The 126219-nt window shown below is 43.8% G+C and overlaps 2 protein-coding genes across 5 annotated transcripts; one reads left to right on the top strand and one right to left on the bottom strand.

Moving 5' to 3' along the window:
- Positions 1 to 22282: 22282 nt before the first annotated feature.
- On the top strand, positions 22283 to 36175 carry GTF2A1 (general transcription factor IIA subunit 1). The gene is made up of 4 exons (XM_048484627.1): positions 22283 to 22557; positions 24724 to 24825; positions 26944 to 27165; positions 31654 to 36175. Exons 1-4 carry the CDS (start codon positions 22528 to 22530, stop codon positions 31759 to 31761), a joined length of 462 nt encoding a protein of 153 aa, XP_048340584.1. The 5' UTR covers positions 22283 to 22527; the 3' UTR covers positions 31762 to 36175.
- Positions 36176 to 44531: 8356 nt separating this feature from the next.
- Positions 44532 to 125617, bottom strand: TSHR (thyroid stimulating hormone receptor). 4 transcript variants are annotated; one of them, XM_048487066.1, is made up of 12 exons: positions 125490 to 125605; positions 125345 to 125401; positions 122614 to 122908; positions 88893 to 88964; positions 86559 to 86633; positions 85045 to 85119; positions 83816 to 83890; positions 78343 to 78420; positions 73864 to 73932; positions 67520 to 67597; positions 50190 to 50378; positions 44532 to 48539 (listed from the first exon to the last, which is right to left on the bottom strand). In XM_048487066.1, the coding sequence occupies exons 3-12, from the start codon at positions 122826 to 122828 to the stop codon at positions 47117 to 47119; spliced, it is 2349 nt and encodes a 782-aa protein (XP_048343023.1). In that variant the 5' UTR covers positions 122829 to 122908; positions 125345 to 125401; positions 125490 to 125605; the 3' UTR covers positions 44532 to 47116. The 4 variants fall into 4 exon arrangements, with proteins under 4 accessions (XP_048343023.1, XP_048343020.1, XP_048343021.1 ...); XM_048487063.1 differs by lacking the exon at positions 125345 to 125401 and having other exon boundaries at positions 125490 to 125617; XM_048487064.1 differs by lacking the exons at positions 125345 to 125401; positions 125490 to 125605 and adding an exon at positions 125181 to 125297.
- Between the last annotated feature and the right edge of the window lie 602 nt (positions 125618 to 126219).

The following is a 126219-nucleotide window of genomic DNA, read 5'->3' as shown; positions in this document are numbered from 1 at the left end:
TCCCATCCTGCAAGCTATGTCTCAAGGGTTTATAGAGCATGTGCCTGCCTGTTAAGAGACCTGTGCCACAGTGGAATGTGATTTTGATTCTCACAGGGTTAATGAGAGGCCACTTTGAACCTATGACCTCCAGTGGCTTATTGCTCCTGTCCTATAAGACTGCCCTCCTCATTGCCATCATCTCTGCTAGGAGTATGGAAGATCTGTGGGCTCTCAGGTATGATCCACTTCCAATGGATTCCATCAAGAAAATGTTCTGCTGTGCCCTGGCCTAGAGCATTCCTAAGCTGGTTTCAGTATTCCACATGGGTCAGGACATGGTGTGGCCAGTGTTCTTGCCCAGAGGAGCAGTCCCTACATGCATTACACAGACATAGAGCATTGCTTTTCAACCTGCATATCACTGCAGATATAATGAAGGCCGATAAACTTTTCATTCTGGTAGGGGACCACACAGGGAGGTTCCAGTGGGCAAAGCAGTTCTGCAGGTGTTAAATAGACAGCCTCATATAAGAGGCTAATCTAAACTTAAGAAACACAGATACTACCTTAGCTTCTCCATCCTTTGTTGCCAATATTTGCTCATTGGCAATTTAAGCAGTTTATTATTTCCTTCTCTGGGAAAATGTACTTTCCTGAGATTTGGGTCTCCTGGACATAAGGTAATCTTGCCACAGCAGCCCCATCTATGAATACTTAAATCTGGCAATTGGGGGCCTGGGCAGACAGGACAGATAATCCTTTTTAAAACAAACCTTAGAAAAGCTCCAGGTATGCAAAAAAAATCTCAACGCTTAAAAGGGGATGGGGTTTAAAACAATATTAGTAACTGAACCTTTAGAAACAAATGCCTTCAGTGACCATCACTAAGCAACTAAGCACTGAGCCCTTCAGGGGTAGGGTGGTCTATTGAATCGAATAAATAACAACAACAACAACAACAACTTTCAAGGCTTGGTTTCTCTCAGTAAAAAGCAGGGGAAAGGCCAGGGACCTTTCCAGGCTGCTTTGGCCTTTGAAGGAGGAATTGTGAGGGCCAGACCTGGCAGCAAACACCTAACAACTTACTACCATGCAACTTGCATGACTGACACAGACCTGCCTGCTTGCTACTGATCAAAAGCAGCTACCCCATGAAAGCCAATGTGTTATATTGGTCACTTATAACTACGATCAGAAAGACCCAGGTTCCACTGTGTGTTTTAATCTTTCAGCGAGCATTCACCAGGGCTAGGCCTGGCAGCAACCACTGGGCGACTTGCTACCATGCAGCTTCCATGAATCACACAGGCCCTGCTGCTTGCTACTGTTTAACAGCCATTCCAGGTCAGAAAATGAAAGATCCAGTTTCAAATCACTATTAGCCCACAGAGCTCACTGGATGACTTTGCGCTAGTCACACACTGTCAGCCTAGCTCACCTCACAGGGCTCTTGTGAGGATAAACTGGATGAGAAGAGAATGGGGTAAGCTGCTTGAGGTCCTCATTGGGGAGAATGGTGGGTATATGAAGCAAGTAAATTTAAAAATAGCAGAAGTGATGTAGGAGAAAGTTAAGGATATGGGTGCTGTCCGGGTAGTGAAATATTTTGGGGAAGGAAATGCAGGAGAATGCAAGGTGTTTTGCGCACGGGCCCAGCCCAGCCAGCACCATACAACCTAGATCAGAGTGATAGTCAGGCTGCCACTGTGCAACTTGGCCACATTTTTCCCCAGGGATAGGCAACCTGGTTGATTCCCCACTGGCAGGCTTGACCTAGATTCAACCTAGGTTTGACCTAGATTCAACCTAGGTTTGACTTAGGTATTCCCCACAGCCGCTGAGTTCGACACGGTTCCGTCCCAGCTTCACCCCCTCAAACTCTCAAATTCCGACTCCATCAGGGAGGTACAACTTTTTCAGCGAACCTAGGTCAAACTCAAGTCGAAGCCGGTAAAGTGGGGAATCATCGAGGAACTGTTCCCTCCGGTCAGCCAATCATAGTTCAGTGTTTTGGGCATGCTCAGAACGAAAGACTCGCGGCGGGGAAAAAGCACCTCCTTTTAAAAAAATCCTTCTTGTATATGAAGCTATGGCCATACATATAAGCAGTACACGTTTACACACTGCTTTTAGCTACATAGAGCACTGATTTGTGGCTATGTTGCCGTTATGTAAAAAAAAAACCGGACACACGTTCACGTTCCTATGGTAACACAACAGCCAATCGGAAACAAAGAGCAGAAGAGGCGCTGAGGTGATCCCGCCCTCTGAGCTCAGCTCTGGTGGGACGAACTCGGCTGCTGTGGGGAGTAACAATGGAGTCGACCTAGGTCAGTTCCTTTTCAGGGAATCGGGTTGAATCTAGTTGACTCTGCAGTGGGGAATCAAGGCCAGACAGAGGGGAGGAGAGAAGGCAGATGCCAGACAGGCAGATAAAGTTAGGTAGGAAAGAGAAATGTAGACAAAGGAAGGAAAGATAGGGATAGAGAAAGAGAAAATAGTATAGGAGAGGAATTTCTTGGTTTCTCTCAGTAAAAAGCAGGGGAAAGGCCAGGGACCTTTCCAGGCTGTTCTTGTGAATCTATGTTCTTGTGAATCTTCTGCTTGTTCTGAGCCTGTACAGATTTAAAAAAACAAACAGATGTATATATAGGGGATATTTTCCTACAGACTTGTGTGATAGGCCTATCAGCTGTAGATAGATCTCTACATGTTCAGAATCACAGTTTTGTTTTCTGGGGTAATTTATTTGGAACTGTTATATACACAGATCCCTTTCTGGAACAATAGCCTTAGAACAGGGATCTGCAACCAGTGGCTGTCCAGATGTTCATGAACTACAATTCCCATCAGCCCTTGTCAGCATGGCCAATTGGGGCTGATGGGAATTGTAGTACATGAACATCTGGACAGCCGCAGGTTGCAGACCCCTGCCTTAGAAGGACAAGACTAAGAGAGGATAGCAATTAAGAAAGTCTTCATTTTCTTAACAAGATATAATGCTGAAAAAATTGAAATGCAATGGACAAAAGCCTAAAACACCGTTTCAGTACAGCAGTACAACCATAGCAATACTCACTACGCTTGGTAGTAGCCTAATCAGAGTCCAATGCGGAGTCTTGGGGGGGGGGGGGGAATAAAGAGAGAAAACAGAACAATACACTTTCCTGTTCTTCTTTCCTTTTGGTAAGTTCAAACCTCAGGTGAGTGCAGACAGATGAACATTTAGGGCGGAAGTGGAGTCCAAATATAGCTATGCTGACAAGGGATAGTGTAATACTGGTTGTGGTGGGTTTTCCGGGCTGTGTGGCCGTGGTCTGGTGGATCTTGTTCCAAATGTTTCGCCTGCATCTTTGTCTGGCATCTTCAGAGGTGTATCACAGAAAGAAGTCTGTTACACGCTGTCTAGCGAGAAGGGAAAGTTTAGTGGGGTATATATTCACCATGTCCCAGGGTGGGGAACCAATCAGTGTTTGGGTGGAACTTGCTATGCAAAGGTGTGGTTGAGTGCATTATATTGCAGGTGGGGTTATCAGTCCATTTACATTTGTAGTCACATTTGCATTCCCTGCAACAGCAGTAGTATTGGTAAATGCAAATCCTGTGTCTGGGTGGAGTTCATAGTGTAATAGTTGACGTGGGGGGACTGAGTTAACTGAAGTAGAAGATCCATCAAAGCCAAGCAGCAGCTTGATGACATCCCCGGCATGGGATGGGACTGATCTACCAGGGTATGCTATATTGGAACAGAGATCAGGGTCCTCAGGTCTAGCAAACTTGAATTGGTTACTCCTGATCATAAATGTGAAAAAGCACAGGAGGCTTTAATCAATGCACTTTCAGCAGCATATTAGCACCTGGAATACTCCCATGTGACAGCATCCAAGGCAATCTCTGCTAGTTTGGGAGATTCTGCTTTGATATCAAACTGGAAATTTTATCCAAGCCTCCAGCAGTTATGTTGAAAGACCTTTCAGGGTTGAACAAATTTAGCAGTAACTGCAGGAATGAGGATGACTTCATTGGTAGTACCACCACTCCTCAGGTTTGCAGAAAATTACAAAAGGAGAGGGGAGGGAAAATGTAAGATTTTGGGGGAAAGACTGAGACTTTGCAATGCTACATTGTGAAATGCCAATCAGAATTTGGGAGGAAGGAACGGGGAGGGAAGGAGGAGCAAGAACTGCCACAGCCATATGAGCAAAGGGAGGTGAAGGGAACAGCGCAGAGCAGGCAACAGGAACCACTGCCACCGCAACGTGAGGAGGCAGGATGGGAGTCTCACAGATCACCCATTTGCTATATCTAATTCTGAACCAGACAATAGAATTTGGATCAACTGCATCACACACACACTCATACACAGTGCAGCCAAGGTCAGACAGGAAGGGCTTTTCTACAAGCCTGAAGCCCCAGGTTGGCAAAAAAAACTAAAAAGTTGGGTGACAAAACCATCAAATTTACAGATGTAATGGCTATTTCTTAAGGATGGGGTAAAATACACTAACAAAACAGGGTGGAACTTTGTTCTCTGCCACTGTACCATGTTTAATGTTCTCCTTGACAAAAATAATATTCCACATTCAGAAAATTATCCCTTTATCCCTGTTGTACCAGTATTTAATTTGCAAGGAATATTTTAAAAAGGAGAGCATTCAAAAATTACATTACTCTTTCATTTCAGAACCCCCCCCCCCCCCCCCCCCCAAATTTTTTTTTATGCTTCAAGTGTATGCCATACCACACTGGAATATTCTAGGATGTTTCCAAACTGAAGAGATGTCTATTGAAGACTCTTGACTTGTTTGGTATTCCCTATGGGATAAGCTCTTCTGCCATCTTGTGGCTGGAAAGTAATGCTGTAGCCCAAAAGGTGAAAGACACTACACATGAAGCAGGAAAAAAATGTAATGAATTTACCCTCTGTTTCCTCGTATGCAGATTGCAAAATAGGAACAATTTTCCCCCCTTTTTTTGCAAGGAGGGGATGCAAGGAGAGGACTTTGTGGCACCGGACTATTTGTAAGACTGTAATAAATGCAAAGACACAAATGTCTCTGCTTAATTAGCTGCACTAATTATTACAATTATGGGGACCTGTGCCCCATTAGGTAATAATCACACAACGCTGCACCTGGAAGCTAAAGATGAAAACACCCTACTGATTCCAAAAATAAATGTCAAAACTTCTTTTTACTCAGGGTATGTGTTACAAAATATCAGGCTTACACAATAAGCAATAACTCTTCCAGATTAATTGTTATTTCAATCAGGCTTTATCAAACCTATTCCTGTAAACAATAAATACAAATAAAAAATCAGGTGTGCATAAATTCATCCGTCTGATGCCCTCAAACAACTATAATTCATAGTTATTCTTCCTGGAGTATAGGCCACTATATTCAAACCCCTTGGAGCACAGCATATGTGTGTCATCTTTTTAATAAGAATATTACAAATTATACAAAATACAATCCAGTAAAGCAAAATTTAATATAAACACTTTCTTAAAATAACTCCCTACAGTCAACACACCCAGACTGCGGTTTCTACTGCTTTCTCTTATCACAGCTCCATCTTCAAAGAAAAGCAAACATAACTTTCCCACTTGTAATTTAAATAAGCCCAGCAGCTAATTGCTTCAACCTGTGTATAACAAAGTCAATTTTTCCATTAAATCCAACAGGTGTAGTATTTAAAGGAAAGCAACCTTAGTTCTTCCACAAGTGATTTAAGAATCCCTGTAGATTATTGCTCCCATTCTAGTGTTACAAAAATGCTGAAAAGTCCAGTGATTGATTTAACCCAACAGGTGCAGTTGTTCTCCAACACACATTTCATCTCCAGTTGCTGCAAGTCTCTTGATATCAGCCTGTGAATTCCTTTGATCCAATACTGTCAGGATTGTAAATCTCAGTGAGTCAGGAGGGTGATTTTCCTTTAAAAATTGCTGCACAAGTGGTGCTTCCACAACCTTTTTTTCTAATGCATGATAAGTGTTTTAAAATTCAAACTCTATCCTTCTTGGTGTATTTATCAGGATTAGAAGGTATGCTGCATTGAAGTTGTATACGAGATGCTTTTCACCTGCATGGTGTTAACTTGGCTGTGCCTGAAAAAGCTGTAAGACTGGTGCTTTTGAGAGGCTTTTCTACTAAAGGTAGTTGTAAGGTTTTGCTTCTTTCTGAAACCTATTCTGTGTAACACCTGTCATGACCCCGTCTGCAGTGTTCTGAGATGACGTAAATTTTGCTGCCACCTTGTCTTCCTTAGCATTTCCTACTTAATTTGCTGCCACTGAAGGGTCTCATCTGAGACTGGACGGCTTAGATATATTTGGTAGAATGACAGACTGGTCCATGTGTGGGGGTAGCTCGGAGATCAAAAGGAATCCTTTATTCTAAATTAAACAGCTGCTCTCACCAAGACATAGTGTTTATTTAGAAGTATAACAGCATTACCGTTTCTTTATGGTTCATAAGCATAATGGTTTCAGATAAGTATGGTTCTTCTTTCTTTAAAGTTCCTTAAGCAGACTCAGCCACAAAGGCTTATTTCCCTCACTTGCCACTTAGGCTAATAACTTGCATTAAAAATATAGATTTTTCTCACATCTCACAACACCTCACTCAGGCTCTTCACACACTCAAATCTTCACTCATAAACCCTCTGAACAAATCAGTCAGCCCCACTCTCCATCCAATGATAATTCCATCCAATGATAACTCACTTAAATAATCCATTGAGCCCTTCCCTTCCTTACTCTGTGCATTTTAAACTACAGCAACACATATTTTAAAAGAACCCACATTAAAATACAAAAATAAAACGCACACAAAAATGTTTACATAGCAAAGCACCACATTAGTGGCTAATTTTTACATCTGATTTTTACATTTGTAAACTTTGGTGAGGTCTAGACACCGTTAAAGTCAGTGTGGTGTAGTAGTTAGAACAGAAATGCAGGCACCTGAAATCACATCTCCACTCTGCTATGAAATTCGCCTGGTGACCTTGAACTGGTCACACACTCTCAATGTAATCTACCTCCCAGGATGTTTGTCAGAATAAAATGTTTTCCTGAATTCCTTAAAAGAATTACATGATTAAAATATGAAAGATTTTTACACCGCTTGTTGAGGGCTCTTCTGAACTTGCAATGCTGACTTTGGTGGAGACTAACTTATTGTAAGAATTCTTAAAATCACAGTTAACTGTGCGATTTAGTTTGAAACTAGTTTTTAATTGCACAATTGACGTTACACTCTTTTTTGCATAAATTACAATCATGTTTATAACCACTTCAGCAGCTTGACCATGTTACTAGCCCTAAGAAACTGCCAAGATGTTGTTGCATTTAACTGTATAGTAATGTGGTAGATTTATCGTGATGCCTCACCTTAATTTGGATCCTCATGTCTTATGTCAACAGCTGTCATGGCATTCACAGGCACCACACTGGAGACCCCTGTTTTAGGTCTCCAGCGTGTCTTTACATAATTTCATTCTGGAATAAAAATAGCACTGAAAAAACAGAATATTTTCTGATGAATAAAACTGTAAGGTTGGATTTCCGACAGAATAACCTGTATGATCCCACACATATATTCATTATTTAAAACTTTCAAAGAGTGAGGAACTTACATTTGGGGAAAAGTCTAAGGGGAAAAGGCCACTATGATAGTAATGATTCTGACCTAAAGCTAACACTCACATAACTACACATATCTTTCTGGCAACTATAAGGCACATAAATTGTTTAGTATTATAAAACAAGTTGGAAGCCTGTGAGGAATCATAGAGAAATAAATTATTAGGAAGTTTCTCATGGTTCATTAACATGCACTGCTAAGTGAAACCTCTATCTGTGGGTTCTGTGGGGCAGAACTTGGAATGAGTTTGCAACAACAAATTTTTAAAAATGGTTTACTTTCTTAACATAGAACATATAACATCAACATTTAACATCACACTTCAAGGTCCTGTTCAGATTGCATTTTCAAGTCCTTATATTTACAGTCTACTGATACTGCCAAGTCCAGTTCTTCTTTGCAAGTGGGTTGGCTCCTGAAGACTCCAAGAGCTTGATGAACAGGATTCAACACGATGAAGGTTTCCAGGAGAACTCTCACCCATTACAAACATAAAAAACCCTGAAACAATAAACTCCACATTTACAACATAGCAAAAATAAACAACTACCTTCCCAGTAGTTCCCGACAACATTGCAGTTACCTTAACTAGGTGTTAAGGGCTTATACAAATCAAGGTCCAAGTCTGGTAGCCTTGTCTCCTCCAAACCACATGAGCTCTGCAGCCTCCTCCTGCTTTGGGTCTCCACCCCTTTCTGGGTCAACCCATTCTGAGCATGGGGGTTACACTAAGCACAGATGATTACTTCCAGATCTTAGTTAAGGGCTAGTTGTGCAGCTGTACTGGATCAGACCTAGTGATTTTTCTAACCCAGCAAGGGAAAATAAAAGGTCCACACTGGACACCGGAGATTTTTAAAGTAAGACCCAGGGGAATCTGTTAATTCTGCAGTGGTTTTTCAAAGGAGAGGATAAGTTTAATAGCCTTTAGCTATTGATGGATCTACCATCCATTAATTGGTCTAATTGCCTTTTACAGCTTACTAAAATAAGGGTCATCATTATGCCCTGAGACAGTGAAGTCCGCAGGTTAGAGTGAAGAAGTACTTCCTTTTGTCTGATCTGAACCTCATTAGTTTAACGCCTCAACACGTTGCCCTGGTTATTGAGGACCGGGTTTATTGAGGATAAACCCTAGCATCTGTTATGTGGTTTCCAAGTATAACTTAAAGTGGAACAGAATTGCTGTGTTTATATGTGTCTGCTGAACTAAAAAAAAATCTTACTTTTCTCTACCTTCAGATACTGGTCATGTGAAAAGCCCTTTGCAGAATTGCTTTGGCAACAAGAATGGCCTGATTTGACTTGTGTAATATGTTTATCATGTGCCAGTTGCGCTGTAACATCTTAAGTCCTTTTGAAACTTAGTTAATTAAAACGTTCATTACCATGGATGCAGTACTGATAATGGGTTCCATTCCTACTGGCATATCAGATTCAGGTATGAACCAGTTCATTTCTCTTCTAGATATCCATTGGTCCATCTTGCCAGCCCCCCAATCTCCACCTGCACATTATAACAGTGCACCCCTTCCTTTCCTCCTCTGCCCCTGGCAACTTGAGAAAGGACTGAAACAGGTTGAGGGATGAGGTAGATTGTTAGGCATGGGGTCCTAGGACTCCTGTAGGTTGCAATCTGTCTGCTTTTTAGGAATAGTTTGTTTTATAACACTGGAAATGTTTTAATGTTAAGTTACATAGTAAGCCATCCTGAGCCTGGATGGGCAGGGTGAGGTATAAATGTAATAAAATTAATGTTTGTGATTTATTGGCTATTTTACATATGCTGGCTTTCATTACAGAGGATCTGAAGACATTTATTGGACATCATCACATTCATCTGAATTTGTATTGGGAGGGATTCCCAAAGGATGGTATTTTCTCTTGTAGGGGTGAGCCCGTGAACCCGGCAGAACCGTAGAAGGAGCGCTAGGCATGCCGGTGCCGGCTACGGCCTTCCGGGCGCACACGCTCCCCCAACCCCCGCTCCCCCATGAGTCACGGGTCGTGAACTGCCTGACTCGCGGTCACCAGGTGTCCCACACAAAGGGACACAAAGGCTCCTGCCCTCAGGTGAAGATTAGGCCCAGACATGGATGCTTCCTCCCGCACGTAGCAGCCCGATGAGATCATGCATCACATGATGATCTCCCGCTCTCCCGCTCTCCCGACCTCCCGTTCTCCCGCCTGCCCGACTCCTTTTACACGCCCCCATTGAAACCCTAATAAAAGGTGTGAGGGGCGAGCGCCTGGCAGAGTTTGCCAGGATCCACGGGATCCCGGCGACTTCCTACTGCTACGCTGGCTCTCTCCACCAGATGAAATTCCTCCGGCGTGTCGCTTCCTCTTCCCTGGGACCCTGCGTGGAGTGCGACTACAAGCTGGTGTCGAAACCCGGAATCCTCTAACCTCCGGCCAAGTGACTTACCGCTGCTGCCTGGGAAAGGGCTTCGGTAATCGATGCGTCCGCTGGATCGGCGCATCCAGGGACTCCACCCCCTGGAGGTATCGAATTTTCATCCGCTGGATCGGCACATCCAGGGATCCGCGATTCTCCGGACACTCTCTCGTCTGGTCGAACCAACCCGGTAAGCATGGGCGCTTGCTAAAGCACGGCTTTTGACAAGCCGCGTTAGCGAACTGAAAAGCGCTAGCTGAAACGCGGCAGGGTCTCCGGTAAAGAGAGAGGGGAACTGCGCCGGAATTGGTTGAGGAAATTGATAGGCAATGTCCATGGGTACCCAGAAAGGGGGACATTCAATCTTAAGTGAACTGGGGAAAAGAACATTGGGCGCACTCCTGCACAGAAGAGAGCCTCGTAGCCGCCGATAATGCAGCTGCTACAGGCGATGGAGACAGTGTTATGTCGCCATCCCAGCCTGCAGGTCCATGGTGTGCTTTGCCATGGATCTCCCCTCCTTTTGATCTTTCACCTTCAATTTCAAGCCCGGAATTTTCTCTATCCACTAAACAGGGGCATACTGTCCTACTCCCGTTTAAACTTGCTTCCTCCTCTCATTTTCAAACTCTCCCGCTCGTGCTCACCGTGGCCAAGGCCGCCTCCTTCTCTTGCTCCGCCTTCTGCTCAGCTTCTCCCTCCCGTTTCACAAGCCACCGCACCTCCCGTCCAATGCCACGTAATGGCGCGACTTTCAAAACTCTAGCAGAAGCGTATTACCCACGATCTGCAGAGGAAGGGAAAACCCTGGCGGAGAGCGATGCCCGACCTCCTCGCCGAATCTGCCCAGCCCACTACACTGACCACGTGGGGGAGGACGGCGCCGTCCAGCGGGTCGTGAGTATAAGCCCCATGGAGGCTATAACGTTCTCACTACAGGGCTCCCGCGGGCAATGCGGGGCGTGGGGACCACCAGCCCTATGTGAGGAGGGGCATGTTGGAAGCCGTCATGCGGAATCGCGTAATGGTTCCAGGACTGGGAAAACCACTTTTCACATGCTCTTGAGACCCTGCGCGAATTTGTTGTTTGGGAAAGCGAATACCGCCAACAATGCATAAGCAGAGGAGCAGCCTCTGGAGGAGCTCTATACCGCCATGGCGCCAGCTCTATGGCTCGCGAGGCTTCGCCCTTCCCAACGCAGCAGATGCGTCCTGCGGAGTCTGCCCTTAAGGTTGCCTCTGACTGCGCCTATAAGGCGTTTGTAAAGAGTGCCCGCTGCCGGACCCAGCCGACCCAGAGCTTTCCAGCGTTGACCCAGAAGCCTCCAGGATACCGGCTGAATTCCTGAACAGGCTCCAGGAGGCCCTGCAGAGGCAAGTCGACAATGGCGCAGCCCAACCTGCGAAGAAACTCCTCATGCGCCTGCGCCAAAGAGAGCGCCTCCGCTGAGTGCATAGGCGATCAGGCTTAGGGAAGAACCCGAGCTGGCCGACATGCTTAAGGCTTGCCAGGATGCTCCGGATCTTCCGCCCATCAGGCTCCAACCTCGCTAGCCGCAGCACTCTCCACCCACCGGGGACAGCCCCAAGACAAGTGCTTCCAACTTCGCGGCAAGCGGGGACACTTCCGGAGGGATTGTAGGTCACCCAGTGGGGGCTTACAACCCCGACGGAGGAGGTTTCTCCCCTGGGAGGCGAAGGCCCCCAGGGAAGCCCAGTTAAATGCCCCCGATGCCGGGAGGGCTTCCCACTGGAGAAGCGAGTGCCCGTCCGAAAACTGTTACCCGGGCCCCTCCCAGCCCAGGACCAAGGAGAATACTAAGGACCAGCCCGAGAATCAAGGCCGGAATTAAACCACCTCCTCCCAAGCCCGGTATCTCCCTCTCCTGCACCCAGCCTCTCTTTCCCTCAAAGTTTCCCAATGAGGATCCTCGTTGTTCCGACCCAGTGCAGCGATCCCATCCCCCCAGAGGCACGTCCGGTTAATCCTGCCCAAAGCCTCCGCCCACTGAGCAGGGACTGTTTGTAGCCGTTCGAGAGTCATTTGACTCTACACATCAAGGAGCCGTTCACATTCAGGTGTGGACAAACATCCCACGCAGGAGCTGCCCAGTGGAACCAGCTGCGCACAGCTGATCCTCCTGCCCCACATGCCGCCTGCCGCCCGATCCAATAAAGGCCCACGAGCCCAGATCGCCATCGGGGCACAAGCCCGGCTTTTCCACCGTAGCAGCGGTGGAAACGCCCATCGGCAGCTCCGCCCATACCTGGAGCTCACTTTAGAAGGGTGTCCATTCAAGGGACTTGTGGACACCGGCTTGCCCGACTCAACTGTCATCAAGAGCAAGCCGAGTGGCCTGATCAGTGGCCAACCGCCCGAGGAGGCTTGCCACGTGCATTTGGGGGGGGTGGGGGGGAAGCGAGACTTCCTTGAGCGGAGCAGACACCGCCCTTTCGCGGTCCGCAGTCAGGAGCTTGGCGACAGCTCACAGTCCGCCCCATCGTCTTGGACATCCATGTTAATTTGTGGGGCAGGGATCTCATGAGTCAGGTAAAGACGACTCTAATTTGGGATGGATAAATCCACTCCCGCCATGGCTGCTACCCAGAAGAAGAACAGATAGCAGCGGGCCACGTTGAGATCCCTACCCCCCGGCTCTAACTGTGTTTCCTACCTCCACCCCAGAGCCCTCGCTCTGAAACGCCCTTTTTCTTTCTCTCACTTCGTTCTATTTTTTCGACCAGCAAAGGCGGGAGGGCCAATTGGCTGACTGGCCCTCCCTGGATTAAAATCTGGGCCCGTCCTGGTACCGCAGCACTGCCAGGACAGGCCCCAAGTTAAGGGGAGGCCGCCGCCATCTGCACCTACTCACAACCCGTTTGGGTTGTGGTCGCCTGGTGCTTGGCGTCTTATCAGCAATACAGCAACGCTCTATCAATATCATGTTAAAGGCCGAAGCTTGGCGGAAGCTTTCGCCCAGCAGGGGAGTGGTTTTGGCGGCCTTCCCCAAGATACTCAAATTCGGTCCCAAATTCTGAACGCCATGCCTGCCTCGACCTCTGCGATCACGGTAAGTATACCTGCCCCAGGGTGGAACCTCCCCCAGCCCTTTGTCCCAAAGACCAACTCCCAAATGTGTGATTGTCTTGCTCTTCTGACGCATCCTGATGACGTCCTTGAAGCCAACTCCCCATAGGAGTTGTCTGCCCTTCGTACCCCCTGTCCCATGCCCAAACAAACTAAAGAAAGGGGAGTGGTAGGCGGGGCCTCCATGGCCTGCCCCCCCTGCAGAATTGAAATCCAACAAATCGAACCTGCTCCCACGCCCACTCCCACACGGGCCAAAACCAAGCAGGGGCCGGCCCCTCATAACCTGGGGAAAGGGGTATGCTTCCAATCCCTCTCCCTACAGTCTCCAGTGGATTCCAGCTTGCCGCCATGTCCAGCCAACCCATGGAGATGGCACCCAGAAGGAAACCAACCCGATCCCGAGGAGATGGGCGGATCTCCCTGGAAGATCCGGCCCCGCTGCCAGCCAGACGGAGTGCCGCCAGTGCCAAGAACGGCTCCGAGGGACCCAGATGACTTGGGGAGGCGTCGAACGGCTGACCGGCCAAGTGACTCAAAGAGCTGCTGCGACAGCAAGGCTGCCCAGCGAGGCGCCCGAGGGTCTCTGCGCTCACCATCTTTCGCGATCATCACTGCAAACTCCACGAGAAGTCACCATCATCTGCCTGCTCTGCTGCCTCTTGCCGGTGGCAGCTCGGTCACCCCCAACCCTTTTGGGAATGATCAACCAAAGTCCAACATCTGGGGGCTGGTTCGCTGCTGCCTGCCAGCGATCTCATCCTTCTGCCTGGGCCAATATCACCGGGGTACAGGAAGCTTGCTAAGCTCCTGCCCTACTCCCCTGTCCTGCACAAGGCCCCTGGAGATTTCACTGGAAAAAAGGAAGTCTGGCCTGAGGCCCCTTTCATGAAGCGCCACGATCCATCCGGTACTCCATGGCGCCCGATTGGGGACCCGTTGTTCCAAACCCTCCCTGCTGGCAGCTCTTTCTCCTCATCACCCCAAACCGTGCGCCAACCACGAGTCCAACACTTGCGCCCGCATTGCTGATGTGGCGGGACGAGGAGAACTGGCCCGAGCCCAGTCGCGGCTCAATAACTGGAACTGCATGCATGTCGAGGACATTCCCCCCATATATGGAAACATCCTCCTCTCTAAAGGCTGGTTCTGGACTTTGCGGGGAGAAGAACCTTCAACTACATCCCCGCTTGCCTTTCTGCGGAACTCTTTGTTGCCTCCAGCCGTCTTACCATCGTCCTGCCTCAGGGCTCCACCCCGGGAGCCCAAGCGCCCGTTGCCGCTCCACTCTTTCCCTCGACCCCTTCCTGCGGGCGGCCAGCGGTCAGCTTCTTTCAAAGCGAGTATGTTTCCCTCAGCTGACCTCCCTGGTGGGAGTCCCGGACTACGCCACCTACAACATCCTAAGACTTATTGGCGAGCTGGCCTGCGCCCTTCATGCGAAGTCCATTAATTCCACCTCCACCGCTCTGGATGCTCTGGCCTCCGAGCAACAAGAGCCGATCAGCGACTTTGGAATGTCGATGCGCTATTGATTATTTGTTATTACTGCATCACCAAGGTTGTGAGAATGTACATAATATGTGTTGTTTTAATCTCTCTGATAATTCCCATTTTGGATTCATATGAAAGTGCGTGAGTTACAAAATGTTGTATCTAATCTGAAATATGATGTGTTGCCTCACTGGTGGTCAGCCCGCTTTGGAGCTGGCTGCCGGAGGATAGTTAAAGCGCTATTTGTACAATTCTTCATTGGTTTGATTGTATGCCTTGTTGTTGGAGTCTTGCCCTTGTTCAGTGTGTATCACTGCCTTTGCCTGTAATATTTGCTGTAAGAAACCCTTGACTTTCCCCTCACATGCATGCAACCAGGTCCTCATGCTGCACAAACAAACTCAGCCAGCTTGAGCAAGTCCCTGGGGAGAGAAAGAATCCCCTAAGTTGCCCCAACTAATTAGGCTTCCTTCCTAAAATATAAGAAATGGGGAGATGTAGGGGGTGAGCCCTTGAACCCGGCAAGGGCTAGGGCTTCGATAGAAGGAGGCGCTAAGGCATGCGGTGCCGGCTTCACGGCCTTCCGGGTGCACCGCACGCTCCCCAACCCAGCTCCCCATGAGTCATGGGTGCGTTGATGGAACTTTACCCTGACTTCGCGGTCACCAGGTGTCCCACACAAAGGGACACAAAGGCTCCTGCCCTCAGGTGAAGATTAGGCCCAGACATGGATGCTTCCTCCCGCACGTAGCAGCCCGATGAGATCATGCATCACATGATGATCTCCCGCTCTCCCGACCTCCCGCCTGCCCGACTCCTTTTACACGCCCCCATTGAAACCCTAATAAAAGGTGTGAGGGGCGAGCGCACGGCAGAGTTGCCAGGATCACGGGATCCCGCACTTCCTGCTCGCTGGCTCTCTCCACCAGATGAAATCTCCGCGTGTCGTCTCTTCCCTGGGACCTCGTGGGTACGACTACATCTCTCATTAAGAACTTAAGAACATAAGAACTAGCCTGCTGGATCAGACCAGAGTCCATCTAGTCCAGCACTCTGCTATTCGCAGTGGCCCACCAGGTGCCTTTGGGAGCTCACGTGCAGGATGTGAAAGCAATGGCCTTCTGCTGCTGCTGCTCCTGAGCACCTGGTCTGCTAAGGCATTTGCAATCTGAGGCATTTGTAATCTGACATCAAGGAGGATCAAGATTGGTAGCCATAGATCGACTTCTCCTCCATAAATTTGTCCAAGCCCTTTTTAAAGCTATCCAAGTTAGTGGCCATCACCACCTCCTGTGGCAGCATATCCCAAACACCAATCACACTAAACTGAAAAAACAGGAAAAATAATAGCATAAAATGGGAAAGGAAGAAGACAATTCCGAAGCAACCTCATGAAAATAAGCATAAAGATTTTAGCTAGTCCCTAAACCTCCACAAATTGTGCAGCTTACAACATTTTCCTCTTTTTCATTTTATCTTCCTAAGAGCCCTGAGACATAGGTTACACTGTGAGGGAGAGACAGGCCCAAGGCTACCTAGCAAGATTCCATGATGGAGTGGGGATTCAAATTTGGGTCCCAAGATCATTGTGAAATTGCTAGCCCAGTTTTATATTCTGCTTAATTACACCTACCACAAAAAGACAACCAGAGCTTCCACTGCAAATAGCACTGGGGGTTGGGTTTTTACATAACTTTGTCCAGGTTGTTCCTATTCCTTTAACTATTGCAACTCCCAACATTGCCTTGAATCGGGGACTAATTTTGAGACCTATAGCTTCATTTTCTGTTACAGACTACCTTAACTAGCACTGCACTTTTTTGAAGAGCTCCAGAAGCACGTTTGAAATGCCACCACAGGTATTTGCAATGGCACCCAGCTGCCACAGGGCTCAGCTTCTGGGTTGGGGTGCTGTGACAGCTGGCTGCCGGGGTAGGTCCCTTGGCACTGGCATCTGTGCCACTCTATGAGGCGGTGGTTGCACGAATGCTGGCACAACCTTTCTGCCACTTCCAATGCAGCTTCAGCCCTCCTCCTTTAAATTGCACAGTACATGAAGTTGTAGCTCTCCAACAATATAACAACTGAAATAGGTTTTAACGAGCCACCCAGTGCTTTGTATTTTTGCGTTGTCCTTGGCATTCACCAAAGTAATGTCCTTTCATCCCCAGATCTTTACAAAGTGTTTTACGATGTCTGAAAGGATACAAAGGAAAGACGATATTCCAGAGATAAGCATCTGCATAAACTGGTACATTAGATCACATAGTCATTTTGGGTATACATGAACACTGCAGCAAATAGGAAGTTCAGGTGTACCTTTAGACAGTGGTGGGATTCAAATGATTTAACAACCAGTTCGGGTGGACTACCTTTAGAATTTGCACATGATACACCAGAAACCATACTTTACAGGCATTTAAGCTATCTGACCAGCTAAAAAAATAAGCTCACACTGGCAACTTTCTACAAAGCCATGATTTGCAGCTTATTGTATCACTGATTAAGTTGTTGGCAAGAGATAAAGCACGAGATCTATTTTGTATCCATGCTTAAAGAGAGTATGAGTTTGTCAACAAACCCAAACCAAAATCATGTAGAGGAACATGACTAGATAGTATCGCAGCCAGGAATAATAGAATATGATGTAATATGGCCTAGATGTAGCTGTGACAAAATCTTGCCATCTTACTTCAGTTTCTCAACATAAGCCCTAATTAGAGTATCATCCATCTGTGTTCATAGGAGATGATATTGAAACTGCCCCACCTTGTTTAACTTCCTAAATACAAATAACTAGAGAAAAACAGAAGAACTATCACATTATTTTGTCTGCAAATGAGCAAATTTAAAAATTATAAAGTGCCCTGGGGATGAGGGATGCCTTCACGATTGATCAGGGGGGAAATTAACACCTTTAAAAGTGTTTAAAAGATTGTAGTGTTTAAAAGATTGTAGCCAGCATAGCAGTAATCATATTCAGACTTTTAAGGTACAAAATGGATTCTAAGGCCCTTTCCGCACGGGTGAGAAAGAGCACCCCAGGGAAGCTAAAAACGGCGTCCCTGGGGAGGGGTTCGCACGGCTGCTGCATTGCTGCAACGTCAGCCTCCGCTTAACACCAGGTGGCCGCGAAGGCAGCTGCTTCCAAACCTTCGGCTCCCTGGGCGGGGTTTTCTGGCAATATTGGCGTCTTCCAACTTTTACCATGTGAAGCGGCAGCTGGCCTGGAAAGAGTGTCATTTCCTCCCACACCCGTCCCCGGGCATACTAACCTCGTTTCCTGGCTTCCGGCTCGTCGCAGAGGCCAGGGGACACGCCCCCCTGGCCTGCGACTCCAGAGCCGTCACTCCAGGCTGCGGGGGTGTGTCCCATGGCCTCTGCGACGAGCTGGAAGCCAGAAGACAAGGTAGGCGTTCAGCGACGGAGCAGCCTGTGCAAAGGCTGGTCCGCCGCCTGCCGCCCTCCCAGGACCGTCCATGCAAACAGTCCCGGGTGGGTGTGTGTCAGCATTGTTTATGCCGCCGCACCCCCACATCGTTGCAGTGCGGAAAGGGCCATTGTGTTATATGTGGGAAACTCAGCATGGCATGGACAATTTGAAAAGTTTAATGATGCATTTTGAATGCCACATTTTACTATTCTCTGCTCATGGGCATATGTACCAAAAATGGCACCCAGGGCAAGCACTGAAACTGCCCTTCCCCCAATCCAACAGGTCTTCCTCATCTTGTTAGACCAGCTCTCCTGCAGCCAGGTATACCCACTTTTTTCTCCAGAGAGCCAGACTACCTGTCATTAAGAAGAACTGGTACGCTTGGCATCTATGATGGCCAGGTCTACCCATTGCTTTCAACTATGAGTGAACCAATTCTCTGGAAAGCTGGTCAAGAAATGATAGACATGTCAGTCAAGGAGGGTAGACCTGTTACTGTCAAGAAATGATAGACCTGGCAGTCAAGGAGGCCTGGTCTACTCATTGCTTTCAACCACAGGTAGACCAGATTTCTGGACGGCTAGTGTGATGCTTGCTCTTTTATTTCTTCATAAATAAATATAATAGATGCAAAATAGTGTTTAATTATTCCTTTCTATCTCTATATTTTGCTGGCACTAGGAATTTAATTCCAAACCCCTTTATAATTTCTCCTGAAGTAGTGTGTCTGAGATTTAAAGCAGTTTTGAAGGGCTATGTCAGTGATAAAGCGTGAACCTTTTGAGGACCGATTTTACCCAGGCGCTGACACGACCCAAAACCCACTTATTTATTGCAAAGTGCCAACACGGCAATTTAACCTGAATAACCCCCTCGAGCAGGGGCCAGCATGCTGTAGTCTCCAGCAAGTCCCACATGTGCCGCTCTGCACCTCTCTAGCATCTCTGCCCCCTCTGCCTTCCCCCCGGGCAGCAACCACCTAAAGTACAGGCACCAGGCCCACCAGCCGAGTCCCCTGCTTGCTGAGGTGCACGCACATCAAGTCCAGTGGCCCAGGCCAGCCTGGATGTGTGTTTGTGGGAGGCGATTTCCTCCCCGCCCCCACATGACGAACTCTGTGCACACGTGCCTACAGAGAGGGCTCTGAGTGCCACCTCTGCCACCCGTGCCATAGGTTCACCACCACTGGGCTATGTGGTCCTGAAGAAATTACTAGTGTGAGATTGCAGATTACTAAAATTTTATTTATATATATGTCCTTCAGTTTAAAGGTTTCAAGCAATAATTTACAACAAATAAGAGAGGCAACAATCTTACGTTGAGGTGGTTTTTACATCAATCCACTCTCTGCTCTTCATTTCTGAAACAATATTAGGATTTGACTCCATTTTTATTCTCAATGTTTCTTCATATTTCTTTGGCAATTCTACACTTCATATAATACTATAACACAGTGTCAATCAATCAGATCGCTCTCTCGTCCCCCTTCATTTTACAACTTACCTGTCATTCTAAAGAAACACACACGTAACATTTAAAATTGTGACAGCTGGTCTACCTGTGGTTGAAAAATATGAGTAGACCTGACCGCAGCGGAGATTAGGTCTACTTGTTCTAGTATGATGTGAATCTGAAATACATTTGATCCTAATGTAAACTTGTGTGATCTGGGCAGTTAGGCCCACAGTTAGGCCCACCAACCACTGAAATCAGAGGTCTTAAGACAACTGAAGGACAGCAGCCTTACAGTGCCATTCAAGGCAGAGTTATCATACCCTTCTAAAACTACTGACTTCAATAGACTTAGATGTATATAAGTCTTCTTACTGTAATCCTAAATTTAATTACAAGGAAACAAGTCCCACTGAATTAAAAATTTGCTTAAGTAAATGGGATCAGGCTTAAAAATAATGCTCTACATTATACTTGGAAAGTGCTTTTAAAGAGTGCTCCAATACACATTAAAGTGAATAAGATTTCTATTTAAATTTTTCAATAATATTTTAATCCATTTTTCAACGGGCTGAAATGCCATGGCTAAATTGCCTGAATTCTCATAGAATCTGACAGCAAGATGGCACATGCAACTATGTGAACTTTAAACTAACAAAAGGTACATTGCTTGAGGCAACAAACATATAATAATTGGAAGCCTTTTAAAAGACATCCAGCTTGATGAAGAGTTCTGGAGGAAGTGAAAGTTTGCAAGTTGTTAGTATGATTTTGAATGGTTGTAATAAGAGGATTTATAATAAGAGATTTATACCCCCCCCCCTTTCTCTCCTGTAAGGAGGCTCAAAGACTGACAATTGCCTTCCCCCCCACCCCCTGCAACAAATACCCTGTAAGGTGGGTGGGGCTGAGAGAGCTTGGAAGAGCTGTAGACTAACCCAAGGTCACCCAGCTGGCATGTGTTGGGAGTGCACAGGCTAATCTAGTTCCCCAGATAAATCTCCACAGCTCAAGTGGCAGAGCGGGGAATCAAACTCTGTTCTCCAGATTAGAGTGCACTTGCTCTTAACCACTATGCCACTGCTGCTCTTAAAAAGTATTGACATGGTTTGTTTTTAGATTTTAGTGTGGACCATCATGATGACCTGGAACCTGCACTGAGACGACAGAGGGGTTCTTCAATTGGAGGAAAATGGCTCACAATATTACCCAGTTTGACTTCTGTAGATACTTTACCTAGAATACAGTCTAAAATTAATCTCTGGATTTGTTCAGTTTTTCTTCCTGTTCCTGGGCTTTGAAAGGACATGCCTTTGGACCGAGAGGGTCCTGATGGACTACTGGTTTTTATCTTCAACTGGAGCTGGCTGTTTCCCCTTCTTTTCCTAAAATCAGAAGTGCAACCTGCTACTCCACTTCAACCCAGCATCTGTTGAAATGTTTGGATTAAAAATCTACAGAGGTAATTCGCCAGAGGTGTTAGGAGCACGTAGCTCTTCACACACAAACACCCTGCCTTTAACCTCCCAGAGAAGAGTACTTGACTGTGAGTCTGCACACTATTCTGTGTTATTTTGTCAGTCCTAATAAAAAGGGGTGGCATGGGTTTTGTTTAATGTTTAGGTTCAATGGACTGCATGCAAAATCCGAATTGTGTGTTTTTTAATTGTTTGGATGACAAATGCCACTCCAATTAAAGCAGATGGCACTGCAAAGTCAACCTTTAAAAATGTGGGAGTCCTTCTCTAGAGTTGAAGTAGTAGCCCGATCAGTGCTTTTGTTGTAATTAATGACAACAGTTGCTTGCTAAAGGGTGGTGGAAGACTACACGAAATGTTACTGGCCCTTCGTTTTTTTAGTAGAAAATTTTATTTTACAAACACAGTCAAGAGAGAGAAAAACCCCTAATCTCCCATCCCCCGCTATAGTAACACTAGTAAAACACGCACACACACATTTCGAAGACATATTTATATGGTGACTTCCAGCTATCTCATTTTGGATCGGAACACAAATCTAACTTTGTGTTTATGAGCAATATCTGCATTTCTTTCACGTTCAGTTCTTCTTATAAAACTGTTTTAGTCCAGTCCGCTGTTTTCATTTAAATCTCAACACTTATTTCTCTATTTGTATATGCTTTCAGTGGGTAGTCCACAAAAGATTTCCAGTCCTTAAGGAAAAATGTCCTTGCCTCTTATAAACACCGTCAGCCATGCCATCTCCGCATATCCCTGACTGCAACTTCCGGTTTCAATTCGGACCTAGAAAACGACACCCTCGTGTTCAGCTCCTTAGTTCCTTGCCCCACATATACCGGCGTTCACACGGGACTCGGAAGTGAAATCTGTGCCTCTCTCTTCCCCCTCACGCCCATTTTGGGCGAGTGATAGCATGATAAGAGACGAACGATGTACAGTGGGCCGCAGCTGTTCTCGCGCCCGCGAATCTGCCGCTGCCACGAGTCGTTGGCGTCGACAGTGGAATATAAACCGTTGGAAACGATCACGAGGCCAACGACTATTTCGCGTGACTCTTGAGCGTCCCCCCAACGCCCCCCCCCCCCCGCATTTCCCGCGTTCGCCTCCTCTCGCTTCCGCCTCAGTAGGCGTCACGGCGCGCTCCTCACGTGACCTCACGCGAGCGGGGGCGGAGGAAAGGGGGGGTGGCCTCCGAAGTCTCGCTCCCTCTCGCGGCCTTTCGCTCTCCCTCCCTCTCTCGGCCTCCCCCTTTCGCAGACGGCTCGCGCAGCTGCTCGGCACTCGCTATATAAAGAGGCGACGCGGGCAGAGCGGGCGGCTGGCGGCTGCAGCCCGAGGGCCGCCGTGGGAGGCCAGGCCGTGGGGGAGGGCGGCTGACGCGCTTTCCCCTCAGCCGCTAGGCACCGAGGGGGGCGGGAAGCCCGTGAGGCGAGGCCGGGGACGGAGGGAAAGGGGCTAGGAAGGGAGCGCGGCCGTTGTTTGGGGGGGTGTCGCCGCCGCCCGCTCCGAGGGGAGACTGTCCTGCCCGGGGGGTGGCGCGGGACATGGCGAACTCGACTAATACAAACCCCGTGGTAAGGACCAGGGCTGGGCGGGGGCTCGTGAAGGGAGGCCGCTCGGGGCGGGTGGAGGGCGGCGGCGGCGAAGGAGAGAGGCACGAAATCCTTCTGGGCGGACCCCGACTCTGGGGTGGGGGGTCTGAGCCCCGCTCGGCTTCGGCCGACGGGGAAGAGCCGGGGTCCGCGGGGCCGATCAGGAGCCGCTCTTCGCCCGCAGGTCTCTCTCCCCGGCTGGGGGACGGTGGTGGGCCGGCTGCTCTCTGGCTTTTCCCTCTGAAAGAATGCTTGTGTGCCTTTTGATTTTTCTCCTTTCTCACTTTAAGATGTTGGGTGGTCGACACCATCTGCGGGAGCTTCTTTTAGTGCAATTTTTAATATATATATGATCTGACGGTGACGGAAGGTTGAAAAGCACTTTTATTGCCTCAGGCTGGCAGAAGATTCCCCCCTCCTCTTTCTCTCTTCGCTCCCCCACCCTTCCACTCTCCAAATATATATATATTACATTGAGAGACCAGCTTTGCTCCGAAGGTTTTTTATTTTCTTTGCTCAAGAAGGCTTTAAAAAAAAAGCAACGAGCCACCCCTCTTCTCTTTTCCCGCCTCCTTTCTCTGCTTCCCGTATCGGCTACTACAACCGAGGCTGAGTCTCGGGTTCACAGAGGTTTGCAACAAGCAGTCACACGAGAGAGAGAAAAAAAATCGCCCCCTCCCCCGGTCCTTTTCTCATCACGATTTTATAATGTCTTTAAAAAAAAACCCAGGCAAAAACCACCCCCGAAATCGTTGCAGACAAACCCGGAGCTGCCCATTTTCGCCGCTTCTGTTTTGTGCTCTCGGATCCATCATGGCTTCTTCCCCTTTTGCTTTCCTGCCTCCCTGCTCCTTGTGTTCCTCCTCCCCGTGGCGGCCCTGTTTATATAGAGCCATTGCCGCTCTCTAATATAGACTCTGCCAGGATGGGAAGGTGCTTTCCAGCCCCACGTCACCGCCTCTCCATTTAAACACCACATCGGCCTTTAAATAGGGAGAGAGCAGCCGGGGAGGTGCCTGTGCTGGTCGGGCTCAGACTGAACGGTGCTCTCTTTGTCGCTCACCAGCCTGTTCTTGCTCGCGCGCTCTTGCATGTTTAAATCTGTTGCTCATTTCTAAAAACAAAGTTGCTGCAGCTGACAAATGGCCAAGCGGATGGTGTGCTGCTAAGTTTTGGCTTCTCCTTGGGATCTCCCAACACCTTGTGCAAAAGGAGAGGACCGATTTCCTTCCTCATTTTTTGGAAAAAAAGCATACCTTATGTCTTCATGTTGTTTCCTGTGCACGTTTACTTGGAAGTAAGCCCCGCCGGAGTTGATGGGGCTTATTTTGTGTAAACGTCTACAGAATTGTCAGCTTGCGTACAAAACAAAGATTGACCATTATAATTTTATGTGATAAATTTGATTATGACTCCTTATCTTAAATGCCTTTTGTGCTGAGTGATGATGGGGTGGAATAGCCTGTTGATTTTGTTGTTCACCCCAGTGGCCGTTTGATGCTGAAATGTTTGGCTTTATGCTTCTTTTGTTCTTTGATTTGTAGTTTAGTTAAAGTGAAGTAGCTGTCTCTATGGCCTACTTTAACTTGATAGTACTAAATTATCTTGACAACTTGACATTAAGCACAGTTACTTGGAAATAACTCCTAATAAATTAAATGAGATTTGCATTCAAGTAAATATGGATAAAACTGTAATCTGAATCTTGTTTGAGGTCTAAAGAGTTTGTGAGCTGAAGTTTTATTCCAGCTGACAATTGGTGTTTGGCTTGATTAAATTGTGGGTTAAGATGACTTTTGAGTGAGAAATGAAATGCATAATCCTCCTAACAGAGATTGTACTTTTACTACGAATATATGCTTGAAATAGAATAGAGCAGTTTCTAAAATATATGAATGGTTGTTTTTGCAGTAAAAGCACTATTCTCTATGAATAGTGTTGTAATACTAACAGATGAGATACTATAATTGAACTCTTGTTTGATAGACTCATATTAAATTATGCAAAGGTGATCTGAAACTATTATCTCTGATACTAGGTCATCAATTCATTATGTTGCAGATAAACACAATATTTCCTCACAATGTTTTGGAATGTTGCTAGCATTGATTTTTGTTTAATAAGCAGATCTTGTACTTTTTTAAAAAGCCTAAACTATATAGGTCTGTGATAGAAGATGTTATCAATGATGTCCGAGAAGTCTTTCTGGATGAGGGTGTTGATGAGCAAGTCCTTGTGGAACTGAAAACGGTAAGTTATGTTCATTGCAGGTTACTTAGTGGGCAGGTCACAAAGCCTCTGCATGTAATCTGTGGGCCTGCCCTCCCTAATGGCCACCCCTGCCTTTTCAGTTGCACTCTTCTGTATTTTGAAAACCAAAATTGAACTCTGGAAACATCTTCCATTTTGTACAGTAGCTGGTATTTTTTCATCACTGCATGCATGTGCTGGTCAAGTGCCTAAACAAAGGTTACTATAGTGAGTTTCTTTAAAATCTTAATGTGTGATTAGAGGGAGTAATAGAAAAGGAGAGGTGGTGAAAACGAATGTGACCTCCATATGCAAAGGTTGTATACTTTTGAATGCCGTTTGCTTGGGGTTCATAGTGGAATGAGCTGTGTCCTTTTTGTTTCTTAAAGAAGAGGAGTCTGGATTTTTACCCTGCTTTTCTCAATCATAAGGAGTCTTAAAGCTGCTTACAAGCTCCTTCTCTTCCTCTCCCCACAACAGATACCTTGTGAGATACATGGGGCTGAGAGTGATTAGCCCAAGGTCACACAGAAGGCTTCATGTGTAGGAACAGGGAAACAAATCTAGTTCACAAGAGTTCACATTAATGTAGAGGAGTGGGAAATCAAACCCGGTTCTCCAGATTCGAGTCCACTACTTTTAGGCACTATACCACACTGACTACTGGTGTCTCAAAAACATCTGGTTAGCCAATTTAGAAAGTGGAACATTGAGTTAGTGTGTGCTAAGGTCATAGTTTGCCTAGTGTACAAAAAAACCCTGGATCTCTCTTGCATGGGTCTCTCTAGCAATTAAATTTGGACTTGTCACCATACTAAAAAAACATGGATTTAGATCATCAATAAGAACTTTATATAGGGGAAGAGCTTTACTTTTCTTTTTAATATCTGTACATGAATTAGCCAAAGGGCTTCATGTACTTCTCCAGAAATTCTTACAAGATCATGATATTGCCGTATTGCAAGTTGGAAGTAGTGCTTGTTTGCAGAGAAAATGACGCTTTTAACAAATGAGCCTTCAGGAGCTTTCTGCCTCACATTAGTGAAAGGAGCTATTGCTGGGCAGTTGGTGGCATTAGGGCAGACAGGGTCTAGTCCAAGCCTCACCAACAACTTCTGGAGACCTTTACTTCAGGAGGTGAACTGGTTTAAGTATTCTTTTCTTTTTTTACCTACTAGCTCTGATACAACCCAGGATCAGTAATGTGTGTGTCAGCCTTTTGGCTTTCAAAAGCTGCCTTTCTGTTTTTTCGCCCCTCCATTCTCTAGATTTTTACTGTCATTTTTTTCTGGGTGTTCTATTTTTGGGGGCTTTCTTTGATTTCTGGATCTGTACCATGATTGATCATTAATACAGATCAACTTATTACTATTTTCTTTTCTGTGTTTTTTCTCCCTATTTTCTGTTATGTTGTTAGGTTTGGTAAAAATAATAAATTAAGGAAGTAGTACTTGCTTGTTGCTACCTATTGAATTCAAAGCTTTAATGAAATTTGAACTAAGCAGATAGTCAGTTCATATTTCCTCCTCTAAAATGATGCATCTAGTATTGTAGATGAAATACAATTGCTGTAATATAACCACATCACTGTTTAATAAAGATGAAAAAAACAACCTAGTGTTTGATTTTTAAACAAAATGAAGATTTTGCTTCAGAATTACGTCCTCAACATTTTCTTCTCCACTTACAATGCGATTATATTGGAAAAGATAATGCTCTGTTTCAAATGAAATTTTAGTAAAGTAATATATTCATAAATATTCCAGATATTGCCAGCATTTCCCAAAAGCAGTAAATATGCTCTGAGAAAGCAGAGCATTGCATGTTCGTTTCATTTGTTCTAGTGTTGTGTACATGCAGTATAATTTTAAGTAAAAGCTGCTTTCTCATGCTGCTCTCCCTTTCCAGTGGAAACTGCCTCTACCTATCTGCTTTAAGAATGTTATTCTTGGCTGACAATATAGTTGGGTAGAAGATTGTAGAAGTGAAATAAAGAAGAGAACAAAATGCAGGATCTCTCATTTCCTTCACTGGAAATTGAATAGATCAATAATGGTGTATACTTGTAAGCTGCTGGGTTAATCATTTGTTAGAAGCGTTTCTTTTTTTTTATCACAGCTTTGGGAGAACAAACTGCTTCAGTCTAAAGCTGTAGATGGATTTCATTCAGAAGAACAGCAACTTTTGTTGCAAGTGCAGCAACAACAGCAGCAGCAACAACAACAGCATCATCCTCATCACCATCACCCGCAACCACAGCCACAACAGACAGTGCAGCAGCAGTCCCAGACACAGCAAGTTCTTATTCCTGCAACACAGCAAGGTACAAACACATATTTTGTAACTCTTCTCATAGTATCATAGAGTTGGAAGACACCAGAAGTGCCATCCAGTCCAATACCCTGCCCCTCAGGAATACACAATTAAAGCATTCCTGACCATCCAGCCTCTGTTTAAAAACAACCAAGGAAGGAGGCTGCATATTCCACTGTTGAACAACCCTTACCATCAAGAAATCCTTCCTAATATTTAGGTGAAACCTCTTTTTCCATAGTTTGAATACATTACTCTGTACCCTAGTCTCTGTAGCAGTAGAAAACAAACTTGCTCCCTCTTTAACATGACATCCCTTCAGATATTTAAACATGGCTATCATGTCACCCCTTAACCTTCTCTTCTCCAGACTAAAGATACCTGACTAAAGATATCCAGCTCCCTAAGTCTTTCCTTGCAGGGCATGGATTCCATACCTTTTACCATTTTGGTTGCCCTCTTCTAGACACATTCCATCTTGTTAATATCCTTCCTGAATTGTTCCCAGAACTGGCCATTCAGAATAAAGTGATACTATTATTTCCCATGATATGGACACTATACACCTCTTGATGTATCCCAGAATTGCATTGGCTTTCTTGGCTGCCACAAAACACAGTTGACTATGTTCAGCTCATGGTCTGTTAAGACTCCCAGATCCCTTTCACGTGTACTGTTGTCAAGCCCTGTATCACCCATCTTAAATTTGTGCATTTCATTTTTTCTGCCTAAGTGTAATACCTTAAATTTCTCCCTTTTTGTTAACTTTTGCCCAACTGTCTAATCGGTCAAGATCATTTTGAATTCTGACCCTGTCCTCAGCGGTATTTGCTACCCCTCCTAATTTGGAGTCATCTGCAAATTTGATTAGCATGCCCTCTATTCCATCATCCAATTGATAAAATTATTGAATGGCAGTGGGCCAAGGATAAAACCCTGTGGCATCCGCGTTGGTGAGTACCCTTTGGGTTCAATCAGCCAACCAATTACAAAGTCCACCTAACAGTAGCTTTGTCTAGTCCACATTTTACTAGTTTTTTTTGCAGGAATATCATGAGGGACCTTGTCAAAGGCCTTACTGAAATCAAGATCTGCTACATCCCGTTCATCTACAAAATCTCGTCACTCTATTTTTAAAAAGCGATAAGATCAGTCTGGCATGACTTATTATTGAGAAACTCATGTTGACTTTTAGTGATCACGGTATTCTCTTCTGAGTGCTTATAGACTGTCTATTTAATTACCTGCTCTAGAATCATTCCTGGTATTGATGTCAGTCTGACTGGGGGGTAATTGTTTGGGACTTCTTTTTTCCTTTTTTAAGATGGGGACATTTGCTCTCCTCCAGTCTACTGGGACTTCTGCTGTGTTCCAGGAATTCTCAAAGATGATTGCCAGTGGTTCTGAGATTCCTTCTGCAGTTCTTTTAATACGCTGGGATGTAGTTCATCAGGCTCTGGAGATTTGAATTCATTTAGAGCAGCCAGATATTCCTTTACTTCCTTTCATTTATTCTGTGCTGGATTTCCCCTACCTCATCATCATCTGTTCCATTTTCTCCAGGCTGAGTACTGTTTTCCTTTTGGGACAAGACTAAGTGAAAACAGGCTAGCTTCAGTTTTTCACATTTAAACAGACCCTGCCCCATTTTGAAGTGTCAGAGAGTCACAAGTAGCATCCAAAAGCATAGTATGATTATTCAGAGCACTAGAAAAAGACTTTGGGAGGTAGCAAACATTTTAGCCACTCAGCTGCCCTTAAAACTATATTGATTTTTTTTTGTAATCATATATGAAGATGTTACTGAAGCTGAAGAATATGCAAGTAAATGAGGACTAATGGTCTGGCAATGAACTGGCTATTTTGTTGCAACTGTTCTACACATTTACGTAATTGTTCTACATGCAAACAAATGAACGCGTCGCACACAGGCGATGGCAATCACGCTAATGCACCAATATATTGAATAATAATGTAAAACACAATGGTAATGTCACCAATGACAATTCTCATATATTCATAACCAATAAATTCAATACCATAATAATACAACGTGATTTTCAAAAACATTTGAATATGGTGTGGCTTCTCAAGTTCCAGTAGACCTGAGAAGCTGTGGTGGGGAAAACTGAAATTTTTTGGGTTCAGGTTTTTAACACCTGAAATAATCTGGTAAAAATTACTGAATTTAACTAAAATTTACCCAATTTACTGTAAAAAATTACCAAAAATTTCTAAGTTTTTAAAACTCGAATCCAAAATTTATTGATAAAAATTACTGGTGCTTACCTTTACTCAAACTTCTTTTCCCTTTTTACCTCTTGTATTTCCTGCTTGTGCACCATTCCTTTCTCCATTTCCAGAGGTGAAATGAAGCTACAATGGCCATTTTGGATTAGCTGAGTTGCCTAGGCAATCTAAAATGGCTGCTGAGATTTTTGCATTTTAAAACTGTTAAATTTTTCTCCTACATGGCCCTAATCTGTGAATTTAATTATCAGCATCTACAGCCATCTTCAGAATTAGATATTTTAGCTTTGGTGTTGACTTGATCTGTACAACAAATCAGTAGAATTCATAATTCAATTTTTAAAAGGTGGATTATTATGTGTTGTGGTGTGTACACAGACAGTTTTTAGAAACAGCCTCCTGAAATCTTTGTTTACAACATAGAAGCATTGGCAGTTGCATTCATTCATTGCTGTTAATTCTGAGCAACCAGGAATATTTAGAAATTGAAAACTTTCCATGAGAATATGACGCACTAGAAAGTTTTATGTCTGTTCTTATATGAGGTTGCTTCATACAGAGCCATCCTTGGACCATTATCCTAGTAGTTCACTATTGCTTGACTCAGTAGCTTGCTGGTCTTCCAGAGATAAATGTTCTACCTAACACCTACTGCTTGAGAGCCTTTAAATCAGATGGAACTCTTCTGTATGGGAAGATACAAGCTGAACCTACATGTAGTCCAACCAGTACACTTGGAGCATTTTTCTATTATCAAAGTACTGCAGTTGGAGTGTTGGGAGATGGGTCATTTCTAAGGAACAGAAGTATTTCTAAAAGAGAGATGCCTTGGGCCCCTTTCAGTACCTGAGTAATAACTGTGCATTTATTGTGCTGTCAAAAAAATGTCTGGAAAAGCTTACGTGGACTTGAACCAGTGTCCTAACAGGAGGATTTGAGCCAGTGTCCTCAGCAGCCACACTCAGGTGTCTTAGGTTATGTGTCCTCAGTATTTGCTTTTCATTACAAATCATTTAGGCCGAGCCAACCCAAGCACACAATCTCTGCATGCCAGACTCTAGTCTTTGAGCTTTCTCCTTAGATTGGTCAACCTCTTGTTGGAAGAAATTTCTTGGAAAGTTTTCCCTTGATTTCTGCCTGGAACATACTCTTTAATTAATTCTGGCCTCACTGCTCCTGGATTGTTGCCTGGGACTTTACCGTGACCTGCTTTGGACTATGCTTCTGCTTTTGGCCTATGGATTGTAAGCCATCCCCTGCTTGGAGTCTGACGCTTGCTGAGAGTTGATTGATTGATTGTATCCATTTGATCTCATCTGGGTTTCTAACTGAGGAGTGGTCAAAAAGCCTCAGCTATGGGACGCTGAGAATTGCTGAAACAGATTACTTTGTTACTGGCTCTATATCTGAAGTTGTTGGTTGTTAATGTACAGAGCAGCAGTCAGCTTTCTTTATCTAGGATGAACACACACTAGTTCTGCTTCGCTGTGGGGTTCTACTGCCAGAATAGTTGCTTTTGTAACTTCCATCACATGTGAACTGCTTTTCCTAATGTAGATTTGGCACTACACTACTACACTGTTGACACAGAAGTTGGCTATGGTCCTGAGCTTGTCAAATGAAGAAGAGTTTCCTCTTCATCAGCTGGAATTCCTTCCAGACTATATTTGGCAGGATATTCAGTGATCCTTACAAGTATTGCTGTGCTAATCCTGTGATGTCCTGGGATCAGTGTTAATTCCATAACCCAAAACTGCCTCAGCAAGGACAGGAAATGGAACAGTGCCCTGAGAGGAGAACTGTTGAATTTTATTTTGTTATTTATTAAAACTTGTATACTCTTTCTTACCTTGCGGTTCAGAGTAACTGAAGGATGTTGAGGATTATCTAGGCCAGGGGTAGGGAACCTGCGGCTCTCCAGATGTTCAGGAACTACAATTCCCATCAGCCCCTACCAGCATGGCCAATTGGCCATGCTGACAGAGGCTGATGGGAATTGTAGTTCCTGAACATCTGGAGAGCTGCAGGTTCCCTACCCCTGGCCTAGACAGAATGCTTAAAAGCTGTAAGTTAAAAGGCAAGTCTGTTAACTGCTGTTGGATCTAGGAGTGAAGGTGCTGCAGCAGCCCTGCATCCTTCACACGCAACAGCTTGAATCTTCCATTATATTACAGTGTGTGGAAAGGCTAGGCAGACCGGACCAAATATGATTTTCAAAGCTAGAACTGGGATGTTTCTCTTAAACTTTGTCTTTCACTCCTACAGATTCACAGAAGTAAGAACAAGTGGAAGTTTCACCTCAAAGACGGCATCATGAATCTTAATGGAAGAGATTATGTATTTTCCAAAGCCATTGGAGATGCAGAATGGTGAAGGTTTCTCATACAAACTCAGAGCAAAATGAAAAAGCAGAAAAGGTTAAGACTCAGACATACAATTTCAGCAGGAATGTATTTCTGCACACCAGAGAAGAACAGTAGAACCGAGACTACTAGAACAAAGAAATAGCATGGCAATTTAGACACTGCTTCAAATGGGAAAACTGAGGCATTGGTGCAGCTAGCTATGCCTGAATGCCGGTTTTGTATGAATACCTTAATTAACCACTTCTACCTATAGATAAAGGTAACTAGCATGTGAGGCTTAATCTCCCTTTCCACTGACTTGAAGGAACTCTTCTTTTACGATAATATGGAAAAAGCTTAGCGTGTCTTTGTGTAAACTGTGCTGAACCATTCCATCTGGGAGTGGAGTTGGTGAGAATCTTGGTTAAACTGTGTGCAGGCTTCTAACCAAATGGTAAGAACAGAAACATTGAGTTCTAATTACCTTGTATGAGTAAACTATTTTTAAATCTCTTGTGCTGGGCCATGCATAACTTTACAGTTTTAGGCCTTTTATATAAAACTTTGATCCCAGTACCAAAAAAATGTCATTTGTATTTAAAGGCAATTTAATAATTCTCAGTGTGTTGATAATTCAGAAGGATGTTGTGCTTTTAAGGACCTGCAGATGGCAACTGAGAGTCAGATAACTGTCTCCTTGCTCTGGCAAAAGGGTTCTCTCGAGAAAAGCTGCACAAAGTGGGTCTGTGTACTGAAGATTAGTTGAGAGTCTTTTTAAAAAAGAATTCCTCCTGTTAATTTGACATATTCCCATTGCCAAGTGAAGGTGTGCTGCTGGGGACAAGCTCCAGGTGACTCTGCACTTTGGAAGAGGGCGTGCAGTATTGAAAGAGCTTCCAGTTTCCTTTGACTAGTTTTTTTGCGTGGGGAGGGAATTATAATTACTTGGTGAATACAATCACACTAGCTCTAACAATTCTATAAGTAATTACTGCAATAAATAGCAAGACATTGTTGGAAGGCTCTGTGACAATGGGAATGGGTCTTTGGAAATCAGATTTTCAAAAATACAGGATTTCTATTGGGATGGGGCTGAAATTCAGCCATGATTGAGGAAGACGTGCTCTTCCGGGTGATTTACCATTACCAGGTAGATCAATAGTGTGCACAGAAGTTGTCTGAAAAGCAGTGAAGAGAGGCCAGGAAGAGCGAGCTAACAAATGGGGAGTGACCATGAATCCTCCTATCTAATTTCGAATATTTCTGTTCTTGTGGCAAATGTAACTTTTAACTATTTTTACTAAAGAAAATTGTCAGTATGTTTAGTCAGCACTAGTTCTATTCGTTGTCTCCCAAACTCTCTTCTTTGCATTTCAATTTTGATTTTGAGTGCATTGGTTATTTCTGCTTGCAGGAAATCCATTGTACAGTGCAATGAGCAATTAGGTTTTTTTATGCCCAGGGTATTGCTAAAGCTGGCCAAATCTGTATATTCTGCTGTATAATGACATATGTAAAACATCTGAATTTTTATACCATGTAAACATCATTGGGTTTTTGTTTTCTGGTTATCTTCACCACCTGCTGAAACTGCAGTTCTCTTTAGCTGCAGTTTTTGCTCAGGACTTGAAGATGTATTTGTGCATAAATAGCTTGTTCCCACTGGGTAAAAGCAAGGTAGATTTTTGAAGAAATCATACCACTATGAAACATGCGAACATTATGTGATTATATTGAAACTAATTTTCCCTTGCACCCTTCTGTGTTTCATGGCCTGTTCACAGTATACTGTAGCCTTTAAGTTTGACAGCACAGGCTTAAAACCAGTCCCTTAACACCACACTGTGAAACCCAACTACATTGCAGTTTACTGTTTGTTACTGGAACCCAGATACTGTACAAATGTGTTAACATTGTGTACATCGTGGGCACTAAATAGCTGCTTGTCTCTAGCCTTTTTATTTTATTTTAAAGGATACTACAGCTTTAAAAGTGAGTTACAGATAGGTCTATATGGAGCAGGCATAGTGTCTTGCAAATTACCTATGGGTTGATGAGGGTGTTTTAACAGGAGGACCTGTGAAAGAAAGAGAAAGCCAGTCAAACCTACCAAACCTGTGCTCTTACTTGCTTCATCAAGTGTTCCTTTTTAAATCAAAAGGCATGTTTAAATTTCATTTTATTGTAGCAGCTTGCTGTAAGAATGTAGTTTGCTTACACTTATTATTGTACTTGAATTTTAATCATGGTTTTAACATTGTAATTGAACAGACAATTTTGTTAGGCTTCCATTAAATCATCATTCCTTTTGTGAGGGCAGGGGATTCCCATGACTAGTCCTTAAGCTTTACTTAGATCATTTTGTTTTGCTTAGGTCCACAATTTGTTTAAATTGAAATACTGATCAGTTATCTCTACTTCTGAAGCAATTAATGGTTTGCAAGAAGGGCTTATGTTTAGATTTGCACAGATAACAGGAGCACCTTTTAACTTTTAAGATGTATGTGTGGGGGAAAATGGAATGGCTTTAATCAAGCTAATGGAGATTTACAGAGTAATTGCACAAAGGTGATTGCCTTTGCAATCGTCAAATATTCCTGTTTATGTAGACATGACATTCTAGGCCCATTGGTTTCCTTTGGCAGTGGACTTCCTACAGAATTTCAGCTGTAACTAAACATTTTGAGGATGTCATTGGCTTTCTGTATGTGCAATCATTTGAAGCATCTATAGTAAAAGTTCTCTTTTAAGGAAGGTTTTTAGCGATACTGTCACAAAGAACTTTATATTGGACTATTTAAATTTAATGTGTCAAATGTTTCCCCCAACTGTTCAGTGGCAAAGAAAATTTCTGTCTCCCTTGCAACTATTCACAACCTGTTTTTGTCATCAGTTGTTTCCCTGAAAATGAATCATGATTTCACAAAAAACAAATATTGTGGCTACCTGATTTCTCAAGGGGATGAAACTTGTGATTGAAGCACAGTTGCTGGAAAAAACAAAGAACATGCAACATGTGATATAGCCAGACTTGTAGAAATGTTGTCTTTAATTTTAAATAGTGTTAGCACCTCTGTGTTCATTTCATGCCTATCTACATCAAACAGCAATAATGTCCCCATCAAATTACTGTTGGGTCAAACTCTGAAGTTCCAATGTGGGGGGGGGGGGTAGTCTTTTTTATTTGTTCATGCTGAAACTCCTGCTTGAAAATTCTCTTTTGGTTTGGTTTTGCAAAATTCAGAAAGAAAAATAGCAATTCAGGACATAGTGTTGAAGTACGGCTGCCCTGCCTTAAACCAGAACTGCATGAGATGCTGGATGTTCTGTGAATAGAGCTCCCAGCTTTTTTTTTCCCTATTAAACAAATAATCAATCAGGCATTGGAAATAGTTCTCATCAGCACCATGAAGCTTCCCTTTGAACTCCCCAGGACCATTTTAGATAGGGAAAATAGCATGATGGAGGAGGGCATGAACCCATTTCCCCTCCACAGCTCCAATTAGAATTGGACCCACACATACCTATTTTACCCGGCTTAAGGGGGGCTGAACACTGGCAGCTCAGTTCATGAAAAATCCACCAACTTGCTTAGATCTGCCTTTAAATGCGGTTGTAAAATCAAAAGGCTCTAGGTAAAGTTTGACTTGAGATTTCCACTGTTTTCCAAAACTAGACATTTGAACCTTTTGGCTCTCCATTCTAAAGTAGGTCAGTTATGTTCAGAAAGCAAGGTTGGATTCTGCACAGTCTCCATCAATGGAAGGAATTTCCAGAAGTGGAGTGGGATTTCTGCACATAAATTTTTCTGCTGCAACCCATAATGCTCCTTGAAATGCTGTTCCTGAGAGAGGGGACATCAAGGAACAGTGGAATCATATCTACTGCAACTGGTAAAATTTGTTATCAGCAAGAACATTCTGTTAGATCCAACCCGAAACTTTTGCTGTGACAAAGGTTATTGGCCTTGTTTTCCAAATGTTCCTTAATTTGTATGCTACAAGAAAAGTGTTTTTTTTTTTAAGGAAAAAGAGTTGCAGGCTAGCCGCATATGAGACCATGACATCTTCACTTGCTCCTGTGTGCCTCGGGTACAAATACAATTTAGAGGGGTGGGAAATATGCTTAGTTGCTGTTCTGAGCTATGATTGTCAACTGCTGTTGTACATATACTGTTATGTGTAAGGGGGTAAATATATTTATTATGTTTGTAAAATTCAGTCTGTACAATTGAAGATCAAGGATTCTTTTCCTGGGATGTACAGGATGTGTTTCAAAGGCCATGCTTGGAATACAATTAGAATACTTAGTATTTTGATGTACTAAGACCTATTTTAAGTTTAATATTTTGCCTTTGCAAAAACTTTAATTAAAGATGTTATTTAAAATAAGCTTGCCACTTTTGTTTACTATTTTATGTATTAAAATACTTTTTATGTGTAGTACAGTTGTGTTTATTATGACAGTTCTGCAGATGACAAAATTCTGAACATTTACAATCGAATCCTGCAAAAAAAGTGACACTTCAGGTACAAAATTTGTAGAAACCTTCAGAAAATAATTTCAAATCACTATCAAGCCTAATTTTCTTTATGCATTTAATTACCTGAAATGGTGTTTGGCCCATGAAAATAAGAAGCAATAAGAATTGAAGCAATACAATTGAAAGGTTAAAAGGTGCACATACTTGAGTATGATCAAATATGGTAGTACTCCACACCTTTCTTTAGTATACACAATTTTAATTTTAAAAATTTGAACATACTCTTGCTTGATTCCTATGAAGGCCAGCAACATCCTTGGTTCAATGAAATCACCCTTAGCTAAAAGTTGGCATAACTCCAGGAGCAAAAAGGTGCTTCATGGACATTCTTTTCTCATGAAGTGTTTGCTCCTTTGAAATCTTATTTGGTGTTCTGGTGTCCAGGGAGATGGATTAAACTGTACAAGAAGCAGTGTAAGAGAACCAAATTATGACTGTAAGGCAAGACTAGTGTGATATAGCTTATAATGGCTCTCATGCAACACCTTTAACGAAAGGAGGCTAACAATTCATTTATTACATTTATATACTATTGTTGCTGTGCAGTTTACAGTTAATGAAAATTTTTAGAATCTCCAGTTGGAACAGCTAGTGAAGCATGTAAGCATTATAAAAATAGCCACATGGTCTTGATTTATGCTTGGGACTAGACAAGCAATGGTCTAGGAACCTACAGTTATTATCCTCCAGATGTTTACAGATACATTGACTTCAGGAGTGACTGCTATCTCTTGGCCAAGATGTGCCAACTCCAAACAGTGATGACTACCTCATAACCTCTAGCAAGGTAACACTTTTTCAGTCCCTCACCTACACGTATACATGGGCTAGAGAGTAATAAGGGTGCCAAACCAGATTTTTAAAAGAACAATTTATTTTAAATTTTGAAATAAGTTAAATAATAGAAAATTACCTCAAAGAGTGAGGTCGGAGATTTCTGATCTAACCTAGCTTTCTAACTCCAGAAAAGGAAAGGACTGGGGAGTTTTTAACCCATCCTGCAATTGCTCAATTTAGTTTATATTGAACTATCAAGCATCTATCCAGGGTAGAAAATTAGCATGCAGGCATTATTCCGAATTGTTAAACCGAAAAAAAGTCAGATAAATATGTTTTCATAAATAAAAAATAATTATGAAGAGTATTTGATTTGTCCTTACTCCATAGATAATACATCTGTAGTCTTTTCTCACTAATATCCCTGCTTTCTTAACAAAAATAAATATATGCTCTTTGGAAGGCTGAAATGCCTTCCTTGCTTACTTGCAAGCATCCCCAAATGCTTTGGAAGTGTGATGGTATTACTTTCAGAGGGGATTGCTCACTTGGCATGGTACTGCTTACCTTGGAGGTTTCTCTAGACCCCTCACATTTCTAAAATGGCCATCCTCTACCACCAACTTAATTTTCTGTGATATGCCCATTTATCCCTCACTGTGCCCTCTTCCCTCCCAAGCTGGATGTCTGCTGCTTTCTTCAAGAGGTCAGTGCTGCTCTTTCTCTGCATAAGAGCATAGTCCAGTTACCCGTAGGAAAGGGATGGCCACAAAGTAATGTGAATCGAATAGAAGGTACCAAACTGAAGCACTAACATGTGGAGTTAGTGCCAAGTATTTAATGGAACTATATTGTTGAAGGCTTTCACAGCTGGAATCAACTGACACTGGTGGGTTTCCTGGGCTATGCGGCCGTGGTCTGGTAGTTTTAGTTTCGCCCACAACTGTGGCTGGCATCTTCAGAGGCATATCATGGTAAGATATGTTTCTGTCTAACTGCCCAGAACACTCAGCCCTGTGCCATGGAAAGAAACACATCTTAGCGTGACATGCCTCTGAAGATGCCAGCCTTAGATGCGGGTGAAATGACCACAGCCACACAGCCCAAAAAACCCACAACAGCCATTCTGGATGTCACCTAGTGATTTTGATACAAAGGAGGAAGCAGAGTAAGGGCACGCCATTGCCAAGTTAAGGAGGCTGCAACAACTCTTAAAACATGTTGTCTTTTGCTGATGGGCTAAAAGAGAAAATAAGTTCAAGTATGGTAGTTATAATTTCGGTGACATAGAGTTTCTAGATAACATTTCATATTTGTTTACTGTCGCTCCCCCTAGATGGCAGCAGAAGTACAAAAAAACCCAAAGCACAAAAATTCTCAGAAAAATTTAGAAAGAAAATGTGGGGAAAATTACAGACATTTAATCTGAGTTTGCAGAAGGCTGTCAAGTCTCAGTGAGTGCCAAAGGCTTGCAGAAATATCACAACATGCCCAAAATGTCTTAATAAAGCAGCATTTCACATATTGCACAATATTCAGGGATTGACAGAATACTTAGGGAGAAAAGGTCTCTGAAGAAAGAACAGGAATGGGTTATTTAAATAACATTTGCTTTTTCAGTGGTAGTGATCGTGGGAAGGCAAAATTGCTACCTTGTGAAGCATTTCTAAGGGCTCAAGAAACACCAGTATGTGTGACTGTGAGTTGGACTGAAGTATCCCTTGTGCCAGACAGGCCCTAAGTTACATGCTAGATCCAGCAAAACCCTGGTGGCACTCTGTAACACCTCAGTTCCCCATACAGGGAAATGAAACGAAATGAAAGAACTAATATCCCTGCATTTGCTCTCTTTAAGCCTAACTTCTCCAGTACACGGAATCTATTGCTGCATTTAGTGGTTGTGGTGGGTTTTCCGGGCTGTGTGGCCATGGTCTGGTAGATCTTGTTCCTGACGTTTCACCTCTTCAGAGGTGTTTCGCCAGCCACAGACGCAGGCGAAATGTTAGGAGCAAGATCTACCAGACCACGGCCACACAGCCCGGAAAACCCACCACAACCAGTTGAATCCGGCCGTGAAAGCCTTAGAAATCAATAAGTTTAAAAATACTTTGTGTCAAATCATATTCTTTTGTTTTCCTGCTTTGTTTTCTGCTATGGGGAAAAGATGGCAGATCCAAGTCATAGTTTTTGTATGGCTATGCCTCCCAGTTTGGAAGCACATCTCCTTTCTTTCAGGTGCAAGGGGCCGGATTGAATAGACTGGGAGAAGGGAACCAGCACCCCTTCAGCAGCAGGACAGTCTCTCTCACTTCACCCCCCTGCTGAAACCAGAGTCGTTAATTCTGAGTTGATTGGGCAATTTTTATTTTCTTTTAAGAAGGCCCATTGGTAGCTTCTTTCAATTTAAAATGTGTACATGCAGCTAGAATTACTCAGACAATATTGAGATATTGGCCTGGAGACAGCAGTTGGCGACTTCTATTTTGAAAAGAATTCACCCTGATTCTCTGAAAGCTTGGTTTTGAAAAGAGGTCTTGCAGCGTCACACCACTTACCTGCTTGCTGTTGCAAAAGGATGAGAATGGTGCTTCAAGGCCAGTGATGCAGTTGTCATTGCTCTGGGACAGGTTCTGCACATTATAAAGGAGTTGCCATAATACAGAGGTTCTAACTACCAGCACCTCTTCACTTGAGAGGAAGTGCTCTCTGACTCACAAAAGCTCATACTGAAATTAACATTGTTGTGTCTTTCAGGTGCTGTGGAATTGTTTTATTTTACTACAGAAGGCTAACATAGGTCGATTCCCCACTTAAAAAATGAAAGTAGATAAAAACTGGTTTGGTAAGATTCGGACCTTTTAAGCACGGTTTCATGGTCCCCACTGCAGCTTCCCAGAAACACAGCAGCCACGCAGGAGTCCCCACTGTCGGTGGATCAAACGCACAATCCGCTCAGGGGCTATCCTGATTGGCTGCTGCCTTGTGCTGGGGCGAGAATTTTTTAAATTTTCAGATCCATGTCTCTGCGAGCATGCGCAGGACAACCCTACGTGGGAATGAAGAAAAGTTTCCATGCTGCTTTGTCCCCTCATGTCCATGTGGATACGACATTCAGCGTTTCATTGTATTGCCTTTTACTCCGTGAAACATTCAAAACCAGCCCCGCATTGCCTCGTATCCACATTGATCTCGGGCACAGGAAATGAAAAAGAGCATGCGCAGAGCAACTCTACGGGGAAACGGGAAACTAAGGGCAAGCCCCATTTCCATGCTGCTTTGTCCCCTCATATACATGTGGATACAACGTTTAGCGCTACTTTGTATTGCCTTTTACTCAGTTAAACATTCAAACTGGCCCCACGTCATTTCGTATAGACGTGGATCTTAGCTCCGAGAATTTTTTTTAAAGGGCTGCGTGTGCTTTGCGCACAGCCCGCTGCATCCTGATTGGATGGGAGACTCCACGTCACTTGCAAGAGCGGGTAGTTCGAATCTGGATTCACACACACACACACACACCAACTTCCCCACTGCTCCAGATTGCACACACATTTTTTTTGAAAAGGTCTACTTTCTTCCAGGTTCTGAAATAACACGTGCTGGGGGGGGGGGGGGGGGGGAGCGACAGAAACGGGATGAATGTGTGTTCGGCGCTGGTGCAGTGGGGAGTTCTGCTGGAAATCTGGATACTTGGAGTGACAAGCATGCATCTAATTGTGAGTGGGGAATTGACCATAGTTACCCCTCTGTAAATATGCACTCTTCTCTGTGAATAAATCCTACTGAACGTAGAGAGCTAACTTTGAAGTCAGCAGACAAAGTTGGGGCATGCAGCACGTGTCTCTTGGAAAATCCATTAACAATCATAGAAATTGCTTAGCAATCTCTCATTACCAGAAAGTGAATGAGATTGTTCAGTATAGATTAAGTGAATTACTTTTCTCTTGGTATTGGAAAGGGTGTTTATACAATATGCTGTGTTCCATTTGATGATACACTACACGGTGTAAGGAGTTAGACTGTTGGCCAGTGATTCGGAAAACCCTGATCAAATTCCCTACTGCTATGAACCCTGATCAAATTCCCTACTACCAAATTATGTAGGGTAGTAAGAACCACAAAGGATTGCGAAGAGCTCCAAGTGGACCTTGATAAATTAGGTGAGTGGGCTAAGAAATGGCAAATGCAGTTCAATGTAGCTAAATGTAAAGTGATGCACATAGGGGCAAAAAATCCAAACTTCACATACACGCTACAGGGGTCAGTGCTATCAGTCACAGACCAGGAAAGGGATTTGGGCGTCTTAGTTGATAGTTCCATGGGAATGTCAACTCAATGCATGGCAGCTGTGAAGAAGGCAAACTCTATGCTGGGGATCATTAGGAAAGGAGTTGATAATAAAACTGCAAGGAATGTCATGCCCTTATATAAAGCAGTGGTGCGACCGCACTTGGAGTACTGTGTTCAGTTCTGGTCACCACATCTCAAAAAAAGGATATCGAAGCAGAGGCGTTCCTTCCATTGGGCAAAGTGGGCAGTTGCCCTGGGCGCAGCCCTGTGGGGGGCGCAGGTTTGTTTGTGGGATTTTTTGTATTTTCAGTGTTTTTTCCATTTTGGCCTGCATGAGGGCGCAGTTTTTAGTCTAGCAGCACCAACATTTCAGGGATGTTTGGGGAGACTCCTCCTGATGCTATCACCCAGGTTTGGTGAGTGTTTTGAAGTTTAGAGAGTCCAAAGTTATGGACTCCCAAAGGGGGTGCCCCATTCCCCATTGCTTCCAATGGGAGCTAATAAGAGATGAGGCTACACCTTTGAGGGTCGATAACTTTGGACCCCCTGAACCAAACTTCACCAAACCTGGGGAGGTATCATCAGGAATAATTTTCTTTATTGATACCACCCAGGTTTCTTATGAAGTTTGGTTCAGGGGGGTCCAAAGCTATGGGACTCCTCCAAAGGGGTGCCCTGCATCATCCATTGTTTCCAAATGGGAGCTAACAGAAGATGGGGGCTACACCTTTGAGGGTCCATAACTTTGGGACCCCCCCAGAACCAAAACTTCATCAAACCTGGGTGGTATCATTAGGGGAGTCTCCCTAAAGGAATTTACCACAGAGAAAGTTTGGTGCTGCTAGCTTAACAATTGCACCCCCAAGCCAGCAGAGCACCTTCCAAATTTCCCCCAGATTTTCCTTTTAAATCCCCCCCGCCTTTGGACACATGGGATTTAAAGGGAGAATCTGAGGTCCCCTAGCTCTTAAACATTTGAAAGTGAGTGCTTGTACTTCAGGGTGGGGAGAATCAACCCCAAAATAGCATCACTTCCAATGTTAGTTTAAACTGGGAACCCCAGAATTCTCCCTTTACAGGTGGGATTTAAAAGGAGAATCTGGGCTCTAGTTCTAAAACACCATTGAAAAATGTTAAGCTGTTTGGGGGTGGATTCCAGCATCACTTGTTTTAAACCTCAGGGAGCCCAGATTCTCCCTTTTTTTGAAACACTGAAAGTAATGCTGTTTCCCCAATTGGGGTACTAGATACAACACCATAAAATGTTTTTTTCATAGCAGTAATAAAACATTTTGAAAGCATTTTGAAAAATGTTTTCCAAAGAAATTATTTCTGCTGTGTGGCATGGCTTATTGCTGTGCTCAGATTTGTGAGTTGGGGCATGTTCTATAATGTGATGGTGACTTTGAAACAACCTGGTGTAAAAATCATTGCTTGGTCACAGTGGGGGAGGGTGGCTGCCCATGGGGGGTGCCAAACTCCAGTTTGCCTAGATACGCAACTGGGCATAGCTACAAGGGGGAGGTGCGCGTTGCATTGGGCACGTGCCTGGGGGGGCATCAAACTCAGGTTTTGCCCAGGGCTCCAGTTTGCCTAGTTACGCCACTGTATCGAAGAGATAGAAAAAGTGCAGAGAAGGGCAACAAGGATGATTGAGGGACTGGAGCACCTTCCTTATGAGGAGAGGCTGCAACGTTTGGGACTCTTTAGTTTCTAGAGGAGACGTCTGAGGGGGGATATGATTGAAGTCTATAAAATTATGCATGGGGTAGAAAATGTTGACAGAGAGAAATTTTTCTCTCTTTCTCACAATACTAGAACCAGGGGGCATTCATTGAAAATGCTGGGGGGAAGAATTAGGACTAATAAAAGGAAACACTTCTTCACGCTAGAACGTGTGATTGGTGTTTGGAATATGCTGCCACAGGAGGTGGTGATGGCCCACTCACCTGGATAGCTTTAAAAAGGGCTTGGACAAGATTTATGGAGGATAAGTCAATTTATGGCTACCAATCTTGATCCTCCTTGATCTCAGATTGCAAATGCCTTAGCAGACCAGGTGCTCAGGAGCAGCAGCAGCAGAAGGCCAGTTGCTTTCACATCCTGCATGTGAGCTCCCCAAAAAAGGCACCTGGTTGGGCCATCATGGTAGTAGCAGAATGCTAAAGACCAGATGATGGACTCTGGTGCCTGATCCAGCAGGCTGGTTCTTATGTTCTTAATGAAACACGTTGGGTCAATCCTCACTCTTCCAGAGCCCTACTCCATCTAGGAGTGCACCCGCTGCTGAGTTCCCTGCCTCCCATCAGGCTCCTCCCTTCTGCAGGTTGTGCTTCCCGCCTCCCAGGGAGGCTTGGAGATCCCGGCTGCGGTGGGCTGCTTGGGCTTGGGCTGCCATGGCAGTGTAAGGGCCAGCTCCTGCCCCTCCCCTGGCATCTCAGTGGGGAGCTGGCTTGTAGCCATGGCAAACAGCTCAGCCAGCAAGCTGCACCCCAGCACAGGGGTAGCTGCTGAATGCCAGCCGGGTCGCCGCACTGCAGGAGAGGTCAGGTGCAGGGACCCGGCCAGCACCCGGAGGTCCCCCACTTGAAACAGCATGCGCCTGGGGATATGGGATACCCTATGTCCCCATTAGCAGTATGCCACTGGGGTCATGGAGCCCAGTTTACTCCCCACAGCGTGGGAGGTCATAAAGGATGGGTAGGCAGGACTAATAAATTTGAACCAAAAGCTAGTTTGCCACTATGACTTCGATAATATGCGGAGCAAACCTCCACCCACCCTCAATAAAAATTAAAAAAAGCTAGCATCCACATAGGAGCTCACTAAGTTTTGTTCCCCACCTGAGGGTTTCAACTCAGTGCCTGAAGACAACTGTAATGGTCCTTTTTCTAATTTCTGTTTGTTGGCTGTTCAAGCCAAATAGCTGGGTGCCATGTGAAACAGAATGCTGGATTAGATGGTCCACTTGAGCTAATCCAGCGGGGCTCTACTATGAGTTCACTTGTTATGTACATAACAGTCCACTTGTTATGTTCTTAAACCATTTGAATCTGAAAACTGACTGCCTGTGGTTGATTCTGAATAGCAATCAAAACAGCCTCTGCTTTCCTTGACTGTATACGCAAGCTGCCCTCTCAATGTTGGAATATCTTGTGTCCCAAAAAATCAAGTAGGGGAAAGAAAGCTTTTAATGCCAAAAGTGTGTATATTACATTATTACACTAAAGCTCCAGAATTAATCAATGGCAGGTTGCTGGTATCATCTAAGTACCTAAAACATCAATTACAAAGCCAGAAACAAGTTAGAAAATAGGAGCTCTCAACTCACACATTTATTGCCAGGTCTAAGAAACAAAGTCTTTTCCTTATCTTGTATGTATTATTCAATGAATTACGTCCACAAAGGCAGAAATACAAAACATTAATACAGAGTACAGCAACTGTCACAGATGTACTTGGTACAGGAAAAAGTAAGCATGATTAAGACGTAGGCCTTGATCCAGCTGTAATCAAGCACAGAAGGGACACATCAAAAGCTGCATTTAGCCTTTTCCGGACCAGCATTTGTGCTGAAACCTGTGTCCATAGAATGCTTATGGCTGGAACGATATAATAGGTATAGATTCTTCTACGATACAAAAGGTGTGCAAAAGTGAGTACAAAAGGAAAGGTGTTTTTTTTTTTCCAAATTCATATTAACTACTTAACCACAGCATTAGAAATAACTGCATTGTTATTTTGGCAGTTGCTGCAAAAGTGCTTCTATACTATATATGACTGCAAGGGGAAGAATGAAGTGAAGGCTTTACCCTACTAAAATAGACTGCAGCTTTCAATTTATTCCTTAAATTTCAGCATTCTAACTCAAGAAGGGAAAACTGAAAGTTCCTGCTTGTCACCTATGAATGGGTTCTAATGATCGACCAACGCAGGGCTTCCATAAAGAACTATTTGTACCTTCTCATGGGCAACAGGACTAAATTATCTGTGAACACTTTGCCATGATAACAGCTTGCACTTTCTCAGTACACAGAAGGGTTCTTCAGCTCACATAAGTTTTTCTGTCCTTTTAGAATGGTCATGTGACTGCTTACATGAGCAGAGGATCAGCACTCGTGGGAATCTCTTTAGCTGGTGGCTGTCAGAATGGATCCCAACCCTCTCCCTTCCCACTCCTCAGCACCCCCTTGCCTGTATTTGCATACATAGTCCCTCTGCTGTGGGATTGTGTCTCCTTCCAGGCAACTTTTTTGGCTCATTGAAAGACAGCTGTTGACACATTCATGCATTGGTGAAGATAAATAAAGCCAGCAATTTCAGCAATAGCTGTATTTGGAACCAGGATGTAGTTGCCCAGGTGGCAGCTATGAAGACTTCCTAGTGCAGCCTGTCCTTAAAATAAGCAAATCGATCACCCATTTAAACAAGCCAGTTAATCTAAGTGTAGCTATCAAGTGTCTTTATTCAGGATAGTGCTGGGACAAATATCTGTGTTTGCCTTGTCAATGCACACTTCATGCCTCTGCTGACATGTCTCTAAAGTACCACTGGACTCTTGTTTTAGTTTGCAGCTACAGGTTAAAACAGTTATCTGTATAGAAAGTTACTGCTTGTTTGTTAATGTAGAGACACACACAAAAGGACTACTAGCATATTGTGAACAGCACTCCTGAGGTTAATTCAGCACTCATGTATAGAAGATTAAAAGAGTTACCACAAAGGGAAACCAGGACAGTTAATGGAATCCTTCCATCAGCAAACACCAAGTCCAACCTATTCTCTTATCTCTATTCCTTCTTTTAAGAATCTTTACAAAATGTGAGATGCAATCCAGCCCAAATTAAAATCTTCACAATTTCCATTGGAAAGTGTGAAGCATTTCCTTAACATTCATTGAAAGAAAGATGTCTTTAAAGTCTCCACTTCATAGTGTCCTTGTGTTTTCTCTAGTTTTTCCATTTGTTCTAGCTCTACCTTTTTCTGTGAAAGAGCTCTATAAATTCAGGATGTTCCTGATTTATCTGATTTCTATTATTATAGCATCTGACAGAATCTTGGTCATTTGTACGTTCCTTCTCCACTCTTCAAACCTGTCTTCTTTTTTTTTGAGGGGAGGTGGACATGGTGATTTTAAACAAGTGTCAAATTATAGCTCCAGTGACACTCCTCACACTCCCCATCCCCACCAAGCAAATGAGCAAACCCCAACCACTGTGTAATTCACACCACTAATCACTGTCGGGAGCAACCCCATTGGCTTATATATAAAAATAAATTTAATTATATATTTCAATTACTACACTTCTTTAAAAACTGGCACATAGTTCAAACAGATGTCCCTTCTTGTTCATTTACTGCTTTGTATCAGCCAGAAAATTGTTATCCTATGAGAGAAAGGATGAGCAGGAAGGAAAGTGAATACCTGGTCTAGCTCCCCCACCACCTGAATAGAGGAGTGTCCGAGGGGCATGCTTCTGTGTGTGTGCATGCACACATACACACACGGATATGAGCCACCTCAGGGATGGGGTGGTAAGATCAACTGTGCACAGACCCGAATAATTCTTTCTACTATGCTGTCCCATACAGACCCATGATAGTGCCACTATTGCGCAAGATCACCCTCTTGCACAAAATTCATGAGAAACCTAATCACATCAAAAATTCTCAAACACCACTGAGGCCATGAGAACCTTATGTCCCTGTCCTAACATCCTCATTTCATTTCTAGTCCAACCAAGTCTTCTTGATCATATGTTGTTTATAGGTTCTATAATACAGTGAGCTTACTATCTTTCCTAGTTCCTTGAGCACACAGCATCACTGTTGGGTGGTAGTTTTCAGACAAGCCGTGATGGCACTCTTGAAGGTTTCTGAGATTTTGACCCATCCCTCTGCTATTCCTCTGGCTGTAAGAGGCACTGCTGTTCTTAGGGGAGACTGTCTGGCCCCGGTAGATTTGAGCCTGATGCTCACACAAACCAATCTTGCTGAGCAAGATGAAAACATCTCTTCGGAAAGCCTTGGTAAAGATAACATAAAGGAATGGGTTAGCACAGGAGTTGAGTGGATAGAAAAGAACCAGCAGGATTTTTGAATTGCTTACAGTTATTAGGGGCTTATTCATTATAGCAGACAAAGCATAGAATGAGATTGGAGCCATGCATAAGAAGTCGGTAAAAATTAACACAGCCATCCTTTTAGCAATTAGACTATCTTTGTCCCCTGACTTGTACTGTGGATTTCTAACAGTGATATAGATTTTTATATAACAGGCACAAATTATGATGAAAGCGATGATGTTCAAAATTAAAACAATTACAATGTAGACTTGGTCCACAAGGGTTTCGGTGTCCATAGGAAGACAGATGCTGACTTTTCCATAACTGCTTACTCCAAGCAGTGGCAGAAGGGCAAGAAGGAAACATATCAGCCAACCAACCAACATTGTAACGAAAGCATGCCAAAGGCGAATTTTCTTATCCAACCGCATGGCAAAGGTGATGGCGTACCAGCGCTCCAGGGTGATTGCAGTCAAGGTGAAGACCGACAACTCACTAGCAAAGACCGTGAAGAAGCCAGCAGTGTTACAACCTGACCCAGTCTGCCAGTCAATGGCATGGTTATAGTACTCTGATCTAGTGTAAAGATCCACTGAAGCAATCAGGAGAAGGTATAATCCCATACAGAAATCAGCAAAAGCCAAGTTACACATCAGGAAACGGGGGACGGTTAGCTTATAATGGCTGGTGAGAAGAATAAAGAGAACAAAAGCATTGCCCAGAATAGCTAACAAGTTCACAAACCATACCACAATCCTTAGAGATTTGTATCCCATTATGTCTTCGCAGGGATTGAACTCATCAGGTTCTGGGGTGCACACAACATCATCACTACCTCCGCAGATAAAGTAATCATAATGGTTGTCAAATGCTGGGGTGTTCTCCTCTTGAAGATTCTTCAGCTCTTGGCCAAACCCCATCTCTCTATCATCCTGCTCTTCAAAAAAGATGTAGTAATGAGAATTTCCATGAACATCTCTAAATTTGGTATTCTCATCATAGGCAGTATCAGTATGATCTGAATCCTCTTCCATGTAATCCTGGTAAAAGGGGACCCTGGCAGCACTGGCAGATCTTCTCTTGCGCACGTTGTGATTGTTAGTTTGGTTGCACAACAGGAACTCGAGAATGCTGAAAGAACACATAATTACCAGTGGGATACAGACCACACCTGAACAGAAAAATTAAGCAATGAAAAAGTGTTCATCATATGAACAGGCCATTGATCATCTAGCTTCAGTATTGTCTAGTCCCGTGGTGGTGGTGAACCTTTGGAACTCCAGATGTTATGGACTACAATTCCCATCAGCCCCTGCCAGCATGGCCAATTGGCAGGGGCTGATGGGAATTGTAGTCCATAACATCTGGAGTTCCAAAGGTTCGCCACCACTGGTCTAGTCTAACTGGCAGCAGCTCTTCAGAATATCAGGCAATAGAGGCATCATTCCCAGTACCTACTATCTGAGATTATTTGGCTGAATTCCCACTGAAAATTTAATCTAGATACAACCAAGTTTCAAAAGAATCGGCACCATTTCATCAAGGTTCAAACATCCTCACTGCAGCATGTTTCTAGCGAAGACATCTAGGCCTGCCCCTTGGGGTGTGTGTGTGTGTGTGCCTGCTGTCATGGGTGCAATTGTTAAGCTAGCAGCACAAACATTTCAGAGTATCTTTAGGAGACCCTCCTTTGGGAGACCATTGCTTTGGACCCCCTAGACCAAACTTCACAAAACTTGTATCAGTAGGAGACTCTCCTGATGACACCACCCAGGCTTGGTGAAGTTTGGTCTATGGGGGCCAAAGTTATGGACCCTCAAATGTGTAGCCCCCATCTCCTATTAGCTCCCATTGGAAACAATGGGGGCACCCTCTTTGGGAGTCCATAGCTTTGAACCCCCTGGATAAAACTTCACAAAACCTGGGTGGCATCAGTAGGAGACTCTTCTGATGATACCACCCAGGTTTGGAGAAGTTTGGTTCATGGGGGCCAAAGTTATGGACCCTCAAATGTGTAGCCCAATCTCCTATTAGCTCCCATTGGAGTGTTTTTTCCAAAAGGTGCATATACAAGCAGGTCCAGGAAAATCCCGGGATAAGGGTGGGGAAAGCACCAGAAACGGGACTGATCTGTGTTCCATGGTTCGGCAGTGGGGAGATTGCGAGGAAACCTGGATATTTCAGGTGACTATCCCAGGATTAATCGCCAGTGGGCAATCGCCCTTTAACTGGAAGTGGTCAGGGATGGAACCTAGGATCTTCTGCAAAATATATGTTCTAATACTGAGCCTTGGCCCTTCAGTAACCTAGGGGCTTAGTTGAAAATTTAAAGAATGTTGGTTTTGACTCTGAGCTACAACTCTAGTTCTTTTCAAACGATGAAATGACGTTACTAATTTAAATAGAAGGCTCTTTTTAAAAATGGAACATTTTTACCCACTAAACACAATTATACATTTCTAAATTCACTGATTTGTATCTAAAAGGATGTCATTCCATTCAGGATTGAATTGAAATCCTTAATTGTATTAAAACAGGCAAGAAACCAGAAGGAGATTGTGACTGGGAAGGGTAACCATGAAGGAGATGGATTGACTCCATAAAGGAATAAAGGACTTCATGGCCTTCAGTTTGCAAGACCTTAGAAAGGCTGTTAATGAGAGGACATTTTGAAGGACATTAATTCACAGGACATTAATTTATAGAGACAGCATAAGTCAGAAGCAACTTGATAGCACTTAAGACACATACATTTGGGATTTATTTTAAATTAGGACTTACCCTTTGGATTTTTTCCAATTCTTGAACCCACAACAGTGGCTTGGATATGACAGTTTCACTCGAATTAGATGAGGAAAAGTTTTTATAGGAGGGAATTTCTTCAGTGTCCATGTATTTTGCGCCATCAGTTCTTTAAGGTTTTCAAGTCCTTTTGTTGGCAGGGTAACAATACTAGTCTGAGAGACATCCCTTGGATACATATTTTAAAAAATAGGGGACATTTATCAGTTCAGATGCTCTTCAAGAATCAGAACTCGACAGTCAAAATAAAATATGAAAGCTATTGATCTCCACTTTTGGAAGGAGGTATTCAGTAGGCTAAATATATACCTGACTTGGAAGGACCCACTCCAAAACAATCCAGGTACTGAGAAGAATTCTGGGTTGAAGGTGGAGGCCCTGGAATGCCAGGCATATAGAACTGGTGGGAGTCTGGGGTGGGGGAAAGGACGTGAGGTGTGCCATCAAGCAACAACATGACATCACTTCTGAGTTTTCCCTGGACATGATGTCACATCTGTCTAGGAACCATAGAGGTTTCAGTAATTCCTAAAGCAGATTGATGTCATTTCCAGTGACATCACACCATCCCCCAATGACAATTTTTAAAATTACTTTTTCTCCCACTGGTCATACTAGAGGAGGTAGAAAACTGGTAAACTTGTGCTAGTCTTTTAAATGACCACTGGTGCCTGTTGCTTGGCACAGGGTAGACGTCGCCGTTTTTCAAAAGACTCGCTCATTGAGCAAGTCAGAAAAACACCATAGTGGAGGAGGTGAGCCGTTGTGGCTTCGCTCCAGCTGCATCTGCTGTGCGAAGCTCTCCCCTTCAACGACGTTTTAACCAGTCCCACACCGGTCTTTATGGCCCATGCGGAAAAGACCTATGTGGGACCAACTCTCAAATCATTTTGGCAATACTTTTTAAAAGTAACACAAGATTTGTAGTCTGCAAAATTAACAATGGAACAGCTATCAGAAACTTTGAAAGAAAACTTTGCTTAACTGATTCTGCTTAAGGTTTCAAAAGGCTACAAAACTCTCAGATAATTGCTCTAAAGTACTGTTATTTTATGGAGACTGTAAAATAACCCCACTAGGATTAGTGATTAGATGAGCAAACCAGGTGATGTGATATTTTAAAAGATGTAGTCAGCTCTTGAATATCTTTTACAAATACTGCTAGACTGGCTTTAGGGATGCCAATTGCCAAACAAAACTCAGAATGGAACTAAAATAATGTAATTCTTTTGGAATGCCAACATTTTACAGTAGTAGAATGTGAACGAATACACCTTGCAGACTCTTCGCTTTTATTTAAAAATATATATAGTGCGTATCCAGATGCCTGCACTTTCTTTCAAGAACTATCTAACCACTGATAGAGCCTGAATTTAACATTTGACCAGACAGTGAAGCTGGATCCGCTCTGAACATTCCTAATCCGAGAAACCTGCTGGTTTCAATAGCAAAATGCTGCTACATTGCTTAGGCAAAGAGAAGGGACAGCTGATTGTCAAAGCTTAGTATACCTTGGTAGTTGATATGGGTATTATGGGTCTCATTTGGAGGTTACCCAGGAACACATGAAACTGCCTTATACTGAAGTTCCTTTCTCACTGAGAACAAATTGCTTTTCTGGAAAAGTCACTGAAAAAATTTCCAGATAATTTTACCACGATGTTTGTTTTACCCCCTTTACCACGATGTTTGTCTGCAGTCACCTATGAGGGGTTTCAAAAATCAATGCACTGTAGCTCTGTTTAACCAGTGCTTCGTTGATTCAACTAAAATAGCAAAAAGAAAGAACGAAAGAAAAGAAAAGCAGGAAAGGAGTAAGGGATGCAAAAATAGGAGAAGGGGGAAGTTGGCCAATGGCAGAGCAGTGGAAAACAGCAAGAAAAAAAGTGAGGGGGAAAGGAGTGAGTGAAGGACGCAAAGAAACACCACCAAAGGGAAAGTTGGGTGATGGCTGAGGCACGTAAAAAGGCAGCCAGAAAGATTGGAAACATTTCTAGAACCAAACAGGGGCAAAAACATGAATAGTCCACAGAACAAATGTAGCATTTGTCAGACGGATATGTACTAAACTACTTTTGCAGAAAAGTCCCTTGATTAGAATCTTGGCACTTCAGCCATAATCATAAAGGGAAAAAAAATCTTGTGGTCTAAGATATGACAAAGTAAATCCTACTGTCTAGTCAAGTAATAATGGGAGCAACCCAGACATACTGAGAAGTTCCGTTTTATTTAACAGCATTTACTCCCAGAAAAGTGTTCTTGGGATTGAATTCTATATCAGAACCCCAGACTGTACATGGATAGATTTGATGAATGGATTTAGAGTGTATTAAACGCCTCATCTGTTTAGGAATCAAAACAAGAAAACCAAAGCAGGACTGCTGAAAGCCTAGAAAGTTAAAGTAAACACAATTAAGCCCGAAATTTTAAAATTTTAAGTAATATAACATGTGAACACATAATGAAGAAACAATAAACATCATACCTCATACCAAATTTATAAAGAATTTGCTTTAATAAAACCAATTAGAAATTATTTTTCCCACAGTGTTTTCATCTGGTTTGCATTACTTTTTTCTTGCACTTGCCCTAGGCAAAACTATTTCTACAAATGCTGAAGTTTAGCCAGTCTCAAAACAATTATTTGTCTCTATAAAACATAACCAGACAGGCATCTTATCTGAGCTCCCTACGTTCACTGTGTTATTGAACTATCTTGAGGATTGTTTAAGAAACTGATGCCCTACATAATTTCAAGACTTGTTTGCTTAATTTTGTTTTAGTCTTTCCTTTGAAGCTCAAAGACATGTATAATACTGAATCTGGCCCACAGAAGGCCTGTTGTATCCTCTCCATGCATCTATGCATAATGTTCATATAGTTATTAAAGAAATATTTGATGACTAACTATGGCACTTTTTGCACAAGTCACTGAGAATGTTTCATTTTGATCCATGCTCTTTTTACCACAATGTTTGTCTGCACTCAACTCCTGCAAATGTTTCATAGCCACTGTTAGTTTTTTTAAAAAAATATTAGTTATTTGTAGAAACGATGCTTCATTTATTCTTTGCTTTGATCCTCTGTAGCTCCATTTAATCAATACCCTGTAGATTTAACCAAACAGCAAAAAAACCCACAGAGAAACGATGAAAATAAAGAGGGAAGGGGAAACTCAGGGACACGAAGAAGCGGGAAATCCATCGTAACCTGCTTTATAATTGTGGCTGATCTAACACATATGTACCCTGATCTGTATAGCCCAGGCTAGCTGATCTCATCAGATCCCAAAAGCTAAGCAATTAGTTGTTGGTTGGGAAACCAGTAAAGAAGTCCAGGGTCGCTACAGAGAGGCAAGCAGTGGAAAACCACCTCTGACTATCTCTTGCCTTAAAAACTCTATGTGGTCACTATGCCACTTGTGACTCGAAAGCACTTTCTGGCACTACCAACACACACATAACATAATTTTGTGCTAATTACACTGGCTGTTATCTATGTGAAAAAACAGAAGAAGTTTTGAACTGATGGCTTACTGAATGTATGGCTTTTTTGAATTATTCCTGTTTGAATGTACACATTTTTAGCCAACATGCAACACTAGCCCATATCCATTCTGAGAAAGGAGGTGGGGGTAAATCACACAGCCTATGTATGGCTGGGATACTAAGGAGTATAAAATCAGCAAAGGGCAGTATGGGGCTGCCCCCCCTTGAGGCTAGAGTCCACTGTGTGTGCTGTCCCCCTTTCCCATCCTCCAGGTGGTCTTTGTCCTGTCCTCGCCCTGAATGGCTTAGGGGAAGATGCGTGATTGTTCTATTCATCCTTGCCCGGGGGGGGGGGGGTCTAGCCAAAGTAGGTGGTGATATCCAGTTTAGGCTGCTGCTGGGTCCCTCAGTCTGGTTTGTGTGGCTGTCCTGGGTTGGACTGCTGAGTTTAGTCTCAGAGCACATTAAGCAATTTCAGTGTCATTAATCCAGTCCAAGGATCAGAATGCACAGAATCAACAAGTCAGAGGAAGTGAACCTGCTTAATATAGGGTCTTTCAGCATGTTAGGCTTCATCCTGTGAAGACGGTGCTTCCCCCTGCTGCAGAAGGTCCCTTCTGTGAGCTAGCAGGCACGCACTCAGTGGCGTAGTGCCCATGGGATGGGGTGAGGGCGCGATGCCCCAGGTGGAGGCGTGACCAGGCTGTGGAGGGGGTGTTCTGGGGGCATTCTGGGGCAGGGGCAGGTGACGCCGCAGCAGGGGCAAAGGGTGCGCGCTCGCCCCGGGCGCAGTTTCCCCTTGCTCTGCCTCTGCATGCACTTTTCCATTTAACTTGCAAAAGCTCTCTGCATCACTGCCTCTGTTGACATGTGGGCTCATGTGAACTAGGTGAATGAGTCTCTGCAGCTGGAGCAGGGCTGGATGCATGGCCTGCTTCTGGAGATACTTCTGATTCTGAATCCTGACCTGCCTGCTGTTCACTCGGTAGAGCCTGCAGGGCCCTGGCTGCTCCAAGTCCAGCTCTTGTAGGTTCCCAACCTGGTCTGGACTTACTGGGTTCTGTTCATCCCCTGAAGACTCATCACTCTGCAGGGGATGGCCCACAACAGTGGCCTTTCTGGCTTCAGGCCTCTTTCTCTCTCTGTACCTCTCTCTGTAACTGATTCCCTTTCCTTTGCTCTCTCCTTGCTCCTCTGCCCCACCATCAGCTCTCTCCTCCTTCTTATCCCCTCCTCCTTCCCAGCCCTGCCACTTGAATCCTCTCTCCCAGTTCTCCAATGAGCTGTGGGCCATCAGCCTGGCCCAGTTGACCCACCTGTTGGCTGTCTGGCCCACTGTTCCACCTTCCCTTTTAAGAAGAAGAATGGAGGTTGCCTCCTCCAGCCTTCCCCATGGGAGTGTAGGTGCTGCTGGCTTGTCGTCAGCAGGTCTGGGCATTGGGCCTTGCTGAGATGCATGGTCCTCTCAGGCCCTTGCAAGCCCACCTGGTACCCTTCTTCACCTGCTGCTGGTGCTGGGGCCCTTGAGGGAGGTGGGCCAGTTACAGTAACTTTCCACAGCTTGGTGTTGGTGCCATAGGCTGTTCTGGTACCTTGGGTGAGTTGGTGGGGGTGGAGGAGCACTGGGCGGTGGTCACGGTGGTGGTGGGTCCTGGGCAGCCAGTGGAGTCCGAGGAAGCAGTTGCTACTGTCTCCCGACAGGTCAGGGTAGTGGTGGGGGAGAATCTCTTTCTTCCCCTGTCAGGATTCTCAAATTCAAATTGTTATCAGCTGTATTTAAAGCTGGCCCTGGTTTACTTTCATTTTCCTCACCAACATTGCTGCGCATGCGCAAACTGTCCCGTTTTCCACTGTTCTAATTGGCTGCAGCCAGAGATGCGGGAAAAATAATCCTGTCCATCTCCTGTGGTATTTGCATGGGAGTGGGATCGGCACATTTTTTTTAAAGAACCCCCAATTTCATCGTTCTTTGAAAGGCACAGGATAAGGGAAATCTCGCAGGGACGGCCCAAGTTAGACCCAGAAACCATGCGAAAATCATGGCTGAACCGGGATGATTCACCTCCTTATCCCAGGATATATTGGCTGTGGGGAAAATGCCTGGGACAGCCAGGTTGGAATATTTACTCTGCCATGAAAGATCGCAGGATGATCTTGGACCAGTTGCTCTCTGTCAGTCTACCCTAATTCACCAGATTGTTGCAAGGATAAAGTAGAAAGAGGGGGAAACAGTGGTGTGGCCCTTCACTAGGGAGAGAAGAGAGTATAAATATATAAGCATTTAAAAAAAAATAGAGGCTTAACATTTTCAAAGAGCTAGCTTTTTTTTAAAACTTCATTTACCAATAGACAAAAATATCTTACTTGTGCCCCAAAAGTTAACTGGAAAAACATCCATTTCACAAAAAGTGATCGAACCATGAACTTCATTTTGCTTTTTTTCCCAATTTGTCCAGAACTTGGGCTCTTTTATTTGGAATTTAGGCAGCTGTGTTGGTTGACACAGTTGTTAAATTATTCCTACTGGGTCTCTGAATCTTTGCCAAGACTTTATTATGCAAAGGGGAGCAAGTGTGTGATCGTTCTGCCGAGACTAAAAGAGAACTGTTGATTTAACTTCTCTCTACTGCATTTCTTGCTTACATTTCAGGACGAAGCACAGTTACCAAAAAACAGAAAGTGATGGATGGTATTTGCCTCATTCATGGAAGAGGGTGTGTGTGTGTGTGTGTGTGTGTGTGTGTGTGTGTGTGTGCGCGCGCCTGCACAGTTAATGTGTTTTTCTGCAATTAGCATTTCTGGCATGACTCTCAGCTAACTTATTTTTGCCTTTGTCTGGGGAAAAGGCAGTTGTGCATCTTCTGTGACATTCCTAAGTGCTCTCTCTGAGGACTTCATGGTGCTTTAAAGAAAGCAGACTTCTTCAGTCCGCAATCCCCAGTGAAATGAAAAGCAGAATCAGCAGAGACTAAATAAGCAGAAGGGGCCTGAAAAACCTCCCATAGGGATCAGTTAATCAAAATCAGCTGGGATTCTGCCCTACACAAGTTCAAGAGTGGCTTATGAAGCCACTGCATAAAATTATTATTGCATACACTCATTTTAATTTTAATGGCAATAATTTCCAGTTAGGAAAATTGAGATCATTACATGTGATGCATGGCAGAACAGTTTCTCGTGCCTCAAATAAATGGACAGGGCAGCTTTTGCACACAGCAGCCAAACAATCCTACCGTGTTCTCAAGCGTCGTTTTACCTCAGGTTAAGAGTTATGCACATGCATAATCTAATTTTTGAATACTAAGGAACATGGCAAATGATCACCAGTTACCCAAACGTAACATGTTCTTTATTGGCTTCTTGGCTGCACATCTGAAGATGTGAGCCCTGTCAGAAGCTCACGCTGAACCAAATACTTTTCACCTTAAAGCTGCCAATGGACTACTGGGCCTTTCCCCACTTCTCCTGTTGCTGCCGTCGCTGCGCGCTGCTCTGAGCGTGCGGCATCCCTAGCGCGCGTCTGGGCGCCCCCACGACCCCGCCCTCTGTGCGGGGTCATCCAAAGGCGCCGTTTTTGCCAGCGCCAGGGATGCCGCACGCTGAGCGGGCGCAAGAGCGGCAGCATCAGGGCGGCTGCGCTGTTGCTGCCCCTGACGTGGGGAGTGCAGTGGGATCCTGCGCTACTTGCGGAGAGTAGTGTGGGGCTTAAGGTAAGTGGGGAAAGGACCACTGTTTTATTTTTGTAGACAGGTGGAGTCATAAAACTTCTATCATTACACCCAGCTCTATTCATCAGGGACAATACTGTGTGCATTGGACACACAATATTTATGCACAACAATTTTAGAGACTGTTTCTTGGTGTCTGTTAACCAGTTAAGAGATTGTTTTTCAATAGCATGCATAGAGACTAATTGCCGTTGTTGCCTTTACATCTGTGGCTGACCTTTCTCTAATAGTTATAGCAATGTGGATAACACTCCTACTTAGGGGGGAGGGAACTTATAATTGGAAAAATGAACCATAACAGGCTGCTCATGTATGTATTTTTCTCTGCTTGGAGATATTTCTGTATGAAAATAGAGAACATGGTAATATACAATTACTGTCTGAACAGTATTACCCACCAGGTTTTTAAAATAAGCTTATTGATGGCAAAATAGGCACACCGGTATACAGATGACATTCAGTGGTCCTCTTTCTCCATTTAATCTTAAAAATAACCCTGTGAGGGCCAGGGTCACCTAGTGAGCTTCATGGCTGAGTGGGGTGGGAAAGCCAATTCACTCCAGTTCTTGCGTGCAAAAGGGGAACTTGACTGTAGGAGGGGACTCGATTCCCCATTTACATAACTCCCAGGAATATCTTCATCCCAGGACTCTTCCTGATCATGCCACAGTGATCCATCAAGCAGAGAATGCTGTATTCTCTCTTTGTCCTTTCCTTGCTGTGTTCTGTCTAAAGGCAGAGATGGCCTAAGACGAGGAGGATATGGCTGAATCAGTTTGCCCCGGTCTGCTGTCTTTGTTGCTTGTCTCCAGGGGAAGGGGCGTGTAAATGAAGTGCTGCTACATAATTGGTGGCTTGTAACTGCTATGTTCTATGTTCCTTATATCTTGTTGGAGGTGTTGGTGTCACATATATCTTCTATACACACATACAATATTGACCAAGGGCTGGATTTAAAGGGGGCAGGTGCCCTGCTTGACAGGCAGGGAGTGGGTTGGTGGTGGCAGGAGGTGGGAGAGGCTAAATTGGCCAAAAGAGATGGCTCATTCTGCAGTGAGTGAGCCCATTCCACTGATTAGGCTGCTGCCACGAGGCTCATCAACCAAGCAGAGATGGCTTATTCTGCAGCATGTGAGCCTCCTTTCCGGGATTAAGCTTCTGCTAGGAGGGGAGAGAGGTTCAATTGCACAGAAGAGATGGCTTATTCTGCAGTGCGTGTGGCTCTTTCACCTGATTAGGCTGCTGTTAGATGGGGTGGGGGCTTGAAGGGGCCACTCATGCCACAGAACAAGCCATTTCTGTTGGGCAGTTGAGCCCCTTCCTAGCAGCCTAATTGCAGGAAGGGGGTCTAAACACTGCAGAATGAGGGGGAAAGGGAAAGGGAGACCCCAGACCTCAGAAGAGAGTCATAGCCCCTGGTAAGGCAGAAGTTGCAGCTGTCAGTTGGGTGAGACTATGACAAGCATGGAGGAAGGGAAGCTAAAGGATCCCAGGGAGATGTTCAAAGATGCTAAATTCTATGCAGAGGGAGACATAAAACCGCAGGTAAACTTCCATTGCCTTGCTAATCTCCCTCCTTCACTGGCTGAGGCACCCTCTGCTCTTCCTCCTTCATGACCTTCCAATTCCATGCTTTCACACCCCTCCAACCCCTTTCAAGGACCATGCATTGACAGGCACGATGACAGGCTTTGGGCATGTGAGGGGGATTTAGGGCCCATTCTAAACACTCACAAGGCAAGATGAACTTTGGGGGCTGGTGACCATTAATGGTTTAGAATGCCTGATGTGCCCCCCTTTCCTCCCCCCCACCTTGTGCTCTGCTGAGGTACTGCAAGTTTTGGAGCAGCCTTCAGTCAAATGGGGCTGAGGGGAAGAGAACAGCCTCTTCTTTTGCCTCCCTTTCTACTTTAAATATAGGAGCTGTGTTATGCTTGGCTTTGCCAAAGTCCATGAGTAGACCTGCCCACTCATCTGAGAGGTTTGGCCTTACACAGAGCCTGCTCTGTGCATTATGTGCCATCAAGTTCACTTCTGATTTATGAATCAATTATCTTCTAAACGTCTTCTCATTAACAGCTTTGGTCAGGTCATGCAAAATGAAGGCTGAAGGAGTATGAGGTGTGTTTGGTGTTTCCCATGCCAAAATTATGGCTGCTGTATTTTTAAAAAATCTCCAGGAAAAGGTTAGGCTGAAAAACCTTTTCCTTGGATTGGGTTTTTATATATGCAGAGGGATTGAAGGAATATTCAAACTTTTTAGATAGATAAAATAATGTAAAAGTGTAATCACTCACAGAGGTCAATATAATTTATTTTGTCCTTTTTAAAAGTTGTTGATTATATATGCATATATAAAGTATGTACATCACACACACACACAGTGTGTGTGTGTGTGTGTGTGTGTGTGTGTGTGTGTGTGTGTGTGTGTGTGTGTATGTGTGTGTATATGGGAAGTCTTTTTGTACTTTAGCTCTCCCTGTACTGACTAGCAGCACTGGTACTATACTGGCACCAGTAATGTGGTGGAATCTTAGAACAGGGATATCTGGAAGTCTCCAGACATTCAGTGGCAGTTCATTGGTAGGAGTCAAATGGCAAACAGATGCATTTGGCAGCCTTCTTTGCCATCGATTTACAGGCAGCCATTAACCATATCATGGCTAGTTCACCCAGAACAGAGTTCAGAGCTGAATGGACACAAGATTGAGATCTAAACACAATGCTACATAGCATCTCTGCCAGATTGTTTCAAGTTTCATAAAAAATAGAAAGACTGATAGTTTACTTCACTTGAAAAATGTATTTAAGTGTAAAGTGGACTCATCCAAGTGAAGTACAGAATGGTTGTTCTGCCCTAGAGCTGCTATGAATCCTGGATTGCTGTGGTTTCTCATGAATATAAAACAGAAATTTAGGTTTAATAATTTCATGGTTCAATAGCCTCAGATGGAGAGATTCCAAGTATCAAGTGCTTTGTATACCTGATATCCAGGGATGTAGCTTCAGAAAATGGTGCCTGAGGCAAGCACTGCGCCCCTCCCAAACTCCACTGTAGTGGGGCAGTGTTGGGGGGGGGGGGAGGGGAGACCAAGCAACCCTAATTGTGTTAACTGAAAGGAAGGAAGGAAGCAGAAAGGGGGAGAGAGCACACACATCACAGCCACTGCAGAGTGAAGTAAAGCAAGTGAAGGTTGCTAGTTTTTCTTCCTATTTGGCACAGTTGTTACTATAAGAAAACAATCTGGAATCTTCATTAGAAGCCATCTCTAGCCCCAATACAGGATGTTATTTAACATCATGTACGGCGGCCGCGGACCTAGTGTCATCCATGGCGACGCTAGGCCTCTCCTTAATCAACTTTGGCCCCACCCATGAGGCCGGTCACACGCTGGATTTGGTCTTCGGGTCAGGGATGAACCTGGTCGTATCCTCTATCAATAGAGTGCCATGGTCCGACCACTATGCCTTGAAGGTCCGGATGGACTTGCCGCTTAACACCCTCCGGTCCAGGGCGACGGGTCGATTTTCGTTGCCAGCCGAGGAGAGAGACTTATGGATCCACTTGGTTTCCTGAATGCTCTTTCGGGACCCCTGAACTCCGCCGGCACACTTTCGATGAGCAGGTGGAGGACTGGAGAATGCCTCCGGCTCTCCGATGCCATCGATGTTGTTGCCCCGGCGTCCTCCTAAGCCCCCGTTCCGACGCAGCTCCATGGTATACACGGAGTGAGTTGCGCTGTTCAAATGAAGTAGGGTCTTAGGCGTCTAGAGCGAGTGTGGAGGAAATCTCACGCAGCCGAAGCTGCTTGAACATCTTATAGGACGTTTATGAAAGCTCTATGAGATGGCGGCGAAGGAAGCGGTGTCAAGAGGGTCTTCTTCTCCTCCTCCATCGCGTCCGGCTAGCTCTCGCCCCAGCTCAATTGTTTCCCAGCTATAATTCGGTCCTTGACCTCCTTGTCAGAGAGGTCATCAAACTCTCAATTGGATATCCAGCTGTAGAGGGCGTTTATGGAGCTTTTAGCGGATAAGGTTGCGTCGCTCCGCCTATGACCTCCCATCCACGTTGGCTACAATTAGTGAACTGGAGACTCCCTTTGCCGTCTTCTGGCCCGGGTGGTTTTGGCCCAGTTTTCCCTACTTCTATGAAACGCTGTAGACAGGACCTATAGCTGCTGTTAGACTCCACTACCTGTCTCTGGATTCCGTGCCCGTCTTCAGGCTTGTAGAAAGCCTGCCCAGGCGGAGACTACGACCCCCCATCTGTTGAGTATCATCAATAACTCCCTTTGAGCAAGGAGTTTTCCCAGATGGGTTGGCTGAGGCGAAACTAACTGTAGTCAATCTACACGTGGTCAGCGAAGAACGAGATCGAGACATACCATCTGGTGGAGATCGCCATGCTGGAGACCCGGAGGCCCGAGCCCCGCCGAAGTCTCCGCATTCTGGCACCTTTTATTGTTATTCTATCAGCGTAGAGAAGACCGGGGAGTTCCGGAGAGCTGGAGGCGGATCGGCATCATCGCGATGCACACATCTCTACCTGGCTACGCGGCGTGAGTTGGTTTACGCTCGAGCCTAATCCCTCACCCAAGTAAGACCATTGTCTCTGTCGCGATTGAGCCAGACAGTTCAGACCGCGACTCCATGGGGATAGAGGAGTAAGGTGCCAACGTCAGAGGTCCGCTGAGGCCCCTAACGTCGCTCATACGGTGCCGTTGGTCGGTAGTGCATTACTACATCTCCTCCTTTTTTTGCGACGGACCAAATGCTGGTATGCATTTAAGCGGGGGGACGCTTTGTCTCCTCCGGCCGCCTGGTCAGGTTTCGACCGCTGCTTGTGTAACATTAGAACTTCTAAGGCGGGTAAGGGAAATTGAGGGCTTCTACACACGTTGCGCAATATTAGACACGCATTGAACGAAACAAGATCCGATAACGAGGGCATACAATTAAACCAATGCAGAGCTGTACAATAGCACTCAACTTATCTCCGCAGCCAGCCCAGAGGGCTGACACCAATGGGGCAAAACATCATATTTCAGATTAGATACAACTTCTTGCAGCCACATGATTCTCTATATGACCACCAGAATTATCAGAAAGATTAAAACAACACATATTATGTACATTCTCACAACCTTGGTGATGCAATAACAACAAATAATCAATGGCGGCACGATTATCTAAAGTCGCTGGACTGTTCCTGCTGCTCGGAGGCCAGGCATCCAGAGCAATGGAGGTGGAGTTGATGGACTTCGTAGCGCACAGGCCAGCCGGCCAATAGTCTTGGTGTTACAGGAAACAAGTCCGGGACTCCCACAAGGAAGTTAGGAAACACACTGCTTTGGCTAGAGCCGCTAGCCGCCCGCAAGCAACCGAGGGGAAGGGCGAGCTGGGGAGCTGCGCTTGGGCTTCCGGGTGAAGGCCCGAGGTAGAACGATGGTGAGGCTGTGCAGAGAGTTCCGCAGACATTGCGTATGAAACAGCAACAACAAATAACATAACTTAAAATCAAGGCAGCGCAAATAACTCGCTAACAGTTGGTCTGGCCAGCACAAACATGGCTAAACGAAGACATAGAAGGCTGGATGATGTATCGAAGGAAGGCAACCCGCGGGTTGCATAATTCGTCCAACGCATGGCTCTTCGCCGTTTGACTACCAAAGCACGGAGCCATGGTATGCGAGTCCATGGATTTCAAGAGCCGAGAGAAATACTGATAGTCTTTAGTACTGGTATATTCAGCATCCCTACGAAAGCAAGCAGAGAGAAGGCGTGGTTCCAACAATATTCAAGCGCTGAGAACAGCCGATAGAAATCAAGGTTAACCTATCAGAATCCCTGGCTGCAACTCAAGCTTCAGCCAGGGGCGGTAGAGAGGAGAGAATAGCCATTGTAGATGAGGAGCAGCAAATGCCGGTATCAACCCTCTCTGAGCCGCCAGCCGGCTCCAGGCCGTCGCTTCCTCCGGGACGCAGCGGGGCTGCATCCTGTGGAAGAAATGTACGGCTCCAGAGATCCCTCCCATCTCGCCCAGGTTGGGGCAATCGCCCTCTCGAAGCGTGGTCGATCTCTCCAGGGAGGCCCCGGCCCATCTCCTCGCCGATGGGGCTGGCTCACTATGAAGCTGGACTCCCGTTTGAAGAGAAAAGACAAGCAACGCCCCAGGGCGAAGTGGCGGTTGGTCTCGAGCATCCTGCGATGATGATGATGGAAAGCCCTGCTCTGAGTGGGGTGGTTCCAATTTTGATAGATAGAGTATAATAGAGAAGAGTACTTGGATATGGTCTGCTGGATGAGACCTTGACAATATAGGGTGGGAACTCCCCTTCTTTCGCTTGTTTTGGCCATGCTGCTCTCGCCAGTTGGCCCATTCCTACAACGCATCGCAGATTCAAGGCTACAGATACAAGGCAGGGAATTGCCCGGCGTTAGAGAAGGGGAGAGGTCATATCCAGGTCGGATGTTTGTTTGTAAAACAAACCAACACCGCTCTGTTGCGGGTTTTTGGCAAAGCAACTGAACAATTCACAATTATACGTCATATCGCATTACAGCACCATGGTGGTTATATAGAGAAGATGCAAAAGAAAAACAGTTCCTGGGCTTATGCGTAGTTTGATCACAGGAGCGAAATTGAGAGGGGTTTGCAAAAACCCTCTTATCAGATCCTAATTCAGAGGTAAAAGGCCAGCCCATTAATAGAAAGGAGGCAGTGGTGTGTGCAGAAAGGAAGGCAGAGGGGGGGAAGGGTCGGAATAGTTTCTAAATTCCTTCCCCTCCTCGCAGCGGGGATCTTCTAAAAACGCCTTGTAGGCGATCCAGAGGCGTACCGGGCGTGGGCATACCGGGCAGGACGCATCTGATTGTTAGTTACTGAAGGCATCGAAGCCGTGAAAGCTGAAATGGTTGTACGGGCTGCCGAAGGCCGCCCGCTAAGCATTGCTGTTGGCGAATCGCCCCAGACTGCTGCAAATTCAGGCAGGCCCAGGAGCATGCGGAAGGTGTCTTCTCCAGTCGTCCGGAACCATTATGATTCTCGCCACCGGCCGCATGCCTCTCACATAGGGTTGGTGGTGACTTCACGCCCCACCGCTGGCGGAGCGAAAGAGACAGCTGGCTTAAGGCTGGTACTCGACAACTCGGCCGATAATTCTCCCCTTCAGTATCTGTGAAAGGCATAATGCAAGAATATCGGCATCGCTCTCCGCCTTCTGCAGATCGTGGCTAATACGCTCTGGCGAGAAAGCGAAAAAACCGCCATTACAAGCTGACGAAGTGCAGTGGCTTCGAAAATGAGTATGGAGCAGGAGGGGCTGCTGAGCCGCTGAGAGTTTGGAATTGGGTAGCGATGGGGTGCAGAAGGAGGACAGGCGCCCAATGGAAAGGATAGAGAAAAATCTCGGGTTGAAATTAAGGTGAAAGATCGAAGGAGGGCGGCCTACAGCAAGGGAGCCATAGGGTTCAGCGTTGATGGCGACAAACATTGCTCTATCGCCAGCAGCCATAACGCGGGCGCCGCCGGTGCTCCAGCGTAAGAGTGCCTGATGTTTTCCAGTCCTTAAGATTCAATGTCTCCCCTCTGGGTACTCATGGACAATTGAGCTTCACCCTCTTCAACCAATTTGGCGCTAGCCCCTTCTTTACGGGACCCTGCCGCATTTCGCTAACGCCAGTTCGTCAACGGCTTGTCATAAGCCCTGCTTTGCAAGCTCCCATACTCACCGGTGTTCCGCTGGACGAGAGTGTCCTGACGTCTCTGGATGCGCCATCCAGAGTGACAGGCGATACCGGAACGGTGGTTCCTGGATGCTACTGCATCCAGCGGATTTCGGTATCGCCCTTCCCCAGGCTATCGTGAGCAGGGTGAGGTTCGAGATTCCCCGGTTTCGCACCAGCGCTTGTAGCCCACTCCACGCGGTCGCGCAACCAGACGCAGACGCCGAGATAACATTCGGTGGAGATCGAGACTGAGGTCCGCAGTTCCTAGCTTAGTCTCCCGCATGCCGGTTCCTGGCACCTTTTATTGTTATTCTATCGGGCGGTAGGAGGAGGACCGGGGAGTTCCGGAGAGCCGTGAGGCGAGGTCGGGAGACAATCATGCATGCATGATCTCACCCGCCACGTTGCGCGAAAGGCGGAGCGGCTGCCTGAGCCTAATCTCACCTGGGGTAAAGACCATTGTCTCGCGCTCGGTGATTGAGCCAGACAGTTCATGACCAAGTGGACTATGGGGATGAGTGAGCTGCTGGGGCAAAGCGACCGCAAGTGTCGTGAGGTCCTACATGCCTCCAACGCTTCTACCACGGTAAAAGCGTTGGGTCGCAGTGCATTACTACACCACCCACTCTTAAAGACCATCATTAGATCCCTAGGGGATCTGGGGCCAATTACGCCCGTTTGAGAATCTTTGGATTTCTGGGAAGGTAATTGAGAGATGATGCTGGAGCAGCTTCAAGGCTTCCTGGATTGACACATCGGCTTTCGACGTCTTCAGTCGGCTTCCGTAAGCTGGGCATGGGGCGAGAGACTGTTCTCGCTCGCCGTCCTGAATGCACTCCCATATGCATCTTGACCAAAGGCTGGTCGACACGCTTGCTGGGTATTGCTGAATCTGTACGATGGCGTTTGATGTAGCTGCGACCATGACCTTTGACCCGCTGGCTGCCTCTAGATGGGGCACCGTCCTTCAGAAGTGGATTGCCTGCAAGTTTCTCCGGCCGGACTCAGCAAAGTGAGGTGATGCAGGGATGAGGCCTGAAAGCCTCAGTGCCGGTGCGGTGTACCCAGGGGCATTATTATCGCTGTTGTTTAACATCTACATGCGACCCCTTGCTCAGCTGGAGTGCGGAGTTTTGGGCTATCTTGTCATCAGTATGCAGATGACACTCCAGCTCATTCTGCTGATGGAGGGAACAGCCACGCCCTGCAGCTCTACAGCATTGTTTTGGAAGCTGATGGCTGGTTGGATTCGCGACAGAGTAGGTTAAAAAATCTGACATCCATCGGTTGACGGATCCTCTGGCTGGGCGATGAGGGGAGTAGGGATGTTTCAGCGCCGGTGTGGGAGGGAGGTCTGGCACCGGCTCTCCTCAAATGCGCAACCTGGGGAGTCCACCTGGATTGATCTCTATCAATGGAGACCCAATTTAGCCCACTTATAACCCCGGAGTTGCTTTCTTCCGCCTTCGCCAGGCCCGTGGCTGGCCCCCTTTCTCTCCCAGGCCGATCTGGCCACAGTGATCCGTACAGCGGTCATCTCCCAGACTAGACGGTATTGTGCTTTCAAGCTTCCTCGCCGGGCCTCCCCTTATGCGTCTGATTAGGAGGTTAAAACTGGTCCAAAATGCAGCTCTTGGCGCTGCCTGCTTACAGAGCAGTGCCACCTGCAGGATCATATCCAGCCTGTGCTGCGCTTCAGCTGCGTGGCGAAACTCCCAATGAAGTTCGAATCATCTTCAAAGATGTTAGTGCTGACCTTTAAGACGCTTACTGGCGGCCTGGGACCTCTGCGTGATCGCCGGGGACCGGTGATAGCCCCATATGTCCCAATAAGGCCTCTTTGCTCTGCGGAGCCCAATCTACGGGTCATCCCTGGCCCCTAGATGTTACGGCTGGCCACCACACGGGACAGGGCTTTTACAGCCCTGGCACCAGCCTGGTGGAACACTCTCCCACCAGCTGTCCGAGACTCGCGGGGATATACTGAATTCCGCCAGAGGCCTGTAAGAGGCGGAGTTGTTCACTTAGCAGGCCTTTGGAGGATCCAGCCGTTGATGGTGCTCCCCATGGCCTTTACATCAGTGCCTTTGCCATCTGGGGTTTGTAGATCTTCCCCTGAAAGAGGGTTTGGGAAATGGATCTGTCGGGGCGCTTCATTGCGTGTTAGTTTTAATCTTTCTACTAGTTTTTATTTAACTGCTGCTTTTAATGGTTTTAGTTATTTTACTTGTATACGTGCATTTTTATCTGTATATGTGTATTATTGTACAAGCCCCAGATTCACCGGGGATGGGGCTAGGTATATCCAAATCGAAAAAATAAATAAATAAATAAAATAAAAATAAATCTTTTGTTTCCTACTCACAATAGTGATGGTCCACTCTGCACACCCATAAATGCATCTTCATCAATTATTCTTAGATATTTATTCTTGTGCAGGTATCTACAGGAAACAAATACGCCAATAATTAGTTCAAAGCTATAAATAAAGTAAATGAATAGAGAGAAATATCCTGTAATCCATTTCTAGTGATGGAGGGGCACTTCCATTGTTTGGAGAACGGGGAGGATTTCCACTGATTTCCCTCTCATGTTGCAGATTCCCACTTTGTTTCCTGAGCTGTGCATGAAGGTAATCTGGCTTCTAGAATCAGAATACTGTGAGGTGCTCAGGGAAATAATCCTTTATCTATGCCATTCAAGTACCCTTAACATCACAATTTTTCATACCATTATTCATTTATTTAAAATGTATGTATGCATCTCTCCATTCAACTTAGGATTCTCAAGATGACAAACAATCCAAACAATGTAATTATTTAAATCCAGAAGAGGGCCTTCTCTGTTGTGGCACTAAAACTCTGGAATTATCTTCTCAGCAAGACTCTTGTCTTCTTCTGCTGCTATTTTCCACTAGTGGCTGAAGATTATTTTTGTCTCATCTGTAGAGGACAATGGGGTTATATGAATCCCATGAATTCTGAACAGGAGGTCACCAAACAGATCTCTTCCTTTTCCTGCTGTAACCCTCTGTGGCCTCATGCAACCTCAAAAAATGTGTTATGGCTTCGGCAGCTGTAGGAAGAAAAGGGAAATTGCCCTTCATTCTCATTTCTGTATGAGCTCTCGCTCTATTCACAGAAATGCTTAAGCAAGAGGAGAGAGAGAGTGATTTCTGCCAATCTTCTCTCTTCTCCTGCCAAGCTACTCTACAGTCCTATTTCCAAATATCCCCTCAACTTCAAGAGCAGCTTTGGAGGTGTCACAAGGCAGCATTGAGAAGGGAAGGGAGATACAGCCTTTGCACCAACACCTTCTGTTCATAGCAGATAGAATTCAAACCAATGACTTTTGAATCATGCCTACCATTCAGTCACAGTAGATTTTCAGACATTTCAAACCACGCATAACAAAATGAGTATAACCAGTTACTCATAAGTTGTGCAATTTCATGTGATTCAAAATACTTCTATTAATTGAAATAGGATGGTTGGAAAGTTGGATTAGAATTCACATGCAAACCCTGTTCTCACTCTCATTTGCCCAGATAAACAGTAATAACCACAGGTTCAGTCAAACCATGGACATATTAAAATAAACTCAAATTTGAATGGGATTGAACAAAGTAGGGAGGAGGAAAAGTCAGAAGGACAACTGCACAATATGTACTGAACATACTGAACTCCAAAATTCTTTCGACTCTAGAAGTGGTATTTCCAGAATAAGCTGTCAAGAAACTGTTTAATCTCTTGTAGCTGGAATTTGCAACCCACCCATCTTTTCCTGTTCCTTATCTGGTGGTACACAAATATGAGCAACCATCACACTGCAGCAGCAGAATTAGGGTCTATATCAAAATCATAAAGCACTCTAAAACAATAATTTAAAGCTATTCTCAGGCGGGAGCTGCTGAAACAGAAGCTGACAATACAAACCACAGGCAAGCCAGAAACATGGTCGGCTTTCATGGATCAGAGCTCAAACATTATGACAAAATGAACGAAGATCATTTGGGACAGATAAAGAAAGAGGGCAATAGAAGTTGTCCTAAAACCTGATGCACAAGAAGGGAGCCTGGAGTCAAAAAAGACAAGCAACTATCAAGTAAGACGCAGAAATCTAGCAGCAGAAATGAGGGTGTGCTTTGATAATATATATTATGATAGCAACGAAAAGGGTGCATCCATAATGACACATTTCGAATTAGCAGTAGTATTAATCGTAGCCACAACAACTATGTTGAATCAGAGCTCTTTTCTTCAGAAGCATATAAGTAGAGTCTGACCCATGAAAGCGGATACCACAGTAGGGTTTGTATCCCAGTTAAAACTTCTGCAGACAAAAGGATTTCTGTCCATGGAAGCATGACCTACCCCCTTGCTCTGTAGACAGCTTTGGAGAAAAAGGAAAGTCTGCCATGGTGGGCATGGAAATCAGTGGAGACTGTTTCCCCTTTCACAAGTGGAGTTTTTTTGGGGAGGTGGCTTGGGGAGAGGAATATTCCAGCCAGCCTTTAAATTGCAGCAAGATCCTTTTTTATTTTAAAAACATCCTAATTATGTTTACAAAACATTTCTATACTGCCTTTCTACCCCCTGTGCGAACAGCGCCTTAGGGACGGCATTTTTGCCGTCCCTAAGGCGTCGTATTTGGGCCGTGCGGAAACGGCCTATGTGACAGCATCTGTCATGGAGTAGAGGAGGACAATATCAAGTTGGGGACAATGTTTGGAATATTAAGTCAGTGGAAAAGTCTGTGTTTACTTCTCACTTAAAAAATGAACAACTCTTTCTTCAGTGTTCTCAGGTCCTTCCCTGCCCACCCCCCCTCCATTTTAAAGTGCTGGATACTAAGCAAAAGTCAAGCAAACCGAGCTGCTAGCATTACCTTTTCTAAATAAATCTTGCTGTCAGGGAATAGCTTGATTATCTTAGAAATGCTAAAAAGAGAGAGTGAGTTTGTTTTAGTTGGGTGTCTGCAAGGTCAGAAAACGAATCGAAATTCACCCTGGAATTACATGGCATGACTGTACGTTTTAAAACATTTCTAGCAAATCAAAGGATTTGAAAAGCCTATGATGTGGCTGTTGGCTGGGACCAATGTTTACTCTCTCCTCACAAAAATAATTTGAAATTTAAAAATTATGGTAGTGCTATAATTCGTGTGTTTGACTGAAGCTAAGTATTGAGTGCCTCAAAGCAGTTTATTTTTCTGAAAGAAAAAATAGGGTGTAATTCTGTATGGTCTTTTCCACAGTCAAGCATCTGTGAAGTGGCTTTATTCCATGCAGGTATCACTAATGATACACAATGCATAATATAATGACAGAAAGACACTTGCAGAGCTCAAGTTTTAAACATTCACAATATGTTAAGTTCTTAATAGCTCAATCCAACAGGATTTTCTATGTGTCCATTGAAATCAGGCTTCAAAGGGTATTATTTTTCTTAGGATGGCTCAGTAACAAGTATTCTACATTTCTATTGTTCCAGATGGGAATTGTGGCTTAATTTTGTTAAAGAGTTTCACTTTTAGGGAAAACAATATGGTACCTTTTTTCTGCTTTGGCAGATTCAGCACAGGTCAGAAAAAATTAATGATGACTAAATTCCATTGAAATCAATGGGAAAGGATAAGCAGCCCCAATCCAAGAGTTGGGTGCCTGGCCACAGTCCCTGGTCGCCGCCCCCCATTGCCACCCCCAAAGAGGCTTACCGGTGCCCTGAGGTGGCTTGAAAAGTCAAAAAGCCTTTCTGCTGCCGAGAAGCCTCTATGACCCTCATTGGAACTACACCACCCCAAAGGGTGACTTAAGTCCACATGTACAGGCTGCCAGCGTAATGCCAGCAAAGGTTGGGAGGAAGCTGACTAAAGTTGGCTCCTCCCCTGGCCCGCCCCTGCTATGCCAGCTGTGGCAGGGGTCCTGGGATGCTGGCATGGCATCCTGCATCATGTTTCAGCACCAGGGGGAGGGGCACGGCAGCCACACACCAGCAGAATCACCCCCTGCTACGTAAATGCCCCTGGGAGGGAGAATCTGCCACGAGTGAATTTAGCACTCGTCTTTGGATGTGGCTCTAAGTCATGATTAATTGAAGCTTTTGTTTCAATAGCATTTAGGTATGATAGCAGTTTTCTCCTGAACATATATTGTCACAGAATGAATGCACGGAGGTTGGGGCAGAGGCAGTGGGCACTCAAAAACAGGTCAGCAACTTGTGTACATACAAACAGTTAACCCTTTTATAACTGTGTTGTGACAGACGCTTGCAAAATCCCAACACTTCCACACCTTAATTCTGCACAAAAATGTTGGCTTGACTGGGCTTTTGCAGGTTTGTATCCTGGAAGGTCAATAAAAGAACTCCAAGGTGCTTTTCTTTGCACCAGGAGAGATGGTGGCTCAATAACCGAGCATCTGCTTGGCATGAAGAAGCCTCATCTTCAGTTGAAAGGAAACAGGAAATGGGTGATGTGGAAGACCTCTACCTGAGTAGAGTAGGCAACAGTGACCTTGACAGACCAATGTATTGAGGGAGTTTCATGTGTTGGAGTCTTTCACACACTTACACCTGCTAAGTTACAGTCATGTCATGTACTTCCAGGGTGAATTTTGATTAACTTTTTGGCCTTACAGATCTCCCCCGCACCTCCAATGTAATTCTGCTCTATGGAATTGAATTGTTTTTGTATATTGTGGGTATACACATAAAGCCATGGTGGCGAACCTTTGGCACTCCAGATGTTATGGACTACAATTCCCATCTGCCCCTGCCAGCATGGCCAATTGGTCGTGCTGGCAGGGGCTGATGGGAATAGTAGTCTATAACATCTGGAGTGCCAAAGGTTCGCCACCACTGACATAAAGAGTTCCTCCTTACTGTCTACTGCAATATATTTTGATCTAGTAGATTCTGTTTCAACAGAGACAAGTGTTAATTGGATAAGAAAGTAGCACTTTAAAGAAGAAGAGTTTGGATTTATATTCTGCTTTTCTCTACTATTTTGCAGGAGTCTCAAAGCAGCTTACAAAGGTAGGTGGGGCTGAGAGAGCTCTGAGAGAATTGTGCCTAGTCCAATTTCACCTAGCACACTTTATTTGTAGGAATGGGCAAACATCCAGTTCACCAGGTAAGAGTCTGCTGCTCATGGTAAGGAGTGGGGAATCAAACTCAGTTCTCCAGAGTACACTCACCACTCTTAACCACTATACCACACTGGCTTATTTATCTGGTATGATTTGCTATAAGCTGGAGTACAATTAGCCAGAGTGTTTGGGATAACACATTAGAGAGCGTGAGGCAGAAGGCTATCTGCTCAGGTTTAAACCAAAAAGGTGTCAAGGCCTGAATGGTGTTGAACTTCTGTTTTAAAAGATTATATTGTGTTTCTACAGGTGCCAGAAAAGAACAAGCCTATAAAAACATCAGCTCCTATTTGAAAATACAACTAACTTACAAAGAACATAAAGTCAGATTAGGTGTGGCAGTTTTGTTTTAAACAGTATGCAATAAAATTCTAAGCTATTTAACTCCATCAAGATTTAAAAGGCTTTTTGTGAACCCTGCATGTCTGTTTTAGAAGAAAGCAGTCACAGTATGCTTAGACATACACAAATATCTTTATGGCAGTGTATGAATGTAGTCTAATTCAGAAATAAATATTGACATGTAATATTGCTATATAAGAAGAAGAGTTTGGATTTATAACCTGCTCTTCTCAACTGCAAAGAGTCTCAAAGAAATGGGCTAGTTTAGCAGTGTTTTAATATTCCTCATTATTTTTCCTGTGTTTGCATTTTGCCTTTGGGAGAATTAGCTCTGAATAGAAGAACAAAAGGTGCTGGGGGAGAGAGGAGCAGCAAGGCAACTAAGCTGAGCAGAGATAAAAATGAAAAAGGGGTTTTGTTTTGTATGTATGAAAAGGTTTTAGAAACAAAGAGCAGTTCTCAGAACGAGGAGGAATCTTTCGAGGCAACTTCTCCCTAGCAAAGCAGGAAATAAACTGAGCTGCAAATGTCCAACAGGGGGATAACAAAGCGGGGAAAATAAAACATCACACATTTGATCACACAGCAGGAGAAAATGTTTTGAAAATGTTTAAGAGAAAAGAATCGTTGTAAAAAGGGTTTCAGATAAAACATTTGCAGGCTGGAAATAAAGCGTTTTCAAACCAAAGAGGGGAAAAACAGTGCAGAACTCCAGGGGAGAAATGTTTTATTTTCTGCCTGAAAACATTTTAAAATGTTTGTGCGGAAAGGGCTACTCTTAACGAGTTCCAGGAATACAGAACCATTGGAAATTCTTCTACTGCTCCACCATTACATGAAATCAGAAAGTACTTCCTAGTGCCTAGCCAAAGCCAAAGATTTTTTTGAGCCCATTATTTCTTGTGTTTCCTACAGTGAGTATCTGGCAGAGTTTATTAAGCTCCCTCTCTACTTCAGAGACATGACATTTCTGTTCTCCATGCTGTTGCTCTAATGGTCATGGATTCTTTTGTCCCTGTAGGAGTCCATTCAGATGTTCTGCTATTCAAAAATATGGTAGCAGTGAAGCCGTCACCCATAGTCTTGTGGTCCGCCACGTCCAAGTTGCAAATTACTGGCTCTTTTCTATTTCCACAACTTCCAGTATGTTTTAGTGGGACTATGAAATGCTGTTCCAATCACAGGAAGATTACAAATAGATTTTCAAACACATTACTTACACAGAATCCAGCCTTGTCCCATTGAATGCATGTGGTGATATCTTTGTGAAACCATTATTGTAGAGTTTGCTGTAAAAAAAAAGGTAAGTTAGAGGTTCAGGCCATGCATGTGGGATTCAAGACTTTGCTGAAAAGAATAAGGTTGTGGAAAAAATTTTCACCTCTGTCCCCATTTTTTTGCAACTCCTGTTTCCCCTTGTTGCAGGAAGGGGCAGGGTCATGCAGGGTTTTGTTCTGGACAGAGGTCCATTCTGCACAGCCTAAATAAGACTTCCTGGGAATGCTCAAAAAGGTGTCCTGGGAAAGAACTCTGCACAGCTTTCTTCCCTAAGACATATTCAGGATGTCTTATTTTAGCTCAAGGTATCTTTTTGCGCCACCATTACTTGGAAAACGCTTCAAAGTGCACCTTTCCCCCCTAAGCCAACTGCAAGATGTTTCCAGTTTGGCTGTGCAGAATGCAGAGCTCAGGAGGCATCTTATTTTTCCCACCTGACTGTTTTGCTCTCTGGTCAGTTTCAACTTCAGCTTGCACCTGACGTTTTGTTCACAACTGAAGGGATTTTCCGCCATTTGCTGAAGGTTGCCCCAGGATGTTTGCTTTGCAGGCTCCTATCCTGTGTGTCTTTTCTGTCCAAAAAGTACTTAGCTGTACTCAGTGAGTCCTGCTGATTCTGGCAATATATAGTTCTTCTTTTTTTTTAATTGATGACCTATCCCCATAACTTTGCAGATTCAAATATGAGAATCTTAGCTACTTGGAAGATCTGTTTGCCTCCCACTGAAAAGCACTGGGTAGATTTGCCATCCATGGACAGACTTAATTTTTCTGTGCATTAAGAAAAAAACAAGTTGGTCTGCAGAGGGCAAATAAATCCATTGCTTCTCAATGGGAGGTAGACGGGTCTTCTGAGCAATTACGATTCCTACATTTGTGTCTGCATAGCTATAAAGCTAGTCATTGAAAAATTTAAAAAATAGGAAAACTATATATTGGCAGGACCAGCTGGAATTGGCAGGACCAGCTGAGTACAACTGTGTACTTTTTTTGGCTAAAACGGCACCAAGTCTACAGAGCAAATGTCCAGGGGCAACCTTCAGCAAATGGAGTCAAGGAGAATCCCTTCAGCTGCACACAAAATGTCAGGGGCAAGCTGTGGGTGAAACAGGTCAAAAAGCAAAACTGTCAGCCAGGAAACAGCCTCCTTCTCCCTCTGACACCTTTGCTGTATGGAAAGTACACCAGAAGCTGCCTCTTTGAAAGATGTCCCCCAGACATCTTATTTTGGGTGTGTGGAGTGAAAAGAGGCAGTCCTTTTTAGGACATCCCCCAGGAGTCTTCTGCAGTGCAGAACGGACCAGAGTGCTCCTTCCAAAGAGCCCTCCATTTCCACATGACTCCTCCTTTCATCCTGTCTGTGTCTGAACGTGCTTGAATGTATGTCTGAATCTACAAGTCCCCTTTTGTCACCAGGACAACTGATGAATCGATCCTTCACGCATCTGTCAAATCCCACTTTAAAGCCATCGCTAGATTAATTGGCAGTGAATTCCTCAAATTAATTGTTGAGTAAGAAAGAGCTTCATTTTGTCTGTCCTGAATTCATTGCCCATTAACAAGTGCTGATGACAGGCAAATTATTCTGTGCTGCTGAGGGCAGGTGAATTATTAACAACTTCAAGTTTTCGCCTTGATTTAAACTGCTTAAATAGGACCACAACACAGCTTTTCACTTGTCTGGCATCACCTTGCCCTGCCCTGGATAAACCAGGCTTGCCTGATTTGTCAAATCTCAGAAGCTAAACAGGATCAACGCTGGCAAGTATTTGTTGGTATGTTTGTTTTTTAATTATATATATTATTAATTTTATATAAAAACATAATATAATTATAGATATAACAAAATATTAAAGAATAAACCTTCATGAATAAAAGCAACAAAAGGTTATGTATCCCCAGTCTTGACTTTTATCATATTCTAAATTATATAAGGCCATTCTTATCAATCATTATTGAGTAACCCTCAGTCTTCTACAAAAGGTCTGAATAGATGAAAGACCTGCTACACATTAATTTTGAATTTCTGCATGTATTTCTTTCCAATATTTTTGCCCTTTTTCAAGACCACAACATATGGTAAAACGAAAGTATTCTTCTTTGCTAAGTTTTTTTTCATTGCATTTCCAACAGGTTCCTTTCAAATTTTTGCTCCATCTTCACTATATCTTTCGGAGTGGTGTATCATCTATAAAACATCTCTTATCAGTTTTCCCTTAAAGTTTGGCAATTGTGAACTTAATATTCTTCGTATTGTTGAAGGCTTTCATGGCTGGATTCAACTGGTTGTTGTGGGTTTTCCGGGCTGTGTGGCCGTGGTCTGGTAGATCTTGTTCCTAATCTTCTGAGGTGTATCACAGAGAGAAGTCTGTTATACACTATAACAGAAGTGGGGAGGAACTAACATACCTGGTCATGTGCAGATGAGTCAGACTTTCTGTGCTATGTGGAAGCACAACAAGGATGAAAACAGTGAAGGTAGGCAATAAAATCTCCACAATGTACTGAGGCGGGAATATAGATCCACTTGCCTCAGCAGACAGGATGAATTCTTCCTTCCTTCTGACCAAGACAGAAGTCCATGCATCTCCTGACACCCACTTTGAGCAAGGGCAGTGAAACATGATGCAGGGACCATGTTCTCTCTCTTAACTGGATCTATTTACTGTCAGTTTCATTGTGATAGCTCATGAAGTATCATGACTTAAGTACATTCAGTATACATTCCCTGAGGGGATTTTTAAAATCCCCTGAGGGGATTTTTAAAAAGGCAAAGAAGTAGCAACCAAGAGGGGTAGTGGATAGATCTGAAGGTTTTCAGACACCACCCTCATCCATATATGTATATGCACTAAAATCTAAAGAAGAGGTCAATATTTAATCCATCACAGAATCTAGATAGTGGTGTAGTGGTGCCCCCCAAGGATCCGTTTTGGGACCAGTGCTCTTTAACCTATTCATAAATGACCTGGAAGTAGGGGTAGGTAGCGTGGTGGCCAAGTTTGCAGATGATACCAAAATATGTAGGGTGGTGAGAACCGCAAAAGATTGTGAAGAGCTCCAAGCGGACCTTGATAAATTAGGTGAGTGGGCTCAGAAATGGCAAATGCAGTTCAATGTAGCAAAATGTAAAGTGATGCACATAGGGGCAAAAAATCCAAACTTCACATACACGCTACAGGGGTCAGTGCTATCAGTCACAGACCAGGAAAAGGATTTGGGCGTGTTCCTTGAGAATGTCAACTCAATGTATGGCAGCTGTGTAAAAGGCAAACTCTATGCTGGGAATGATTAGGAAAGGACTTGAGAATAAAACTGCAAAGATTGTCATGCCCTTATATAAAGCAGTGGTGCGACTGCACTTGGAGTACTGTGTTCAGTTCTGGTCGCCACATCTCAAAAAGGATATCGAAGAGATAGAAAAAGTGCAGAGAAGGGCAATGAGGATGATTGAGGGATTGGAACACCTTCCTTATGAGGAGAGGCTGCAGCGTTTGGGACTCTTTAGTTTGGAGATGAGACGTCTGAGGGGGGATATGATTGAAGTCTATAAAATTATGCATGGGGTAGAAAATGTTGACAGAGAGAAATTTTTCTCTCTCTCTCACAATACTAGAACCAGGGGGCATACACTGAAAATGCTGGGGGGAAGAATTAGGACTAATAAAAGGAAACATTTCTTCACACAACACATGATTTGTGTTTGGAATATGTTGCCACAGGATGTGGTGATGGCCACTAACTTGGATAGCTTTAAAAGGGGCTTGGACAGATTTATGGAGGAGAAGTCTATCTATGGCTACCAATCTTGATCCTTCTTGATCTGAGATCGCAAATGCCTTAGCAGACCAGGGGCTCGGGAGCAGCAGCAGCAACAGGCCATTGTTTTCAAATCCTGCATGTTAGCTCCCAAGGGCATCTGGTGGGCTACTGCGAGTTGCAGAGTGCTGGACTGGATGGACTCTGGTCTGATTTAGCAGGCTCGTTCTTATGTTCTGAGATAGAATTGGATGTACATAAAAACTTGGAAGAGCAGCAAGATCTGCATTGTATGAGCCAAGATAAGATAGGTTCAAAATTAAAATGCTTTAAAAAGCATTAATTTAAAAAAATTAAGGAGCAGCAAATAATAAATTTAAGGAAATCTGAATTATAATATTGTCTCATTGATGATTTCTTTGCGTATGAATCCTAGTATGAAAAGGGCAATAGCCCTCACTATTCATTATTTTGCAGTTAAGTATACAAAGATACTTCCTGAATGTGAAAATGCTGTAGCTATTTTGATATTTTTGTCACCATGTCCTTTTGCAATTACCTTCTCATGTTGCTATTACCATTTTATGTTGAACTATTACTTTGAGAGGCACAAAATTAATGAAGCAGAAAGAAAATAGGTCAAGTGTAGAAGACTGACATACAGTGTAAGGGATTCATTGCACAGCCCATGGAATCCATTCGGAGGCAGTGAATTCATGTGAGGATTATCAGCAATTTCACTGTGGAAAAGAAACAAAAAAGATAGCATTACAATAAAAATAATCTACATGTTTTAAATGTGAATGTATCCCTAAACCTATGTATCTACATAAATATGCCTGCTTTTTAGATTCATATACATTTACTGCAATATACTCTAGGAACCCCATGGTGCAAAGTGGTAAGCTCTGTAGTACTGCAGTCAAAGTTCTGCTTATGACCTCAGTTCAGCCCCAATGGAAGTTGGTTTCAGGAGCAGGTTCAAAGTTGACTCAGCCTTCCATCCTTCTGAGTTTGGTAAAATGACCCACCTTTCTGGGGGTAAAGTGTAGATGACTGCAAAAAGCAATGGCAAACCACCCCATAAACACAATAAGCTTATACCCTCTCACACTGAAAAATCTACATGCGGTCAGTAGTGCTTCAGCCAAAGAGAGAGTGTGTGTTGTGCTTCCGCAGTAGAAAATTGTCCCTTGATGTTTGGGGCAGGGGGAGGGTTAGATGGGGCTTGGGGGAGCTGATGACGGGCCCAGCTTGTCTGCCACTGCCCTGCTGGGTGTGGCTTGGTGATTGGGGTGGAGGAGGGTTGGAGGGGGCTTAGGAGGGTTGGCATGGGACCTGGCTTGGTGTTTGGGGCGAGGGAAAGGTTGGAGGGGGAGGAAGTGGCAGAGGATGAATTCACAATTTTTTCATAACCCTATTCTTTTCAGCAAAGGCTTGAATCCCACATGCAGAGACAGTAAACACTGTGATGTGACATCACCCCATGGGCCAGTAATAATCTGGTGCTTGCACAGGGGACTACCTCTGCCTTTTATCTAATATATCCTACCTGCAGCATGGAAGCTTGCTGGGTGGCCTTGGGCCAGTCACACACTCTCATTCCAGACCCTGGCTAGTATTTGAATGGGAGCTCTCCAAGAAATAGTGGGTTGTGAATGTCTCTTGCCTTGAAAATCATACAGGATTGTGATAAGTCAGTTGTGACGTGATGGCAAAAAAATATACTCTACATGGGGATGTCCTCAATGACTATTTTGAGATTGTAACTGGTTCTTTGCATGGTACCGTGTCTCCTGATGGGGCAAATTAGCTATACTCAGTCTCATCTAAAGAATGAACCAAAATTGTAACTTCATTCACTACATGCTGGAACATCTCTGTTTTGGAATGTTCCGTTTGGGTCCTAGCGCCTGCCTAGTTGTGTTAACATTCTAAAACAAAGATGGTCCAGCATAGGGTGAGTGAAGTTAGAATTTTGTTTTTTAATTTTGGCGAGACAAAGTATAGGAGCACATTGCACCAGCAACTTGGCACCCCATTCTAGCTTTCTGTTATTTTCTAACACTTATTCAATATGTTGGTTTTAGTCACAAAACATTTACTAGCCACTAAACCTATGAAATAGTCTCCTATCATAAGTTTTATCCCTTAAAACTAGCATAAGATTTTTACCTTACCTCTACAAGTTAGAATTTCATTTCATTTTTCATTTCAATTATATTTGTACCCCGCCCTATCCCCGAGAGGCTCAGAGCGGCTAACAACATGATAAGCAATTCATTTCAGCAATATACATGCATGCATGCATGCATGCATGCATACATACATACATACATACATACATACATACATACATACATACATACATACATACATACATACATACATACATACATACATACATAAGCCTTTATTGGCATAGACAGAAAAAGTTACATAAATCAGGAACAATTGCATGGATACATGATAGATAAAAGGCCCCACGGGGAGCACAACAAATATGTTCTACTGGGAACTCTCAACTATCTCCGCAATGAAATTGGCGATCTCTTCACAAAGCCCGGGGTCTGTTATTTAACAATAGAGATAATCTAATCAGATCAGGCAGCCCAGATTGAAAGAAAAAGTGTAGGTTGGGATATTTAGATCTGATGTTATCAAATCTGGTGCAGTGCAAGAGTTGGTGAGTCAGGGTTTCAACCACATTAAGTTTGCAACTGCATAACCTTGCGGATTTATCTAAATTGCTGAACCTACCCTTTAATAGGGCAGAGGGCATAACGTTAAAACGTGCAATGGTAAGGGCTCTCCTTGCGCGTGGGTTCGTTAAGGTATGGAGGTAATAGGCCATACGTCTCTGCTCAAATGGAGTTGTGTTGGAGAGAAGGTTTGTTTGGCTGCTAGATGCAAATTTGCAAATTCTAGATCTAAAAGCCGATCTCTGAGCCTATTGTACGCTTCTGAATAGGACATTAGGTAGAGTGTTTCAATAGGCAGGCCGATGGAAATAATCTTTCTCTCGATTAGAGAAAACCAGGGGTTAGCCTGCGTGTCCTGTAGTGTCAATGAGACAAGGGAGTGTTCGGATGGCAGGTAGTGAAGGCGGAGTCAAAATCTAGTACTTTAAAAATAAAGCAATACATACAGTGAATCAATAGATTAACAACATCAGAGTAGCAATACAACAATCAATAGAATTATATTGATACATCTCAACCGTGTCATCAACGCATCAATATGCAATATAAACTTCATGACAATATATAACCAATAACTAGTTAAAGCAACAAGGCGAACAATAACAGTACAATTGCAAGTTATAGGATCCCACAAATGTAGAGATGCTTTCTGTGAATCTCTGATTGAACTCAGATTGCCCTGAACTAATGTGGGCCTGCAGAGGCTCCTGAGATGGTGGGGCAAACCCTGGCAATTGCTGGAGCGACTACAAACAAGCCCCAGGGAAATCAATTTTTTAAAATTATAAATAGCTATGTAAAGTCAGTAAATAAATGCAAATAAAACAATGAACCCTTTACTCCTATCAAACCTTTACACTGAGACTAGTTATCAACAGAAATACAGGAAGCGTAACAATTTATATTTGTTTATTTAAATACACTTAATTAATGGTAATAAATTGTGACACAGATAAATCTATTTATTATTAAAATAAATAAAACAGGTATTCTGCTGACTTGAGTTGTTGTTATTACTGGCTTACACTAACTCTGAATGGTGTATTTTAAATTATCTTTGTAATTCCCCCTGAACTGTATGGGGTTGAATTCTCAAAAGAAAAATAAATCTACTCTGCTGGAAGGACAAAATTGCAAACAGTTACAGACCTTCTCGTCTGAATTTCATGATTCTACAGCATGTAGAATACCCAGTACTCTGCAGGCAGGGCCAGTCAGGTCTCTTCCAGTGGTACCAGACCCTTAGCCCTCATGCTTACTAGGCTCAGAAGCTGGAAACATTACGCTTATGCCTGGTGGATTGATTCATCCAATATGCCTCCCCTTCCAGCCCATGGTTTAAATACACTGAGAGGATTGCAGCTTCACCTGCTCTGGAAGCAGTACCTGGCACTCATTTTTATTTATGTGTGTGTTTGTGAATGTGTGTACATACATATGTGTGTGTATATATCAGAGGCATAGCTGGGCCAGAGTGCGCCCGGTGCACACTCTGGCTTTTTTGCCCCCAGACAATAAAAGTAAGTGTGGGGGTCGCGGGGAGTGATTTTCATCCCCCCGTGGTGCCCCCCCGTGCCCCCCCACTTACTTTAGAAACTGAGCAGGCTGGAGGAGAGGCCTGTTCCCTTCCAGGCTTCAAAGGCCCTGGTGGGAACTACATTTCCCAGGAGACCCTGGGAAATGTAGTTCCCACCAGGGCCTTTGAAGCCTGTTCTCCAGCCTGCTTGGTTTGTAATGTAAGTGTGGGGGGCGCCACAGGAGGGGAGCGCTGCAGGGGGGCCGTGGGGGGGGTCTGGGGGGAATTTTCCACCCCCCACGTGACCCAAAACCGTGTGCCCAGTGTGCGGCGCACCCCACTTTCCCCTGGTAGCTTCGCCACTTGTATATATACATAAGATTGTACTTTTTGTACCTATAAACAGAATAGGAAAAAGAGAAAAATAGAAACCACAATAACCCTTACAATTACATCAAAAGAGAAAGAGAAGAATAACTATATGATTTGTTAGTCTTTTCTATTAATGAAATTCAAGGTAAAAATTATACCAAGGAGAAAAAAAGGATAAAAGAAAAAACTAGAATATATAATGAAATAAAAAAATTAAAAGATTGGACTACAAGAGAACTATAATAAAGAAAAGGTCAACAGAATACAAAAGCAAAATACAAAAAATGTACTGTTACCTTGCTGTTAAGTATTAATATGTAGAGATAAATAGTCTTTTTTAAAATAGTCCCAAGGAAATAGATTGGATCATTTATTTAAATCCCAAGGAAAAATAAAAATCTTGTAATTCGTTCTCAAGACCACCAGATGGCCCCTGAATCCTTTATGTTTGATCTTCAACCTGAACAGCATTCAGCTGTATCACCAGTTTCCTTTCAAAGTAAATTCAGCCTTTAGTTTTGGAACTCTCTGGATCAAAATCTTGATTTAGCAGACACTCTCATTCAACATCTCTTTGAAATATAACCCAAATGTTCCATTAAAAAGATGTAGCATAGAAAACAAAAAAACAAAAAAGTCTATGGTAGAGAAAAAAGGAGAAAAAAGCAGTAACCAGTCTATTTACTGAGGGAGGGGAAGTCTTCAAACAGTTCAGACACATAAATTCAGCTATTTTGTCTTTTGCCAGCCCCAAAGTAACTGAGGATTTCACCAGAGTAGTCTCAAATGTTCAAAATACATCTCATAATCCGACAGAGCAAAGAGAACATTGCTTTTTAGTTATTTAAACTTCATAAAATCTCTGAAAGGCAAATATGGTGGTAGATGCAACAGAAATTTCTTAGTTCTTTTCATCCCATTTTTAAAAGAACATTTGCAGCTCAAATTTAGTAGGGTTGGAAGATTTACAGTCTTGCCTCCCTGCTTAATTACTTGATGGCACTACTGAAGTACAATTAAAAAACATAGAGTATTCTTTGTAAGTTTCCCAATGTTTCAGCTATATCACCATTTTCCCGAAATAATAATAAAATGTTTTTATTACAATCATGCTATCCAATTATTAAAATAAAGTCTGTGTAAAGTCCATATAATAAAGGAGGAATGAGAAAACAGACTAAAAGGAAAAAGATAAAAAAGGGGAGGCAGAACTTATAGGCTTTTTTAATGTCTCCCTTTACTTCACTGCCCTTGATGGTTTCAGAGCTTGCAGAACCCTGGCAGATGACCTCCGACAGCAGGCTCCTTGGGGCAGCTACTCCAATTGATGGGCCAGGGGCAATTTACCACGCATGGGTCTCCTGGAGTTTCCTGCTCTCCCTCAGGCCATGATTCTGATTACTCAGGCTCCTTCTCTCAGGCTTCGCAGCTGGTTTCAAGAGTCAGCTCAGTGGGGGTCATGACAGTATGGAGTTTTTTTGCTCAGAAGATAATCTTTTTGGCATCTGTTCATTTTCTGATATATTTGACACAGTAATTACTTACAGTAAAAAATTCACATCAGTTGAGTAAATGTGGGTGAGGTCAGGAAAAACGCTGAGCCCCGTATTCAAGATCACACTAAAACAAATGTCAAAACAGAGACAGAAAATTAAAAACAGTGGTCACATATATGATCCCTTTGAAGCCCAGGAGAAATACCATTATACATTATGATTTACAGGGGGCACCATGACCTGTATATCCCAGGCTAGACTGATCTCATAAGATGTCAGAAGCTACCCTTCCCCTTGCTGGCTCAGATGTGATTTGTGACTTGATGACAAAAAAAAAGTATACAAAACAGTGATCTTCAATGTATGGCTGTAGAGTAGAATTGCTAACCTCCAGGTGGGACCTGAAGATACCCTAGAACAGGGGTGTCAAACTCGCAGCCCTCCAGATGTTCATGAACTACAATTCCCATCAGTCCCTCCCAACATGAGCATTGGCTATACTAGCAAGGGCTGATGGGAATTGGAGTTCATGAATATTTGGAGGGCTGCGAGTTTGACACCTGTGCCCTATAATTACAACTGATTTTCAGTCTATGGAGATCAGTTCTCCTGCAGACAATAGCTGTTTTGAAGGGTGGATTCCTCTCACTTATACCATACTCTAATCTCCCCAAGCCTTGCCCACCCCAGGGTCCCTCCCCAAAAAATCCCAAAGCATAGTTGGCAACCCAACTCTAAAGTCAAATCTGTTGCATTAGAAAACAAATATGGTTTTTAAAAAGTAGGTGTAGCATGCTAAAATAACCAGGGCATTTAGGAAATGTCCCATGATTTTTTTGGTTCTAAAAGGCTTCACAGAGATGCTTTACAGAAAAGAAAAACAGAGGTGAAGAGTTGCCAGTAAGCCCAGTGCAAATCATGTGCAGATTTATGCCAGTGCACTAGCAATGCACTGGCATAAACCAGACATGGCACTTCTGCAAATATTATTATTTGTTGTGAGACTCAAATGTGCCACTTCCTTATAAGGGACTCACAACAACCAGTATTTAAGCTGCAGAAATGCTTTGGGTTAACAAGCAACATGTCAATTATCAGCAATGTTAATCTGCATATGTTCAGTTCTGCAAATGAACTTCCTTAGCTCTTTGTTTATATCTTGGTCTGAATTTTGATATAGGCTGGCTCTTTAATGCTGAAAGAGTGCAGACCCCTTGTCTTGCAGCAGAAATTCTACCAGAATAAGAAGTTGCAGACACTTTTGGTTCAGATACTTACAGGTTTTTTAGCTGTGTAAGATTCCTAAAGGCATCAGGATGTATGTAACTGAGGTTTCTAGCATTTCGAATTTCTCTGTTCAAATATTACAGGCAAAATCAGAAAAGCATTAACATTTGTGTTCTCATTCTTCTCAAAATAAAATAAACACATACACAAATATCAGCCACACAAATATTTCCTCACAAGTGAATCTCACCAGTCCTAGGACTTGTTAGTACATAATAAATGACATACAATGTTAGTCAAAAAGATTGGTTTGATTGTATTATCTGGAGCCTGATCCTATTATATAAAAGGCAAGCTGTACTGGTGACGACTTATTCTTTACTGCAGTGCACAGGTGCACGAGTGGAGGGAGTAGGCTGTGCTGAATCTCCTCCAGACTCAATGCTCCCTCCTCCCCTCCCACCCATGCATGAGATGCCAACTGCCACTCATGTGGCCAGATGTTCACAGTGTATGCCTGGAGTGGGGCGGGGGGGAATACTGATGGAGATGCATGTCAGAATGTGCATGTATCTCCACATCCCCACTGCCACTCACACCTGGAAAAGGTCAGGGAGAGTGGAGGAGGAGCAGGAGGGTAGGTTTCAGCCTTTGCAAGCATCTCAACTTCCCAACCACCATTCAGGGAAAGCACACACACGGAGAGGGTTCCAAATAAACACTGTTTTAGAAATAAGACTTCTAAAAAGCAACATTTCTAGACTTCAAAAACATTATGTAATATAAACGTACAGTAGGATGTATACCATTATTCCCAAGCCAACCTTGAACCCTGGAGACTAATTAAAAAGCTAGCAGCGTCTAACTAATAGTAATGAGTGGGAAAAAAGTGTAGAGGGAATTCAGGAAAGGACTCATATTTCTAAACACCTTTCCCTCATAATTATAATTAGATCAAGTTGGCACCTTTCCAGCTATCTAGTATGTAGTGCGAAACCTTTCAGCCTTTCCGCAGTTAAAGTCTGAATGCGAACTTTGGGTTCAATATCCTTTTCAGTAGTATCAAGCACCAGCAAAAGGAAAACTGAGCAGCATTTGAAGACATTTGGGCTGCATTGGGAGGGGGAAGGCAAGAAAGACCATCTGATGATGGAAATCCTTTCCAGAAGTACAAATGTCGTGGATCCAATCCAATGAGCTCAATATTAAAAAAAACAAATCAGTCCATTAATGGCATTAGCTTAGTCATTCTACAATGAAGTGATGAGGATTTTCCCTTTAAAGTACATACCGTATGCCTAAGATGTGTGTGTGTTTTTCAGAATAGCTGAAAAACTACAGAAGGTTTGAATATGTTAGACAATGAGATATTTTCAGTGGTGGGATTCAAATAATTTAACAACCGGTTCCGGTGGTGGGATTCAAATAATTTAACAACTGGTTGTTTACAAGCAGCACTTTAACAACCGTTCTGCCAAAGTGCTGCGAACCTGCTGAATCGCACCACTGGATATTTTCATAGGTAATACATTATCATTTCAAAGAATTTATTTCCACATACTTACATATGGATAACCTTGCTTAAATTGCTGAAAGAATCAGCTTCCAGCATGTGCAGAGCTGCATCTATGGAGATATAGCTACATTTAAGAAAAGAGGAAGGTCACAGATGAAGGCAGATAGAATGTTATCAACCGAATTCATTGTCTTTGTTTCCTGTTTGTCTTCCTCTATTCTTTGAATGCGTTGCTTGTCTGTTTGTCAGATTCAATTCCCGCCATGCCACCACTCTCCCAGGCCCCTTCCACACACGCAAAATAATGCATTTTCAAACCACTTTCACAACAGTTTGCAAGTGGATTTTGCTATTCCGCACAGCTTCAAAGAGCACTGAAAGCAGTTTGAAAGTGCATTATTCTGCATGTGCGGAATGAGCCCCAGTTTTCTATCACATTCCAAACATGATGGAGGGATGGGGTCTGTGGCACATGAAGCATGGCTCAGTTCTCAATGGAATTCACTGCGTTCAACAGAACAAAGTGAACAAGGGGATGCTGTTAAGAGGAATTCACAAGGGTGGGGTAGGGGGCAGGCACTGAGATCTCCCCTACATAATGTCTCTGAATGCATACCTTTATTTTTCCCCATAAATGTGAATGACACTTATTAATGCCTATGGAGGAAATCTCTAAATCTGTATGTGGGTACATTGCATTGGGACCAAAACCTGTGTCCCAGCACTGACACTGGCCTCCCGGAGTCCCCAGATACAGTCTACGGTTTGTAATAGAATGAATAGTCCTGAGAATTAAGTTTTTTATTTTGAGCACTTCAGTTGTCTTTTAATTTTCTTCAAAGCATCAAACAATGGCAGAAGGAAATGAGCGTAGGAATAAATGGAGCTGCCTTGATTAATTTAGGCTAGTAGCTCTCCAATGTCTCAGGCTTTCTTAGTGTTTCTGCTTTGCAACCGGGGATCCTGTTTAAATGGCGTTGGTGGGAACTAAACCTGAGCCCCATGCACTACTGGCGGTCCCTAAAATCTTTACAAAGCAGTATTTTTGGTTGCTACGTTCAGATAATAAAGGTTCACACCACCATAAATAAATGTGTTGAATACTGGCCTCAGGTAATTTCTTTCCAGATGATATATACCTCTCCCCCAATGCCTCTTCCTCTAAGTCTAAGGCATGAGCAAATACTGACTTCTCTATTAATCTGAGGATTGGCACACAAAAGTCAATTCATGCAGTCATTGGGCAGGCAGCAAAATCTTATCCCATCCTGTCTCTTTGCCTATGGCCAGCTTTGGGCACATGATTGTAAGGCTGATTCTGTATAGGCCAAAAACAGAGGTGTGAAAACAGTGTGAAAATGGTGTAAACCCTTTTATAGAACTACCACCACTGTTGCACTCTGGCTATAACCAATATTTCAAATACGTATATTTACAAGTTTATATACATGAGTTTATATCACTGTTCATACTTTTTACATATTTCATTGGTTGTAAATACAATCATTTCTTGTCGACTACATCCAACCGGTAAGTTCAACTTATTTTTAACAATAATAACAAATAAATTCAGGGTCATCCGTATTAATTCAGGTAGGTATTTAGTTCATACTCTCCCATCAATTCAGCATCCGTAAGGTAAGTCTGTATGTATTAAATGATAAGTCCAAAATAGTACACAGACAGAAGTCCAAATTCTTTTAAACACTTTTAAACACTAGGAGGAAAACGCATTGCGCCTAACATTCAAATAAATCTATCTATCTATCTATCATTATATATTATAATAGTGATAGATTTATTTGAATGTTATTTGAATTTACCTTTACAGAGTACCCATATGAAGCCAATATAATTACATCTACAACGTGTGAGGCTGATGAAGCCATCGAAAAACGCGGATTAGTTCAGCAATATGATTGTTTTCTTTCAGGCTTCATTCTCCTTCATCTACCCCTTCCCCAGATTCCTGTTTCTTAGTCCATTGTCCAGTCTGCATCCTGTGTAAAGCTCGGCCTAGCCATTGGCTTCCCTGCTTGATGACCCATTTTCCAGTCCTCAGCTTGTTCCATGACATTTCTCCTACTATCATCAGAGTCTGCATGAGGCTTAATTCCAGCTAAACTGACAGCTTTCCTTTCTCTCACAAAAGATGGACTGCAAACATTCTGACAGAGTAGGATTAGTTGGAATATTTGTGAACATTCTGTGCCATCGCACCATCTATGCCAGTTGGAGAAACTTCACTCCCTGTGTATCTATGTTAATGGCTACTCTGCTGTACAAGTCACTGAGGCGGAAAGTGAGGTGCTTTGTTTATTAACAAGGCTCTCCTGCTTCCCCTGTATTACAAAATAGAAAATGTAGGTAGGGAAAAACTTACATTTTTGTGATGTTGGGGAGATTGGAGAATGCTTCTCTAGGTATTCTTCTTAGATGGGTTTCTATAAATCTCCTGTTGGATCAAAATTATTTTATTTTCATTTAAAAAATATACCCCACTACTACTGCGCGCAAAATGGTTTCAAAAGATAATAAAGACACTACAGCACAAAATCATACAATCAAAGCAATAACAAAATTTCAGCATTTGATAAATTCATTAGTTACATATCATTCCTAAAAACATGCCATTAAAATTCCTGAAAAACGTTTCTCCAAAAAGAGCAAAACTTTGCAATCTGCCCAAAGTTTCTTGTCATCCCTTCCTCACAGTGACTGATCTCTGTGAGAAATTGGGTCTTTTCTGGGGCCACACCATCACTAAGCAACTGTTCTTTATTAGCCTTTATTAGCATGTTCTTTATTAACCTGTTCTTTATTAGCCTTTAAAAGTGCTTAAAAACTATTATTTCATGTGGCGTTTTCTTGATACTTCTGAATTTGTGTTTTTGAATTTGTATTTTTGGCAGTGCTGTTGAGATTGAGAAGATTCCCTGAACTGAGCTTTTACTATCGTAATGTGTAAGATTACAGATATATGCTTTTTAACTTCTTGTTTCCCCTGTGGATTTTGTCTTGTTTTGTTTAGGTAGGCAGAGTATAAACATTGTACAATGAATACTACCCTTGGAAAAAAATGAATAGATGAACAGGTTGCCTTTCAAATATTCTTCCTATGACATGTTATGGATAAATTATATATGAGTACACCGATATTGAAAGTTTAATGAGTTAGAATCAGAACAATGCAAAACGGAAGTAGAAGTCATTTTGATTTTGATTTTTAACTTTGGCCAAACTGGCTAGTGCCCAACTACATGTCACAGTGAAATGCACATATTGAAACCCTGATGGTCCTTTTTATCAGAAAAACCTACTTGGGGAGGGAGAACAGAGAAGTCATAAGCAAGAAAAGGGTTAAAACACTCACATCTGACCACTTCATCACTCCGAACTAGCCCCTTCCAACCTGTTTTCCCCCCAGCAAAAATAAATGGAGCCATGGGAATTTGGTTTCATGCCTTGACATGTAGTTAGGTCCCAAGAGGAAGGATCTCTTATTTATTCTTTCTATTCCAATAATAAATAGCTGCATAAATTACCATTCCAGACACTCCTATGAGACCTTCAGTAAAATGTTCAGAATCCCAATGCTACTCAAGTGAAACACCAAGAGAACAGATCTTTGACCACTAGAGAAGAGTGGAAGATGGAAGTTTCACTATCAACAGCACTTCACAAATGAAAATAGTGACCTTCTCATGTATTTATAACAGCCTATGGATCATTAAAAGAGATGTCACTTTTGCCTCCTGTTGCACATTTCTGAAGGTTCTTCTCTGCCTGTTCTGCCCCCCAAGTGAATCTGTTTTTGGTGCCCTATACTTGGCTAGGACAGAGTGGGGGAGACACAAGCCAGGTTCAACAGTTCAACAATAGGTTTATTACTTAGGAGAATCAAGACCCTAACTCCTGTCTTGGGTCTATCTTAATCAGAGTACTTGCTTGTCTTGAGCAGATTTGAAGCTGTAGACTGTGTCTTCTCTTGGCTGCTTTCAAGAAAGTCCACTGTGCCTTGCTTCCTTTTAGTTCTTTCAGTCTTTGTCTGAGTCTAAGGCCCCTTCCGCACACACAAAATAATGCATTTTCAAACCACTTTCACAACTGTTTGCAAGTGGATTTTGCTATTCCGCACAGCCTCAAAGAGCACTGAAAGCAGTTTGAAAGTGCATTATTTTGCATGTGTGGAATGAGCCTAATTGCTGTTAACCTTAACTTGTGCTCTATGGACCACCATATACGTCACAAATATTCCAGTCTCCAGCTACCCTTGGCACCTTGCTCTGACTGGCAAGAGATAAAACAGGGGATTGCTGGGTAAAGAGGGAAACTGCCTATTGGGAAATGTCTTAAAGGGAAGGGGCTAACTGAAATTCCCTCCCTTAGAAGACTTTACAATGAACTAAACTAAACTATGGGGAAACTGAAGCTTAATGGGGAAATAACAAAAGCCTCTGTGGGGGCATGACACTGCCTGCTGTATATTGTATTTGTTTATTCTGGCACTGTCTGTCATACTGATTTCTGAAACAAGTTGAAACAGTAAACTGACCCTAAGACCATCTTTTGTTGCTGCCCAAAGATATGGTCAAGGATTTTTGAAATTTTGGGCATACCGCGTATGCCCTTGTTTCAAAAGACTGAAGTTGTTTCCCAGGTCTCAGTTACTCTTTACTCACACTTCCTAGTTCCTTAGTCATGAATCCAATGATAAATAGTGAAGAGAATTTTGCACCCCAAAGTAAAGTTTGAGCCACCGTACATCATATACCCTCACATTCAGGGGACTTTTTATTTCGGGGGGGGGGGGGGGGTTCAATATCCCTGCATGTAAAGAGGAGAGGGGTTAGTACACCAGGTGTCTTGAAGGAAAATAATCTGGTAGAATTCATAAGATTGCGGTCTGGTGTAAAAGGTGTCTCCAAAGTACATGCCCATTGTGATGCTGCTGATAAATTTGGCTGAAAAGAAGTAGACACTGGGTTGTAGACACAGTTTGCCATTGTTGATGAACAGATCTATGGGCAATTGTCACACAGGCAAACTGGAAATAGTCACTGGCAGTTCCTGAAGACCTTCTATCAAGGGAGCATGCTGATCACTTTCCTGTTGACAATTATGAGAAGTTTGCATAACTTGATAAAGAAAAGATTTAACTGGACAGTAAAGACCAGAGAGCAAGTCAGAGCAGTCAGCAAACAGTGCAGGGCAATCTTCAGCAGAATGTATAAATTGTTGGCCCCTACTACCCTGTTACCCCCAAAATAAGACATCCCCTGAGAATAAGACGTAGTAGAGGTTTTGCTGAAGTGCTAAATATAAAACATCCCCCGAAAGTAAGACGTTTTTGTTTGAAAGCATGCCCGTCGACCAGAACACCAGAGCATGCAGCTGAGGAGCGGAAAAATAAGACATCCTCTGAAAATAAGACATAGTGCATCTTTGGGAGCAAAAATTAATATAAGACACTGTCTTATTTTCGGGGAAACATGGTAGTTGTAAATGAAGAGGTGACATTTTGATGGTTTCTAGTACAGGCAGTTGCTGTCTTTGATTTGAGTCTATCACTACTATTTTTGGTTGACTTTGACATGTGAGAGAATGGCTTTTTAACAATAAGAGGTTTCATAATTGAAATCATATAACACCCGCACAGGGGAGATCCAGTATAACCTCAGAAATGGTTTTATTTTCAATAGCATGGGAGGCAGGGAAAAATACTCAAATGTCAATACTGTTAGAATATTTGGCATCCCTTGTAGGAGTAATTGCAGGAACAAGATAGTTGCTGTATGTTAATGCAGGATAGCTGGACAGTTAATTGGTTGATTGAGGGTGATCTTCAATGCTGCATATTATGGTGTAGTTTTCATGCTCCTTACTCCCCTCTCCTCTCTCCCTCCACTCCTCCACCTTTTGCTATTGTCCTTATGCTGCATAACTGTATGCTGTGCTGTTCTGCTGCATTTTTCCTTGTTTGCTTATTTGTGTAGGCTTGTTTGTTTGTTTGTTTGTTTATTTGTTTGTTTGTTTGTTCCACTTTTATACCGCCCTCCCCCAAAGGGCTCAGGGCGGTTCACATCACAATATAAACAAGCGGATAACAGAATAAAATACTAAAAGTCATATCAGTTAAAAGCAGCGCTCCTAATTCATAATCAATTAAAACAGATGGCGTTCATCCATTAACTCCTCAACTCCCCTGAGAGGGGAACAGCGGATCTTAGTTGTTAATGGGCACCTATCAGCAGCTGGCCTCCCCAAAAGCCCGGCGGAATAACTCAGTCTTACAGGCCCTGTGGAACTCATGTAGGTCCCGCAGGGCCCGGACAGCTGGAGGAAGAGCATTCCACCAGGCAGGGGCCAGGGCTGTAAAAGCCCTGGCCCTGGTGGAGGCCAGCCGCATCATAGAGGGGGTGGGGATCTCCAGTAAATTGGCCTCTGCCGAACGCAGAGACCGACGTGGGACATATGGGGCCAGATGGTCCCTGAGGTACGAGGGTCCCAGACTGCGTAAGGCCTTAAAGGTTAACACCAATACCTTGAAGACGATTCGGAATTCAACTGGGAGCCAGTGCAGACGGTGCAACACGGGCGTGATGTGATCTCTAGAGGCACCGCCCATGAGCAAACGAGCCGCCGCATGCTGGACCAGTTTCAATTTCCGGATCAGCCTCAAGGGTAGGCCCGCGTAGAGCGAGTTGCAATAGTCTAATCTGGAGGTGACCGTTGCATGAATCACTGTGGCCAGATCCGCCTGGGAGAGGAAGGGGGCCAGCCGCCGGGCCTGGCGAAGATGGAAAAAAGCAAAACCTGGGTTACATGGGCCACCTGGGTCTCCATAGAAAGAGACGAATCCAGGTGGACCCCCAGGCTGCGAACCGAGGGGGTCGGTGCCAATGAGACCCCCTCCCACACCGGCGGCTGGAAACCCTCCGCTCCCCCCCCGGCGACCTCGCCAAAGGATTTCCGTCTTCAATGGATTCAGTTTTAACCTGCTCTGTTGCAACCAACCAGCAACTGCCTCCAAACAATGCTGTAGACAGAATGAGCTGGGTATCATCAGCATACTGATGGCACTCCAGCCCAAAGCTCCATACTAGCTGAGCAAGGGGTCGCATATAGATGTTAAATAACAGCGGGGACAATAGCGCTCCCTGAGGCACACCGCAATGAAGCGGGCACCTCCGGGAAGCTTGGTCCCCGCACCACACTTGCTGACTCCGGTCCCGGAGAAACGAGGCAATCCATTGAAGGACAGTACCCCGCACCCCGGAAACGGCCAGGCGGTGGGTCAAAAGATCGTGGTCGACCACATCAAACGCTGCAGTGAGATCTAACAACACCAACAGCGCCGATCTGCCTCGGTCAAGCTGCATACGGAGCGTATCTGTGATGGTGACGAGAACAGTCTCCGTCCCATGCCCAACACGGAAGCCGGACTGGAAGGGATCAAAGGCCGATGCGTCCTCCAGAAAACCCTGAAGCTGCTCCAACACCACTCTTTCAATTACCTTCCCCAGAAACGAAAGATTCGAAACGGGGCGGTAATTGGCCGGATCACTAGGATCTAACGACGGTCTTTTTAAGAGTGGGCGGACCACTGCCTCCTTCAACCCACCCGGACAAACTCCTTGCTCAAGGGAGCAATTGATAATAGTCAACAGGTGGGGTCGTAACTCCTCCCGACATGCTTTAATAAGCCAGGAGGGGCACGGATCCAGAGGACAGGTAGTAGGTCTAACAGCAGCTAGGGCTCTGTCAACATCGTCTTCGGAGAGCAGGGAAAACTGGGCCAGACAAGGGCCAAAAGACGGCAAGGGAGCCTCCAGTTCACTAATTGTCTCCAAGGTGGCAGGGAGGTCCTGGCGGAGCGACGCGATTTTATCTGCAAAATAGCTCATAAATGCCTCACAGCTAATAGCCAATTGATCATTTTTTGAACCCTCTGATAAAGAGGTAAGGGATCGAATAATGCGGAACAGTTGTGCTGGGCGAGAGCTAGCAGACGCGAGAGAGGAGGAGAAGAAAACTCTCTTCGCCTCCTTCGTCGCCATCTCATAGGCCTTCATAAGCGTCCTATAAGATGTTCGCGCAGCCTCGTCACGAGACTTCCTCCACACTCGCTCTAGCCATCTAAGCTCCCGTTTCAAACAGCGTAGCTCCTCCGTATACCACGAAGCCAGCCGAAAACGGGGTCGAAGAGGGCGTCGGGGAGCATCTAAAAGGCGGGCATTCCAGTCCGCTACTAGGCCATCGAGGGTGCCGGTGGGTTCAGGATCCCGCAGAGCATTCAGGAATCCATCAGGATCCATAAGTCTTCGCGGGCGAGCATAAATTCGCTCGTCGCCTAGACGGGGGTATTGTGGCATGCTCATCCGAGCCTTCAGGGCATAGTGGTCAGACCATGGCACTCTGTCAGTAGAGGATATGACCACATCAACACCTGACCCAAAGTTCAAATCCAGTGTGTGACCGGCCTCATGAGTGGGGCCAGAATTTACCAGGGAGAGGCCCAGCGTCGCCATGGATGACACCAGGTCCGCGGCCACCGTGCATGAGGCGTCGTCGACATGGATGTTGAAATCCCCCAGAACAATAAGTCTGGGGTACCGCAACGCCCAGTCCGCCACCACCTCCAGCAGCCGCGGCAGGCCGTCTCCTGGGGCGCTAGGCGACCGGTACACCAGGAGAACAGCCAACCTCTCCGATGCCAACCACTCCAGGCCGACACACTCCATACCAATGATCTCAGGGACAGGGATAGCCCTAAAAGGGATGGTATCTCGGACTAACATTGCCACGCCACCCCCCCTGGCCCTGTGTTTGCGATCGGTGGAGACACGCGAAACCTGGGGGCATGACCTCGCCTAAGGCAACGGTCTCGCCTTCTCGCACCCAGGTTTCGGTGACATAGGCCAGGTCCATCTGCTGAACTCCAAGAAAATCCCGGAGAACAGCGGTCTTATTATTTATGGACCTGGCATTTATCAACACCAAAGACGAAGCAGGGTGTCTCTGAACCCAACCACCTTCGTCCCTTGGGATAGGTCGGAGGTCAGAAGGTGAACGAGCATAACCATATCTCATCCACCTTCTCTCATATGGCCGCCGCCTACCGTCATACTTGCCCCGTCCCATCAACACCGGGATCCCCAACCCCAAGGAAGGTGCCCCCATCCCCGCTGTCCCCTCCTAACCCAACCCCGGCAACAACTCTCCACCGTAGGTGGACTCAGCTCACCACTAATTAACTAATCTATTTAAACTAACACTAAACAGTACAATAAGCAAGCTAATACAAGTATACAAAATCACCCACTAACTAATCTAGGCTAATCAGTTAATTAATTAATTAATCAATTAATAACCGCAACAAGGAATGAAGAGATGGTAAACTCCACAGTAGAATGCAGCTCAGCCTCTTGGTGTCTTCAGTAATATTTATGTTATTATATGCCTCTATTGCTGTTGCAGTGGGGTCTCTTGAGGTATTTAAAAACCAGGCCCCTAAAGATGACAAATATAGCCACGCACCCCCTGGCGGCCCTAGACTGGCCACTAAGGAAAAAAGCAGAGGCAGCAAACAGCAATAGGCAAAGAAACCAGCAAGTTGGAAACCACTGCCACCCGTTATCTTCTCCAAGTTTTGGGGACGCTGATAATCCGTCTGCGAAGGGGAGCTATTAAGTCCCACTACTTGCACAGCTTTTTGCCACTGGACGGCTGGAATCCAATGATGATAATGGCTCCCAAGGCCCCTCTAATTACCAGGACTGTAGATTTAATAAAACTCTCCCACCATTCATAGGACTCAGGCGGCTCAGTTCTTATCCACAATATCGAGTATAGCCGGCAGGCCCAGTCCAGTATGGCCCAATTAAATATGGCCAGTCCAGACGGCCCTGTCTCCGCTCTCACAGCCACGGAGTCGATTTTCCTGAAGCCTCCCGCTGCATCACTCACCGTTGCTGAATATAGCTCGTTCAGGGTCTCCCAATCATGGGGCTCCCGAGGTAGGTCTTCGCGCCTCCGCAGGTCTTCAGCCGGACATGCCCAGGTCTGCGCCCAGCGTGGGGCGTTAGCACATGCCTATTTTGTCTTCCTCTTTTTTCAAATATATTTTTGTAGCCTGACTTTTTACATTTAGAACTTTATTAAAGGATAACTCCCTTTTTATATAGCTCTGCTGTGTTTTCTCTGCTAAAGAACTAGATAGTTTTAGTTCTTCTATCAAATGCCACTCTCATGCCTGCAGATAAACAATTAAAAATTCTGGGAAATAATTGCACAAGGCACAGCAGCTGGTAATCATTTAACTGTCATGATGTCAGTTGATCCATGGAATAAACATGACTCTTTCTTTTTCAGTCCCGTGCAATCGGCTCCCCTATTTGAGGACGATATTTAGAAGTAGGAGCCTTTACCTCCTTGGGACTCTGACTCACTTTCAGAGGGTACTCAACTAATTAATGCATTGACTACAGATAAAGCACCTGGTGAAGATCTGATCCCCCCTGAGCGATATAAATCTAATACACAATGGTGGGCTATTGTTTTTGTACCATTATTTTCTAAAATTAATAACTCTTATGATGTTCCAACTAATTGGAAACAAAGTATTTTAGTCCCTATTTTCAAAAAGGGTAACTGCTTAGACTCAGCTAATTACCTTCCCATCAGTCTCCTAGATAAGAGGTCCTTTAAAATATATGCCTGTTATTTGCTGGCCAAGCTGAAAGACTTTCTTTTCATCCAGAAGAAGCTGGTTTCCAGAAAGATCATGACACAATTGGCCATTATCTAGTTTTGAAAGCTTTAATTGAGAAATATTTTTAAAGAACTTAAACGTCAGGTGTTTGTAGCGGCTGTAGACCTTACTTCACCCTTTGATTCTATCGAGCACACCAGGCTCTGGTATAAGTCAGATAAAACTAATATCTAAGACTTTTTAGGCTTCTACTGACCCCATCTAAAGGGGAGGGGCTGAATTTGCTCATGGCACGTGACCATGCCTGCAGATTCGCCCTCCCAGAGGCACTTGTCCTGGCCGAGGGGTGATTTTGCTGGTGTGCGGCTGTTGCAGCCTTCCTCAATGCTGGGACACCATGATGGATGCTGTGTCAGCATCCCAGGTCCACTGCCGCCCATGTAGTGGGGGTGGGCAAGAGCTGTGGCCAGGAGAGGAGCCAACATTAGTTGGATCTCTGCTGGCCTTTGCTGGTGTTACGTTGCGAGCATGGGCCTCAACAGTGTAAATTTATTGAACCCAATGGGGACTTCTCAGTGACAGGAAGGCTTTTTTTACTGTGCAAACCTCCCCATGTCTCTGGGATCCTCTGCAGCTTCCTGCCACTGAGTTTGGATGGGGCTGTAAAATAATTATATTCTAATCCTACCATCAGAGTCAGAGTGGATGCCCATGGACAATTTATGGATTCAATTCCCCTTGTGAAAGGGGTTAAACAACAATTTGGCTGGCTCAGTTAAATTTTATAGTAGCAATAGTAGTATTTATTGCATTGGCCATCGGCTGTCACAATCAGTATGTAAAACAAATGTTAAAAAACATATACCATAACTGCATTCAAAGGATAAAATCTTCTGAATTAAAATTGACTGAAACAAAATAGAATCCATTTTAAAAGAATTGTGAGTAAACTTACCCTTTAAAACACCCATTCATTTCTGCTAAATATTGTATAATATGACTCATTATTGTATAATACTAGCGGGCCCTGCCACGCGTTGCTGTGGCTTAGTCTGGTGAGGTGGAAAAGAAAGAAAAGGGGAAGTGAACTGTTTGAACATGTATCATTGCACAATGCTTGCAAGGGAGGGGAGGGGCAAGGGGCCCCTCGCTCCCCTCCCTCTCTCCCGTTCCCTTGCATGGCACCCAGCCCCATCCCTCCCTAACGTTTCCCTTCCTCTGCTAGGGTGGGTGGGCCATGTCCAGATTGCGGACCCCATCCCTTTCACTCCAGATGGCAGCAATTTTCAAGGAAGGCATGGTTGGTTCTGGAGGGTTTTCCGGGCTGTGTGGCTGTGGTCTGGTAGATTTTGTTCCTAACGTTTCGCCTGTATCTGTGGCTGGCATCTTCAGAGGTGTATCACAGAGAAAAGTTTGTTTCTTACTGGGTCTAAGTGAGAAGGGAAAGTTTAGTGTGGTATATTGTCCATGTCCCAGGGTGGGGAACCAATCATTAACTGTTTGGGTGGAACTTGCTATGCAAAGGTGTGGTTGAGTGCATTGTATTGCAGGTGGGGTTATCAGTCCATTTTTTTTAAAGTACTGGGAGCCAGGCTTTGCTAATTTTTAAAGTCTCTTCTTTCTTATTGAAGTTGTCCTGGTGTTTGTGACTTTCAATGGCCTCCCTGTGCAGTCTGACATAGTAGGCTTCTGAATTGTCCAGAATTTAAGAATTGCTTAACACATGTTCTGCAACTGCAGATTTTTCAGGATGGTTAAGCCAACAGTGTCTTTCGTGTTCCTTAATACAGGTCTGAATGCTGCGTTTTGTGGTTCCTATGTAGACCTTTTCCACAGCTACAGGGTATGCAATATACTCCTGCAGAAGTGAGGGGGTCTCTCTTGTCCTTTGCTGAGCCGTAGCATCTGCTGTATTTTCCCTGGTGGGTTTGAAAATGGTTTTGTAGGTAATGCTTTTCATCAGTTTCCCTATTTGATCTGTGATTCCCTTGATGTATGGTAGAAATATTTTCTTGGCGTGTAGACTGTTTCTCCTTAGTCCCTCTTGGTTTCCTCTTGGTCTTAAAAGCTCTTCTGATTTCTGTTGTGGAGTAGCCATTAGCCTGCAGAGCCCAGTCTAGATGGTTGATTTCATCAGGGAGGAGATGAGGTTCACAGATTCGTTTTGCACAATCTGTCAGAATTTTGATTATGCTCTTTTTCTGTTGTGGATGATGGTTGGAGTTTTTATGTAGCTACCAGTCTCTGTGTGTCAGTTTTCTGTATACTGTGTGGCCCAGTTGGTGGTTGGGTCTGCGAAAGACCAAGACATCTAAAAAAAGGCAGTTTCCCTTCTTTTCAGTTTCTATGGTAGAATTGTATGTTTGGGTGGATGCTGTTAAGGTGGTTCCAGAAAATTCAGCAGTTCCTCCTCACCATGGCTCCAGATTGTAAAAGTGTGAGCTGCAGATCGGGGCCAAGTTGCAGATTTCCTGGCTGCTGGGTTGAGGGCTCTTTCTCCAAAATGTTCCATGTGTAAAAATTGGCTATCACTGGGCTGAGGGTTCCCATGGCCACCCCATCGGTCTGCTCATAATAATCATTGTCCCCTTGGAAGTAGCTGGTTGTTAGGCAGTGTTGAAATAAAGCAGTGATGTCATCTGGAAACATTTGGCTGATGAGTGCAAGTGTGTCTTTCACTGGAACTTTGGTGAACAGTGAGACAACATTAAAGCTGATAAGTCTGTCGCTAGGGTTGAGATGGAGATTGCTAATTTTTTTTAAGTGAAGTGGGCTGAGTGTTTAACATAATGTGTTGTGTGTCCAATGTGGCTTTGTAACTGTGAAGTCAAAAATTTTGCCAGTTCATATGTGGGGGAACCAATTGCACTCACAATAGGTCTGAGTGGAATGGATTCCTTTGTGGATTTTGGGGAGTCCATATAACCGGGGTGGAAGCGCTTCTGACTTGCAGAGTCGTTGGCATGTGTCTGGTTGAATGGAGGAGCTCTTAATCAATGTGATGGTTTGGGGAATGAGTTTCTTGGTTGGGTCTTGTTTCAGTTTTTTGTATGTTGTGGGATCCAGGAGTTCTCTGATTTTTTCTTTATATTGTTCAGTCTTCATGATTACTGTTGCATTTCCCTTGTCTGCTGGAAGGATGATGATTTCTGGATCTGAGCTGAGATTCTTAATAGCATTTCTTTCCTTTAAATTATGTATTATGGGGGAAGTTTTGCTTTTCGCAATATTCTTGCTGTTTCTCCTCTTAATTCCTCTGCTGTTTGTGTGGCTGGCAATGTCTTTCTCCATTTTTCTGTAGGTGAGGTTGTCAATTTTGTCCCAGTCCTGGCTTCTCATTTTTTGACTGATGTGGATGAGGAGAAGTAGTACCACCTTGTCTATGGCTGCAAGTTCTGTGCGGGTGGTGTGGATTCTCACGTACTAATGCACATTCCAGGTGGTCATATATACGGTTAGCCTGTGGGGATTTGAAAGTCCTTTTTGCTTTGAGAAAGGCTGGAATAGTCTGGAATAGTCTGGAATAGAAGGCATGTTTGTTTCCCTTGTATCAGAGGGTGTTGCTTTGACAGCCAGCAGATGGCGCTGTTGCGGAACAGAACTGTGGTTCCAACTGTCACAGTTGTGGCAGATTCACAATAACGGCCACAGTTGTGACATGTACACAACAGGATGTGTGGAAACAGTATGCAAACCTGGTCGCACGTGAGTAGGACGTTGTGTGAAAATTTCAAAGCAATCGGTCCAGTAGTTTGGGAGTTCACTTGTCAGGAGAAAAACGAACTGTTAGATTTTTATATATATAGATTACTCATTATTGTATAACATGACTCATTAGCTATTGCCTATAGCAGCATATCAATGGGAAATGTAAAAGCACAAAGTACAATATCCATCACAAAATATTAAAAGCAATTCAATCCATATAACCTGATATGTTTGAACATCAAAGGGTTATGGGCTACAATTTGGCTTCGTTTGGAGCCATTAAGCCCTTTTTTCTTCTTTATTAATACTGATAAAAAGATAAAAGTGGCCACCTTTATTGTGACTATCGGGAACACATCTGCCAGAAGATAATTAACTTTGTCCTCATCTGCCCCTTTAAAGTCTGTCAAAATACCTGCGAGATATTTATCACATATAACTGATAAAATGAGCAGTTCAGGAGATAATGGGAAATCTCTTCCACCTAATTCATCCCACATCTACATAAAAGCTGTTCTTTTGACCGTTTATTATATCTACCATGGAGGGTCAGTGTGGAGGGTCTGAAAGTGCAAGCTGGTAAAGGCTTTCCTTAAAATAGGATTTGTTATATCCAAAAGGTAACGGGCACCACACTACAATAGCTTATTTATTTAAAACATTTATACCCCACCTTTCTATAGTACATATTCAAGGCGACTTATAAAATACAATTACATTCAATACAATAAAATACAATAAAATCATCCAGTACCATAAAAAAACAAGACTATAATAAAATGCACCTACAAAAATTAAATTGCTGCTTCCTAAGAGCGAGATGTTAAACACTGCCTGAAATAAAAATATCTTCACCTGGTGATGGAAGAATAGCAAGGAAGGAGCATACTAGGCCAGGGGTAGGGAACCTGCGGCTCTCCAGATGTTCAGGAACTACAATTCCCATCAGCCTCTGTCAGCATGGCCAATTGGCCATGCTGGTAGGGGCTGATGGGAATTGTAGTTCCTGAACATCTGGAGAGCCACAGGTTCCCTTCCCCCTGTACTAGGCCATGCACTTGGAGTTGTTTGGCATCCTAACTGGGGTTTTTGTAGGGCCGGGGAAGGGACTTGGCCCCAGAAAAGAGAGATGATTGATTGTTCCTGTAGTCAATGTCATGAACTACTTTGGCCATCACACGTGTGGCTGCAGTACTGGGAAGGGGGCACTTTATTTTTGCATACAGTGGGGACCTATGGGCTACATCCTATTATTTTGTTGATGTAACTTTCTGCCTCTGATAGAGGGAGTTCCCAGGCTGAAAGGGCTTAGGGAGCCAACTAATTCTGGCTGTGTGATGGGAAGCCACTGTGGGGCTGTACTGACGTGACATCTCAGAATGGTGGAGCTGTGCTGGAGGCCATCAGTGGTGTCACTGACCCTTACACTGGTGTAAAGCTCAGCCAGCTCCCTGAATGCACTCTCAGCCTCCCTTTTGATATTCAGTTTGGGAATGAATCCACATGGGTTATCTTCAGTATAGAAAAAGGTTACATATGAACCCATCTATCTACAAATTCAAATAAATACTTCCCCAATGATTTCTCAAAAAGTTGGGATTGTGTAGCCTACATATTGACCGACTATAAGAAAGTTTCACTTGCATGTATACAAAAACTACTTACATGTCTTTTCATGAAAGGTTTAAAACTAACAGGTAGCCAGCCATGCACCCACCCCATACTAACAATTTAGGAACAAAATGTTCATTCATGAAGAATCCATGCAAATATTCCCACCCACTTGAAATGCTTCATTCCTTCCATAAACATCATTACCAGATTAGTCCAATTAGAGCAGGTTAGCATGTGAAGCTGGAGAAATGAATAATGACAAAGTGATTTATTTGTGTGGGGTTTTTCCCTCCCCCTGCACATCTGTGTTTCACAACTCTCCGTGGAGTTTACAGAATGTCTCTCTTTCAAGAAGATAAATATTATGTTTTTCTCCAGAGTAATTTCAAAATATGCTCTCTCTGCTCACCGCCGTTTATTCCTTAGATAATCCAGCCATTAATTAACCCTGCCTCAAGGACATTTCTAGGTGTTTGCGCTGCCGATATTTTGTGATTCCACACTTCAAAGCAGGGTTAGACTACCCCTGGCTCGCATGCTGACGCCAGTCCCCTCTGCTTGATACCCAGAGACAGATCTGTGTCCAAGCAGTTTAGGCACTCGCAGCACCTCTGGGGTTAGTGATGTGGGAGAAGGCAACAGATATCACTTATGCCTGTCCTTGACTCCCTGACCTGCAGAGCCACCAGATGAGTCCCAAATGAGTCCCTTGAGATGCTTGCAGTACCACTGAGTTGACTTACTCCAAGTAATTCTCCAACTATAACCTTTGTCTTCCCCCCCCCCCCCTTTCCAGTTTTTGTTGCCAGCATACCAGCATCTTCACAGGTAGAAGTTATTTTTCATTTTAGCACTTGGGCCAAGAAAGTGGACTATTCCTGCTTCAAAGGACTGATTTCCACAAACAAAGCAAAAGCCACGCTTGACATGTCTTGTTTAAACTGGACCTCTTTCCATGCAAAGCAACTGCACAAGCTTCATTATCATGCCAAAAGGGTTGTAGCATGGGTGGTTGTTGAGCTAATGTGCTGAAAAAGTACACAGAGCTGCTTTGCATGGGTAGCAGCCCAGTATAAATGAATCACCATGAGAGCATGGAGTACCATTTTAACCAGACCAGCATCACTTTTAAAGCAAGAATCACTGCACCAAGAAAATCTATTGGAATTCACAATCTGATAGTGTCTAATGTGTAAAGTGCCACCAGAGGTGTAGCAAGGGGGGAAAGCGCCTGGCGCACTGGTGCATCCTCTGCCCCATCCCGCCCCTGCCCTGGAATGCCCCCACCATGCCCCCGGAATGACCTCGTCACACCCCCCACAGGGGTGCGCACCCAGTGCGTTGTGCACCCCCAGTCCTCTTGGAGTTACGCCTCTGTGTGCCACCAAGTAAGAGATGACTTATGGCAACCCAGTAGGGTTTTCAAGGCAAGAGAAAAACAAAGGGGTTTTGTTACTGCCTTCCTCTGCATCACTCTGACATTCTCCCATCTACGTACTATTCAGGGACAACACTGCTTCGTTTCTGAGATCTGACAAGATCAGGCTAGCCTTGGGCCATCCAGGTCTCCTAAATACCCCTTGCAGGTTTCGAACAATTTTCGGAATGTTTTTCTTGTGGCGTTTCTGACCAGCCTCTGACTCTGCATGGGAAATCCTGTTTAACTCCCTGTTGGAAACCTTGTTTGCAATATGTGAACCCCTTGGCAAAGTTACTATTTCAGAATCAAGGAAACAGGCTGCATGACAAAATACATGAGCATTAGAAATCTTTACTAGAGTTTATTTTTATTTTTAACACACTGAAGTTGGTCCAACAGAACCTTCCAACAAAGGATTCTCATATGAAGCAAAAATCAGAACAGTGCTTTCCTCCCAGCTGACCTCTACAGACCTTAGTGAAATGTTAAATCTCAACAAATTATTTAGATAACAACAATTAGTTCAACTAAAGATGCATTTACAATTTTAGAGGCTTGGAGGAAACAGTCAATAGTAGATGACTACACTTGTAAAGACCTCTGTCATGTCCTTCCTTTCAGCAATTGTTTTCTTAAACTGCAAAATATTTAACCCTATGAGGAAAGGCTAAAGCATCTGGAACTGTTAAGTTTAGAAATAAAAGACTGAAGACGGAACTTGATAGTTATAAAATTTATGTACTATGTGGAAGAAATGGAAAAAAGCTTATTCGTCTCCTGTCAATACTAGAACTGAGAGGGTACCCAGCAATGATGGGCATTCAGATATACAACAGACAAAACAAAATACTTCTTGATAGTATTAACCTGTGGAACTGACAGCCATCAAATGAAGTGACGGCAATGAGGACAGAGGGCTTTTAAAATTCCCAAAAGGTAGGCACACAAATTATTATTATCCGAACAGACCCTCCCCATCCAGAAACAGTATACCTCTGAATGCTAGTGGCTAGAGGGCAGGGTCTTTGTACCCATTCCTGTGAGCCTTTTAGAGCATCTTGTTAGCCACTATGGAAAATAGGAGGCTGGGCTAGATAGACCATAGGTTTGATCAAGAAAGACCTTTCTTATGGTGGTCATTCTGCTGTTCTCCTGAGCCTATCATAGCAGTACCTTTTAGACATCCTAGGGTAACTTTTCTTCACACCAGAAAAGTGCATACAATGTACAAGATGATTTTGACCCAGGTTGGCTATTTGAAGGTTATTACCACAAAGCTGCAGTTAAAATGAAAACAGCAAATTATCAGGGTAGCAGCAGTCCAAGGTTTACATAACTTGTGAGCTGTATAAGGAAAATTTTCCACAGAGGTCTGTCTGAATGGATGGGAAACAGAACTTTTTAAGCCAATGAGATCTTGGGAGTTCAATGACAGGCAGACCAAAGTGGTGGGATATTTGACACTGATTTGAACCACCCACAATCTTTGACTGTGATTTTATTTAAATTAATATTCTGCCTTTCTGCCAAAATTGGCAACTAAGACTATAAAAAAGGTTCGAATGAGAGAAGTAGGTGGGCTGAGAAGTATTAAGAGACTCTGGTCGTAATCCTATGCGTGCTCATTGGTAAGTAAACCTCACAGACCTCTGGCCTGGGACCCTCGTATCTTCAGGACCGCATCACCCCATATGTCCCTGCGCGGCCTCTACGGTCAGTAGAGGCCAATTTATTAGTGGTCCCTGGCCCCTCAATGATGCGGCTGGCCTCCACACGGGCCAGGGCCTTTACGGCTCTGGCCCCGGCCTGGTGGAACACTCTGCCTCCGGCTGTCCGGGCCCTGCGGGACCTTGGTGAGTTCCGCAGGGCCTGTAAAACGGAGCTGTTCCACCGGGCCTTTGGAGGGACCAGCCGCTGAATGGTGCCCCCCTCCAACTGGCCTTCCATCTAGGCCACTACTCAATACGTCTCGCAGCCTTCCCCCCCCTTTTTCCTTCCTGGGGAGAATTTTTAAAAGTAGGGTTGGCCGGATGCCTCCCATTATTATTATTATCATTGTCACTGTTATCGCTGTTTTAAAGATTTTAGTAATTTTTCTTATTTATATTATGTTGTACACCGCCCAGAGCCCTTCGGGGATGGGGCGGTATAAAAGTTCAAACAAATAAAAAATAAATAAATAAAATACTTCTAAGTAACCATGCAAGATGCATGGCTGGAATCCTAAACATACAGGAAGGAGTAAATTTGATTGGACTTTACAAGACTTCCTGCTAGAGAAGTAAACTTTCTAAGGAGTGTGTTGTAGGCCAACACTGAATACTCTTGATATCTGGTAGAGACAAAAACATCACCTTACCAAAAATCAAACTTAGCTTTTGAACATATTCTAACGTAGTTATGTTACCGCGGCTGCTCGGGTAACATTAAGTGATTTCAGCTCAGGCAACGTAGCGAAGCACAGGAAGCCGGTGTTCTTCAAAAGCAAAGTATTTTATTCAGAAGTGGTGGTAAAGCTCAGGCAGGGGAATCGTGCTTTCGTAGCCAAGCGCAAGAACTTTTATACACACAAATCAAAAGGGGCAAGGGGGAAGGTAAGGGGGCAGGTCCCTTACTGTACTACAATACGGAAACATCAACACATCACAGAACAGTTACAATTACAACTTTGTGAGTGGGGTCCTGAGATCTCGTTGTCAGGCGTCCTCCCGCGATACTTTACGATAGTGCTGAAATGGAGAGTGGAGAGTGTCCATTCATAAAACTGGGTGAGCCTGTTCAACGCACCCAGGAATCTGGTTATCAGATGGGCTGCTTCCTTGAGTTATGACCTGAAGCTCCCGCGCCTCAGTCCCGCAACAAAAGAAAGTTCAAATGGTCCAATGGTGATCTTGGCACATTCTTTAATGGCTGGGATATCTGGGGTGCCGTTATCAGATTCAATTTGTAAATCCAAAGGGGTCTTTGTTTCCACTAAAGAGATCTACCGGGTGTTGGCCCAAACTGAATTCCAAGGCTAGCTTCCTTGACCCTTAATATCAGCTGCTACAAGCCGCTGCTTTCTCCAGCGGATACAGATATCTAAAATAACATTTCTAAACATTAGAGGAAATCTTAAAGAACTTCCAATACAGTACAAATACATATACATATAAGCAAGAGTATCCTAAATTAACAGCAACAAAACCTTAAATTAATTGGGGAACCTAGCTAAAGTATAACCCTAAACATTGGGCAAATAATAATGAATCCAACACTGGGGGGGGGGGGGGCTTACATTAAACCTTAAAGGGGATAGAGCAAGAGGGAAAACCATGTAAAACATTGGCACTTTAATATATATATGTATATGTTCTTTCCAGGCCTTATGGAGACTTTTGGACAACACTGGTCTCTTTGCCTTGATTCGTAGCCAGTGTAGTTCGGCGAAAGGCTCAGAAAAATATTTTCCTATTTTCCTGGCAGTAACAGTTAGTGTCATGGCCTTTTTCTGCTGTGGTCTCTTGACCATAAAACTGGAAATAGGTGCATACAACTCCTTCAGAAGTGCTCTTATCTTTGCACTGAAGAATATAGGCAATATGTAAGGAAACGGACAAAACTGCAGGCAAATGTATACTGCATGACAAAATTTGAATCATACAATGTCTAAATTTGTAAAACCTTTAAATATCTTGAAATAAGTAGAGCTGAAATATTTTTGGATGCAGAATTAATTCAGCTGGTTTAATACCACTCAGATTCAGGAAACTGCTGCCATCTACTGCCTAGGTTGTGTAATACTCTGTATAAGATAAAGGAGCTTTTGTTTTTAAGGGCATCCTTTCCCACTGCTTTATTTCCACTAGCTCTGATTGAGAGCATCAGCAGTGCAATGACCTGTATTCACTTCCCCCTTGACCTGCCCCCTTACCTTCCCCCTTGCCCCTTTTGATTTGTGTGTATAAAAGGAATATCATTGAAAGGGGAGCATACCTGGGGCCTATACTCCTGCATTATATGTACATTTAACACTTCAGTGCTGGTGAAGGGAACCCCTTATTCTTTTCATTTAAAAAAATCCACAAAACAATGAGACATTGTTCAGAGAAAAGGGGGAACCATGTTCATAACTTTTCAAGCTGCTACGAGTGTTGCTACTATCCTCCTGTGGTAAAGAGGGAATTGCCCTGCCTTTGACAAAAAAATTAAGGCCATTCAGATAACAACAACAACAACAACAAACAACAACAACAACAACAACAACAACAACAACAACAACTGCTCATTACCTAATAAGGGCAGGAATACAAATGGGATAATCCAAATCAGAATGACTCTGTTCAAAGTCCTCCTAATTTCAATGGATCTAGAAGAGTGATTTCTGCTTGGAATGACATTGTAATTTTCTCATCACTTATTGATGCATCATGAAATCACACGTATAGTCCCAAACCCAGAATGAATCCACATCTTTCTCCTTCGACTAATATTTTTCAGTGAGCTGTCAGTCAAATTTTTAGTTCGGTGAGTATAAGACTGTATGATAAAATGGGCCACTAACTTTGGGCATAATATACAAATACAGTAATGGGAGGTAATGTGGTTGAAGAGTCCTTAATTTACATTAAGTTCAAGTCTCAAAGAGAACTGTTATAAAATGATGTATTTGTCATCAGAGAAATTGACAAAAATGTTTAAAAATGTTCCGAATGTGTGTTGAAAATGTGAACATCATCAAGGGTCCTTCTATCATCTATGGGGTGGATTTGTAATAAAACTTTTAAAAAACTGGGTACAAATACATTCAATAATCCAGAAGATTTTTGGGTCTTATGGAGTGACAGTTCGAAAAAAGATATGGATTCGACAGCAAGAATGCAAAATGCACAAAAATGGAAAAAATCATTTATACCTTCAATAGAAGAATGGAGTGCTGTGTGGTTTCCGGGCTGTATGGCCGTATTCTAGCAGCATTCTCTCCTGACGTTTCGCCTGCATCTGTGGCTGGCATCTTCAGAGGATCTGGTGGCAGCCACAGATGCAGGCGAAACGTCAGGAGAGAATGCTGCTAGAACACGGCCATACAGCCCGGAAACCACACAGCACCCCAGTGATTCCGGCCGTGAAAGCCTTCGACAATAAATAGAAGAATGGTTTATAAAGACACTGGAATTGGCTGAGATGGGTAAACTTACCTGTTTGATTAGAGAAAGGAATGTGTCTAAATTCACTGGAAACCCCTAATAGACTTTTTATGTAAAACAAAAAAAACTTGATAATGTGGATCTGAGGATTAGAAGAATGAGAACTGTTACTTATTTATCTGTGGGTCTTACACCCTGTTCTGGCCAAGTGCAAGGCACCTGATTTTTAGTTTGCTTGGGGAGCAGAACAGATTCCTTGTGGAACCAAATCCTGCCACTACCTACCACTACCATTAGTGAGTAGTGGCACCTTCCTGTGGAACCAGGAGGCTTCCTCCAAAGCTAGAGCCTCTGAAGAAGGCATCAGAGAAAGTTTTCTAGCACTGGAGGAAGGTGCTGCAGTTAGCTGAACAGAAGACTAAAACTCCATGATTTTGATTTTTGTTTCTTTTCCATCAGGTTGGAATTTGCTTATTTCACTTGCTTCAGCTTTTGCTTTTCATATGTTATTATTCACTGAACATGTTATAAAAAACCAAACATGTTTTTGTGTATTGAACATCACAAAATGAAATTAGTCTTCAGTGTGGGAAGGTCAGACTTAAAATGTGTGGAGGGATAAGTAAAAGGGTAAATAACTGGCCATGCTGTATACCTTTTTTCAAAAGTATTGTATTATTGCTTTGCAACTGAATCAACAAAATATCAGATGGCTTTGGAAAACTGGCCACGGCTTATGGAGTCCGTCATAATTAGATCTCCCCTGCTTCCTGCTGCATTCAAATTGGCTAGTAACTAGAAACTGGTAACAAATTACGCATGGTTTTTCCCCCCAAAAACTGACAGGCATTTTTAAACATGGCTCCTGTACCACTAACAGCTCCAGCCTACTGTTCACTTGTGTTTGGACTGCAGCCCTTCAGACTGCAGTGTGGGTTTACATAACTTAATGCTCTCCTTAAAAAAAAATACTCTAGATCAAATCAAGCCTGAACTGTCCCTAGAAGTCAAAATGATTAAACTGAGGCTGCTGTATAGAGTCACTGGAAAAGACAATAATGCTAGGAAAGGTAGAAGGTCGCAGGAAAAGGGGATGATCCAACATGGCATGGATTGACTCTATAAAGGAAGCCACAGCCCTCAGTACAAGACCTTAGCAAGGCTGTTAATGATAGAATATTTTGGAGGACATTGACTCACAGGCCCCTTCCACACAGCAAATGTATAACGGGTTGCAGTCGGAATAAAGTAACCAGTTTTTCCTATTTTCGCATCCACATGTATCTGTGCAGGATGGAAACAATCCGAGTTGCTGTTGCGCCTTCGCACAGAGACACGTCTTTTTTAATTACTTCCACCGATGTGCACAGGCATGCACAAATGAACTTCCACAGCCATGCTGATTTCTTACTATTCGACCATTTGCACCTGTGTAGCTACGCAGATGTAAGCTGCAAATTTTAAAATAGGAAAATGGAGGCAAATAAAATGCTTCCAGCCCGGCCACTCGCTCTTGAGCAGCTGCAAGCTGGGATTTTTTTTAAAAGACTTCCTAGAAATTCTGGAATTCTCAAAAAAAAAACACACCAGTATGGGGAAAATAACATGGGGCAGACTCCCCATCGGGCAGACTTGTTTTAGGGGCAGGATCTGTGCGAAGTTCTCTTCCAAAACAGTTTTTTTACCGTCCTACACCCGTGTTCATTGGCCAGTGCAGAACAGGCCATAGAGTGGCCATGAATCGAAAGTGACTTGATGGCATTCAACACACTCCCAGAAGTTTCTAATATCAGAATGTTAAGCTAGAAGCTCTCTGACCACACTTATGGAGAAGCATTCAGTCATGTGAATCCCAATCTGCAGCCTGAAATGATACAACCCTGATCCTAGTTTATCATCTCAATTAGAGGCAGCCCTTGATACACACAGAAACAACAGCTGCATTATTTCTCTGGCTGAAAAATAAAGTGAGAAGGGAAGACATTGGTTCTTGAATATCTGTTTTTCAGACCGTTGTTACACACCCAGCCATTAATAAAAACAGACAGCAGGTCTCCCTTTGGTAGAGCTGCTTGTACCAAATATCCTCCCTTTTGTTTTGTGTGTGTATATAAACTAATAAGAAAATTCCACACAATGTTGTGCACTGTAGTGTTCACAGTCTGCTAATTTCCCAAGCACTTGCCCTGACCGTAAGTAAAATAACAAGAGGTTTATTTTGTTCTAGTTTCTTAGTTACTGAAGTCTATCAGACAGCACAGACGCAGATTCCCTATTACAAACAAAGGTGGGGGGAGCATTTCAATATATTCTGGCAAGGCATGACATTATTCAGGGTAGTAAGAAACATCATTAACAACAAAAAACAAAACTGGTCCTGACCATGCCCTGAAAGGGCCTGAACCAGCAGTGATTAATCAAGAAAGAGGTTTTGAGGTTGTGTGTATATGTGGGGAGGGCAGGGAGAGGACTTAATGAAAATAGAAGTGCAGTACACTGCAGTTGAGAAAAAGTCAAGGCTGTTGGATGCCAGATGCTGAGGAATCACAGTGGGGAAAGGTTACAGGTTTCACGCTCTACTTGTGAGCTTTCTAGAAACATCTGTCTAACTTTTGTGGGAAATGTTAAACTGGAGCGGTTGAGTGGTGTGTGGTGTGATCTAGCAAGCACATCTTAGGGAGAGTATTGTCAATTCCTGGCTGGATCTATATTACTGTTGTTAAGGGGAGGGGAATTTTTCAACCAAAATTAGCTGTTTAAGATACCGTAACAGACAGTGTTTCTGGGGTGTTGTGTGGTTTCCGGGCAGTACGGCCATGTTCTAGTATCATTTTCTCCTGATGTTTCACCTGCATCGGTGGCTGGCATCTTCAGAGCCAGTGTTTCCTCTTACTATCTTTTATCTTTTTTTTAAAAGACAATTTCCTCTCATGTCTCTTTCACTTTGAAGAGAAATCAATACATCCCTTGCCACTTCAACTCTTGCAGTTGTTTTATGTTACACACCAGAGATGACCTAGTAGGACGATAAGAAGGTTTGGGAAGGCACTATCTGCTTCTGGGCACCTATAGAGTAAAATTCTGAAATTCTGCAGAACCCCTCTTCCTATCCCTCCTCCCTATGAATTTTTCTTTAATCAAAACAGAATTAATTAGAAATAGACTCCAAATCCTAATTCAAAAGAGAAGATATTTCATAAGAATTTTTCTGTTCAGTCCCCCCCCCCCCCACACACCACATTTCTGATTTTTCTTTTGGCCTTGGGGAAAAAAATATACCCCCCCCCCCTCCCATTCTTTCTACCTAGGCTTCACATCTCTACTTTGTAATACTGGTCCTATCCAACTGTTTTTGAGCATCTTATGCTGATCGAATTGTTTTCTTTTGAGTTTACTACATTGTTTTCTATCTTTAGAATTCATTTCCTACATTATATATCATTCCTTAGACAGGGTTTTTTTTAATTTATTTGCTTGCTTACTGGATATTAGGAGCTCTGTGGTACAGAGTGGTAAGTTGCAGTACCACAGTCAAAGCTCTGCGTACAGCCTGAGTTTGATCCTGACAGAGGCCAGTTTCAAGCAGCTGGCTCAAGGATGACTCAACCTTCCATCCTTCTGAGGTTGGTAAAATGAGTACTCATCTTGCTGGGGATCAAGTGTAGATGACTGGGGAAGACAGTGGCAAACCTCCCTGTAAAACACAGTTTGCCTAGTAAACGCCATGATGTAACATTACCCCATGGATCAGTAATGACCCAGTACTTGTACAGGAGCAGATATTGCCTATATTATGTACTCCACTTTTGATTCCCATTGAAAAAAGTGGGGGATAATTAGGTTTGCCAGCTTTTGGTTGGGAAATTCCTGGGAATTTTAGGGGTGGCGCCTGAGGAGGCCAGGGTTTTGGGAAGGTGATGTAAAAGAAATACTTGAAAAAATGGTACTGTAGTGACCCTCGATTACAAATGCTTTCCCAACTTTTCCAGATGGTACAAGCAACAAACACAGTAATGAAAAATCCTCACTTGAGGAGAAATGAAGCTTCCTTTTGGCAAAAACTTTATAAAGCCAACAAATAAATAAATAGTGTGAATAATAGTTGGATTGGCTCAGGCTAGCCTGGTCATGTTAGACTACAGAAGCTCAGCAGGGTCAGCTGTTGCCTGCTGCAATATTATATTCCTTCCAGGTAACTGAAAGACAGAGGGTGTTTAGCCTATGGAGGCTTTCACCAATGGAAGAGTTACTTAAATTGAAGGAAGGCTCTGAAGATGCCAGCCACAGATGCAGGCGAAACGTCAGGAGAGAAACGTCAGGAGAGAATGCTGCTAGAACACGGCCATACAGCCCGGAAACCACACAGCACCCAAGTGATTCCGGCCGTGAAAGCCTTCGACAATACATTGAAGGAAGGCTCTTTAGGCTTCACATTTTGTTTAGCAGAGTGGCAGGATATATCCTGCTGGTCTTCTGTGAGCGAAGTCTCCAGCATTGTGCTTCCCTGAGGAGACTGCTAGTTAAAAAAGTGCACAGAGCACAAGCTGAAGGAGAGTTTAAGATCCAAGCCACTATTATTTAAAATAATATTTATCTACCTATAGGTGCTGAGGTAGATGTTTCTATTATAGTTCATCTCTATTTCTCCATAATGGTCTACCTAGCAGCTTTACTGTGGCATTGCCAAAATAATTATCAGTTTCAGTCCAAATAAATGAATTCTTCTAATATGACATATGTCTTCAAAATTCTGAGCTTCAAACATGGATAAGCTTCCTGTGTTGGAGATTGTTAATACTTTTTTAAAAAAACCTCTCCACAAAATGAAATAATTGTTTCTGGTAGAAGCCAATCAACTGTTCCAGTTCATCTTAAAACAGTAAACTTTTGCTTTGGAAGCCACTCATATTATTGTTACCGCCAGGAAAATAAACAAAATATTTTCCTGAGTCAGGTTGCCTGGTTACACTGGCTCCATGACCGGACACAGAGACTTGTGTGGTTCAGGAGCCTCCATAAGGCTCACAGAGAACGTATATGTAGGAGTGTGTCAATGATATATGGTTTCCCTCTTGTTTATGCTGTACTAGGATGTAATAAAAGCCCCTCTTCAGTTGAATTTATTATGTGCCCGTTGTTTAGGATTTTAGTTTGACTAGGTTCTCCAGTTAAGTTTAAAGGTTCTGTTATTGCTAGGTTTAGGAAAGTTTTGCCTATAAGTATATATGTTTATCCCTTTAAGGTTTCCCTAAGGTTTAAGTTTAGAAATGTTGTTTTTGAAATTTGTGTCTGATGGCCAAAGCAGTGGCCTGAAAGGTTTGATATTAAGGGACAAGAAAGTTGGCTCTGGAATGCAGCTTAGACCAACACCCAGCTGACTCCTTAACAAAGACAAAGGCCCTCTTTGGACTTGCAGATCGAATCTGTTGCCAGCACCCAGAGGTCCCCAGCCATTGGAAGACATGCAGGGACCACCATTGGACAGTTTGAACTTTTCTTTGTTGTAACGAAGTGAGGCGGGAGCCTCAGGATATTACTGAAGGAAACAGCCATCTGATAAAGGAGATAGCTGGGTGCGGTAGTGAGCCCACCTGGATTTTATGAATGGACCTTATCTGCTCTCCATTCAGCACCATTGCGAGATCTCGCGGGAAGACGTTTGACAGCGGGATTTATAATCTCTTTCAGAAGTTGTAACTGTATCCTGTTTTCAGGTTGTTTGTTTTCTTTGGTGGTTGGTGAGAGACTTGCCCCCTCACCTCCCCTTTTCCCTGCCCCTTTGCCCCTTTGAAGTTTGGGAATAAAAGTTCTTGCATGGGGTTGCAAGAGCGTGATTCTCCTGACAGAGCTGTGACCACCACCTGCAAATAAAATCCTTTTGCTTTGAAGAACGTCGGCTTCCTGTACCTCATTAAGTTGCTGAGCTGAAATCACTTATTGTTACCCGAGCAGCAGCGGTAACATTATCGAACCCCGGAACAGAAAAGTATAGATACATGGCTGCACAATGGGTGCCACTTGATAAATAGAACATACCGTTCTGCTATTGGTAAGTGGCACTGAAATACCACTTGCGCTGAGGGGCCCAATTAAATTCCAAATGAGGATTTCACTGTTCGTTCTTTAGGAGTAGAGCCACTGGCCATCTGGATACATTTAATATAATCTGTGAGATTTTAATCTGTGCAGGTCTCTTCTCAAAGTCAATTTGGAGACTCTCATTGGTAGCAAATGCCTCAGCTCAGTTATTATTGGGAGTCAGATGGAGCACACAGGTAACCTGTCTTTGTTTTCAGGATGCATAATTCAAAAAGTACATCGGGGAGAGAGACGCTTAATTAAAAGCTGTAGTTTTGAAAATGATGAAGAAACTAATTAATGCTTGGGCATTCAGTGGGTAAAGTGCATTCCGCTCCATACTTAAGCTTTACGGTCGCTTTTAAAATGGCTTAACAAGCTGCAGAGTTGGAACAAATACAGACAAATAGGATCTGAATGGTTATCTTTTCAAGCATTGTAGAAAGCATCTACAATATAACTTCAAGTCCTTGGCAAAAAAAAGAAAGAAGCTAAGCAACATAATTGAAGAGCATTATTCTGCTTCTGGGTCTGGCGAACAACATCTCCATCAGGAAAATAGAATCTGTACTTTAAATCATAAAAGTAGCCTAAAATATTTATGTTTACTAATCATCATCTCTAAGATTGATATAAATAACAGTAAAGGAAACCTCACTTTCTTTTACCATTTTCTAAAGTGAAATTACTTTTAGTTGCGCTTTTTTTTGGCAGAATGCACTAAGAATTAGCTCTATAACTTTGTTTTTTTAGGGTCATTGAACTTTACAAATTAGTGAATGTTTCCAAAGTCCAGCCACTTATGACTTTTCTTTCTGTAAATAAAAAAGCACCTCAGGCATAAAGCCACCTCAGACGAAAACTGGCTGATTTTGCAGCTAAAGGTTCTTTTGTTTGTTTGATTTGCCCCAAGAAATGTACATATATTAGGGATGTCGGAGTTTAAAACAAAAGGGGACCCCCTCTCTCTCACACAAAACATTAATTTAGCCAAGGAAGCTTTGTTAAGTACTCCGGGAGTTGTGAAACACACTGACTCCTGCTTTTGTGAGATATTTGACTACCTCAAAATATACTGAAATTTGTATTCCCAAAGAGGGAGTGTCAATCTGTCGTAAGCCGATATATGCCCCTTCCTTAGGCCAACATCTCTTTTTGTATCAGGTCCTGGGCATGAATGCACCCTGGCTGTCTCTTCACACCAACCTGCGACCATACCCTGACCTTCCTCTCACTTCCTTGAAAGTGAGGATGGGCCGCCTTGAAACTTGTCTTCGGGTAGTCAATACACCACAAAGGCAACTATGTACGTTTCTTCACAGAGCTGCCACATTCAGATCCTCTGAAGATGCCAGGCACAGATGCAGGCGAAACGTCGGGAGAAAATGCGACTAGAACACGGCCATACAGCCCAGAAACCACACAACACGCCAGTTGCTACATTAATTCTTATATTTTCCTCATTTGAAGGCTGTCTTCCAAGAAACAGAAAAAATAGCTTTTTACTATGCTTGAGCATACACTGTGTTCAAGCAGATACATACTCCAAGCAGTTTCTAAGTCAGACCAGGCATACATTTTGCAACTGCTACTCGCCAAGGTCAGGTGCAACTTCCATGTACATTCCCATTTGATTGGGACAAAAAGCCAGTGCCCAACAGTCTGGAATTGTTCCCTCTGACAGAAGCTGACAGTTGTGAACACAGAATGATACACCTTTTGCAATCCCAAAGAGAATACAGACGGGCATCATTTGCCTCCCAGTTTAATACTTTACAATGTAATTGTGAAAAGCCTGTTTGGTTTAGTGTTATTTGTCAGTAAAGAATAAACATTACTTGGAAATATTTTAGAAGAATTACTGAAGATCTGTAGCTGGATTATTAGGGCTTCTGGCAAACACTCTTTTCTTAATCCCCAATAGTATTTGCTTGAGATGTAGTGGGTAGGGTGAGTTTGCTCATTCTGCTTCCAGGCATGCTCTGTAGCCAGTTGTGAAGCTCTCACGGGGACATCCGGGGACAAATGTCCTGGGCGTCCACCATGGGAGTCCCGTGGGAGTGCAAAATCACTTGATTGCACCCCCTGCCGGCTGCCTGCCTGCCTGCCTATGTTCTCTCGCTCCTTCTGTCTCCCTCTCTATGTGAAAAACTTGCTCAGCTTGGTATTTATGTCTCCACAATCAGCAAACCTTCCAAGTTATGGTGAGTCTCAATTTCATTTTACCCAGTTTCCCAGCATCCTCAGGGCATCTGCAAATTACTATTTTGTAATTTGCCCTCATCCCTTTCTGCCCCTCCAAAAGGTTTTTTCCTCCAAACTGTCCCCCAGCATCCTCAGAGCCTGCATGCAAATGACCCTTCTTCTCATTGGCTCCTACTTTCAGCTTTGCCTCATGAAGGGGGTGGGGCGAGTAAACTGATGAAAGGGCTGGGACAAAGCCAACCGGGGAGTGCAGCAGAGATCATGCATGTCCTTCTGAAAATTGCACTGGTAAGTTTGAAAAGAAAAGAAAATATGACCTTTTACTTTCAGTTTTGTAGAGAGGGGCTCAGTTTTTCCTCACGAGGGGGCTAATCAGAGCTTTGTGATTAATCAGAAGAATTTTACCTGTTATCTTCCAGCATAAGCACAGTATGATATCTGTGAATTGCATTTGCACGAGATCTTTAATGCATTGAATATCAAAATAATCCCTTTCTAGGTAATGGTTCAGCACTATAAAACTACATTATGCAAACAGCATACAGGCATCAGATTCAGAATCTGCCGAGTTTACAAAATAATCTCATAAATGCTAGAATGCATCCAGCCATGAAACTTGAACAATTGAACCTGCAAAGTTTTAATTAGAAGTTTTTAAATATTATGCATAAGCCATATAGTTTAAAAATTTATGCAGATACATGTATGTGATGCAAGTGTTGCATACTTGATACCGTGTCTCTCAAAGTAAGTGCATAATGTGGTTTTTCACGATAGATAGTGGAATGAATTTCAGATACATAATAGGAGTGTAAGGAGTGTAAGTCATATATTGTTCCAACCTCCAGGTGGTGGCTGAAGATCTCCTGGAATTACAAATGATTCCCAGGTACAGAGATCAGTTCACCAGGAGCAAATGGCAACTTTATATGGTAGATTCTGCATTGCACCACTGAAGTCTGTCCTCTCTCTGAACCCCCCTTCATAGGGTTTCACCTTGAAAATCTCCAGGTATTTCCTAGTCTGGAGCAGGCAACCCTAGTTCTGCACAATGCAGGATGTTTTAATAATAGCTATATTTTCAATGTTTTAATGTCAACACTGCTTGTTTGTGATGTCTGAATTGTAAACAAAGGAGCTTGAAGAAAGAGCAGGGGACACAAACACATAACTGTTCACAATTTCTCTGCATCTGGGATTGTAGAGAGTGATGTGTTGGAATGTTTGGAGTAAATTCCCACAGTAAACTCCCTGAGGTTCAACAAAAAGGCATAGAGGCCAAAGTCTGGTGTTGCCTCTTGGCACTGGTATTCAGAGGTTTACTGCCTCTGAATGTGGAAGTTCTGCACAGTTTCAGCACTCAAAACAGATTTTTGAAGAACAAGTCAAGAAAGTAAATTCTGAGTTGTGCCCACAGCAGCTTCTGGCCTTGGCTACCCAGGCTGATGAATACTCACCATATAAATTCAAAAGAATACATAAGCTCTCTCTCTCTCTCTCTCTCTCTCTCTCTCTCTCTGGGAAGAACCTTTGGGTCATCCAGGGGTTACTTTGGGCTGCACCCTTAGCAATTAGAAGACGAATCTGCAGTGCTTGGAGTTCTTGTAGATACAAGTGTGAAATAGGTATTCAGAGGAAGAGATGGAAATTCAAGCTTGCTTGTACTATGCCTTACTTGGGCAGGTTTGATATTAATCCAAATTGGCTATTATTCCTGCCAATGGTTGGGAGAAATGCAAGGGAATGAGTGGAGGGTAATAAAACATTATTCACAGCAGTAATAAAACATTTTGAAAGCATTTTAAGTCATATGACACTTAAAACACTTTTAAGTGTTACAACAGTTGTTAAACATTTTGAAAGCATTTTGAAAAACTTGTCAACAAATTTATTTCTGATGTGTGGCATGGCCCATTGCTGTGTTCAGATTTGTGAATTGGGACATGTTCTATAATGTGATGGTGGCTTTGAGATGACTTGATGCAAAAAATAATTCTTTGGTTATAGTGGGGGAGGGTGGCCTTTGGTCATGGTGGGGGAGGGTGGCTGTCCATGCCTGCCCCCTCCCGCAAAACTCGGGTTTTACCCCAGGCTCCATTTTCCCTAGCCATGCCTCTGGATTATTGGGATTGATTCTGCTGACATTTTCTAAACTGTGTCATTTGTCATATAACATGAAGCTTAATGTTTATAGTACCAAAATTGTATTTACAGAGGGATATACTACACCACCATAATGTAGTGGTTAAAAGCAGTGGGCTCTTTTCTGGTGAACTGGGTTTGTTTCCCACTCCTCTACATGAAGCCATCTGGGTGACCTTGGGATAGTCACAGTTCTTCAGAACTCTCTCAGCCCCACCTACCTTACAAAATGCCTGTTGCAGGGAGAGGAAGGGAAGGAGTTTGTGAGCCGTTTTGAGACAGGAGAAAAAAAGCAGGGTAAAAATCCAAATTCCTCTTCTTCTTGATGTCCCACCATTGCAACAACGACCCACTGTCCGAACAGTGCTTAAAATAGAATTCAATCTAACTGGGGAGGAAGGAGGAGTTCCAGCTTCTGTTCCACATGTGTAACTTCTAAATTAGATTAACATTGCCTCACCATGCATGTAAAGAGAGGTGGGGCAGGGGGAAACAGTAAGAAACCCCACTTCTGTTTATAATATATAGTATATTATAGTACAATATACTATAGTACAAGTGCTGCTATAGTACAATTAGATACTTCTAGAGTGCCAACCAGAATACGGATGAAGAACTGAGACTAAGACTGAGAAAGGGGGAAGATTATAAAGGGGAGGGAGAGAGGTACAAAGGTATGTCATGAAAGGAAGACAGCAAAATGGAGAAACTGCGGAAAAGAGGAAGAGGAATTGAGAAAAGAGGAAAGGTGGTTATATTTTCTACAACTCACTAACTGTAAAATCTGATGGAGCAGCCAAAATTATGGAGCGGACTGGAAGGAAAGGAAGAGAGAAACGGACTACTGGAGGCCGCGCAGCATGACAACGATTGTAGCAACCATTAGTCCTGCTAGCTGGTCTTGCCTTGCTCCAGTACTGGCTTGGTTGATGACTTCAGTAGGACACCTACTGTATATACTCGTGTATAAGTCGACCCGAATATAAGTCGAGGCACCTAATTTTACCACAAAAAACTGGGAAAACTTATTGACTCGAGTATAAGTCTAGGGTGGGAAATGCAGCAGCTGCTGGTAAATTTCAAAAATAAAAATAGATACGGTTGGGTGCTATTTGGGGGTCTCTGCCACTGACCCCCCATCTCACCAATCCCAAGGTCTCTGCCACCGACTTCTCCATCCCGCTGCTTGTCCAGCTCACCCAGGTTGACTGGCTGTCACCCGCCAAGAACTAGGGGGCCAGACGCCGCCGAGAAGAAGGCAGAGGCAGAAAAAGCAGCTGAAAGGGGGAAGTCAGAGAAGAAGGTGTAACCCCCATGCCCAGAATGGGTTGGCCCAGAATGGGTTGACCCAGAAAGGGGTGGAGTCTGAGAAGAAGCAGAATGCTGCAGAACTCAGAGCTCTTTGGAGAAGACAAGGCTACCAGACTCGGACCTTGATTTCTATAAGCCCTTAACACCTTGTTAAGGTAATTGCAATATTATTGGGAACTACTGGGAAGGTAGTTGTTTTTGCTATGTTGTAAATGTTGGAGTTTATTGTTTCAGGGTTTCTTTTTGTGGTTGTAATGGGTGAGAGTTCTCCTGGAAACCTTCATCATGTTGCATCCTGTTCACCAAGCCCTTGGAGTCTTCAGGAGCCAACCCACTGGCAAAGAAGAATTGGACTTGGCAGTATCAGTAGACTGTAACTAGAAGGACTTAAAATGCAACCTGAACAGGACCTTGAATTGTAATGTTAAATGTTGATGTTTAATGTTATTTGTAAAGAGAAGTAAACTGTTTTGTTTAAATTTGCTTCTTTGCAACTCCTTCCAAGTACTGCCCCACAGAACCCACAAGTTGAGGTTACAAAGGCAGAGGAGAGCGAAGCAGAGAAGGAGGCTGAGAAAGCAGCTGAAAGGGGGGAGGCAGAGAAGAAGGCAGGAGAGAGCGAAGACAGGAGAGGGGGAATGCCACACAAGAATTAAGTGGGGACCCTCACTTTAGCATTATAAGTCGAGGGGGCTTTTTCAGCACAAAAAAGTAATGCTGAAAAAGTAGACTTACTAATGTAGTATATGTTAAGAGTGAAGATGTTTGTGCAAGCTGCTTGTAGTAACCTTTGAAGAAAAGCATCCTAAGCAGAAAGCAGAGTGTCTGCTCCACTGTCCATGCGCCTCCAATGACTGCAGTGCAGAAGTGCATTACAGCTTTTTTTTTGTTTTTCAATGCATTCCATGACAGCAGAATGATGTTGGCTTCAGGGGCCCTCCAGCTGACTTGGGGCGCCCAAATTTTCTCCCCCCAAGTCCCCCTGCTTTTGGTGGCCCTGGAAAGCATCACATCTTCTGGATGGGGTTGCATTCCCTTTGAAGGAATATGTCCATAGTTTGGGTTGTTCCTGGAACTAGGGCTACTGCTGAATAAGCAGATCAGAGGTGCCTTTGACCACCTTCTACTGGTTAGCCAGATGCAGCCTTTTCTAATCAGAAAAGATCTGGTTACTGTGAAGTATGCCCTAGTTATATCGAGATTAGATTACTGCAGTGTGCTCTACATGGGGCTGTCCTTGAAAAGTGTTTGGAAACTTTACTTAATACAGATTGTGGGTGGTAAGGAACATAACACTGCCATCCTGATCCATTTCACTTGTTCCCAATCTGTACTTGGGCACATTTCAAAGTGCCGGGGCTGACCTATAAATACTAATGTTTTGAGAATGCCTTCCCCTGTACAAACCTAATAAACCACTAAGGTCATCCTCAAAGACCCTGCTTTGGGTCTCCCCACCTTCTGAGACTAGGCAGCTGGAAAACCAAAAGACAACCTTCTTAGTTGTTGCCCCCAACATAGGCAACTCTCTTTTTTCATCTGTCTCCTTCCATCATAGCCTTTTACCAGCAGGTGAAGAATTATTTTATTTCTTCTGATATTCCCTCAACCACCTCTCCTTCCCAACCTGTTTTCATTATTGTACACTTGTGCTTTTACAAATGTATTTTAGTTGTGGTTTTAATTGTCTTTATATGTTTTTATAACTTTTTTCCTACCATCAGCCACAGTTGATGGCCCTAATTTTGCAGAACAGTATACTTTAAAAAAAAATGCATGTACTCACAAAGTCTGTATGCCTTGTGGTAGGTTGGGGATGTAATGGATCTCTGTGCAGGTGATTTTGAAGCGGTCCCAATCGGAGCAGTCACAAAGGGATGGACACACATCCATGGCTCTACTTATCAGCCCCATTTTGAGCAGCAGCAGCAGCTGAAGGAATTCTGGCAACAGCATCTTCTTGAGCCTACAGATGCCGCTGCTTCTCCAATTCTTCCCCATACAGAGACCAGAGGTAACTTCTAAGCAAGAAGTACAGGAAAGCCCGTGTCTCTTAGGAAAACACACCTTCACGATTCTTGCTGAAGGGAAACATAAAAGCATAACAAGTAAAATTGCAAAGACATTATTCCCAGGCACACACATATCCTTTCAGTGTACTCAGTGGTGGGATCCAAAAATTTTAGTAACAGGTTCCCATGGTGGTGGGATTCAAACAGTGGCGTAGCGCCAATGGGGCTGGGCGGGGCAAGACGGGGGCATGGCCAGGCATTCCGGGGGCAGGGCATTAATAATTTCTCTGTTACTGTAAAAAACTCTTACTGTAAAAAAAAGTTCCTTATTTCCAGCTGGTATCTTTCTGTCCATAATTTAAACTCATTATAGCAAGTCCTATCGTCTAGTGCCAACAGAAACAACTATTTCTCCTCTAATTGACTGCCTGTCAAATACTTAATACTTTCAAATACTTAATTCAGTTTCTAGAAATCAAAAGAAGTATACTTTACTTAAACAAGGAACTTTACCATATTTCTAAAACATGTTTTTAAAACAGCCCAACAGGGAGAATTATCCCGTTTTCTACCTTCGCTAACCAGCCACATAGGAAACAACAGGACTTTATGCCAACTGTGAAATCATGAGTGGTCACTACAGTTTAGTGAAGATTCACCATCACCACTGTTTTTTAACTATATTCTGAAGGGCTAATACATTCAATACTCAAAATAATTTGCACTTTAGATTAAGACACAAATTCATTAAAACATGGATCCGATGGACCATTCCAACTGCATAGGCATATTCAAGAGCTAGATATCAAGGCTGCTGCCAGGATACACAGGTTGTGATTTTTTTTTAATTGAGTAAGCATTAGTACAAAATGCTTTGTAATCCTTTTGCCCCATAAATACCTAAAATCAGTCATTAACACTCCCTTTTTATTCCTGGGTGACCTTGGGCTAGTCACGTGGAGATGGAAAAGCGGACCCAATTAGTAACCCCCTCTCGGCACACACAAATAATTAGTAACCCACTCTCGGGAACTGGTGAGAACCTGCTGGATCCCACCTCTGAGTGTACTCCAAAGTAACTTTAGTATCATCCCAAGCATTTCCTTCATTGTCATCTGCAGCAAATGGCTCCATAAACCACCTTCCATCCCAGAGATGCAAAGCTCTATAGGCAATTGTGTTTCCGTAAGCAGTATACAGTGTGCCCACCCTCACGTTCCCATCCAAAATTTTCTTGTAAACTACTGGTAATCCCCTTAGACGGTAAATAGCACATCTCTGAAACTGCCTTGGACTGTCTGATTTCCTGGCTGCCTCATAAACTATTGATGCTTGCTCCATACCCACAAAACCATTTCTCTTAAAAATGAAAACCTAGAACTGAAACTCTTGTGTGGTCTGGTGAAATGAAAAGGGGTGGGGATGAGCTGGGCCTGATTTTACATTATCATTAATATTTATTTCTACAACAGGTACCACTTTAAGCAGTGTTTGGTTGTACTGACTATATGCTAAGCCTTACAAATAACAGGAAAAGGCAACTTATAAATAATACAGAATTGCATGAACTCTGGGGGCTATGAATGAATAAGAAATTTAGCAAATTATAGGCACATTAAGAAAGGAAAACAGACTGGTCAGATTTAGTCCAGGAACCTAAACTATGTATCCTGTTCAGTTACAGGAATCTGCCCATAGATGTTATCAGAAAAAAATGCTTTAAATGTTATAAATATACAGTACGTGGATGCTGTGGGCTTTCCAGGTTGTACATGTATTAACAATAGAACTATTGAAAATAATAAAAAATATTAAATGGAGCAAAATGCTGAAAGGATCATCCCAATACTGTTTACCTCATTATCAGCCTGACTCCTTAAACAGCAAATCCTAGAAGCATGCTCTCCTCAGGGCAGACCCCACTATCCCTTTCCCATGGTTGCCAGTCTCCAGGTGGGGCCTGGAGATCTCCTGGAATTACAAGTGCTCTCCAGACTACAAAGAAATAATTTCCCTGGGGAAAATGGACACTGGGGAGGGTGGACCCCACTGAGATTCTTCTCCTTCCCAAACTTCACCCTTCTTAGACTCCATCCCCAAATCTCCTTGAATTTTCCAACTCAGCAACACTACCCTCTCTCCATTGCACACCATCTCCCTGGTGACTTTACTACCCCATTTATCTATGATTTTTATCTGAAAGGCTCGGGTTCAGATCCTCATCTGCCATGAAGCGGACTGACTAACTTTGGGCCAGTCGCTCCCTCTAATCCTAGCGTATCTGGCAAGCTGTTGCGAATGGGGAAAGAGAGAACTACAGAGCCTTCCTGGGCGCGCTCACCAGCTAGCATCCCAGGATAGTCTCCATAACAGGCTCCTTCTCTGTTCATTTGTTTTGGGATGCGATTCTGGGAGGCTTTCACAGCGACTTGACAGACAGAAAGTCAACCGGTGTATGTATCCTTCCCTGGGGATGCAGTAAAACGTGCCCTGCGGAAAATTCACCTGCTGTAGCGATGGGGACGTTTTCCGCCTGCCTGCCCCGCTGTTGTTAAAGACGCCCTGCCACAGGAGAGGAATATTATAGGGTCACAGAAGGTAACTTGCAACAGCGCCCTTTCCCACCCGCAGCAGTAACGCCGCTTCTCACCGGGAGTCAAAGTTGTGCAGCAGGCGGTGCCGACGCAGCGAGCTCGCCCTGCTCTTCTCCCGCACTGTGCGCTGAGAAGCGGGTGAAGGTCCTTCTCTAAGTGGCGCCACCATCCCATTTGCTCCCTGCAAGGCGGCGCTGGGAGAATTTGCAAAAAGTCCGCTGCTCCGAGCCAGTCCAGCACATCTTCAGCGTCCTCCAGTGCTGGCTCTCGGTCGACATCTAGTGGCGGCTACCGGGAATTATCGAATCAGAAGCTCCTCCGAGGGACAGGGGGGAGCAATCTGTCCAGAAGTTCTTCTGCAATGGCATTCGCCCTAAGCCACAGGTGTCAAACTCACGGCCCTCCAGATGTTATGGATTAAAATTCCCATAATCCCCTGCCAGCATGATGCTGGCAGGGGATAATGGGAACTGTAGTCCATAACATCTGGAGGGCCGTGAGTTTGACGCCTATGTCCTAAGCTCTTGATAGAGTAGTATATGTGGTAGTTTATGTTCCTGAGGGGAAGCAAATGAGCTCTGCACATGTTCAGTGGACCTCTTAGAAGAGTAGACACCACAAGGGTCATCCAATCCAAACCCCCGCCCTGCTGGAACACACAATCAAAGCACTCCCCGCAGGTGGCCATCCAGCCTCTGTTTAAAAACAGCCTTTAACCTCCTTTTCTCCAAACTAAACATACCCAGCTCCCTAAGTCTCTCCTCATAGGGCATGGAATCCAAATCT

This window comes from Sphaerodactylus townsendi, linkage group LG02 (genome assembly GCF_021028975.2).
Source record: "Sphaerodactylus townsendi isolate TG3544 linkage group LG02, MPM_Stown_v2.3, whole genome shotgun sequence".
NCBI lineage: Eukaryota > Metazoa > Chordata > Lepidosauria > Squamata > Sphaerodactylidae > Sphaerodactylus > Sphaerodactylus townsendi.
The sequence above is the reverse complement of the archived record's forward strand: the minus strand, read 5'-3'. Positions and strand labels throughout refer to the sequence as shown.

What these genes read in the sequence shown, in the direction of transcription:
- GTF2A1 (XM_048484627.1), top strand. Translation starts at nt 22,528, where the DNA reads ATGGCGAACTCGACTAATACAAACCCCGTG. An exon ending in CGACTAATACAAACCCCGTG is followed by an intron (nt 22,558 to 24,723) that starts GTAAGGACCAGG and finishes TTTTTTAAAAAG; the next exon opens with CCTAAACTATATAGGTCTGT. An exon ending in AAGGTACAAACACATATTTT is followed by an intron (nt 27,166 to 31,653) that starts GTAACTCTTCTC and finishes TCACTCCTACAG; the next exon opens with ATTCACAGAAGTAAGAACAA.
- TSHR (XM_048487063.1), bottom strand. Translation starts at nt 125,607, where the DNA reads ATGGGATGGTGGCGCCACTTAGAGAAGGACCTTCACCCGCTTCTCAGC. An exon ending in CTGCACAACTTTGACTCCCG is followed by an intron (nt 122,909 to 125,489) that starts GTGAGAAGCGGC and finishes GTTTCCCTTCAG; the next exon opens with CAAGAATCGTGAAGGTGTGT. An exon ending in GGGACAAGGCTGGATTCTGT is followed by an intron (nt 67,598 to 73,863) that starts GTAAGTAATGTG and finishes TGTTTCCTGTAG; the next exon opens with ATACCTGCACAAGAATAAAT.